Consider the following 121,896-nt stretch of genomic DNA (forward strand, 5'->3'; position numbering starts at 1 on the left):
AAAATAGATTTTCGGTTGGATATCCATTGTTCCTTTTTAAGATTATTTTTAGTATTTTTTTCTGGCAAACTTCAAGACTTTTTATAATGTTATTAAAGCTTGATCCCCAAACAATAATACAATATCTGAGAATAGATTCCACAAGGCTATAATACAGAGTAATCAAAAGATTCTTTTCCATAAATTCCCTCATTTGATAAAACTTATGAAACATACTTCTTATTTTTTTCTTGACTAAATCAATATGTTCCTTCCATCTCAAGTGCTGATCTACATTTATTCCGAGGTATTTAGCATAAGAAATTCTATTTATTTTTGGACAATTTTGGCATATATTATTAACTAGACAATTTTGAGAATGAACCAACAAATAATTTTTTTGGGGTTGATCAACACTTGTAAGAGTGAAGGTTATGAAACTTGTTTTTTTAATATTTAATGTTAATAGTCCGTCATCAAGATATTCCCGTATTTTACATAGACCTTGTTCTGCTGCTTCATAAGCCTCATCCCATGAATTTCCTGTAAAAACTATAGCGGTATCGTCTGCATATGCAATTATACTGCCATTTGTGGCCACATCTTTTATTCCGTTGATATATATTAAAAACAATATCGGTCCTAGAGTAGTTCCTTGTGGTACTCCCGTTGTTATAGGTTGAGGGTCGCTAAGTATATTTCCAATTTTTACTTTTTGTCTTCTATTAGAAAGGTAGTTCCTAAAAAGTGCTAGTGGCGCGCCTCGTACACCAATATTTTCCAGTTTATTCAGCAACTTTGCATGAGAAACGGTGTCAAATGCTTTGGCAATATCTAAAAATACTGCCAAACTTTTTTTTATTTGAATTGAAATAATTTCGAACGAATGAATGAAGTACTTCCTAGCGTATTTTTCTTATTATCTTAAAACAAAGTAACTTGCACTTGGTTGAATGAAAATAGATTCAAGAGAAATTTTCGAATTTAAGAGAACCAGTTTTCTTGAGTTAAGAGAGTTTTTCTTCAAGCAAAATATTTTCTTTTACCCTAAAATAAATTTTCTTGCCACTAATTTATTTTTTCAAGAACGACGACGACTTTAGTTCAAGTCTATCTTTTTTATCAGTGTAGGTAGCAACCGTTAAAAAATTTTAATATCATTAACTTGCGAAAGTTTCAAATAATTACTCATTGATTCCTCATCAAAAAAAAATATAAAAAAGTTGCATAAACATGGGTATGGAAATCCAAAGTTTTAGAAATATTAAAACTTTTTAAAATTAGGTTGTAAAAACCATTATTTATTTGAAATTGCTGTAGGTCGGACTAATAGTAATAATAACTAATAGTAATACTATTTAATATAATATATAAATAATATAATTTATTAATTTTATTAATTGAGTTTAATAAATTTGCTTTTATCTCATCGATGAGGCTAAATTCGACAAAATATCAAGAGATAACTTTTAATTACCATTAAACGGCCTACACAATTTTGATATCAAAAGAAATAAGTCAGTGGCGCACATGTTTTTTTGAAAAATAGTCCAGTGATAGCCCATATACACGTCCCTGGTGAATATATCGACACTTTGTTTTAGCATTAAAATATGTCGCATTTATAGTAACTTTTACCCTCAAAATTTCATTCGAAACGCTAAAAATATTTGGAAGAAAATTATAATAAATCGAAAAAATATTAAGACTTTAACACCCTGTAGCTACGAAACAAAGCAGAATCGAACCCAAATCAATAATAAATCTTATTTTTACGTGAGGTATCTCCCCACGAAAGATGCCACATGTTCTTCAAAAACCCTGTATATTTTTTTTTTTTTATATTTTACAAGTTACAATTAAGTAATTATTAGTGAAAATTACGTTTCCAATATCAGATAAATAATATATGTAAAGTTAGTAATTTTATAATTATTTGATATCTATACACATATTTTATTATATAAAAACAAATTCACTGGTTGTTCTCATAGTTTCATATATTTAGTTGCAGATAATTGGGGAGTTACAGCGTATGCAATATTCCTAGTTTTATTAACTATCTGGTGGTCGACGAAATGGGGAAACGCATCAGCATGTCCGTATTCACCAATAGAAGAGATTTTGGAAGGGACCAGGTGTTTGAAGGACGCCCTGTATGTAATCGGTGTCCAAGTGCTTGCAGCATTCCTCACTTTTAGGTAAAGAATGATTTTATATTGTATACAAAATTGGTATCTATTGGTAGCAATATCTTTTTATATTCCTATTTTAACTAAGAGTGTAAAAAACTCTAAATCTGCCTGTGCGCGAGCAGCCGCGAACGTGAGCCGTCTGGTGTCGGTTTTTGGTCCGTGCTCAAAGGGATTTTATGTGTGCGCGAACGCTCAGTTTGTACCGGCAATTTGTCTTGTCTGCGTTCGTGCGTGCGTGTGTGATTTTTTTTTCGTTTTCTTTATTAAAATTATGTAGTGGATCAATGAATCTTCGTTATTATTAATTGAAGAATATGAAAAGTTGCCTATATTATGGAATGTTAAAGATTCTTTGTATTATTAAAAAAAAAAAAAAATCGCATGGCAAGATCTTGTAATTAAAATTAATATTGAATATGTCGATATTAATGAAATTGCTGCTCTAAAATTTGTATCTTTTGTTCGTAATTTTTGGTGTTATTAAATTTTGTAAATATTCAAAGTCCGGTCTGGTCATTCTTGTAAAGTTTTTGAACTGATCATAGCCCTACTCAGACACTAAGTTGTTGCAGTAAATTATATCGATTTCTAAAAATTTCGGTTCGCCACCAGCGACGATGTTTTAGATTTTTCTCCTTTTTAATAATTAAGCTGTGCATAACAATGACTGCAGCCTCGACTATTTCTTAGTCGTCCATTATTTTCGCCAACACAACTCTGCTGTGCGCCCACAAATGGATCGCTTCATTCGTCGAAAAATAAGTTTTTAATTTGAAGGGAGCCGAGAGCGCGAACGAATGCCGTGCGCGCACGCTCAGCTCGTGCGTGCTCAAGTCTAAACGCACCATAATATATTAGCTTTAATAAATTTAGTTACTTAAAAAATCGTCGATAAATTTACACTGCGTAAATTCATTGTTTTACTTCGTAAGTTTGAAGTTTTGAAAGTTGTAAATGTATTTTTTTTTCAAACGTCACAAAAGTATTAATTTTTGCGACGTGATTGACAACATAAAAAAGTAATTATAACGCGTAGGCATAAAAGTAAAGCACTTTTACGCCTAAGCACAAAAGTACGAAATATATTAAAACTGACATAGTGTCAAATTCAACGAGCGTAACCATAGTTTCTCGATATACGTATAATTACATACAAGATATTACTTTTAAATATTTTTATATTATTTGGAACGTTTGAAAATGTTTAAAAAATTATTTGTGGCGTTTGAAAAAAATAGCATATTCTGTTCGGAGTAAAAATGATTTTTTGTGCCTCGCCTGTATGTCAAACGTCCATTCTACGGCCTCGTTACAAAAAGTATCATTTTACTCCTAAAAAACAATTTTTCCGCATATATCGCTAAAAAAATTATGACGTCCGGATTTGGACAAGTTTTCATCCGGGGTGGACAAGTTTTCATCTGGTAACCCTAATCGGAAAAGACTGCAACTTTTGATTTAAATGGCACTATCGATATTTTTTACTTTATTCGATAGAAAATGACACTCTGAATAGAATGACATATCATATGTCAACTTTTGACATTTTTGCATATGGTTTATTTGAAATTGTAACATGCAGTTCATAACAAAAATTTGACTTGAAATAACATGTATGTGGTACCAAATTATTCGTAAAAAAATACTTTTTCCAAATATGCTAATGAACCACCCTCGTTCCATTTGAAAAAATTGAGATATGATTAAAAATAAGATTTGGGTGGGCGTCTTTTAACCGGCCAGGACAAGACATTAAAAACATTAGACGATCAAATCTATTTTTCCGAGGTTTCTTAATTAAAAATTAGTGTTTTTCACTCTGGATTGAAATTTAGATACAATTTTCTTTTCTTCTATCAAATAAAGTAATAAATACCGAGGGTGCCATTTAAAAATCAAAAGTTGTAGTCATTTCCGGTGAAACAGAATGTGGCCGAAAAGTACTGAATATGTCAATCAATCCTAATTTATGTCGTATACTAACATACCAAATCTCGTTTTTTTATCTGAAAAATAAAAAAGTTATAGAGGTGATCCGCTTTTGAGACGCCACCCGGTACTAAAGTATATTATATTTTTCGAAAGCTCATAATAAAGCAAATAAAATAAAAATAATAATATCCAGCTGTCTCATTAAAAAAAACATAAATTTAAGTCACACAACATTTTAAAATTCGTCCTGTATTTCAGACACTAAAAACTCAGGCTAGGATAAATGACAAATCTGTGTGTAGCATATTTAATTTCATCAAAAAGTAGTATAGTAATGTGAAAACCGCATAAATGTACCTCTACTCATAAACAAGAGACCCTCTGTAAAACACACGAAAATGGGACAACCTGTACAGACTTTTAGACCTTTATTCGTTTATCATGGCGATATAAGACAAGTATATTAAACAGATAGAATTGAACGATCAAAACATCATTTTATTCGCTTGCCGTTTAAGATAAAGTACGTTAGACCTAAACCGGCAGACAATAGTAGCCATAACCGAAGCTCTAAACTAAGGTTGTTGCACCATATTACTTCATACAATGTGAAATTTACTGCGAAGATAATAGAGCGACGCGAAGCGACAGAATAAAATGTCTGAGAATAAAAGAACCCTGAGGCTGTACGCGATATGTGTGTATAAAACTGTTTAAATTTTATTATTTCTCCAAACGGTATATTATTTTTCATTTTAAGTCGTTTATTAAAAATAAGTCTTTAACTCTATTATTTTTTTTTCTTTTTTTTAATATTTTTATGTATTTTAACTAAAAGTGAATCTCACACTAGAGTTTTCCATCTATTGAAGCTCCCTTTCACAATAAATTTCACTAACAGCTAACTCCTTGATTATCGTATCAATAAAACTGTGACAGGCACGAAAAATGGACACTTAAGATTTTCATCTATTTTAAAGTTCAATATATTTTGCTCTAGTTGGCCGATTTCTATGATTTTCTAACCAATCTGTACCGAGATTATTTGACTTGTTAGCCTCTTTTCAAGTTAAAAATTAAATTCCTCATCTGTCTATTATACGAGGAAAAACAAAATTTTGTTATTTTGGCAAAAGTTAGCAACACCCTGTAGAATGTTTTGATAAAGTAAGGATTTCAAAAACATCTTTATCATCAAAGTGCATTTTTTCTCCATACTTTGTTTTGTTTCTTGGTTCATCTTGATAGCTTTTTTGATGATTTTTATTAGAGATATTCGTTTTTGAAGAAGACAGTCTTCTTCAAAGGCGAAGTAGTGCAAAGTAGTAGTACTCAGTATATTTATCATGAACTGCTCGATATAGTATCACTCAGCTAACCCCCTGGATCCTTATACAGGGTGAGTTTTCAATAAGTGCAAATATTTTCAAGACTGGTAGATCTCGATAAAAGAAACATATTTTCTCTTGCCGTTTTTCAAATAAGTCCAAAATAACTGAGATATTTTACTTTGAAAATTAAAAAAAATGATTTTTCGCCTTATTTTGAAAACCATTGGATCTTTTGTGGATTTTTTCTTTTAAATTTAATCTACTACATATGTTGCCAAATTATCAAGATATTATGTTTTTTTAAATAAAAATTTAAAAAATTTCCAAAATTTTCCAAACATTTTTTCGCAAAAAAACCCTCATAGGCGTGTTTCTGGGGCCGATATATCCTACCCCTAAAAATATTTGACTCGCCCTATATAACTAAAACAAAAACGAAATCCAAAAATTCTCTAAACAACGAAACAGCAATCATATCCCGTATAGGTGTGATAAGACTCTATATTACAGAACTAAAACTATATTACCAGTTATGATTAAAAAACACCAAAAATGTACCAAAAAAAGAGAAGCTTTGAAAAATAAACAAGTATATTTCGATATAGCGACATAGTATACGAAGGGTCAAAGCCAAAGACCTACTCCCAAAGTGGGCAAAACATTTAAATACATATAACTTCAAACATATGAAAAATATTCATAGATCATATTTTAAAACGCTTAAATTTCTATTTTATTAATCTGTTATTCACCTGAAATTAATTTTTGATTGTCCTTTCAAAACATAACGAAGTATAATTGGCTTTGGAATTTTAGGTATATTCAAGTTTTATGGTCATTAGAGTTAGTTGAAACGCACATGGACAAAGCTTACGAAGACTGCACGGCTGACCTACAAGTGGACATGATATCTGGTGCAGTTATAGAAGCTACACTCACATGTTTCTGTAGATTAGCATCCAGAATATTGGCAGAAACATCCTGGAAATACAGTCACATATTAGATGCTGTATTTGGCACACTAATGGTTGTAGCAGGTAGGCTTTAATTTTGCTCTAACATATTATTTAAGTCTTTACCCAATTAGCAAACAGAAATTCTAAAAGGATTGAATTATTTTATAACAGTCGAATAGCGTTGTCTTAAGGACTGCTTGATTTTATTAAGCGTTTGGTTTCGACCATTCCGCTTTTTAATAAATGTTGTCATATTAAACTATTTTCTAGTGGTTTTTACAAAGTATCCTATAACGCATTAAACGATAATTTCTTTTAGTATGATATAACACTTAATAAGACAATGCTATATGATAACAAACATATTATTTTATTAGACTCTTACTTTTATTATACCCACCATGTAAGAGTTCTATAATATTCATATAACTAGTATAGTCACAAGACCATATAATAGTTACTTGAACTTGTCTTATTAAAGTTGTATTACGTTGTATGATAGAATGTTTTATTGCGTTAGACTACGGTGCTGTATACAACACCAGTTATATAGCCTTATATGATAAAATTGTGATTAACAAAATAAATTCGCTGTAACATCTGCATTATAAAACTCGTATTGTATAATATAACCTCATTTTAAATTAAATGGTATACCTAGTTATTTATTTTGTTATTGTTGTTGTTGCAAAAGTAATATCTACGTACGAGTATAATCTATCACAGCTATTATGAATTCTGGACAAAGTTGGAAAAAAGTTAACAAACGCAGTAGTAGTTATAAAGAGCATGTAAGAAAAAACTTCTCGAAATTACGGCAAATAATCCCGACAATTCCCTGGGTTCTCAAAAGCCAAAATCTCTCGGGTTGTCCGGCTTCTTAAAAGCATTGTTGCCACGTTAATGTAAAAGTTTTACTGTAGTAATGTTTGTATTGTTTTATTGTTGTTTTTCCAAGTCCTTAGTTTGCCGCTCACTCGTCGGGCACGCATGAAATGCATTGCGTGCATGAATCCATGAAAATCTGATCATGTTTGTTAGTAAATACTAATCAAATGAGATTTGGCAACATCTATTTGTCACAAATCTCAATATGTCCAAAATAGTTCTATAGTGCCTGGAAATTCTGCGTAATGATAGATATTTACCCTATACCGTTTTATTTTACAACAAAGACGAAAGGGATTCATTTATAATAAAATGGTTGCATTATAATTCGCCATGTTTAAGGCAGAATTTTTGTATGACCTATGACCGCCATTATATGAAGCAAAATTAAAAACATCAAAATAAATTGTAAAATGTTATTTTTTAGAACTATTGTGTGATAAGATTCCCAGGTTAAGTAAACAAACAAAAGAGAATACAAAATAAGTATACAAATTGCATTGTCAGTCTTATTGTTTAAAATAAACATTTATAAATGTTTACAATGTCAAAGAATAAAAGAAATAAAAATAATATTCAAAAATCTTTAGTAAGTTTATAGTAAATATAGTAACAGCAAATATTAGACCAATGTTTACAAGATCAAATTCGATTATCAAAATATAAGTCATTTACGGCGTAGAAAGCCTTGTCTAGTAAATACGATTTCAATGCTTTGAGAAATGAAGAAAATGATGTTATGGATTTGATTTCAAATTCCAGGTGATTGTGCATTTTTTTCGAGTTGTATAATATTGAACTTTTAACTGACTCTGAGTGTGGGGTAGGTAGATAAAGATCTTGCTCCGCGCTCCTGAGTGGATAAGTGTGAGATTGCCTTTCTTGAGGAGCTGATACATGCTTACGTATTAGGCAAACGGATTCAAATATAAATATGGAAGGAAGAGTTAATATTTTTAGTTTTTTAAAAAAGTCTTGGCAATGAGTGCTGCTGTTTAGTCCCAGTGAATATCGAACAGCTCTCTTCTGGAGCTTGAAAATGCGGTCAAATTGACTCACACAACACGTACCCCAGAATGGAAGGGCATATCTGAGGTGCGACTCAAAAAGTGCATAATAAACAGTTCTAGCCACTGACAAGTTAAGCTCCTTAGAAACAGACCTTAATGCAAAACAGGCAGAGCTCAATTTTTTCGACAAGGCTTCGATATGTATGTCTTCGATATGTATTCCATTTCAGTTTTGAATATTGAAGTTTTTCGAAACAATACTCGTTAGGGAATGAAAAAACTAAACAGTGCATATTTCAAAATCCATATTCGAAAATCCGTCCGGAATATGATAAATTTTAAGTTCGGGTATGAAGGGAGAAAGATTTCATATTTAATACTCAAAAATATAGCTGCTTAAATATACCGATCACGGTTCAGCGTTCCCTCGGGAACCTTTCAAATACAGCAAACTAACCGCTATTTGCATAAAACAAATCCACAATTTCGTACGAATTTATGACTTCTGATTTCCGTATTTCCATAGTTTCTCTCGCCTTTTATCTAGGGATACAAACGGCGCATCGATGTATCCGAAACATCGATATTTCAATAGCAAAATATCGATATTTACCATCGATGATCTAAACTACAGTCACCGGCATGAAAAACGGGCACCTTAATATTAAAGTTGTACTATAAAAAAAACTCTTCCATCTGTCAATGACAAACAAACAGCAGTACGTCCACAGCACACAAGGACATAATTCTGTTTGTCTACCGCCAATGGACATACTTTAGATTGGAAAGTGCCCATAAGGACAATGTAAACACTATTTGGCGCTATTTTTACAACGGTCGCGACCCAAAACTTTTGAAAATTTCGGAGCGGTTCGGCTTTTTGCGGAATTATATCGCCAAATATTGTTTATTCAAATTTATTATTATTTTCGTTTAATTTTATAAATAAAAGACAGTGTGTTGCATACAAGAAACTTTATTTTATATAAGGACGCATGTATGAAATACCTGTGAAACATTGGAAAGCGACGTTATGCCCGTTATGCCACGATCCACGATGGTTTTTGCAGTTCACAGTTCACAGCACAGCTTTTTAAGTTTTTAATGCCACTTTTTCATAATTATCACCGGTTGGAGTAAATAAAACTTGAATTAAACTCACAAGATAGCAATTATTACTTTGTAAATGGACGCTATAAAAACTTTTCGGAATTTCTTTAATGAGAGCGGTTTAGATTTTGAAAGATTATTATGATTTTTGAAGATTCTGACTTTGACAAGAGAAAATTATTTCTGTTTTTGTTTGCCGTTGTTCTTAGCGACCGCTATAGCAGCGCCAGATCGCGTATAACGGTCGCGACCCAAAATAATTTCGCGACCCAAAATTTTTACGGGCTTTCCAATCTAAACTTGCTGCATTTATCTATGGGACATACAGCATATAGAAAGTTGGTTTGGTATTTTCGCCATTTAATTCCAATCAGATATAGTGTATTTAAGACGTCGCATCATATTGTAACTCTGTGTATGTAGTTTGCAATGCCATCTTTGGTTGAAAATCTTAAAAAACGGACAAGCATTTAGTAAATCTATTACTCAAATATATTCTTTAATTTTTGAGTATAAGGGTGGTCCCAACTGTATTCCGAAAACTTCGGCACCATATTCTGCAGATAAAAATAAGAAAAAAAAATCGTATAAATGTGTGTCCTACAATGCTTAGTTTCAGAGAAACAGGGTGTAGAAGTTTCATTTTTATTTCGATTTTTTCCAAATAATTTCTGAATTAACGTCACTATTTGAATGAAAATTGGTATCTGGGAGTTTTTTGACATGGGAAATTTGATTTTGATGTCAACATGACTCCTATTTGTAGATAATACAATATATATAGTTGATATACAGGGTGGCGCACCTCATTCGCCTCGGTTGATTATACGAAAATTGAAAGATGTAGAAACAAATTTTTATGGGTATATGTAAAGAGGCATTGTGCATAATTTAAAATTATTTTCAAATGTACAAGGTGTGTCAGAACTAAGATCCATACATAAAAAAAACATAGTGTTGTATTTGAAATAACGAAGTTTTTATGTAAAATAAATATTTAAAATAGACCAACAGTTCTTGATACCCCTGTATACATTTAAGGAAGCAATAACATTTTTTAGTACAGTTTATTTCTCTGGCTTCAAAGTCAACAGAAGAATTAACTCTGAAAAGTAATGTACAGGGTGGGTCAAATTCGACGCTTTTAAATGGAAACACCCTTTTCTATAGGAGATAGACGAAAACTAATATCGGTTATATCGACCTCAATTTTCATCAAAAACATGATGGTGAAAACCGCACATCAATATCTGTTACCGTTTCGGAGTTACGGGGTGTTTTTCAAAAATGTGCATTTTTAACAAATCGCTGTAACTTTTTTGCTAACGGAAATTTTGTATTTCTATGAAAACATTTCCAAAGCACCTTTTTACGTAGAATTTAATGGTTTAAGTCTAATTTTTTTTAAATTAATAATTTAAGAGTTATCAACAGAAAAATTGATTTTTTTTTGGGACACCCTCTATATTTTTTAATTAACTGAAAAGAATTTAAAATTACCTTTTAAAAAATATAGCACACTTGATATTTTGTTATAATTCCCTTCGAAATACAGAATTTTTAAAAAGTTCGCCACTTTTAACTAGTAGGCTTTGGACCCCTTATTGATGATATGCCCTTAATGGAACTCGAAAACATATTTTTCCAGCAAGACGACGCGCCGCCTCTGAACGCTGAAGTTATCAGCAAATTTTTGCAGCCAATTTCAAGAATAATTGAACAGCTAACCAAGATCCCAGCCGTTGGCCGTTGAGACCGCCTGACTTAAGGTTGTCGCCCACTAGATCCTGCGCGGCGCGGCGCTGGGAAGATAATTTTTTCCGGCTGCGAAGGAACTGCGCCCACTATAGCGCGCTTTTGAAACGCGGCAACGCTATTTAGTTATAGTCGAAGTGTTTTTTACTTACTGTAGTTTAGTTTTTAAAGCAATGAGTTCAAGTACGGACGAAAGTGTATTTTTTGTGCTCTTCTAACAGAGGAAGAGGAAGAGGGGGTAAGGAAAAGTTTGGACTCATACGATTAAAAAAAAAGAAAGAAGTTTGGAGAATTTTACCATCTTTTTCCAGATTTAATAAAAGACAAGATCATTTTTTTCAGTATTACAAAATATAAAGGAAACATTTTACGCACTCCTCAATTGAGGGTTTTAGAAGCAAAACACCGAGCATCTCTACTCATCATATTTTTTCAGAAGAGACAAATTACTAATACTTTTGATAATTCTTATTTATTCTGATGTGTATATTAGTTATGTGGTGAAAAAAACCCTGATCTTTTTTATATATTTAGGTAATTAGAATTTAAAAATTGGAGATTGTCACTTTTGTTAAAAAGTGGAGATTGCCGGTTTTGCCTCTACACCCCTCAATTATATTAAATCTTTGATAGAACGGCATTTCGTCCATCTGTCTCTAGTGAGGGAAGACTTAAAAAAATATCATATTCCTTTATGAAAATCGATTTGCCTAATTTACCTTTAAAAATACAATTCTACCATTGATACGTATCACTAGTTCCTAGTCAAAAAGCCAACTGAAAAGACTCGAATGCAAAATTATTTCCAATGTGAGTACGCACACTGCAACGCGCCAAAACGGCGGAGACGGAAAAAAGTTGCTAGAGAAGTCTTCCGACTTCTTGACGGAAATCCCGCGGCGCGCTTCTGCGCTGCGCGCTCTGATGTGCGTTGGTCCATTTAAATACATGGCAAGCAGACAAAAGAAATTTCCACATAGCGCCGCGCCGCGTCGCGCTGCGGCCTAGTGGGCGACAACCTTTAGTGCCCATGGATCTCATCCTATGGATATATTTGCGGTAGAATAAAGGTTCTTTATTCTTCCGTATAATCTAGACAAGAATTAGAAATACTTAGCAGTTATGAGAGGGTATTTTGGTATTGGTACTTTCACCTCCACTGAGTTAATGAATTCCGCGAGAAATGTTCAAAAACTGCCCCGTCTGTCTATAACAGAAGAGGGTCGATATGTCGAACACCTGTAGCAAAATCTCATGTCTTGGTTTGCTATTTATTTTTATTGTTATTAGATATAGTTTAAATGTGTTGATGTTGGTTAAATATATTTTAAATTGTTATAAAATTTTTTCATCTCTCATAGCAAATATTATTTTCGTTTTAATTGATGCTCACAGCTAGAATTTTTTGCTTTACAGCCGGTGCCGTTCAAAGCCTACTTATTTAAAGCGGGAATTATTAATTATATTTAGAGGAATCGAGCAAAATATCAAGTGTGTTATATTTTTGAAAGGTAATTTTAAATTTTTTCAATAAATTAAAAATATACAGGGTGTCCCATATAAAAAATCAAATTTTCTGTTGATAATTCTTAAAGTATTAATTTTAAAAAAATTATACTTAAACCATTAAATTCTACGTAAAAAGGTGCTTTGGAAATGTTTTCATAGAAATACAAAAATTTCCATAGCAAAAAAGTTACAGCGATTTGTTAAAAATGCACATTTTTGAAAAACACCCGGTAACTCCGAAACGGTAACAGATATTGATGTGCGGTTTTCACCATCATGTTTTTGATGAAAATTGAGCTCCAGACACCGATATTAGTTTTCGTCTATATATAGAAAAGGGTGTTTCCATTTAAAAGCGTCGAATTTGACCCACCCTGTACATGTTGTTGGCAAACTTTTTTATTATAGCATGCATATTTAAACATCTTTATATATACATAAACATATGTTAAAACATAACAAACCCTTAAAATAAATGCCTTATTTCTTATTTTATGCCCAAGAATCCAAAAATGAAATAAAATACCGGGTGTGTTCCATAAGAAAAAATATAACTTTGGTATGGATCTTAGTTCTGACACACCCTGTACATTTGAAAATAATTTTATATTATGCACATTGCCTCTCTACATATACCCATAAAAAATGTTGTTTCTACATTTTTCCGTTTTCGTAAAATCAACAGAGGCGAATGTGGTGCGCCACCCTGTATATAGATAATTGGATGATATAAAAATCTCTACAGAACTTTTTAACTTTGTACATTAATATAATTAATGACAGCGCACATTTTTGTTTCAGCGTTTAACTTCTCGGGCGGCTACTTCAATCCGGCACTGGCAACGTCGCTAAAATTCGGATGCACCGGAAACACGTTCGCTGAACACGTCATAGTCTATTGGCTGGGTGCCTTCCTCGGTTCAGCCATATCTGTCATCATTTTCAATTCCAATGTAGTGCAACAGAAAATAAAATCATGCAAAGGAGAGCTATGGCACAACCAGGAGATCAATAACGCATCAGGATTCAAAGAGGAATGAAGAAATAATAAATAAATTAATTAAATAATTAATTCCAATTATGAGGGAGTGTTTTTAATACTGTGATACTTTTAAATTATCGAATAATCCTATTAAAACCTATTAAATACATTTAAATGAATTTAATATACCGGGTGCGTCTCAAAAGTGTCTCACCCCTACAACTATTTTATTTTTTTCAGATTATAAAACGATATTTAGTATGTTATTATATGACATAAATTAGGATTGATTGATGGATTCAATTGTTTTCGGTCACTTCCTGTTTCACCGGAAATAACTATAACTTTTGATTTTTAAATGGCACCCTGTGTATTTTTTTACTTTATTTGATAGAAAATAATGTTCTGAATAGAATGACATATCATATGTCAACTTTTGACATTTTCGCATATGGTTTATTCGATATTATAACTTGCGGTTCGTAACGTAAATTTGACTCGAAATACCAAGTGCGTGCTAACAAATTATTCGTAAAAAAATGCTTTTTCCAAATATGCTAATGAGCCACCCTCGATCCATTTGAAAAAATTGAGATATGATTAAAAATACGATTTGAGCATTTTCTAAGGGTACGAACATAGTGGAGGCAGGTTTCTGCTTTCCGGCAACCAGCGCCGTCTCTGGGGACCTATTCTTGACCACTCGCATCTTCAAATATCGCTCGCATCTCGCATCTCCTAAAAAGCCATATAACAATACACAGATGCGTAACTTTGCGTATATGCATCACGTGTATTGTATATGGCTATTTTGGAGATGCGAGAAGGGTGCGGAAGTAGATAATTAAGAGGAAATTTACCTGATTAACTAACCTAACCTAACCAAACCATATTCAAACGCCGCGCCCGCCTCGCCGGGGCCGCAGATAGATGTATTTGGTCTATAAACCTGGCCAAAATTGATATTTTTTTATTTTCATTTTTTATCTTAACTGAATACAAATCTATAAATACTAAATGTAAGCACGTTTATTAGTTATTAGCTTTTTTAAGTCGTAAGTTGACTATCAAATAAATAATATATTTCAGTTAAAATTATGAATTATCTTGAGTGTATTCTGAATATTTCTAAGATTATAAAAATACTGGAATTGTTTGTAGTGCTTTTTTTGCAAATTGTTCATAATAAGAGTCATGATGGATACAGAGCCAGCTTTGTTTGTTTGCTCTGTTCTGTTTTATGCCATATTTTTATTTTGAAACGTTTCCTTCTATTTATTTCTTTATAATGTTTTATATTTAAAAAATCAGAGGCATTTTTATAAGGTGTAAGACTATTCGGCAATATTCCGCATGGAAATTAGTATCCGTTCAATGCTTAAAGTCTCCAGCTTTGGAATATGTACAAAAATCTTGCCAATATTTGCCACTGCCAAAAAAAACATTGATTTAAATAGATTCTTAAAGGAAATAGTCTTTACCCTATAACACCCATCCTCGCTCAAATATCGTCTATAATATACAAATTACTTTCTTGTTCTAGCATCCTCATCCAATTGCTTGGTTTTGCACAGAATGGCCCTATTTGATCGGTGGAAAGGGTTTCAGAATAGAGGAAAAAATATTGTGTAGGAAAAACAAAATGAGGTTCCATATTAGCACCCTCTCCTCTAATAATTAATATTACTAGCAAAAAAGCAAAAAAATCATAAAACATAATTTTGGCCAACTTTTAGTTCTTAATACCCTCTGTGCGCCGTCGGCGCCTGCAAAAGCAGAAATAAATAAATTTTCGTTCCGGTAAAAGCGAGAACGCCGATGAACGCTGGTTGACGGCTCCTACCTGCTTTCACTGTGAACTAGCCGATTTGATAACACGCTTTAATTTTTCAAGGTTATAAGCGCGAGGCGGCGCGGCGCGGCGCTACTATGTAACCATATACAGGGTGTCCCAGAAATACGTGCAAGTATTTTAACTTAACTGGTAGTATAGTTCAACCCCAGAAACACGCCTATGAGGTTTTTTTCTAAATATTTTTTTTTGAAAATTCGGAATTTTTTGAAAATATTTTTGGAATTTTTTTGCAATTTTTTTTAGTTTTTATTTAAAAAAATAATTTCTTGATAATATGGCAACATAGGTAGTAGATTAAATTTATAAGAAAGAAAATCCAGAAAAGATCCAGTGGTTCTCAAACAAATCTCGAAGTATTGGAAAGAATATGTAAGGACCAAGAACTATTGACTACAATAAAACGACGAAAAGCAGCATATTTTGGTCATATTTTTCGAAATAACAAATATAGTTTCCTACAGCTGATCGTTGAGGGAAAGATTGAAGGACGACGAGGCATCGGGCGTAAACGGTTTTCCTGCATGCGGAATTTGCGCCAGTGCCATGGTTTAATATAGGAGAGGCAAGTGCAATTATCCGTTTGGCTCAAGACAGGGAGGAATTCCAATTGATGGTCGCCAACCTCCGATGAGGAGAAGGCACATGAAGAAGGTTCTCAAAATTTGAGCAAAAAATCATTTTTTTTGGAAATTTTCAAAGTAAAATAACTCCGTTATTTTGGACTTATTTGAAAAACGATAAAGAGAAAATATGTTTCTTTTATCGAGATCTACCACCCTTTAAAATACTTGCACTTATTTCTGGGATACCCTGTTTATAACAATACACGTGATGCGTATACGCAAAGTTGCGAACGATGTCAAGAATAGGTGCCCAGATTGGCGCTGACTACCAGTAAGCGGCAAACCTGCTTGCACTGTGTTCGCACACTAACTGACCAAGACAGGATACTAAAAACATTAGACGATTAAATCTATTTTTCCAAGGCTCCTTGATTAAGAATTAGTGTTTTTAACATATCCATGGCACTCTAGACTGAATTTTAAAATACGACTTTTTATTGAGCGAGAATCTCAAAAGTTGACATATGACCAAAAACAATTGAACACGTCAATCAATCCTAATTTATGTCATACACTAACATACCAAATCTCGTTTCTTTATCTGAAAAAAATAAAAAAGTTATAGTTTGGTTTGGTTTATAAATAAAAAAGTTATAGGGGTGAGCCACTTTTCAGACGCACCCGGTATACAGGGTGAGTCTTAAACAAGTGCAAATATTTTCGGAGCTGGGAGACCTCGATAAAAAACATATTTTCTCTTTACCGTTTTTTAAATAAGTCCAAAATAACCGAGTTATTCAAGTTTGAAAATTTAAAAAAATATAAGTATATGTATTTTTAAAAAATTTTGAGAGCCACCGGATTTTTCCTGTATTTCCATCCCTCATATACGTGTTTCTGGGGTCGAAATATACTACCCCTATAAATATTTGCACTTATTTAACTCACCCTGTATAGTATATGAGCCCTTCACTGCATAATCCAATACCTACCATAATTTTTCGATCATAATGGTAGTTTGGTTATACAGGGTGGCGCCTCTCATACGCCGCGGAAGTTTCAAGGAGAACGGTAGTTTATATCGAAATTAAATTTTGGCGGCATATGTAGGTCAACTGAAAGCATTTTATAAAAATATATAGAACTATACAGGGTGTTCCCAAAAAAAGTTACACATCAAAGTTGTGTTTTTTCTAATGGAACACCCTATATATATTAATTGATTTTCGGATTCTAGGAAAAAAATAAAGGTGAGTTTTATTAAAGAAGCATATACCTAAAATCTAAGGATTTTGACATATTTCACATTTTGTGAAAATGAAGAGTAAATTTTAAATTTCCATAACAGCTACTTAAATTTTAGTTGACCCTGTATAGCCTGATATTTAATTACAGTAACCATTATATGTTAAACCAAATTGAAATTTGACCCGAAAAGTTATACAGGGTGAGACAAAATTAATATGGCATATTAGTCACTTTTAAAAGCAAGTTACTCCTTTATTTTAAATGCAACACCCAGTATATTTTTCCGGTATTCAGTGGGGAATTTATATATCTTCAAAATATTATTAAGGTTGCCTACCCCTCAGACAAAGATTTTCTTAGATATTTTAATTTTTATGATTTTGCGTCACTAGATCTTTAGTATTTGAAAAAATCTAGGTGGCTGTGTGATATACATTTTGTTAATTTAACGAAAATTAAAGATTCTAGAGTAAAATACTCAACGGTAATAAAAAGATACACGTTAAAAACATATTTTATTTAAAACAGAATTAAAACTAGATATAAACTTATAATTATGTGACAAAAATTAGCTAGATGAAATCAAATGCTCAACATGCTTCATTTCCTGTTAACTGCATAAAATGATTGTCTTTTCAACAGGACCTTTTCATTTTAAAAGGCATATACGTGGAGTTCTGCCTCGAAAAGCAGCTTCTCTCATGTTATCGACAATAGATGATCGAGTTTTGTAAACACTGTCTTTAACATATCCCTATAAAAAAACCAGATTAGATAAAGTCAGGAGTATTTAGGTATTCTATTAAATGGCGAATGCACACTGCATTTACCAACTAATAGAATCATATCAATTCTCTCTGATGTATAGGATAAGTCTGCGTTTTCGGCAAATTTCTGAGAAACGTTTTGTTTTAACTGACACAAAATGATGACTAGGTGTTAAAGTTGGACTAATTAGATAGCTATGTTGAAGTAACGTCAGCCAGATCACAGCCACCCTAGATTTTATGAAATAATATAGATCTTCTCCGATCAAATCATGTAAATGAAAATATCTAGTAAAATCTGTTTGAGGGGTAGGCAACCTTAATAGTATTTTGAAGAGACATGAATTCTCCATTGAATATCGGAATAATATACTGGGTGTTCTATTTAAAATAAAAAAGTTACATGCTTTTAAAGGTGACCAATGTTCAATATTAATTTTGTCTCGCCCTGTTTAACTTTTTGGATCAAATTTTAATTTGATTTAAAATGCAATAGTTAATTTAACTACATATTATGTTATACCGGGAAAATTCCAATTCAGGTAGCTTTTATTGTAATTTTAAAATTGTTCTTTATTTCTAGAAAATGTTAAATATGTCAAAATCCTTACATTTTAGTCATATACTTCTCTTATGAAACTCACCTTTATTTTTCTCCCAGAATCCGAAAATCAATTAATATATAGGGTGTTCCATTACAAAAAACACAACTTTGATATGTAACTTTTTTTGGGGACACCCTGTAGAATTCTCTATATTTTTAAAAAGTGCTCTGAATTAACCTACATATGCTCACAAAATTTAATTTCAATAAAAACTGTCGTTCTCCTTGGAGCCTCCGCGGCGTATGAGAGGCGCCACCCTGTATAGTATAAATATAAATAAAACCACAATTTTATTAGATAAAAATTCTTATTTATATAGATTTATGATACTACATCAGATCTTTCTTATATCCGAAGCTAGTAAATAACACAAAATGAACTAAACCACAATATTGTAAAATATTTTAAAAAATTATAGAGTACCTTAAAAACTGCTAAAAGTCAATTTAACAAAAATATATTGAGATATATGTGCTTTTAAAGTAAAAAATAACTAACATCTAAACCTAACATAAAAGTTATTATCATCTACCTATTTTGGCATCAAATCATAAAATTTAACATAGAAAATCAAATATTCCAAAACCATTCAAACTTAACTTTTTTGTTAAACGTTTATAAAAAGAGCAACTAATATAAAAGTTGCAATAAAACTCCTATTTTATAATATCAAATTTACAAAAATCTTAGTATAAAAATTGTATTATAATAATATACTGTTATAACATGATTTATATCAAAGCATAATATTTATGGTATAACTATTTTCTATTATTGCCCACAGAGTGATTATGTAGAAACAGCGAAATATTATAATCCTTATTGGCGCCTGTAATAAAGATATACAGGGTGTTTCAAAAAATTCGTGGGGAGATTCATCCCGTAAAAATAAAATTTATTTTTCGTATCAGTATAGGTCCGATTCTGCTTTGTTTCGTAGCTACAGGGTGTTAAAGTGTTAATATTTTTTCGATTTATTACAATTTTCTTTTTATATTTCTTTTTTTCAGTGGCGCACATGTTTTTTTTAAATATATCACTGATAACCCATATGCACGTCCCTGATGAGTTTATCGACACTCTTTTAGCATTAAAGTATGTAGGAGTTATAGTAACTTTTAACCTCAAAATTTCATTCAAAACGCTAAAAGTACTTGGAAGAAAATTATAATAAATCGAAAAAATAATAAGACTTTAACACCCTGTAGCTACGAAATAAAGCAGAATCAGACCTATGTTCATATGACAAATAAATTTTATTTTTATGTGATGAATCTCCCCACGAGAGATGGCACATGTTTTTTGAAACACCCTGTATAATAAAATTCTTATCAAATGAACTTTTAGTCACGTGATTAAGCTTGGCCGGCACAGCGCTGCCAACTTTTGCATATTTTCTTTTAATCAAAATATTTTAGGAAACAAAAATAAATTAATTATAAATATACAGGATTGTTCACCACATACGACACGGAGTATTGTAGCTAAACGATGAGATTTTTACAAATTGTAAGTTTTGGGTTCGATGAAGGACTATTAGAGGTACAATTTAAAAATAATTTTACAAGATACAGAGTGTCCCAAATAAGTAAAAAATATCAAAGTTGTATTTTTTTAAATGGTCATTAGTTTTGGCACTTTAGTTTTGTACTACGAGTTTTTCGTTTAAATGAATTGTGCTGTGATAACTTTAAGCTTAAACATGTTTACTAGCAGACCTTGCAGTCAAACATTGTTTTTTAGAACCTCTTCTAAAGTGAAGTGTACAGGGTGAGTCAACGATAGAGTAAAGTCCATTATCTCATTTGTTTCGAGGTTTACAAAAAAATATTAAATATAAAAGTTATAGAGATGGTTAGGATACACGTTTTAAAATTATTATACAGTATACAGGGTGCTTCAAAAAAGTGTGGCGAATATAACATATGTTTTTTTAAATGCAACACCCTATTTTTTATTTTATTTTTAGATTCTGCGTAAAATTCCATTACTTTTTTATATATAATGTTATATACCTAAAATTAAAATTAATAGTTTTTGTTATATTTAAATTTGTTTAAACAAATGTTAGATTGCAGTGGGTTAAAAAATTGTCAATGATAGCATTGATTCTGAAGTTGGACAACTAAAATTTGGTAGGAGAATTTTATAGAGATATAGAAAAAGACCTATGTAAAGATATTTTAGTTAGATGTTACAGGGTGTTCAAAATATATTTAGGAATTTGAACTACTTAAAATTAAGGAATTTCAAATTTTTTAAATGGTACATCCTATATATTATCATTTTTTCTGATAGATTTTACCAAACTCTTCAACTTTTATTAAGAATGTCATATACCTATTTTTATTAGTTTGCGATTTATTCCAATTTTTTCTATTTTTACCCATATTTTTAATACAATTGCGCTATAACATCATAGTTCCATGACAAAAGTAATAATTATGACAATTTCATGTCTGTTAAGCAAGTTAAGTGCAAAATTTGAATTTCAGTTTAATTTGTTGTAATAAGTATAAATGGTAGAGATAACAGATTTTCTTGAAATGAATTAGTCAATGTGAATGATATACACGGACAAGCTTAGAAAACCACATTTTTTGGTTCAGTACTATTTATTATATAGTACTTTGCTAACTACTATAAGGATAGATGTATATTATCAAGAAAACATCTTCAGTGTGTAATGGGACGGTTTCGTGGCAGTAGTAATATTGGCTTTACCAAACGAATTATAAATCAAATTACTACGAGAAAAAAACTATACTGTATGTCGAAGAAAATTCATATATCAGTAGTCTTTAGCAATTAGGCAATCTAATATTACCCGAATCTGTGGCTATTCGCTTCCGACAAAAATCCCAAGTGTCATCTTTCATAATATAGAAATACACCAAGAAATTCACTACTGCGATTTAGTTTATTTGAGTAAAGTTAATTCATTTTAACTAATACCAGCAATTGTAACTAATTATGAAGCTACTTGTTAAAGGTAAGTAATAAATAGTTTTGTTTTGTCATGGCAACTATGATTTTATAGGGTAATTGTATTAAAAATATGGGTAAAAATAGAAAAAATGGGAATAAATTGCAAACTATTAAAAATAGGGATATGACATACTTAATAAAAGTTGAAGAGTTTTGTCAAATCTATCAGAAAAAATGATAATATATAGGGGATTTTTTAATTTTAAGTAGTTGAAATTCATAAATATATTTTGAACACCCTGTATCATTTAACTAAAATATCTTTACATATATCTTTTTTTTCATCTCTATAAAACTCTCCTACCAAATTTTGGCACTCCAACTTCAAAAACAATGGCACCACTGACAATTTTTTACCACACTGCAATTTAACATTTGTTTAATTAAATTGAAATATTACAAAAACTAATAATTTTAGGTATATAATAATATATAGAAAAAAGTTTTATGCAGAATCTAAAAATAAAATAAAAAATAGGGTATTGCATTAAAAAAAAACATATGTTATAGCCGCCACACTTTTTTGAAGCACCTTGTATACTCTATAATAATTTTAAAATGTGTATCTTAACCATCCCTATAACTTTTATATTAAACATTTTTTTGTAAACCTTGAAACAAATGAGATAATGGACTTTACTCTATCGTTGACTCACCCTGTACAGGGTGTCCCACTAAGAATAGCTTTCGGCTGTACCTCGGAAAGTATTAGCCGTAGCGGCTGCAGAAAAAAATATTTATCACTAAAGAGGCTATGGGAAATTGCTGCAAATTATTTTCAAGTTTGTAGAACGACCGCTAGGGGGCGCAACTGCAACAAAAAATAAGAAAATGGAGTTTTTACATAATTTTGCCTTGATAAAGTGTACTAACAGTAAAAAAATAACAAGCTCCATAATCTTCAGTAAATTTTGAATATTTTTTGTTAGAGCCATTTTCCCCTATCTACCAAAATAAAGTGGTGGGGGAAGGTTAGATCTGTTTTTATTTGAATATTAGTAACTCTGGACTGGATGATCGGAATCCAACAAGCAAGGGCTCGTTTAAAAGAGCGTGTCTTACTCTATATTGTACCATATAAACAATAAAAATAAGCTTTTGAACGTAGACGCTAGAAGGCGTTGTCTTACAATTTAACAAACATTGCGCGTTTTTTCAAAAAAATTAAATGCAATAGTATATGTAATTTTAGCTGATAGTAAAGGGTAAAAGCTTAAAAAGTCAGCGAAAACCGCATCTTGATATCTTCTTTCAAACCGAAGATATTAGCAAAATTATAATAAATACCAAAAAATATGCCCCTTAATTACCTTATTTTTACAACACGGTATCAGTAGCCCTCTTGATTATGCCCATTCTAACCTAAAAATAAAATAGAAACAGTTAGTTTATTTTAAAATCGACGATATACCAGAATATCATAATACCAAATGTATTAATATCTAATAATTAAGATATTAATAATAGTGAACAAGAAACGATGATTCAGTGAAGTCATGGAAGGCTTTGGAAAAAAGTTGCTTTTGACGTAATAGTATAAACGTCAAATTGTTATTAGATCAACATTTTGATAGTCTTAGCAGCATTTTTTTATCTTTTGATTGCTTTTTCAAAATGCCAACAACTTCAACTACTTCAAATAATAAAGGCATTTTGAAAAAGCATTTAAAAGATAAAAAAACGCTGCTAAGAATATCAAAATGTTGATCTAATAACAATTTGACGTTTATACTATTATGCGAAAAGCAACTTTTTTCCAAAGCCTACCATGACTTCACTGAATCATCGTTTATTAATATCTTAATTATTAGATATTAATACATCCGGTATTATGGTATTCTGGTATTTCGTCGATTTTAAAATTAACTGTTTTTATCTTATTTTTTTGTTAGAATGGGCCTAATCAAGACGGCTACTGATACTGTATTGTAAAAATAAGGCAATTAAGGGCTTATTTGGTATTTATTATAATTTTGGTAATATCTTTGGTTTGAAAAACTACTTTACTATCAGCTAAAATAAAACATACTATTGTATTTAATGTTTTTGAAAAAAAACACGTTATGTTTTTTAAATTGTAAAGAAAGCGCCCTAGCGTCTACGTTCAAAATCTTATTATTATTATTATTTTTATGGTATAATATAGAGTAAGCGCTCTCTTTGAAACGAGCCCTCGTTTGTTGGATTCTGGTCGTCCAGTCCGGAGTTATTAACATTTAAATAAAGAGATCTAACCTTCCCCCACCACTTTACTTTTTAGCAGATAGGGGAAAATGGTTCTAATAAAAAAAATCCAAAATTACTGAAGATTATGAAGCTATTATTTATAGCACCCTTGTAATTGATTACTTTATTTTACTTTAATTCATATTAATTTGTATTTATAAATACATCTTTAAGATTTCCGATGTAGGAATGAGTTTTCAATAATAATAAAGCACTAAATAGGTAAATTTCTGAAATGACAATTTCATTTGACAGTTATCTTTTACCTTGACTGGTGCTCATAAGTAAGTACAGGGCCATAAGAAAAAAGACTTATTTAAAAAGAAATCGGCGATAACTCGTTAACGAGCTAATCAAAAATATCTAAAGTTATTCTTTTGAATGTGGGGTTTAGTGCTCTTCAATAAACCTAAATAGAATTATTCTCTAAAATAATTAGGGAAGCCAATAATTGACCCCATTAAAATTTACATGGGATTTCCTATGTCCCGTCCGACGATGCAACACCCGGTATTTATAATTAATTTATTTTTGTTTATTAAAATATTTTGAAATATTTTGATTACAAGAAAATATCCAAAAGTGGGCAACGCTGTGCCGTTTAAGCTTAATCACGTGACTAAAAAAATATTTGATATGATCATATACAGAGTAACCCCAGTTCAGTGTTCCCAAAAATCTCCATATCAAATTTTAATATGATCACCTCACCTTCCCTTTGTGAGTGCCTAATTTTTAGCTCTACATTTGTGGCCCCATCTATTGCGAGTCAGTTGAAACACAGGATAGGACTCTTTACAGGTCGTACACAAAACGGCCTGCTCCATCTTGTGTTCCTCTTTGAGATGTTTGGCCAGAGCGCCGCCGTGTTCGAAATTCTCCTTGCAGTAACTGCAGCTAAAAGTGATGGACGGCAAGTGATGGTCGGGCAAGTTGGGCTTCGGGCCGTCGAATTTCTTTAATTTTTCGATATATTCTCGGAAAGTATCGATTTGGGACACGTTAACCAGGCTGGTCTCCATCTTGGGCATGATTACTTCGGTGAAACTGATGTCGTCTCTTGACGGAGTTCTAAAAAAGTTTCGGGTCGTGATTTCTGTGAGGCGCTTTTGAGGATATTTTAATAAAAAAAAAAGTGTGTGCACTATGTGCGCATTAGGGTGGGTCAAAAAAGTCGACTATTTTTTTTTCACTTTATACTCTGAAAAAAAGGTTGGTAGACATCTCACAGAAATTCTCTCCAAGCCTTTCAGTTCTCTATTTTTGCCTTATTATTAGAAAGAAAAATTCATATTTATCTTTCTAATAATAAGGAAAAATAGAGAACTAAAAGGCTCTATTCCTATTAAAATTAAGAGGTTATACTAGGAGAGATTTTTTTTAGATTACCAATCTTTTTTTCAGATAAAGTAAAAAAATAGTCGATTTTTTTGACCCAACATAGTGGGCATATTTGGTGTAAAACTTCTTACTAACAGCTATTAAATTGAAGGATTTAAAGGACATGTTTGAAAAAGTGACATAATATTACGCTGTTTTAATATAAATATTATTTTCAATTTATTTCTGTAATATGTACATTTTCTGTTTCGTCAATAACCTACAAATTTTGTGGAATACCACCCAAAATACACACTTTTATGCAGGTGCGTCCAGACCTGATGAGTCGAGCGCGACCCAAGTAGCATCTATCTGACTTCGAACTAAATCTAACCTGAAGCGACGTCAGACTTTGTGCAACTTTAGGTCGGGTGCTGGTGATACGACTGGTGACGTCGCTTTCCTATTAAAAGCGACGTCGTTGGATCCGAGTCGGTAAATCCAACGATATGTCGACGTACAAAATAACAACGTACCATTTTTATTAATTTCCCAACGTCGTTCCAACGTTGGCTTGCACGACGTACCTATACTTGAACTAGCCCGACGTCTACCCGTTGTCCGAATAGGATACGTCTCACTGATAATCCCTAAAGTAACGTCCAATTATATTTTGTTGTATTTTATGTTCATATATTTAACCTAATTTACGTATCTCTATTTACGTCATTCTCTATATCTGTATTGTATCTGTATCTGTATTCTTCTTCTGTAATATCTCTATTTAGACATTCATCTACATTTTACAGAAAGAGGTCGAGGCTTTTGCAAAATAATAATAGTAGTAGTGATGTCTTCCCTCCACCCACGAATGCATTTTATCCGGAAGAGATCCTGCATTACACTGGTGCACCTTAATTTCATTTTTTAGCTTAGGAAACTAGCAGACCCCACATGTGAGGTACTGGTTCCAATTCTTTTAAATTTTGTATATACTATCTTAAAAAAGTGGCTGCCCATTGTTTTAAAGAGAAAACAAAAACTAAAATATAGTTGCACAAATCCACAAATCACTGATACGCAAAGTGAGGTTACGTGGCGTATGTTGGAATTATATACGTCATAATACGATTGCCGGTCGTCCGGTTTGATGACTTCGGTCGTGTGAGACGACTAATGTTGGAGACCCGGTCGGAATTGGTATATTGGTAGTTCATATTAAGTCGGACACAGAAATCCGCCATTCTTAACAGGTATCCGATTGTCAGCCATTTTAAAATCATTTTTTGTTTTTAAAATTTATATTCACATTCCGATTTCTAGTAGAATAATATTGAGAAGGTTGAGTTTGGGGGGAACCACAGTACAATTTTATGATTAAACCAGCTAGAAAATAAAAAATATATTTTGCAAGTTACTTTTTTATAGATATTTTTATTTCATAAATCCTACTCATTACCTACTTTTGAAGGCGCTCGTTGTTTTCCGGAGTATTTTAATCAGATATATCAAAAAAGTGACTTCCGTTGACAAAACTGATGTCTGGATTAATGATTCAGAATTATTATAATATGAAATTAGGTAGGCACTTATAGTTCCATTCGAGGAGTGATTATGAATCAATTTGTAATTATGTAGTTTGGTTAGGTTTTTATGTATTCTTGGTAGCGAATATGAAACCAAACGTAACGTCAGTGCTTAGCGACGAATTTTAAGTGACTAAAATCCAACGTAATATGACGTTGATAATTGGTAGAATTACATTCCCTATTAGGTCAGATACCGACGTCGAGGCGACCCGAATCTGTATTCCCCATTTAGGTGCAAATAAGGGTCGTCAGGCGGTCGAACCGACGTTGGTACCCGACGTCGGGTTTATTGAACGCGACGTATACCCGACATTAGATAACGTCCAAATGCTACTTGGGGAGACGAGAGCAAGGCAAGCGCGAGACGAGAGCGAGACATTTTCTATCAATTTTTTGACGCAAGCCTGCCACTAGACAAGCGAATTAGATCATAGTAAAAAGAACCCAAACACATTAAATTGTAATTGAATATAACAAACGATGGCCAAATACTAACGCATACAATAATAATTTTTTGTGTCTTTTATATGGTATTTGGTTCGTCGTATTTTATTCATCATCGTTTTTTTTCCCTTTTGGTTGTTTTCCCCCTTTACTCTTCATTTGTTTCGCGATACGACGTCTTTTACAAAATATGTTTTGTAACGTTTTTTAGAACAAAATGTTAAATAGAAAAGTTATAGGGAAGGTTAAGAAGCACATTTTAAAATTAATGTAGAGTATACAGGGTACTTCTAAAAAGTATTATGGATATAACATATTCTTTAATGGGAATACCCTATTTTTTATTTTATTTTTAGATTTTACGTACAATTCGGTAACTCTTTTGCATAATATATTATATATCTTAATAATTCAATTTGTTTAAAGAAATATTAGACTTCAGTATGGTAAAAATTATCAGTGACGCAAATTCTGATATCAATTCTATCAGAAGAAAAAATAATAATACATACGATGTACCATTTAAAAAATTCGAGATTACATATTTAATTTTAAATAGTCAAAATTCATAAATATATGTTAAACACCCTGTAGCATCTAACTCAGATATGTTTACAACTTCAGAAACATGACTGACAATTTTTAACAATACTGTAATTAAAAAAACCTTTGTTTAAACAAAATGAAATACGCATTACAAAAACTATTAGTTTTAGGTATCTAACATTATACATAAAAAAGTCATAAAATTTGACGCAGAATCTAAAAATAAAAAATAGGGTACTAAATTTAAAAAACCATGTGTTATATCCGTCACACTATTTTGAACCACCCTGTATACTCTATAACAATTTTAAAATGTGTATCTTAACCTTCTCTATAATTTTTCTATTTTTTTAATAAATCTCAAAACAAATAAAATAATGAGCTTTATCGTTGGCGGACCCATGTGTATTTAATTTACTAACAAGATTAAAATGTTAATTAAGATGTAAAATATAACTTCTATTTTACAGAAAACTAAAAAAAAGACAGTATTAATTCTTTCACGTTTAGAAAAAAAGCAATATGTATATAATATTTCTAATAAGATACGGAACAATAATACAAAAACCAATATGAAACACAAAAATTTTATTAACAATCATCAAATAATACTATAATATTATCCATTCAACATTTGAATAAAAAATAATTCGTTATATAGATTAGTACCTTACGTTATAGGCATACACATTATACAGACATTTTACATTATAATATAAACAATATTTATCAACAAAAGCAATATAAAATTAAACTTTATAAAGGGACTTGTTTAATTTTATTTAAGGCTTTATGTTTTACTTTATTTTTTTAAAATACTTCAAATGCAAGTTTTTTTAGAGGATCTGTTAACTCCTGGACTTGCATAACCCTAAAAAAATACTACATATACGAATTTTTAAACGGGTCAAAAACAAAAACATAAGTACACTTACTTCTTTATCCATTGGCATACTATGCAAAATCGACAATCTACTAGAGGATTTACAGCCCAACACACAGCAATATAACACCATTTTTAAAAAGTCCACAAAATAACACTTCGTAACAATTACAAAAATTTAGATCGAACCACGAACAAGCCCAAATGACGACGGGGATAAACTGAAGAATTTTAAAATTCAGCCGGTCGCCCCACTTTTGAGCAGGTACCAATCAAAAAACAGAAAAATTCTTATTGGCTGTCGCTTTCTCCCGCCAGGCGACACTAGCGCACGGTGTCTTGAAGTCTACTAATTTCGTGGTTTGACGTTTCGCGGAGAGTGCGCAGGGCCTGGAAGCACCTTAATAATGTTAATGCTTAAATTTATTTAAGAGAAAATTTTTTAAACCTATTGTTACCCAGAACGAGTTAAATTCTTTTACAATGGGGTAGAGATCTACCGCGAATGGGGTAGCTGTGGCAACACTGCCGTTATCACTTTTCCTGATGCTAGCTCATGTTATGACCCTGAATTTTTACTACCAACTAACGTAACGTAACCAACTACGTGTAAAAAAGTTTCACTTCAAAGAAATAAAAAAATTTTTAATACTATGACTTACCCTCTAGATAACTTTTTATTCCTGAAATATGTATTCCTACCAATATTAAATAGGACAGAAGTGTTTGAAGCAATTGTTGCCTTATTCCCTTTAAGAACATTTATTTCGGCCACATCAGCCAACAGTTCATCGATAACTGTTTGAAAAGCTTCTTTCACAGCAGGTTTTTTCTAAAAAAAAATTATTTTAGCAACTGTTTGTTTCAAAAAGACATTTTAAAAATCTTACATAAATATGTCCAATAGCATCCATAAATTCTTTGGACAAAGCCTTCAAGTAATCAACCGTATAACAAGTCCTTGGCACTCCTTGATTAATAATCTTGATTTCTTCTATAAATGAGCTGTAAGTTGTCGGTAAAGATGTACCAACAAAACTGATATGTCTCGTGAACTCATGCAGGTTTCTTCTCGAGAAGGCTAACACTGGTGAATACATATGTACTCCCACATGAGGCCATGTTATTATCTGTTGTAAGGTAATGCTATCAACTACATTCTTATCCCACTCCAATATGCTATGTTGTTTTAAAACAATGTCCCCTAAAATATGTTCGAAATAGTTTATAAATTTCACTAAAAATCTATATCAAACCTGCTTGATTATCAGTAAAAACCAACGTGTTCAACAAAACCGGTTTCGCTGTTATTTTAATCGAAAAAGGTGACAAAACTTTCGGTGCTGAATAATCGGTCTGCGTATTTTTACAAGTTATTTTTTTCAGTAAGTAATTTTTCTTCACTTCTTCAGATTTCGTCTTGTCTATCCCCTCTTTAGCTTCTTTATAATGAATATTGATCGTTTCGTTCAATTTTATTGTAATAAACTTATAGAACTTTTCGTACCAAACTTTAAAAGCCATTTTTCCTGAATAGTATTCAACACTTCTCTGCCATCCTGGCCAGTTCTTTATATAAAACACCAAAATGTACGGTAAAATAGCGGATAGTTGGGGGTCGAGACTGTCTACTTTAATGTGTAATTCCTTCTTAAGCATTAATATTAAAACATCTAATTCTAAATTGACTTGTTTTCTATCTACTAAGGCAGAAAAGCATTTCAATAAACCGCAGTTTTTCGTATCTTTGACTCGTTTTTTCGGTGGAGCTTCGGTGCTTGGTCCTGGAGGCGCCGTTGCAGGCATCGTTAATAAGTATATTTACTCTATATAACACTTTAAAGACTTGTAATAAACTACAAAAGAGCACAAAGATCACTCAAATAAAAATAAACATAACCTATAATAATCTTGCAATTTGACAGCACCACAGCACCATAAAATCTTTTAAAAAGAGAATATCTGGTTGCATTCAACGTTATAAATATAGGTTTTTAATATACAGGGTTTATATAAATAAGCACAAGTCAGGATGTTAAAGAAAGTAATTTTTGAGTCACAACAATTATTTAATTACCTATTAGTGTTAAATACAGGAAAATAATATATTAAAACATTTTTTTTAACAACTAAATAATATATTATGTTCATTTCCAATAAAAAGATATGCAAATTAGCAACTCGAATAGGACTAGATACGTTTTATTTAATAATATAATATCTTTTTTACAGATTTTCCTTATTAAAATAATACTGAATAGCACACAAGTGTACAAGGTGCTTCAATAATATCTTATTATAGCTTAAAACAATATTTTTTTAAGAGAAATTCACATTATAAATTCAATAACGAATTGTTGCTTTTAGAGTATAATTATTTAAAAAAAATAATGTAGAAATTTGCCAGGACCGGCCTAGTAGTTATCGTGTCCTTCAGGAGTTGACAACCGATTTTTTTTTTTATTTTGTTTTATTTTATTTATGAAAAAAAAAATAACAAATTATGACTAAATTATTCTTACCGTTAAATAAAAAATAAATGAAAACACTTTCGATTTAATCCTAAATAAATAGTAAGTATAATAATAGTAAAAAAGCCTAATATTTAAATACCAAAAGTAACGATTTCCTAAAATATAAAGCAAATATTTTCTTATACAATATTTATATATAATTTAGAAATATGTCATTTGCAATGTAAATATTTCAACGTATCTTAAGTTTGTCTATATTTTTTTCCTTTTAACAGTATTGTTTACTATGAATGTTTATAAAAAGGTGTTACTTAGTTTGTCATGTAAATGTATGCTCTTTTAATTTATTTATTTATACTTATAAGGATGGATCACTTTTTTGAAGTATTTTAAAGTCTAAAAAAAGACTGTTTTTATAAAGATCCATAATAAAAAATACTGTCCTATGTGACTTTTCTATGTTGAACGTGCGTAAATATGTAAATGTCAAGTCTTTTACAAGTGTTCTCATATTCCTTATACAAATATATAGAGAGAATTAGAAATAGAATAGTTTCATCATGATAGTTCTTGCTGGAAGATCGAACAATACATTAGTACTAAATTGCCTTTATAAGGAAACGCATAGACGTGTTTATACAGGGCGATTGTAAAACATAAATTCCAAAACACTTTCTTTGTCAAAAAGAAGGTTTAATGAAATGAAGATTATCAAATATTATACACCACCCCGTATATAACATGTACCAGTCATAGTTATTGTTTTAAGTTTTACCTAAGCAACGTGTAACGCAATGTTAGACTATGGAACAATTTTAATAGTGAGTGTTTGGAATACTTCTTCAGCTAATATAACAACAGAAAAAGTATACAGATTGTGTTAACGTTAGAAATTTGTTTTTAAAATATGAAATCAGAAGAAAACATATATTTTCTTGTAAATATAACAGTAATATTTTAATTTAAGTAGCATATTTTTTTTGTTTAAAATCTAAAAACTGTTAATTGTTATACTTTAAGTTAAAATCTATAAGGATTAAATCTGTTTTGATTGAAATTTTGAGTATGACAAGAACTTTTTTTTCAAGCAAGTAAACAACACTGTTAATGTCATGAACATCGGCCATAGACACAATAAAGTTCGAAATTAGTTGTAATTTAAGCATTTGTATTGTAATGTAGTTTTTAATCGACCACACACTAAAAAATAAATAAATATACATAATATATGCAAGTATGAGACGCATTTTGTTTCAATAAATTATAATGAATTAAAAAATAAGTATATCTAGTATATGTATAGAATATAAAGTAATAACTGCATAATTGTAATTATTTTTTCTGGTAGACATCTTTCAAAGATTAATATTGCAGTTTTTTTTTTATTGAAATGTTGTGACTAAAAAGGTAACTAGGGATAACACTAATAAATAAACTTATAAGATTTTGTTAACCGTATTTTAATACATCAAAATTGGTAGATTTATGTAACTATCTGTTGTCAAATCAAAGGTTATAACCTACATTGCATTTTTCTTAACAAGCAGCATTCCAAACACTCGCTTAAACAAGAATTTATCTAATCTAGGCCAAACGTAGCATATAGAACCAGTTTTAACCAGCCCAAAGTACAACTTTTTCACCTTAAGCTGCCCACAAACAAGTATCATCATGTGTATCGTGCGTGTGACAATAAAGTTGTGAACTAAACCTTCATAAAAACTTTTATAATTGGTTACGTGCATGACAACAAGAATTACATTATTCTTAAATTAATTAAGTCTTCAGAATCACAATCAAAAATGAAAATATATAATATCACACAGAACAGAAAAAAAAAGTTGATGATAGATAATTAGAAATCAGGTCTATGAACTCGATGAGACGATGATATCTCGACAGTTTACAGAAACTGAAGCCTATGGGCATGTATTTACTCCTGAGTAGTTCCTATAAGAACAAATTTTGTAGAAAACTGACCAAATGTAACTCTTGACTACTCTATTGTCTCATATACACTGTGGTCGCAAAAAAGTCTACACCAAATGATTCTTTTACTATTAGAGACAGGTATAATTAGGCAAAGCTGTAAGGCCTTGCTTATCTTAGAAATAAAACTTATGTATACCTTTATAGATATTTAATTTAGTTTTTCTGTGAAATTTGTCATTTCTGAATTACGTATGTCAAAAAATATCTTTATTTTAAAAATTCTCTTAGATTTTGTTTGAAAAAGTTGTTTACTAAACCACAACTTCAATTCTACGTCAATATTTTGAATATTTTATTTTGAAATTTGAATAATTATTTTGACTACAACTAGTTATTTTGATTTAATACCTAATATTTTTAGTCACAAATATGCTCTATTTGATACAAAGTTTATTCCTGAGTGTGTAGCTGTTTTTATAAGATTTGGCGCCCAACGTAGGTCATTGTTATAAATTGATGCGCCTCACGTTGGGCGCCAAATTTTATAACAATAACTTATTTTACTTCAAGTGCATATGACTTAAGACCACATATGCACACTTAAGAATAATAGAAGTATGTAGTTTTTGTAAAGCTGTTATAAATAACAAACTTTGCACCAAAAAATGCCTATCTGTGTTTAAGAATTTCAGGCTTCAAAGCAAAATAAATTGTTGTAGTCAAAATATTTGCGAAAATACGTGATAATATATCAGGTATCAATCAGTACACATAAATTGATCAAAATATTCGAAATATTGACAAAAATAGAAATTATTGTAGAGCAAAATTTCACGTGTAGATAAAAAAATGCGAAACTTAAATATCTTTCTCAAACAACATTTACAAAACTTTTAATAAATAAGAACATTTTTAGACATTATTAAAAAGCAATGTAAAATTTGCCCAATATACCAAGACACACAACAATTATGATATAGTATATCCAAAGTCAATTGGAAATACTAAGACCCTTAATTCGTTTATCCAGCTTATGCCGACAGTGCCAAAATTAAGAGTTTGAATCTGTTGCAATTGACTTCGGAAAAACTATACAATTATTTCAAGCATTATAAGTACCTAATGTAATTTAATTTGTCTCTAATAATAAATAAAAATCCTATTACATGCAGACTTTGTTGCCAACACCGTATTAATCTGTGGGCAGCATTCGATTCCTAAGCGTTTCAGTTTAGAGGAAGGCAAAATATATTCTGCAGCACTGATTTACCACCCTGAGGACGCACGTCATCCACCGGGAAGTAGTTCTCCCTGCCGTAGCCGCTCAGATCCGGAGGTGGGGGCGGGGGCAAGATAGGCGGGGGGTACCGGTGAACGGGTGGAGGGGGTAAGTTGTTGGGATGCAGCGCGCAGGTCACGTTGTGTCACACGCAGTCCTCTAGCGACATGAGCAGGGGGTTGACGTATTCGAAGCCTTCGAACTCGGATTGGTCGATCTTTTCTATGATGCGGCTGAAAAAAAATAACACAATTATTATCTGTATATACACACATGGCCAAAATTATTGCATATATCGTTTAAAAATATACGGAAAGGAATTTAAAGAATCTTTTTTTATACATAGCTTTGATAATCTGTAATAAACATTTTTTTGTTAAAATGGATATGGTAAACAATGTTTATCGTTCAGACCCAATATTATTACAAATTCTTGCACATTTCTATTTGTGGTCTCTTGGGTTTCAGAAGAAATTTGACCATTGTTTTGGCCTTAAAATGCCTAGAAACATTATTTCACAGTTTAGTAGAGTTAGAATAGTAACACTGTCTTAACAGGGCTACCGGCAAGTTGTAGGAGTTAACCAAAGCGATGTTTCGCAAATATTAAAAAAATTCAGGGAGACAAACGAAGTTACAGACCGGCCTGGAAGAGGTAGAAAGAGAGTTACTACTGCTGTGCAAGACCGTCAAATATCCCTAATAGCACGACTCAATCCCCTGCTTTCTAGTACTGCTATTAAAAATGAGTCAGCCCACCTTGAAGGAGTAAATGTTTCAAGAAAGACCATAGCAAGAAGACTTTATGACAGAGGATTACATTTAAGGAGGCCTCTACGTTCCGAAGCTTAATTTATAGCACAAAATTATGCGACTACAATGGGCTGAGGAGATGAGAGCAAATGGACCTAATTGGAATTTTGTCATATTTAGTGATAAAACCAGAATAGGACTAGTGTCCGACTCGCGACAAACTTTCTCTTTATGTTACAGTTAGGTTATACACATTTTTTGACAAGTAGTTTTTTTCTTTCAAAAATTATAAATATTTTTTTTTTCAAAAACGGTATGTTAGGTATAAAGTATTTAATGCCAAAATTCATAAAATTTTACGTAGATTATAATAAAAAATGAAGGTACCCATTTAGAATAAGAAAGTTAATGTCAACTTCCGATATTTCCGGAAGTGCCGCCATATTGAAAATATTTTTAATCGATAGATCTCATTGTGAGACAATGATGTGCAAAAAATCTCCGATCTAGACATTGTAGTTCCCTAGAAACTTCTAATGCACGCTCAACCTGGGACACCCTGTATATGTATGTTTACTGTAAAATTTCAAGGAAAATAAAATACTTACGGATCATCTGGTGTTAGATGAACTGGTTCGTCTGTGAATTCTGGTGGAAAATTTGTCAAATCTCTGTCAGAATCCAGACGAGGTTTGTAAGGTGGAGGAATCTGCTTACGCTCCAGCTGTTAAATGATAAATTTATTACGTATTTAATGACTATTAAATAGGAAAATCATAAATTACCAATTCCCAGTCGATAGTTTTGAAGAACTGATGATTAGTAATGTCACTGTAGCTGTCCAGACCTTGACACCCCAGTCGATCTGCTGGATTCTTATTAAGAAATCCTTTTAGGACGTTTGCGGCTTTGACACTTAAAGATCTACAGCAGCAGAAGAAAAATAGTCCAGTTAAATCAACTTGAACATAGTTTATTTCTTTAAAAATAGAAATAAGATTAGTTGTTTTGTTACCTCGGTATGCGAATGGTTTTCTCCAAAATAACCTGGAACAGAAAATCTTCAGTGTTCTGATCCGGATTTTCTGAAGCTCCTGCGATATCAAAGGGAGATCTTCCAGCTAGCATTTCATATAATAATACGCCTGAAAAATAACAACAATATTTTCCAATTTCATAACTATTTTTTTAAAATAAAATAATTAGTTTTATAATATACAGGGTGAGTCTTAAACAAGTGCAAACATTTTCAGGGCTGGTAGATCTTGAGAAATGGAACATATTTTCTCTTTACGATTTTTCAAACAACCCCAAAATAACCGAATTATTTTACTTTGAAAATTTCAAAAAAAAAAATAAAAACCACTGGACCTAATCGAATTTAATCTACTACCATATTATCAAGAAATTATGTTTTTAACTAAAAACTAAAATAACTTTTTTTTGAAACTAAAGATTTTTTTTTCAAAAAATTACAAATTTAAAAAAAATTTCGTGAAAAAAAACTAATAATCGTGTTTCTGGGGTCGAAATATACCTCAAACCTCTAAAAGTATTTGCACTTATTTAAGACTCGTTCTGTATATCTGGAAGTTAATGTTTCTAAATAAAAAGACCAAAATATACAGGGTTCTTTCACAAGTTCAACACTACAAGTTCGTTAAACGTTTTTTAGAATCTAATTTGGATATAGTTGTGAATGTTTAAGTTAACCATATTTCGAAGTGTACTTTACTTTGCTACTAATTTGCTTATTTTAAATATAAATACCTATATTCTCGATACCAATTAAACTTTTAGTTACGTAATCAAGGGCGCAATTTTAAAATTTATTGTTGTCAACAATGGACATATTCGGTGCCAGGCTGACTAACTAGAATTTAAATTTCCCGCTGGGGATTCAGGTGGTAGTTCTACTGTAAAAAAAGTTGCCACATTTATCTATTTATTTCCTGACAATGTCATTCGTTTTGAGACATTAGTTTTGTATTACGAGTTTTTGGTTTAAATGAACGATATTGTGATACTTTAAGCTTAATAAATTTTATTAGCAGACCTTTAAATTGAACATTGTTTTTTAGAACCTCTTTAGTGCGAAGTGGTACAAGATAGCTTAATAGCCGTAAAAACTCATCGCAACTTTATTAGAATATTTTGAAGGGGAAAGCGGTAGTAATGGCTCTTTATATCCCTTAAGTGCTGTTAAGAAGGTGAGTTTTGTTGATGTAAATAATATCTGTTTATATATTTATAATTAATTTATTTTTGCTTCCTAAAATATTTTGATTAAAAGAAAGTATGTAAAATAGGCAACGCTGTGCTGGTCAAGCTTAATCACGTGACTAAAAGTTTATTTGGTATGAACTGTATGTAAAGATATTTTAGTTAGATGGCTACACAAAACTTCAATCCATTTCCATATTGTAACGGAATTTTAAATTAATGTAATCGCAAAACATTTTCCGATGCACGTCATCAATCATATCGACATTGACACTAAAGTCTAAAAACCTGACTAAATGAAATGTTGGCAAAATTTTTTAAATTTGTTGTATAATTTAAGATACCGAGCAGCTCTTTATTTTACTTTATAGAGCAAACGATTGTGAGAGATATTTTATTTAGATTAAAGCTGCAAAAATCAGTTTAAACCGAATTTTATTATCGCTATGTTGGTCACATTGCGCCGTTTTCAGCAAGGTTGTCATTTATTATTCGACAATTATCCTAATTTCAGTCATTATTTTGTATAATATCCTGTTGTTGCTGAATCTTTGTAATTCCCGTTTTTTGTCTATTTTCATAGTCTTTTCTTAAAAATTGTACTTTTAAGCACAAACAGTTCTTTTAAGAACTAATTTTTCGAGTTTTTGTATTGCATTTCTTGAAATTGTGTGTTGAAAATATGCCGAAGCGTTTAAACAGTCGAAGCAAAGAGCTTGTAGCTTCTCTTATAAACAAGAATGTGACAATAAAGGTCCTTTATGACCCTTGACTGCAGTCAGAGAAATAAGTTTGATTGATAAGCACATTACGCTACTTTCAAAGTTATTTCTGTGTTAGTTTTTATTAAATTCTGTGATTATTAGTTTGTGCATTAATAGCACTCTCTTACTTGTTATTACCACTTATGGCGTTGTAAGATGTACATCAATAAATAAATAAATAACTTATAATAACGCTTACAATAATCTTCATAATGGACTAGGTTTTGTCAATATGTAATAAGTAAAATAGGCTATAAAACAAATAAATCAATTAATTACTAAAATATTAGTTATTAAATTAAAAATAAAACGTCAAAATCTTTAAACAATGATATATTGTTTGTCACTTTTAAATTAAGATTCATCTCATAAATCCATCACAATCTGGCAGCGCTGTCGCCATCGCTTTTCACTCAAAGTTGATCACGTGCATCGGAAATTATTTTGCGATTATCATATGTCTTTATTTTCAAGAAAATTTAGTCTAAACATAAGGAATATTTTGTTGATGTTTGACCATCAAAATCTTAAAAATAAAGAAGTTGTCTAAAAAAGTGCTGCAACACGGATATAGTATAATCCTTTATCTTTAATTTCCTTCTTCATTTGTGTAAAAATACCTTGCCTCCCAAGCAGCATTTGGACGTCGGGACAACGTTGTGTCACGCGACCAAACGTCGGGGCGCAACGTCGGCACAACCTCGTGCCAACCCTAGTCTGCACTAGTTTGGAGAATAATTTTTGGGTCGAAACGACGTTGGATACCGACGTTGGCTAGAAGCCTAATTTAGTACAAACTGCAACGTTGTTTAAAATCCTAATTCACAGAAATACAAAACTAATATGGCGTCTAAGTCGCGTTTTATCCTAAATTGGGATAATTATAGTAAAAATATTATATTTATAATTTAGTTAGAGACATATGTCAGATGGCAGTGAAGGAAAACAAAACAAAAGTATTTAAGTGTGGAGGATGTTTGAAGATCATAATTATTGAAACACTTTAACCGACTCTGTAACTCGTTACCCAAGGTAAAAAGTTAAACGCAAACAACTTTATTGATAAATGTATTGTTTCTACTTTAAAAAATACTAATGGGCCTTGAAATTAAAGAAGTTTTAAAAATTTTCTTGAATTTTTTTTTTAGTAAAATGAGAATAATTTATTCGCATTCGAAAAAATTGTTTCCGCGTATTTTTTAGGGTCAAATATTTCAAGTTAATGTATTCAAAAAGCAGGAATTGCTATTTTAAGAACGAAACATTTTCTTATTTAACAACATGGCGGCTTTAACTTTGTTGTTTTGGAGATTAAGATGGAGTAGTTCGAGTAGTCGCATACTGGACTAATAAAGTCGCAGTTCGGCCTTAACAGGTAGTATACTAGTCGCAAGATTGCCTAATTTAGTCATTCTAGAGTCTAGCTTGTGCCGCCCTCTATAATCTAAATAAACGAGGAAGTGTCGGTAATATATGTCGATGTATATTTAAATTTAGTTTTATATGTACCTTTCTTATGTCCCATTTTAATTAAGTTTTTTTTTTATAAAAACAAAAACAGCACTGAACTGTCTGACTGAACAGAACAATGAATTGAAAATTTAAGATTTAAGGTTATGGTTCAATACAGTTGCAAAAAGGTAGTGACTCTACGTCCTACCAACGTAAGAATAAGGAAATCTAAACAACGTTGGAATTAGTAAAACAGACGACGTTTGCATAACGTTGGAATAGGTCCTGAAACTGACTCGGAAAACTCTATATTGTCCAACGTTGTAACTACGTTGTCCGAATCACCTAAAGATCACTTAAGCAAAAAAGGTTACAAGACAACGTTTATTCGACGTCGCAGAAGCTTCTACTTTGCTGTAGTATTAGTCCAACGTCGGCACAACGTTATAAAAACGTTTAAATTTATTTTAATACCCAAGGTAGAGAGCTAACTATTTTTTGTAACTAATCCAACGTTGTGTTTAGTAAACATGTGGTCGCAAGTCGTGAAAATGCTACTTGGGTACACTACTTTCAAAGTGATTTCTGTGTTAGTTTTTATTAAATTCTGTGATTATTAGTTTGTGCATTAATAGCACCCTCTTACTTGTTATTACCACTTATGGCGTTGTAAGATGTACATCAATAAATAAATAAATAACTTATAATAACGCTTACAATAATCTTCATAATGGACTAGGTTTTGTCAATATGTAATAAGTAAAATAGGCTATAAAACAAATAAATCAATTAATTACTAAAATATTAGTTATTAAATTAAAAATAAAACGTAAAAATCTTTAAAAAATGATATATTGTTTGTCACTTTTAAATTAAGATTCATCTCAAAAATCCATCACAATCTGGCGCCTCGAAAAAATTTCCGGAATTTTTTTCAGTTGCCATGGTAACTAGTCAACATTAAAGCATGTTATTGGTTGAAAAGTAGAGGTGTGAAATTTTCAAGAAAATTTAGTCTAAACATAAGGAATATTTTGTTGATGTTTGACCATCAAAATCTTAAAAATAAAGAAGTTGTCTAAAAAAGTGCTGCAACACGGATATAGTATAATCCTTTATCTTTAATTTCCTTCTTCATTTGTGTAAAAATACCTTGCCTGTTTTATATAAAACGTTAAATGCCGAACGCTTATTATCAAAAACACTTACCAAGGGCCCACCAATCTACAGAGAACCCATAATCCTCCCCCCTGAGGATCTCCGGAGCGATGTAGTTGGGAGTGCCACAAAACGTGGACGTGGTATCCCCTTGCCGGATGCCCTCCTTGCACATGCCGTAATCCGTCAGCTTGATGTGACCCTCGTGGTCCAGCAGCACGTTGTCCAGCTTCAGGTCGCGATAGATGATCCCTTTGCAGTGGAGGAAGTTCAGCGCCAGAGAGATTTCGGCCGAGTAGAACCTAGCGTGGTCTTCGGATAGTTTCCTCTGCCTGGAAAAGGAGTATTTATAAACGAACTGTACTCCGGAAACTCCTTACTTTGGCAGCATATTCTGCAGATAAAAATAAGTAAAAAAGTTCGTATAAATGTATGTCCTAAAAGGCTTAGTTTCGGAGAAACAGGGTGTAGAAGTTTCATATACACGGTGTTTCAAAACAAATGCGAAAAACTTCAGGAGGTGATTCCTTGTTAAAAATAAAGGGTAGTTTGCTTTATAAACGTTGGGTCAAAAGTCAACCATTAGGGAGATATCGCGGTACAAAGATGGCAGAGAAATAAAGTTTTAATTTTTTATCTTGAAAACGAAAAGAGATAGGCTAATGAAATTTTATTTAAGCATTACTGTTATGAAAACACACTTTCTGGTAATTTTTTCACTTTTTTAAAATGAGTGGAACGGGTTGAAATAAACTACATCTATCATTCTTGTTAACGAAATTTAAAGAAAAACCTTACCAAACACATGCAAAAACAAATAATTTGGATAGTTTAGTTTGTTTAGAAACTTTTTTATCTCTTGTGTTTTTTTGATAAAACTCACCGATTTGAAATTAAAAAATAAAATGTAAAGCATTACATGTCAGGACAAAAACATTTTTAGATAAAGAAAAAAGGAATAATTAATCGTAAGATAATAACGTATTGCAGTAGAGTAATGTCAAATAAAATAATATAAGAAACACCCTAAAAAATGACAGAGGCCGACTAGATTTTTTCCTAAAAAAATTACAGCAGCCCACTAGATTCTTTATCTAAAAATGTTTTTTGTCCTGACATGGTAATGCTTTACATTTTATTTTTTAATTTCAAATCGGTGAGTTTTATAAAAAAAACACAAGAGATAAATAAGTTTCTAAACAAACTAAACTATCCAAATTTATTTTAGTTTTTCATGTGATTGATAAGATTTTTTCTTTAAATTTCTTTAACAAGAATGATAGGGGTAGTTTATTTCAACCACTTCCACTCATTTTAAAAAAGTGAAAAAATTACCAGAAAGTGTGTTTTCATAACAGTAATGCTTCCATAAAATTTCATTAGCGTATCTCTTTTCGTTTTCAAGATAAAAAAAACATTATTTTTCCGCCATCTTTGTACCGCGATATCTCCCTAATGGTTGACTTTTGACCCAACTTTTATAAAGCAAACTACCCTTTATTTTGAACAAGGAATCACCCCCTGAAGTTTTTCGCATTTGTTTTGAAACACCCTGTATATTTCGATTTTTTCCAAATAAGTTCTGAAGTAACGTCAATAATTGGATGAAAATTGGTGTCTGGGAGTTTTTTGATAAGAGAAATTTGATTTTGATGTCAATATGACTCCTAGTTGTACGAGGTGCCACCTACATTTGTTTTAACTGTTTTGAAGAGTTATATCTTTTAATTCGTACCTGTATAAAACTAGTTAGTGGAAAAATACACATTTATCGTGACTTTCTACGTAAAAAATGTCTCTTGGTAAAAATCACTACGAGCAACCGTTTTCAAAATATTTAGAATGGAAATAGTCAATACAGATGATTATTGACAAAAAATAAACACGATTCGATTTCGAATATCTCAAGAACCATTACTCATTACTCGTAGGGATTTTTACCAAGAGACTTTTTTTACGTGAAAAACGTCGTAAATGTATATTTTTTTACTCGGTAGTTTTATACAGGAGCGGACAAAAAGTTATTACTCTCCAAACCAGTTAAAAAATATGCAGATGGCGCCCTCTACAAGTAGGAGTCATATTGACATCAAAATCCAAATTTATCATGTCAAAAAACTCTCAGACATCAATTTTCATCCAAATATTGACGTTACTTCATAAATTATTACGAAAAAATCGAAATAAAAATGAAACTTCTACACCCTGCATATCTCCGAAACTAAGCATTTTAGGACATACATTTATTGGAACTTTTTTACTTATTTTTATCTGCAGAATATGCTGCCGAAGTTTCCGGAATATAGTTCGGACCACCCTGTATATTTTTTATAAAAAGAAAATTGGATTTAGATGTACGTTTTTCAAATAAAAAAAAACATCAAAAATGAACTCTGGCAACATAACAAATTACTCTATTAAATATATTACGAAAAACATAGCGTCGAATTTACAAAATTTCATTACCCTCGAAATCCATTAGCTGAACATAATTTTATTACTATTTTTAGCGTAAAAAGCTTTTTAATGTCGATATATGGACGAATATTGTTTGTAAAATACTCGAATTGAATTTGTTTTAAAAACATACCCTAAAAAAAGATGGTTTAAATTTAGTTTACTATTTTTATATGCAAAATATACCGCCGAAGTTTCCGGAATACAGTTCGTACCACCCTGTATAATAAATATCTTTGTGGATAAGAGGTTAACAATATAGTAACTAATATTTGACACCCCCAAACCACAATCTGTTCATTAGAGAGATAGATAAGTCTTTTATCTATGACAGCTAGTCAAGTTACGATCATTGACATGAAACTCTGCATACCTCCCAATACAGGATGAGTCTTGAAATTATGAAATAAGGCAAATATATTCAGGGCTGGTAGATCTCGATAAAAGAAGTTGTGTTCAGTCTATGTGTTTATCAGAAACTAGTTGAAACCTGGCGCATTCGCCACGACGCGACGCGACGCGACATCAGGAAAAAAAACTTTTTATTTTTTGTTTAATTAAATGAAAAACAAAAAATGCGGCGACGACAGTTTTTAGAAGAGCCAATTAGCAAGCTTTTAGTAAAAAAAGCAACTTTCTAGGGCAAGTCGTTTCTTCAGTAGAGACGACAGAGATAAACATTAGCATTTTATATAATATGTACATATATATTGATATTTTAATACAATTTTTTATGAAAATGAATCAAATTATTTATTATTTTTTTATCTTACGCGTATAAAATTATTTATTACGAGTAAAAAACTATTTGATACACGTAAAAAACTATTTGTTACACGCAATTTTGCAAAACAATTTTTTTGCAATAAAACATACTGCAAATTCCCTACACAAATGCATCTTAGCATAGATAGACTAAATAAAATAAATTCGAACAATAATCCTCCTTATTGTAATAAAACCCAAAAAATATAAAAAGTTTTCAAACAAAACACAAGTGTCTTACAAATAAAACGAAAAAACAACTTTGAAAATGTCCAAATAACTTCAAGAAAGTTATTGCCTAACATAACAAATTGGAAAACCGAGAAACTTTTGAAGTATCTTTTTATTAAATTGATTGTATCTTTTCATTTACGTTATTTTTAAAGAAGAGAACTGCCAAATAGTTTATCTCCAGAAGTTTAAGTGAAAAACTCGGGGTATATTTTTTGATTTGGTAAAAGTTCCGCTGTGAAGTTTTATTAGAATGAAGGGAAACATAAAAATAAAGAAAATACAGCGGAATATACGTTATATACTTTTTAGAAGTTGAGTTTGATATTCTTTTAGAAATAAAGTTGAAGTTTCTAGATGGATGACTAGCTTTACTTCAAATATGTTTCTGTCAGTATGATATGATGATGGATAATAAAGCAGCAAAGAGAATTATGATTATCTAATGTTCTTTTTCATTGTAATTATTTTTTTAAATGGGATTCCATATACCGGGCGCGTCTCAAAAGTGGCTCACCCCTATAACTTTTTATTTTTTCAGATAAAAAAAAAGAGATTTGGTATATCAGTATATGACATAAATTAGGATTGATTGACGTATTCAATTGTTTTCAGTCACTTCCTGTTTCACCGGAAATTACTTCAAGTTTGGATTTTTAAATGGCACTCACGGTATTTTTTTACTTCATTCGATAGAAAATACCACTCTGAATAGAATGACATATCATATGTCAACTTTTGACATTTTCGAATATGGTTTATTTGAAATTGCAACATGCAATTCGTAACGACAACTTGACTCGAAATACCACCATTTAGATATTTCTACGAAATAAATTTTTAGGTACTTGTACAATTCTTTCACACTACGATCGATTCCGAGGAAATTTTTTTAGGTATTTCTACAATGAAATTATTGAACCGGAATAGATGGTTAGGTACTCGTACAATTTTTTGACCCGTCGATCAATTTAAATGAAAAAAATCTTTAGGTATAAGCTAAGGCTTCGCTATAACGAAATCATAGCACGAAATAAATTTTTAGGTACTCGTACACTTTTTGATCCGTCGCGTCGATCGATTTAGATGAAAAAATCTTTAGGTACTTCTGCAACAAAATCATAGCATCGACGTAAATTTTAGGTACTTGTATATTTTTTTTTACACGACCATCGATTCCGAGGAATTTTTTTTTAGGTATTTCTACAACGAAATTATTGAACCGAAATAGATGTTTAGGTACTCGTACAATTTTTTGACCCATCGATCAATTTAAATGAAAAAAATCTTTAGGTACTTCCATAACGAAATAATAGCACGAAATAAATTTTTAGGTACTTGTACAATTTTTTGACACGACGATCGATTCCGACGATAATTTTTTTAGGTATTTCTACAACGAAATTATTGAACCGAAATAGATGTTTAGGTACTCGTACAATTTTTTGACCCGTCGATCAATTTAAATGAAAAAAATCTTTAGGTACTTCTATAACGAAATAATAGTACGAAATAAATTTTTAGGTACTTGTAGAATTCTTTGACACGACGATCGATTTAAACGGAAAATATTTTTAGGTACCTCTACAACGAAATCATAGCACGGAAATAAAATTTTAGGTACTCGTACAATTTTTGACCCGTGGCGTCGATCGATTTATACGAAAAAAATCTTTAGGTATTTCTGCAACGAAATCATAGCATCGAAATAAATATTTAGGTACTCGTACAATGTTTTGGCACGATTGATTCCGACGAAAATTTTTTTATGTATTTCTACAACGAAATTATTGAACCGAAATAGATGTTTAGGTACTAGTACAATTTTTTGACCCGTCGATCAATTTAAATTAAAAAAAATCTTTGGGTACTTCTATAACGAAATAATAGCACGAAATAAAATTTTAGGTACTTCTACAATTCTTTGACACGACGATCGATTCCGACGAAATTTTTTTTAGGTATTTCTACAACGAAATTATTGAACCGAAATAGATGTTTAGGTATAGATATTAGAAATAGGATATTTAGGTGTGGTGATGCTAATGTGCGACCCCTGTTCCATTTGAAAAAATTGAGATATTATTAAAAATACGATTTGGGCATGTTTTAACCGGCCAGGACAAGACACGAAAAACATTAGACGATCAAATCTATTTTTCCAAAGCTCCTTGATTAAATATTAGTGTTTTTATCACAGCAATGGCGCTCTAGATTGAAATTTAAAATACAATTTTGTTTTAAGCGAAAATGTCAAAAGTTGACATATGATATGTCATTCTATTCGGAGTGTCATTTTCTATCGAATAAAGTAAAAAAATACCGAGGGTGCCATTTAAAAATCAAAGTTGTAGTCATTTCCGGTGAAACAGGAAGTGGCCCAAAAGAACTGAATATGTCAATCAATCCTAATTTATGTCTTATACTAACATACCAAATCTCGTTTTTATATCTGAAAAAATAAAAAAGTTATTTGGGGTGAGATATTTTTGAGATGCACCCGGTATGTTATGTTATAATATAAGTTTATTTCAATAGATATAAAGAAAAATATATATAAAAAGACATTAGTATTAATAAAAACATACTACTGAGATGAACCGCTTATTTAAAAATAGACAAATTTCTTTAAATTCAAAACATTCATTTTTTAAACACTCCTGTATACATAAATAAAATTATTGATTTCTAAAATATTATTCACAAACTAGGGAGAGGAAAATCAGGTGCCGACCGGAGATGATAGTTGTTAAATAATAGCTTTTAGATTACGATTCGAGACGCATTGATGTTATTTTGTTTGTAAGTTTTGTAACAAAGAATGTTACTAAAGGTAAAGTAAATGTTTTCTCATTATTTAACTAATGTTAATTAAATCATATTATTTTGTTTTCCTGTTGTAATTCTGTTCTAAAGCATTTCTTTATTTATTTGATCTGACAAAGCAAATATATAACATGCGTATGCATTTAATGGAATCTATTTATACTGTAAATTAGCGTAAATAATTTCAGTTTGAAAGTAATCTAAATAAAATCGTTTACTGTTCCTTCATGCCGATGTTTGTGGTTTGTGAGAATAAGGGCCTTGTTAAGTGTACTAACTTTTTTCGTCCGTGCATGGGCGAATATCTTAGCTCGCAAAAGGGCAACCAGAAACAATATATAGAATAACTTATGATCTAAAGATATTTGCACCAAACTTTCAACTTTAGCGTCGATCTCCGCAACCAGGGTCTGCGTACCTACGGGTGGGATTTACTACAAGGTCGCAGTCTTACCTTTGCATATGAAACATGAGGTCGCCACCCCTGACGAATTCGATGACGAAGAAGAGTCTGGAAGGAGTCTGGAAGCACGAGTGCAGGCCCACGAGAAACGGGTGGTTTGAGGCCGTTTCGAACACGTGTTTTTCGGTCTGGACCCAGTCGATGTCTTCGTCGTCTGTCACAAGAGCTTTTTTAATCACCTGAAACATACAACACATTCAACAAATAATCTTGATAAAAAGTTTGTAGTTTGCTGCCTATTTTTATGTTTTTATAGTGTATCATTTCTGATTATTTTTAATGATAAACTAGACTGGTTTTGGTATCGCACAAAAATACCCAAGCAGCATTTGGAGGTCGGGACAACGTTGTGTCACGCGACCAAACGTCGGGGCACAACGTCGGCACAACCTCGTGCCAACCCTAGTCTGCACTAGTTTGGAGAATAATTTTTGGGTCGAAACGACGTTGGATACCGACGTTGGCTAGAAGCCTAATTTAGTACAAACTGCAACGTTGTTTAAAATCCTAATTCACAGAAATACAAAACTAATATGGCGTCTAAGTCGCGTTTTATCCTAAATTGGGACAATTATAGTAAAAATATTATTTTTATGATTTAGTTAGAGACATATGTCAGATGGCAGTGAAGGAAAACAAAACAAAATTATTTAAGTGTTGAGGATGTTTGAAGATCATAATTATTGAAACACTTTAACCGACTCTGTAACTCGTTACCCAAGGCAAAAAAGTTAAACGCAAACAACTTTATTGATAAATGTATTGTTTCTACTTTGAAAAATACTAATGGGCCTTAAAATTAAAGAAGTTTTAAAATTTTTCTTGAATTTTTTTTTTAGTAAAATGAGAATAATTTATTCGCAGTCGAAAAATTGTTTCCGCGTGTTTTTAGGTCAAATATTTCAAGTTAATGTATTCAAAAAGCAGGAATTGCTATTTTAGGAACGAAACATTTTTCTTATTTAACAACATGGCGGCTTTCACTTTGTTGTTTTCGAGATTAAGATGGAGTAGTTCGAGTAGTCGCATACTGGACTAATAAAGTCGCAGTTCGGCCTTAACAGGTAGTATACTAGTCGCAAGATTGCCTAATTTAGTCATCCTAGAGTCTAGCTTGTGCCGCCCTCTATAATCTAAATAAACGAGGGGGTGGATAAACTATCGGTAATATATGTCGATGTATATTTAAATTTAGTTTTATATATATGTACCTTTCTCATGTCCCATTTTAATTAAGTTTTTTTTTATAAAAACAAAAACAGCACTGAACTGTCTGACTGAACAGAACAATGAAGTGAAAATTTAAGATTTAAGGTTATGGTACAATACAGTTGCTAAAAGGTAGTGACTCGACGTCCTACCAACGTAAGAATAAGGAAATCTAAACAACGTTGGAATTAGTAAAACCGATGACGTTTGCATAACGTTGGAATAGGTCCTGAAACTGACGTCGGAAAACTTTATATTGTCCAACGTTGTAACTACGTTGTCCGAATCACCCAAAGATCACTTAAGCAAAAAAGGTTACAAGACAACGTTTATTCGACGTAGCAGAAGCTTCTACTTTGCTGTAGTACTAGTCCAACGTCAGCACAACATTATAAAAACGTTTAAATTTATTTTAATACATGAGGTAGGGAGCTAACTATTTTTTGTAACTAATCCAATGTTGTGTTTAGTAAACATGTGGTCGCAAGTCGTGAAAATGCTACTTGGGTAATTTAAACCAGAATGCTTAAAAGGCCAAGACCAAAATCAAGACAACTTAATTTCCCACTAATTTCCTGTCATTTCTTGGATGTCGTCTATCAAAATCTTCCCTGACACGATGGACAGTTTTTAGATTGTATTTTTCTTACCTTCATCGCGTAAATACGTTTAGTCTTCTTGAGTTCGACCATGAGTACTTTGGCATACGAGCCTCGTCCAATCACCCTGATCAGTTCAAAGTCGTTCAGGGTGTACTGACGTCTGGAGTCGGATTCCAGCGCGTCCGGAGACCGGCACTGGTGTTCTATTAACATAACATCACCTGCAAATACATATTACCACTCTATTACCTTTAATCATCTACTTATAAAAAGATATATACTAATGTATAAATGCATCAAAAACTGCAGGCCCTGCGGAAAATAGAAGAGATAGAGGAAGACATCAGATGAGATAGGCGGACGATCAGAGGAAACATACAGGGACGGGATAGATGAGTATGACCACAGACAAAGAAGAGCGAAAAAGATTGAGGGAGGCTTATGTCCAAAGATGGACCGAAGGCGGCTAATTCAGAAAAATATCTGGGATTTTTTTTCGGCATTTTTTTTAATTTTCAGTTAAAAAGATCTACCAGCCTTGAAAGTACTGTACTCTGTATAGTAAATGCATATGTATTATGGAGAATATTTCAACGTGTATGGGGGGGGTAAGCAGTTATTACCTGTAATATCTGGCTGAGGCTCGTCATAGTCCCTGTTCCTTAAACTGTCCGACAGGGTGTCATTGTTGGGCGTGCCCACGATTATCTGCTGCACCTCCCCGTTCCTGTCTTCGCGTGTCATGGCGTCGATGTGGTGCTCGCTGGTGCAGGCCACGTTCACCGCCTTGTGGCACTTCTTGTGCACCAGCAGCTTGCACTGGATGCACTTGAAGCCCTGCCTGCCCAGGCCCCAGATGCGGTCATGGCAGTAGGCGCAAAAAGCCTTCTGAAAAAAGCGTTAAATTTAGTTAATACAATAATGTTAATATTGATTACAAGCCAATTGAAAGGGCGACTGCAATAACCAGGCAACTTCATTTTCATAAATTTGTGCGAAATCGAAAAAGAACTGCTCGGTTCTTGTTGCAAACCCAGAGCAAGGCAGCTCCAACTAACGTCGCCATTTATGTACTGTTATATTGAGAGAACTGATTGTTGCAGGACACGATTGGCCAATTTTTTTAAAGGGTGTTCATGTGATTCATTAAAAATCTCATTTTCGAAAAAAAGTGGAGCTGCCTGGTTATTGCAGCCACCCCTTCCATTTTTACTCATATGTTAGAGTGTCTCTATATTTTCTTATTTGCTTTATTTATTGCTTTTTTTTATTTATTGTCTCTATATTTTCTTTTTTTTTCCAGATAAAAATCACATGTTATTACTTTTTTATTCTATTCTTCAATATCTATTGTTAAAACCAACCATATTTTATTAAGTATAATAAATTATACAGGGTGTTTCAAAAAACCATGTGCCATCTCTCGTGTGGAGATTTCTCACGTAAAAATAAGATTTATTTTTCATATATCAACATAGGTCCGATTCTGCTTTGTTTCGTAACTACAGGGTGTTAAAGTCTTATTTTTTCCATTTATTATAATTTTCTTCCAAGTACTTTTAATGATTCGAACAAAATTTTGAGGGTAAAAGTTACTATAAGTGCTACATATTTTAATGCTAAAAAAGTGTCGATACATTCATCAGGGACGTGCGTATGGGTTATCACTGGAATATTTTTCAAAAAAAAAAACATGTGCGCCACTGAGTTTTTTCTTTTTTTCTTTTGATATCAAAATTGTGTAGGTCGTTTAATGCCAATTAAAAACTATATCTCTTGATATTTTGTCGGATTCGGTTTCCTTGATGAGATAAACGCAATTTTATTAGTCACAATTAAAAAAATTAAAATAAAAATAAAATTAAAAAATTATATATTTTACCTAATTTCTTATTAAATATTATTACTATTAGTCCAACCTACAGCAATTTCAAATAAAAACTAATGGTATTTAAGATAATTACAAAAAATCTAATTTTAAAAAGTTTTAACATCCTGTAACTCTAAAACTATGCATTTCCAAACCCATGTTTATAGGAACTTTTTTTCATATTTTTTGATGAGGAATCAATGAATAATTTTTAAGACTTTCGCAAGTTAATGATATAACAATTTTTTAAAGGCTGCTATTAGACTTGGATCAAGGCAAATTAATAAAGTTGCGTTTATCTCATCGAGGAGGCCGAAATCGACAAAAAATCAAGAGACAACTTTTAACCGGCATTAAATTGCTTAAACTATTATGCTAACAAGAGAAAAAAAAGTCAGTGGCGTACATGCTTTTTTCAGAAAAATATTCCAGTGACAACCCATATGCACGTCCCTGATAAATTGTGTCGACACTTTTTTAGCTTAAAATATGTCGCATTTATAATAACTTTTACCGTCAAAATTTCATTCAAAACGATAATAATATATCGAAAAAATGTTAAAAATTTAACACCCTGTAGCTACCCAAGTAGCATTTGGACGTTATCTAACGTCGGGTATACGTCGCGTTCAATAAACCCGACGTCGGGTACCAACGTCGGTTCGACCGCCTGACGACCCTTATTTACACCTAAATGGGGAATACAGATTCGGGTCGCCTCGACGTCGGTATCTGACCTAATAGGGAATTTAATTCTACCAATTACCAACGTCATATTACGTTGGATTTTAGTCACTTAAAATTCGTCGCTAAGCACTTACGTTACGTTTGGTTTCATATTCGCTACCAAGAATACATAAAAACCTAACCAAACTACCTAATTACAAATGGATTCATAATCACTCCTCGAATATAACTATAAGTGCCTATCTAATTTCATATTATAATACTTCTGAATCATTAATCCAGACATCAGTTTTGTCAACGGAAGTCACTTTCTTGATATATCTGATTAAAATACTCTGGAAAACAAAAAAGCGCCTTCAAAATTAGGTAGATTTATGAAATAAAAATATCTATAAAAAGTAACTCGCAAAATATTTTTTTAAAATTTTCTAGCTGGTTTAATCATAAAACTGTACTGTGGTTCCCCCCAAACTCAACCTTATCAATATTATTCTACTAGAAATCGAAATGTGAATATAAATTTTAAAAACAAAAAACGATTTTAAAATGGCTGACAATCGGATACGTGTTAAGAATGGCGGATTTCTGTGTCCGACTTAATATGAACTACCAATATACCAATTCCGACCGGGTCTCCAACATTAGTCGTCTCACACGACCGAAGTCATCAAACCGGACGACCGGCAATCGTATTATGACGTATATAATTCCAACGTACGCCACGTAACCTCACTTTGCATTTTGCGTATCAGTGATTTGTGGATTTGTGCAACTATATTTAAGTTTTTGTTTTCTCGTTAAAAAAAATGGGCAGCCACTTTTTTTAAGCCTAACCTCACATGTCGGTGGAGGATGGGATCTGCTGGTATCCTAAGCTAAAAAATGAAATTAAGATGCACCAGTGTAATGCAGCATCTCTTCCGGATAAAAAGCATTTACGGGTGGAGGCAAGACATCACTACTACTATTATTATTTTGCAAAAGCCTCGACCTCTTTCTGTAAAATGTAGATGAATGTCAAATGCCTTTTTAGTGTTTTTTTTAGGCATAATAAAAAATTTAAGTTTGTTTACAAACACTTTTTATTAGTTCATGATGTTCATTAGGTCGCAAATGCTACTTAATGGGTTGTATTTATGGACATAAATAGAGATACGTAAATTAGGTTATAAATATGAACATAAAATACAACAAAATATAATTGGACGTTACTTTAGGGATTATCAGTGAGACGTATCCTATTCTGACAACGGGTAGACGTCGGGCTAGTTCAAGTATATGTACGTCGTGCAAGCCAACGTGGGAACGACGTTGGGAAATTAATAAAAATGGTACGCTGTTATTTTGTACGTCGACATATCGTTGGATTTACCGACTCGGATCCAACGACGTCGCTTTTAATAGGAAAGCGACGTCACAGGTCGTATCACGAGCACCCGACCTAAATTTGCACAAAGTCTGACGTCGCTTCAGGTCAGATTTAGTTCGAAGTCAGATAGATGCTACTTGGGTACGAAACAAAGCAGGATCGGACCTATGTTGATATCTTATCTTATTTTTACGCGAGGATTCTCCCCACGAGAGATGGCACATGTTTTTTGAAACACCCTGTAATTATTTTAGAATTTTAGTAAACACTACTTACTCTGTTAAACCTCTTTGCCTGAAAAATATGGCCGTTGACTCTATACAACTTCCGCCATCTTCTGGCACCTCTTCTATAAATACTTCCTGTAAATAAAATAATTTAAATTAGAACATTTAAATGCTATTACTAAATATTACTAATGCTATTATTAATTCCTATTTAATTCCTATTAATTACAACATAAATAAATACCACGTAATATTGTTTTAAAAATAGATAATAATAAAGTGATAAGTTAATTTTCTATCAATATACGTTAAAAATATTCTTAATACCGTATGATCGACAAAAACGGCGTCCAGTTGGCTTGGAAATGACGATCGATGACATTCTCCATATAATTTTACATATAAAAAATGACAGCGATCTACATTTCATAGCCACTGCTAACGCCGTTTTTTTTTCGACCATACGGTACAATTATTACGAAAAATATTTCTAACAATATGCCAAGCAGCATTTAAAAAACGTTATATGTAATAGTATTCTTAAGAATTAATAGGATCTTAATATAATTTTTAATAATAACCACATAAGTAATAAGAACAGAGATAGCTCTGTACTATATACAGGGTGATGGTGTTGGTAATTTAGATGTTTATGGAAAATGAGTAGGTAATATCTTTTTTTTTTGATCCCTACATAAACACACACATGTTCTATCGACCTAAAATATTTTCAGCGTTACAGTGTTTGCACTTCATTTGAAAAGTAGTAGCACATTTAAAATTTTAAATGGAATGTCCTGTATATTGTTCCATTTTTGGCTTTCTTTCAAATCTCTCTCTACTCTACTGTCAAAGTGCCCATAATCTTTCTATTATACTTCTCTACATGTATCTCTAATGGTTTTCGAGAAAAAAGTAAATATGTACCTATGTAAAATATTGACAAAAATGTGTATTATGAAAATAACTAAGTAATAAATATGAATTGAAATTTGGGTTATGAATTTAGGAAGAAATTTCAATATACGACGTGCATACAGGGGGGTAAAAAATGTGTGTGTGTTTTTTATAAAATTTCTCAAATCTTCGTTATTTTAAACTGAACCCTATGTGTAGGTATGTGTATTATATAAAAACGATAACTTTTGTTATATAATATAATTAAAATTGTAAGTTTTGGGTTCGATGAAGGACTATTAGAGGTACAATTTAAAAATAATTTTACAAGATACAGAGTGACCCAAATAAGTAAAAAATATCAAAGTTGTATTTTTTTAAATGGAACACCCTGTATATTATTACATTTTTAGTTTCTACGATTAAAATAAAGGTAAATTTGATTAAGATTTATTATACTTAAACTTTACCGTTTTTGAAATATTTTCAATTTTGTGAAATTGCAGTAAGAATTTTAAGGCTTCATTTCTCCAAGGGTATCAAAGTTTTTAATACTAAATATTTACTGAAATTTATTTATTGATCAGTTATTGTGTTGGAACAATAAAAAATACTACCTTATACAGAGTGTCTAAAAATTTATTTTAAATATTTATTAGCTTTAAACGGCAATAACTTGTTTAATTTAAATGGAACACCCTGTATATTTTAGGAGAATCAGATGCAAAATTTAATTGTCTATCAAATTATATTATACCATTTTTTACCTATCTCTTTAAGTTTCCGTAGAAAATGCATTTTCTTGTAATTGAGAACTTATTTATCAATTTACCCATGGAATATTGACATTTTAGATTATTTTGAAAGATGTAATAAATTTTTAAAGAGTACAGATACTAATATTACCGATATAATTCGTTTATTTCATTAAAAAATAAAAAAAACTGTTTAAATATTTGTTAAAGAGGATCAATTAATATGATTCCAGTATTCAAACTACATTAACTGACTGCGTTGATTAATAATAATTGCTCCAAATACTAAAAAACTGAATTTTGTATGGGCATTAGACAGTGTGATAAAAGTAACACCTTAAAAATGATATCTCATTTTTTAATAAATGCTTATTTATAACAACAAAGACTTTAATTTGATAACTTATTATTATATTGATTTCTAACTCAAAAATCCACATTTATTTATAATAATTTATTAACGAACACAATTAAGTATGCCATTAATTAGTATATGGGCGGAAATAATGGTGTTATATTTAATTAATGGTATACCCTTTTATAAAGATTTAAATAGTTTTCTTTTTGCATACAAATGGGCTAGTAATATTATCGGTCTGTACATTTTGTACATTTGTTGCTTTAAAAACAATCTAAAATGTCAATATTCCATGGATATATTGATAAATGAGGTCTAAATTATAAGAAAATGCATTTTCTACGAAAACTTGAAGGGATAGGTAAAAATGATATAATACAATTTGATAGACAATTTAATTGTGCATCTGATTCTCCTAAAATATACAGGGCATTCTATTTAAATTAAAGAAGTTATTGCCGTTTGAAGCTAATAATTATTTAAAATAAATTTTAGACACTCTGTATAAGGTAGTATTATTTTTATTATTGCAACATAATAACTGATCAATAAATAAACTTCATTAAATATTTAGAACATTGATACCCTTGGAGAAATGAAGCTTTAAAATTTTTACTGCAATTTCACAAAATTGAAAATATTTCAAAAACGGTAAGGTTTAAGTATAATAAACCTTAATCAAATTTACCTTTATTTTAATCGTAGAAACTAAAAATGTAATAATATACAAGGTGTTCCATTTAAAAAAATACAACTTTGATATTTTTTATTTATTTGGGACACTCTGTATCTTGTAAAAATATTTTTAAATTGTAGCTCTAATAGTCTAACGAACTCCAAACTTACAATTTGTAAAAATCTCATCGTTTAGCTACAATACTCTGTGTCGTATGTGGTGAACAACCCTGTATACCGGGTGCGTCTCAAAAGTGGCTCACCCCTATAACTTTTTTATTTGAGATTTAGTATGTTAGTATAATATGACATAAATTAGGACTGATTTACGTATTCAATTGTTTTTGATTACTTCCTGTTTCACCGGAAATGACAACAACTTTTTATTTTTAAATGACACACGCGGTATTTTTTTACTTAATTCGATAGGAAATGACACTCTAAGTAGAATGACATATCATATGTGAACTTTTGACATTTTCTCATATGGTTTATTTGAAATTGTTATGCGGATCATAACGACAATTTGACTCTCGAAATACCAAGTGTGTGGTACCAAATTATTCATAAAAAAATGCCTTTTCAAATATGCTAATGAGCCACCCTCATTCCATTTGAAAAAATTGAGATATGATTAAAAACACGATTTGGGCATCTTTTAACCGACCAGGACAAGACACTAAAACATTATAGACGATCAAATCTATTTTTCCAAGGCTCCTTGATTACAAATTAGTGTTTTTAACATAGCCATGGCACACTAGATTGAAATTTAAAATACGATTTTTTATTAAGCGAGAATGTCAAAAGTTGACATATCATATGTCATTTTATTCAGAGTGTCATTTTCCATCGAATAAAGTCAAAAAATACCGTGGGTGCCATTTAAAAATAAAAAGTTGTTGTCATTTCCGGTAAAACAGGAAGTGACCAAATACAATTGAATACGTCAATCAATCCTAATTTATGCCATATACTAACATATCAAATCTCGTTTTTTTATCTGAAAAAATAAAAAAGTTATAGGGGGTGAGCCACTTTTGAGACGCACCCGGTATAAGTCACTTATTACTGTGTTTATATTGAATGTTTGATATAATAAAACACTAGAAACACTTAAAGGACATGAAAGATTGAATAAAAATCGCGAAAACCAATAATTTCTTGGTGATTTTTTATAATGATTTGTATTAAAGCAGTATGATCGAAAAAAAAACGGCATCAAAGACGGCTGCGGTTGTCTTATAGCAAATTAATAGACTACATACCCAGTTTTTCTCTGTGAGCGTTTGTACAGAACAAGAAGCACTTAATCACCTGTGTCACTGCCAACTTCTTTCCAGTTTGCCTCGGTATGAACATTTTCTTAATATTAACAATAATTTTTGAGGACTTATAATTATAAATAAATTAGTTTTCTTTCACATTAATACAAAACGTTAATAAATACAACAAAACGGAATTTAATACACACTAACAAACATAAAAAATGAAAAATTCTGATAATCGTACGTCTGAAATGTAGCTGTGTTCTCGCCCGAATGGATAGCAATAAATTCCTCATATTACAATATGGTAAACACGTGTCTTTGCATATACGTACACGTATACAGGGTGAATAAAAATGATGTCATTTATATAAAATGAAATGCTGTTTGTTTGAAGAGAATAACTTGAGAAAACATGAACCGATTAGACTGGTTTTTATTTTAAAATGTTTGTTATTGTCTGAACAATGTCCTTAGGAATAAAAATATTTTATTTAAGAAAATTACCAAAAGAATTACCAAAAATGTGTTAGCAGCCAATGACACCTATAGTTCATACCCATTAAACTTTTAGTTACGTAATCCAGAGCGCGATTTTTAAATTCATTGTTGCCAACCATGAACATATTCGGCGCCGTACTGATTAACTGGAATTTAAATTTCGCGATGGGGATTCAGGTGGTAGCTCTGCTGAAAAAAATGTCAAGTTGCCACATTTATATATTGATTTCCTGACATTGTCATTCGTTTTGACACTTTAGTTTTGTATTTTTTTTTTTTTTTTTTTTTTTTTAAGTTTGAAATTTTTACTAGCAGACCTTGCAGTCGAACACTGTTCTTTTTAGAACCTCTTTTACTGCGAAGTGTACAAGATAGCCTAATAGCCATTGCAAAAAACTCATCGCAACCTGATTAGAATATTTTGAACGGGAAATCAATAGTAATAGTCTTTATGTCCCTTAAGCGCTGTTAAGGAGGTGAGTTTTGTTGATATAAATAATAACTGTTTATACAGGGTTGTTCACCACATACGACACGGAGTATTGTGGCTAAACGATGATATTTTTACAAATTGTAAGTTTGGGGTTCGTTGAAGGACTATTAGAGCTACAATTTAAAAATATTTTACAAGATACAGAGTGTCCCAAATAAATAAAATATCAAAGTTGTATTTTTTAAATAACACCCTATATTATTACATCTTAGTTTCTAATGATTAAAATAGGACTGATTTAAGGTTTATTACACTTAAACCCACCTGTTTTTGAAATATTTTCAATTTTGTGAAATTGCAGTATAAATTTTAAGGCTTGATTCCTCCGCTGGGTATCAATGTTTTAATACTATTTAATGAAGTTTATTTATGGATCAGTTATTGTGTTGCAATAATAAAATAATACTACCTTATACAGAGGTTCAGCATTATTTTAACAATTAGCTCAAAACGGCAATAACTTCTTTAATTTAAAATGGAATTTGTAAATTTTAGGGAGAATCGGATGCAATAAATAAATTGTTCATCAAATTGTACATAAATATTTTTTACCGATCCTTCAAGTTTTCGTAGAAATGCATTTTCTTTTAATTTAGACCTCATTTATCAATATATCCATGGAATATTTAATATTTTAGATTGTTTTTAAAGCAACAAATGTACAATGTAGATTGTAATATTACTGTTTTAGCAAAACGATAATATATTACTAGCCCATTTGTATGCAAAAAGAAAACTATTTAAATCTTTTATAAAGAGTATACCATTAATTAAATATAACACCATTATTTTCGCCCATATACTAATTAATTATTACCAATTGTGTTCGTTAATAAATATTATAAATAATGTGGATTTTGTTTGCAAATCATTATACCTACTAATAAGTTATCAAATTAAAGTCCTGTTGTTATAAATAAGATTTATTAAATAAAAAAAAAAATCATTTTTAAGGTGTTACTTTTCATCACACTGTCTAATGCCCATACAAAAATTCAGTTTTTTAGTATTTACAATTATTATTAATCAACGCAAACGGTCAGTTAACAATTTTGAATACTGAATCATTTTCTACCACAATTTTTTATATTATTATTTAAACAGTTTTTTTATTTTTAATGAAATAAATGAATTATTTCGACAATATTAGTATCTGTACTCTTTTAAAATTTTAAAATAACTTTAAAAATAATCTAAAATGTCAATAGTCAATGTCAATTGATAAATAAGTTCTAAATTACAAGAAAAATGATTTTCTAGAAACTTAAAGAGATAGGTAAAAAATGGTGGCATTGTTAATTTGATAGACACAATTCAGTATCTGATTCTCGTAAAATATAGAGGGTGTTCCATTTAAATTCAAACAAGTTATTGCCGTTTGAAGCTAATAATTATTTAAAATAAATTTTAGGCACTCTGTATAAGGTAGTAGTATATTTTATTATTGCAATAACTGATCAGTAAATAAACTTCAGTAAATATTTAGTATTAAAAAACTTTGATACCCTTGAGCAATGAAGCATTAAAATTTTACCGTAATTTCACAAAATTGAAAATATTTCAAAAACGGTAAGGTTTAAGTATAATAAACTTAATCAAATCTCTATCTTTTATTTTAATTGCAGAAACTAAAAATGTAATAATATACAGGGTGTTCCATTTAAAAAAATACAACTTTGATATTTTTTACTTATTTGGGACACTCTGTATCTTGTAAAATAATTTTTAAATTGTACCTCTAATAGTCCTTCATCGAACCCAAAACTTACAATTTGTAAAAATCTCATCGTTTAGCTACAATACTCCGTGTCGTATGTGGTGAACAACCCTGTATATTTATAATTAATTTATTTTTGTTTCATAAAATATTTTGATTAAATGAAAATAAGTAAAAGTGGGCAACACTGTGCCGGTCAAGCTGAATCACGTGACTAAAAGTTTATTTGGTATGATCTATAGCATGTGTGGTATTTTTTGAAAGTTAGCTATATTGTGTTCAAGACGAAATTCTCAAATTCAGGGTGTACTGCTTAAAAAAATAGCCTAGGCAAAATTTGTAAAAATATACATAATCTCGAAAACAGTAATAAATATAGAGTGGCTCAATGATAACCCGTTAAATAGTAGAACTTATATCTCGATATTTCAGGAAATATGGTGGACAAACTAATATTTCCAGTTTTCGTATTTTTTTAGGAACTTATTTTAACAGTTATTCACAATTCAATGAAACTGTTTTAACTTGCAACCAAGTCATTATAATTATTACAGAAATAAAAATGTCTAATTCAACAATCAACTATTCAATATATCAAAATTGTTGAAAAGGTGCTTAAATAGAAACTAAATAAAATAAATTGACTTAGTTTTACAAGAAATTTCACAACTTTTTATAGTGGAAGAATTTAGTTGCGAGATTTTTTTACTATCTATATTTTTTACGGGAGATCTCATTTCTTTTTGTAAGTTAGCCTCCTACTTATTACCCTACTCGGGTAATACCTATATCATTCAAAATAATATTAAAGACATTTGTCTAGCAATAATTCATAAACTTTGAATTATTGTATAAAGCCAGATAATATCAATAATAATAGATAAATAGATTAATTCTAGTTTACTAACGACTTGTGTCTCCAACTTTCGTTATGATCCAAATTTCAACTTTAAAAATGTCCATTTCATGATTTTACCAGTGCTTATTCACAATCATGTTTTTGTCAATATTACATATACCGGGTGCGTCTCAAAAGTGGCTCACCCCTATAACTTTTTTATTTTTTCAGATAAAACAACGAAATTTGGTATGTTAGTATATGACATAAATTAGGATTGATTGGTGTATTCAATTGTTTTTGGTCACTTCCTGCTTCACCGAAAAAGACTACAACTTTTAATTTTTAAATGGCACCCTCGGTATTTTTTTACTTTATTCGATAGAAAATGACATTCTGAATAAAATGACATATCATATGTCAACTTTTGACATTCTCGCTTAATAAAAAATTGTATTTTAAAATTCAATCTGGAGTGCCATGGCTATGTTCAAAACACTAATTCTTCATCAAGGAGCCTTGGAAAAATAGATTTGATCGTCTAATGTTTTTAGTGTCTTGTCCTGGCCAGTTAGAAAATGCTTAAATCGTATTTTTAATCATATCTCAATTTTCTCAAATGGAATGAGGGTGGCTCATTAGCATATTTGGAAAAAGCATTTTTTTACGAATAATTTGATACCACACACTTGGTATTTCGTGTCAAATTTTCGTTACGAACCACAAGTTATAATTTTAAATAAACCATATGCGAAAATGTCAAAAGTTGACATATGATATGACATTCTATTCAGAGTGTTCTTCTCTATCGAATAAAGTAAAAAAATATCGAGGGTGTCATTTAAAAATCAAAAGTTGCAGTCATTTCCGGTGAAACAGGAAGTGACCGAAAACAATTGAATACGTCAATCAATCCTAATTTATGTCATACTAGTTGAAGCCTGGCGCATCCGCCATGACGCGACATAAGGAAAAAAATACTTTTATTTTTTTTAATTAAATTAAAAACAAAAAATCCGGTGAAGACAGTTTTTAGAAGAGCCAATTAGCTATCTTTTAGTAAAAAAAGCAACTTTCTAGAGCAAGTCGTTACTTCAGTAGAGATGACACAAATAAACATTAGCATTTTATACATATATATGTAAGATACTAACATACCAAATCTCGTTTTCTTAACTGAAAAAATAAAAAAGTTATAGGGGTGAGCCACTTTTGAGACGCACCCGGTATAGAGTGGCTCAATGATAACTCGTTAAGTAGTAGAACTTATCTCGATATTTGAAGAAATATGGTGGAAAACTAATATTTCCAGTTTTTGTATTTATTTTTTAGGAACTTATTTTAACTGTTTTTAGGAACTTTATTTTATAAGTCGTTATAATTATTACAGAATTAAAGATGTCTAATTCAACAATTCATATCAAAATTGTTGAATAGGTGCTTAAAAAGAAACTAAATAAAATAAACTGACTTGGTTTTACAAAAGATCTTAACAACTTTTATAGTGGAAGAATTTTGTTGCGCGACTTGGCATTTTTTTACATTCTATGTTTTTGATGGGATCTCATTTCTTTACGTATGTAGGTTATCCTCCTATTTTTTTTTCGGGTAATATATTATTCGAAATAATATTAATGAAGTTTAACTAGTAATAATTCATAAACTTTGAATTATATTGTATAAATCAGATAATATCAAATCAATTAATTCTATTTTTCTAACGAGTTTTGTGTTCGACTTTTGTTATAACCCAAATTTCAACTTTAAAAATGTTCAATTCATGATTTTATCAATACTTATTCAAAATCATGTTTCTGTCAATTTTAAATAGGTATGTTTTATTTTTTATCTCACAAACTATTATAAATAGGTATAGGTTAGTATAATAGAGAAATTATGAGGTATAAAAGTAGTTTCCGAAAATGTAATAATATACTGGGTATTCCATTTAAAATAACAAAAAAAGTAAAGATTTCAGTTAACGTCTCCTTTTTGCTGCCAGAGCTAATCTGGACGGGACCTACTTTGTTTACGCGGAATCCGAACCGCTGTCCTCGGCCATATCATGGTCCAATGACTAAAGAATCCAAGGACAAATAACACCCGAGAGCAAATTGTGCCGATGTCACCAAACAGTGCCGTGGCACATATTTTTCTTAACCTAGGTGTTTGAAGCAATATTTATATTTTTTGATAATTATTTTGACAACGCCTACGGTGTATCATCCTAATTAATTACGAAAAAAACGTATTAAAATGTTAACACAAGGTACAAAACTAGTATCGACGTATAGCACATATCAAGTACATATAGATATTAATTGAAATTGAAGAATAATTATCGAATTCAATAAGAAAACGCTAAAAAGTTGGAGTGGACTGTTTTTTTACCTATGAAACGTTACTCCTGGCTCTTTCTTATCGCTGCTGCTTTTACACTTGAAAGCTGAACAACTAATCCCCAAGTAGCATTTTCACGACTTGCGACCACATGTTTACTAAACACAACGTTGGATTAGTTACAAAAAATAGTTAGCTCCCTACCTTGGGTATTAAAATAAATTTAAACGTTTTTATAACGTTGTGCCGACGTTGGACTAGTACTACAGCAAAGTAGAAGCTTCTGCGACGTCGAATAAACGTTGTCTTGTAACCATTTTGCTTAAGTGATCTTTAGGTGATTCGGACAACGTAGTTACAACGTTGGACAATATAAAGTTTTCCGACGTCAGTTTCAGGACCTATTCCAACGTTATGCAAACGTCGTCTGTTTTACTAATTCCAACGTTGTTTAGATTTCCTTATTCTTACGTTGGTAGGACGTCGAGTCACTACCTTTATGCAACTGTATTGAACCATAACCTTAAATCTTAAATTTTCACTTCATTGTTCTGTTCAGTCAGACAGTTCAGTGCTGTTTTTGTTTTTATAAAAAAAACTTAATTAAAATGGGACATAAGAAAGGTACATAAAAAACTAAATTTAAATATATATCGACATATATTACCGATAGTTTATCCACTCCCTCGTTTATTTAGATTATAGAGGGCGGCACAAGCTAGATTCTAGGATGACTAAATTAGGCAATCTTGCGACTAGTATACTACCTGTTAAGGCCGAACTGCGACTTTATTAGTCCAGTATGCGACTACTCGAACTACTCCATCTTAATCTCCAAAACAACAAAGTGAAAACCGCCATGTTGTTAAATAAGAAAATATTTCGTTCCTAAAATAGCAATTCCTGCTTTTTGAATCCATTAACTTGAAATATTTGACCCTAAAAAACACGCGGAAACAATTTTTTCGACTGCGAATAAATTATTTTCATTTTACTAAAAAAAAATTCAAGAAAATTTTTAAAACTTCTTTAATTTTAAGGCCCATTAGTATTTTTCAAAGTAGAAACAATACATTTATCAATAAAGTTGTTGGCGTTTAACTTTTTTGCCTTGGGTATCGAGTTACAGAGTCGGTTAAAGCGTTTCACTAATTATGATCTTCAAACATCCTCCACACTTAAATACTTTTCTTTTGTTTTCCTTCACTGCCATCTGACATATGTCTCTAACTAAATCGTAAAAATAATATTTTTACTATAATTATCCCAATTTAATATAAAACGCGACTTAGACGCCATATTAGTTTTGTATTTCTGTGAATTAGGATTTTAAACAACGTTGCAGTTTGTACTAAATTAGGCTTCTAGCCAACGTCGGTATCCAACGTCGTTTCGACCCAAAAATTATTCTCCAAACTAGTGCAGACTAGGGTTGGTACGAGGTTGTGCCGACGTTGCGCCCCGACGTTTGGTTGCGTGGCACAACGTTGTCCCGACGTCCAAATGCTGCTTGGGTCACCATTGTAATAAAGTTTATACAAAGTTTACCACACACAAACTATTAAAAATTGCTAAAACTGTCGTTGGTGAACAAATGATGACTCATTGTTTGCCATCAAAAGAAAGGCCTCTAAGGTCACAAATTCTGCTGTAGCCCGTATCTTATACGGGCGTTACATGTCCTTATATTCTTTAGTCATTGTCATGGTCAATGGCCTACCGACTTGGCAAGTCTCTAAATCGACTCTTACTCACGAGATATCCGATCTCATCCGGCCTCGAACCGGCGTGAATGAGCAGTGTGTGTGTCAATAGATTTTACACTTTTGCCTTTATTGGACAACAGCACGACACAGAGTTTCGAACCGGTCACCCGTCCATCAACAAAACGTCGCTTAACTTCGGTGTTCTAATGGGAACCGGTGTTTCGACGTAGCTGGGCCATTGCACTAAAATAACAAATATGCAACTACTTGTCAAATGATCCGGCAACACTGTAACACTGATAATGTTTTAGACAGATCGAACAGGTGCCTTTATATCAAAAACCGAATTTTCAAAACAACCCTGTCACCGGTGACACACTGCAGGGCACCCAGATATCTAGTTTCCTTAATTCTAGCTATCGTTTATTGATTTTCCAATTAATTTTAGACAATGTCGCTATAAAATAATACAAATAATATCTCCCATAATCATAAATGATATAAATAAACTAAAAATGGATACTTACTGTCATCTCCTTGGCAGGGAATTCCCGTTTGTGGCGGTGCATTCGGGAACACTGAGGAAAAAAGAATATCACATAAATGGAAAAACAGGGACATACTCAGGATATTTTCTTATAATAATTCACACACATTTTTCATTAGCAAATATTTTGGAGACTTGGGAAAATTTTAGGTTACAAAAACGAAGTGTGAAGCAATAAACACTGTATCGGTAGATTAGATAAAAAATGATTTATTTAATGATAAAGGGTAATTAATGAACTTTATAATTTTTCTAATAAAAAAGTCAAGACAAATAATATTATTTTACTAGTTTAGAATGTATTTAAAAATAGATAAAAATGCTCATATATTTAAAAAATAAATATACAATACATCTGTAAATTCGAAGATCAAACAGCCAACATGTTCTAAAATTTTAATATCTATGTATATGACATAAATTAGTATTGATTGAAGTATTCAATTATTTTCAGTCACGGGAAATAACTACAATCTTTGATTTTTAAACGGTACCCTCGGTATTTTTTTACTTTATGCGATAGAAAATGATACTCTCTCTAATAGAATGACATACCATATGTCAACTTTTGACATTTTCGCTTAAAAAATAATCGTATTTTAAATTTTAATAATGGCTGTATTAAAAACAATAATTTTTAATTAAAAAGCCTTGGGAAAATAGATTTGATCGTCTAATAATGTTTTTCGTGTCTTGCCGGTTGAAAGATGCCCAAATCGTATTTTTAATCACATCTCAATTTTTTCAAATGGAACGAAGGTGGCTCATTAGCATATTTAAAAAAAGAATTTTTTTACGAATAATTTGGTACCACATACTTGGTATTTCGAGTCAAATTGTCATTATGAACCGCATGTTACAATTTCAAATAAACCATATGCGAGAATATCAGAAGTTGACATATGATATGTCATTCTGTTCAGAGTGTCATTTTCTATCGAATAAAGCAAAAAAATACCGAGGGTGTCAATTAAAAATCAAAATATGTAGTCATTTCCGGTGAAACAGGAAGTGACCGAAAACAATTAAATACGTCATTCAATCCTGATTTATGTCATATACTAAAGTACCAAATCTCGTTTTTATTATCTGAAAAAATAAATAAGGTATAGAGGTGAGCCACTTTTGAGAAACCCCCGGTATAGCCAGTCTACTTTTTATACATGTCTGTGTTTTTTTATAAATTCTATTGAGTTTTGATTGTGTGTGTTTGCAATGTATCTAATTATAGCCTTATTATAGTGAGGTTCAAATTAATTACAAATCAATGTTTATATGTTTTGCTTAGTAGTATCATATTTAAATAATTTTTGAACATGACATTATCAGTGTACATTTAATTACAAAAGGGAGTTTCAATTTCAAGGAGACTTCTTATAGATTAGTTTTGTTTTTGTTTATAATCACTTAATGTGTGATATTTATATGTCTGGTGACAGCGTTTTATTTCTAAACCATCTCTAACGCCGTTTTTTTTTATCGTATAGTGTATTTATGAGAAGTTAAAAAAGGAATAGGTATCTGAAGAATATCTTCCTAAAATATGCCTTTACATTACTTAAAAAATGTTTGTATAATGAAATACTTCAACATCAATTCCTGTTAGCGATAAAATGTTATTTCTACTCTTTGAACCTCTCTTAAAATTGTTATTATCTATTTTACGATAATAATTTACAAAAACTCATATTTTTACCCTAAGATATACGAACCTTTGATCTAAAATAAACTTGATCAAAGTGTTATCATTGAAACTATAGTCCTTTATAAATTCAAACAGTATAAAATAATTAAAAAAACATAAAATAAATAAAAAAAATTGTTTAAGGGGTAACAACAAATTCAGGCATAATATTAGGCTACAAAAATTATTACAAAAATGGATCTGTTTCTTCCTTGTCGCATATTCAATCTTTTTTCAACATGACAATACAACAAATACAGAAAAAATGAAAGTTAAATGAAATGTAAAATACATCATCTACAGAAAAAATACACAGAACAATAAAGATCGCTGTCATTTTATATGTAAAATGTGGAGAATGTCATCGATCGTCATTTCCAAGCCAACGGGGCGCCGTTTTTTTTTCGATTATACGGTATAATATCAACTGTATCTTAGAGCAATCACTAAAATTTACATTTTCCATTATAACCAACTAAATTAATAATAATATTGAATTTATATTCCCGTACAGGGTGGGTCAAATTGGACGCTTTTAAAGGGAAACGCCCTTTTCCTTTTATAGCAGATAGACAAAAACTAATATCGGTGTCTGGAGCTCACTTTTTATCAAAATATGATGGTGAAAACCGCACATCAATATCTATTACCGTTTCGGAGTTACGGGGTGTTTTTCAAAATTTTGGATTTTTATCAAATCGCTATAACTTTTTTGCTATGGAAAATTTTGTATTTTTTTGAAAACATTTCCAAAGCGTCTTTTTACGTAGAATTTAATGGTTTAAGTATAATTTCTTTAAAATTATTAATTTAAGAGTTATCAACAGAAAAATTGATTTTTTATTTGGGATACCCCGTATAATTTTAATTAACTGAAGAGAACTTAAAATTACGTTTCCAAAAATATAGCACACTTGATATTTTGTTATAATATGTATATTATATCCCTTAATGGAACTCGAAAACATATTTTTCCAGCAAGACGAGGCACCACCTCAGAACGCTGAAGTTATCAACAAATTTTTGAGCCTAATTTCAAGAATAATTGAGTAGCTAAAAAGCCGTTGGCCGCCGAGGCCGCCTGACTTAGTTCCTATGAATTTTTATCTTTTCGGAAGAATAAATTGTTCATATTTTAAAATTGCCTATATAATATAAACAAGAATTAGAAATATTTAGCCGTTATGCGAGGGTATTTTTCACCCCCACTGAGTTAATGAATTCCGCGAGAAATGTTCAAAAATGGCCCGGCTCTCCATAACAGAAGACGGTCGATATGTTGAACACCTGCAGCAAAATATTATGTCTTGGTTTGCTGTTAATTTTTATTGTTATTTAGTTTAAATGTGTTGATGTTATTAAATATAGTTTAAATTGTTATAAAATTCTGCATCTCTCATTGCAAATATTATTTTCATTTTAATTGTTGCCCACAGCTACAATTTTTTTGCATTACAACCGGCGCCGTTCAAAGCCTACTTATTTAAAGTGGGCGAATTTTAAAAAACTCTATATCTCGAAGAGGAATCGAGAATCGAACAAAATATCTGAAAAATATTTGGAAACGTAATTTTAAATTCTTCTTTTCTTCTTCTTCTTTCTCAGCCTGGTTCCATCCAGTGTTGGATATAGGCCTCTTCTAGGTTTTTCCATGCTTCGCGATCTCTAGCCAATCTTATCCATTGTCTTCCCGCCACTGCCCTGACGTCATCGACCCATCTCTTTTTTGGTCGGCCCATACTCCTGGTTGTTTCCCTAGGTCTCCATAGGATTACTTTTTGGGGCCATCGGTCTGAATCCTGTCTTGCCACATGTCCTATCCATTGCCACTTCAGACTTGCCACTCTTTTAACGACATCTATTAATTTTGTTTTTTGACGTATGTGGGTATTCCGTATTTTTTTCTCTAATATTGACTCCCAACATGATTCTTTCCATGGCTCTTTGTGCTACTCGTATTTGTTCTGCTGTTTTTCGAGTAATTGACATAGTCTCTAAGCCATACGTAAGCACAGGTAGAATGCAGCTGTCGTAAGCTTTTTTCTTTAGGTTCATGGGCACCTTTTTATCCTTGAAAATATTGCTCATATTTCCAAATGCTACCCATGCCAAATGGATCCTGCGTTTGATCTCCGTATTTTGGTTTTCCTTGCCCAGCTTGATTTTATGACCTAAATATATATATAATGGTCTACGTTTTCAATAATAACGTTGTCAACGGTAATGTTATGGATATTGTTGCTCATTATCTTGGTCTTTTTCAAATTCATTTTAAAGCCAATTTTCTGGGATTGGTCATTTAGCTCATTTAGCATGGTGTTTAGTTCTTGAATGTCGGTGCTCAGCAAGACAATATCGTCTGCGAACCTCAGATGGCTAAGGTGTACCCCATCGATGTTTAGACCTCTATTTTCCCATTCTAATTTCTTGAAGACATTTTCCAGTGCCAGTGTAAATAACTTGGGAGAGATGGTATCTCCTTGTCTCACGCCCTTGCCGAGTAGTATTTTTTCTGTTTTGAGGTCATCATCTAATTTAACTTGGAAGGTTGCACTATCATAGATATTTTTAATAATGGATTAATATCTGGAATCAATTCTCGCGTCCTCCATTGCAGCTAGAAATGACCAGGTTTCGATGCTGTCAAAGGCTTTTTGGTAGTCTACAAAGGCCAAATGTAGAGGTATATTGTATTCTGTTGTTTTTTCAATGACTGTTTTAATTCTTTGTAGATGATCGATGGTACTAAAAAACCTTTCCGAACGAATTTTAAATTATTTCAATGAATTAAAAATATACAGCGTGTCCCATATAAAAAAAATCAAATTTTCTGTTGATAATTCTTAAATTATTAATTTTAAAAAAAATATACTTAAACCATTAAATTCTACGTAAAAAGGTACTTTTGAAATGTTTTCATAAAAATACAACATTTTCCATAGCAAAAAAGTTACAGCAATTTGTTAAAAATGCATATTTTTGAAAAACACCCCGTAACTCCGAAACGGTAACAGATATCGATATGCGGTTTTCACAATCATGTTTTTGACAAAAATTGAGCTCCAGACACCTATATTAGTTTTTGTCTATCTCCTATAGAAAAGGGTGTTTCCATTTAAAAGCGTCGAATTTGAACCACCCTGTACATTAAATGAAAATGAACTTGAATTGACAGTTATAATCAAAATTTTTAAGATCTCCTCTAGCGTAACTTATTTTCATGAGACTTGATGACACCCAAAACACTTGCTAAAATCATAAAATATATATTACTGAGCATGACATGGCTGGCGTAGGCAAACGCCACCCCCTCTATAGTCTCTACAAGTCCCGATATCCATGACCTGGCCGTCATCATCTCTATGTCACTTGTCACCGCATCGTCATTTACACGTCGTCAACCTTACAGTTCCGACAAAATAAAGAAAGTGTGCCAGAAAAAATGTCCGCGATAGGAAGTTTCACAGAACAGCACTCACAAAAATACACACTTAACTGATAACAGGCCTTTATTTACATCTGTATTTAAGTTTGCCGATAAGACCTGTCACTTCTGAATTGTTATCTATAAATAATAATATGTGTAATATTAGAGTTATTTTTATCTATCGGCATCTAACTGATATGATGAAAAATTTATTCAAAAACTTGTATAAGTAGATCATTAATTTTTTAGCTTTAATACATTAATTCATAACAAATCAATATATATATTCTATACCAATTAAACTTTTAGTTACGTAATCGAGGGCGCGATTTTTAAATTCATTGTTGCCAACCATGGAAATATTCGTTGCCTGGCTGACTAACTGGAATTTATATTTCCCGCTGGGTATTCAGGTGGTAGCTCTGCTGTAAAAAATGTCAAGTTGCGGCATTTATTTATTTATTTCCTGAGATTGTCATTCGTTTTGACATTTTAGTTTGGTATTACGAGTTTTTGATTTATATAAATTGTGTTGTGATACCATAGTTTAAGGAAAAGAGTAGTTGCACTCTCGCAAATATTTTCTGTCAGTTTTTGCAAGCTGTCGAATATCGGTAGCTTGCAAAGCGTTTCAGTTGAATTCCGTCCGTCGAGCTGTGAGGTTCGAGCGTTGCGCCCGAGCACAGGGACGGATTGACAAAAAATGAGTAATACCAGCGCACAGTAAGGCTGTGCGCTGGTATTAATTGTGGAAATAATTCAAAAAATTGTTCTTTGAGTCTTTTTAGATTTCCATCGGATGTAAATCGGCAAGCTGATAGTAATTATCAATTAACATTTAATTATATTTGTTTATTTTAGAAGCTGAGATATTATGTAATTAATTAAATGTTATTATTTTTTTTAGCATGTATGCAGATTTTAAAAATAGTTTTTTATATATACAGGTTGTCTCAAATATGCGCATGAAAATATTTTTTGGTCAGGGGATTTTCCATAAAATTTTCATTCCAGTAATAATTTACGAGATAATTTATATAAATTGGTTTTTGATACAATTTTAGTGTAAATATTTTGTACATCTAAAGTCTCTGCAAATTATTCATATGTTTTAATTGAAAGAATTTTATAATAGCATAATCTCTTATAAATTTAGTGGACTGTATTTTTTTATGTTTTTTTTTATTTATTTTTTATTATAAGTGGTCGTAATATAACAATATTCAAAATATTATAGACAAAATATTGAGTTTATATTTGAGGGAAGAAAAGTGCCACACCTAGCTTTAAACCACCATAAATATACAGGGTGGCCCATTAGTGCGAGGAAGTCCAATATCGTCGTCGTTGTCGAAGATGTGAAAACAATTTATTCATATGTTTCAAGGTTTATAAAGGGGTGTATCCTAAAATATTTTGTCATATACAGGGTGTCACAAAAAAAGTTATGGTAAAGTTGGTTTGATTTTTTTTATTATTTTACATCATTCTATATACATTATTCTATATTGGGTATTTTTTATGGCGTCACCAAAATCGCAATATTTAAAATGGTATATGTCAACTTTTTTAAATGCGACATTCTGTATATTATTTTTCTGTCAGATGCAGAATTAAAAAGTGAACATTTTTTTATTAATTTAAAGTGTTTCTAATTTTTTACCGCTGTCGCAGATATTCGCAGTATTAGATTACATATGGCTCTTTCAACAGTAATTTTTTTTCAAAGCCACCTAATATGATCTTTGTCTATCTTGTCTTGTCAAAAAATGTTCACCTTTTAATTCTACATCTGAAAGAAAAATAATATACAAGGTGTTGCATTTAAAAAAAATGAGATACAACAATTTTTAAATATTACGATTTTGGTGACGCCATAAAAAATATCCTGTATATGATAAAGTAAATTTTTCTACACGAATTTATTCCGATATCATTCATGTTTAAGAAAACATAGCAAAGTATTAATAAAGTTATATTCACTCTAGTTTTTTACCACTTTTCGTATATAATGTTTTTAACCAAAGTTTTAGTAAATAAGAAATAGATTGGCAACACCGACAGTGTACTATAGCATAATTTTATGCCGAATCCAGTTATCTACAGAAAATTAAACTTGCTTTAAATAAAAAAAAAGTCGTACAAAATCTCTGAAATAGATAATAATATAAAAATATGTCATTATATATTTTTTCCGCATTTCTTCCCATCAGAAGATTTTCAGATACAGAAGAATTGTTACCTACACGAAATGTGAAAATATTCTGTTTTCAAGCAAGTTTATACTCGATGATCATTTTTTTTATTTTATTTTATTGTGAACTCATATTTTCCTAAATACATATCCGTGAAACTATGGCGAGTGCCACGTCTATACTTTGCCTAGTTAATAGACCACGACTATACAGCGACGTCGTCGGCTACGGAGGCGAGAACAAGGTCATATAAAGTGGCAGAAAAAGAACAAAGGATTTGACAAGAAGTAAAACTACTAGTTTCCTTATACTATGGTGATACTTTAAGCTACAAAATGTTTACTAGCAGACCTTGCAGTCGAACATTGTTCTTTTTAGAACCTCTTTCAGTATGAAGTGTACAAGATAGCTTAATAGCCAATGCAAAAAACTCATCGCAACTTTATTTAGAATATTTTGAACGGGAAAGTAAAAGCGGTAGTAATGGCCCTTTTGTCCCTTAAGTGCTGTTAAGAAGGTGAGTTTTGTTGATGTAAATAATAACTGTTTATATATTTATAATTAATTTATTTTTGTTTCCTAAAATATTTTGATTAAAAGAAAATATGTAAAAGTGGGCAACGCTGTGCCGGTCAAGCTTAATCACGATATACAGGGTGGGCCACTGAAAACTTAAAATGGCTATAATTTTTAAACCAAAAAAGATATAAAAAAAATAAAAAATATCGTTTCTATAATATCGAGGGGGAATACATATGTCGTATTTTTTTCACCACCCCGACCTACCCCTAAGGCGGCACCCCTACTCACTTATAAATCTTAAATGGCAACACCCCACTTGTGGCGCCTTTTTGGAAAGCCCATGAAAAATGCTAAACGATAATCATAAAGTTTTTAGGGTGAATTTGAAAAACTAGCCCTTATACGAAAAATTAGGTGGACATTAATGAAAAAGGTGATTTTTTCAACATAAATTACAAATTGGAACCCGGCTAAATGAGGCAAATAAGGTATTTTTCAAACCACCCCGACCCACCCCTAGGTGCCACCCCCTCACTTCTAATCTCAAGATAGCGATACCCCACTTGTGACACCTCTTTGGAAAGCGTATAAAAATGCTGAACGACTCTCATAAAAAAGAACAAAAAAAGGAGCTATAAATTTAAAAAAAATTGTCAAAACGTGTCAAAATCAATAGAATGAATTATTTTTGTATCCTTGTACCATTGCGAGCAAAAAAAACTGGTACAGAGAAATTTATTATAACTCTTAATGAAGACCTCATACACTTTCAGCATGATGGAGCCCCTCCGCATTATTCTATTGTCACAAGGCAGTCGTTGGATAAATATTATCTAAGGCAATGGATTGGCAGAAGGGGTCTAATAGAGTGGCCGCCAAGGTCACCTGATCTTACTCCTTTAGACTTTTTCTTGTGGGGTTACACTAAATCCATAGTTTACAAGACTGAATCATGTCGAAATATTCCGAGAGAGACTTTCCAAAAAGTGAGAGAAGAATTTGAAAATCGTTTGTATTTTTGTATGGAACAAAACGGCTGTCATTTTGAGCAATTGTTAAAATAAATTATCATTTTAAATTTCTTTCAAATTGTCACACCTACATTTCTTATCACTACTTACCAGTAAGTAAGTTGAAGTCTGTATGACCATCGTTTAGCAATTTCAATTAGCTTTCCAAAGAAGTGTCACAAGTGGGGTATCGCTATCTTGAGATTAGAAGAGAGGGGGTGGCACCTAGAGGTGGTTTGGGGTGGTTTGAAAAATACCTCATTTGCCTTATTTAGCCGGGTCCCAATTTGTATTTTATGCTGAAAAAATCACCTTAATCACCTTTTTCATTAATGTCCACCTAATTTTTCGTGTAAGGGCTAGTTTTTCAATTTCACCCTAAAAACTTTATGATCATCGTTTAGCATTTTTCATGGGCTTTCCAAAAAGGCGCCACGAGTGGGGTGTTGCCATTTAAGATTTTCAAGTGAGTAGGGGTGCCGCCTAAGGGGTAGGTCGGGGTAGTTCAAAAAATACGTCATATATATTCCCCCTCGATATATGATAGAAACAGTATTTTTTGGCCCACCCTGTATATTAATGTATCTAATTTTTAAAATATACTTTACCTGCTCTTATAGAGTCGTAGCCAGGTTCAGAACTGCTGTCATCATCAGAAAGAGACAGATGGCTTTGGTGGTACTCCACGTACGCGTGATGATGATGGAAATGATGTGGAACGGCATATTCGACAGCAGTGTGCCTACTTCCGATTCTGGTTAGGGTATTTCCGGCAGATAATGTACCGCCATGTCTACTTCCGTGGGCGTGGCAGAGTATACCAGCTAAAGTGTTCGGAGGCCCCATCATGGCACCCAGGTCTAAACTTGGACGCCTAAATAGAAGTACAGAAAATTCTTAAGATAAAGAAATTGTATTTCTATATTCACTAGAAGTTTGAATTTAGTACTAGATAAACCGTTCTTAAGATTCCATTTCACTAGTTCGAAAGAGTAGCAAAATAAGCGTTCGGCATTTAACGTTTTATGTAAAACTGGCTAGGAATTTTTAAACAACTGAAGAAGGAAATTAAAGATAAAGGATTGTACTATATACGTATTGTAGCACATTTTAGACAACTTCTTTATTTTTAAGATTTTGATGGTCAATAATTGACCAGAAAATTTAGTCCAAACATAAGGAATATTTTGTTGATAATTATTATCAACAAAATATTCCTTATGTTTGGACTAAATTTTCTCGAAAATGAAGACATAATTTAAAATTCCGTTGCAATACGGAAATAGATTGAAGCATGGTGATTACAGTGATATATAGATATAATTTATATGGTTTTGTAACAAATTGCTCGCTATTTTGTGACAAATGCTGAAGCTCTCAAAGAACGTATGTTTGGAATTTTGGGTGTGGCTTAACACGACAGGATCGGGCTAAGCTGAATTCGGGCAGATTTCTGAACTATAATATATATTTCCTTTGGCCACACACCCGCTTTACCCGACCTCGGAGAGCGGCCGGAAGTACAGCATAATAGCACAGATTATACAGATTATAAACTTATCGTCAAAAGCATTGCTTTTTGTGGTTCCAATTTTCGGAGTCGCGCACTAATTAGGTTACTAGTTTGCGCACATAGCACGCCCACTTATGGCCTCTAAAACTGTGCACAACGCCTGACCTGACCAGTCATTAGGCTGTTTAAACGCAAGTTTATTTTTGCGCACGGAAAATTTTACTCGTTTGCACATCGTCATAAAAAACACAATTTTCGTACAACGAATTAGGGACAACATTTTTATCTGTATATATATAGTATACCTAATCTGTGGTAATAGACTCTTAAGAGTAATAGTCCGGTTGAGATATTAAATCCCGTGAGTTTTTTTACGAGAACTTTTTTTATGATTCTAAATAATTTTAAACTGGTGTTAACGTTGAAATTAAGCGTGGAAGTCTCTTCGAAAATTTTGGTATTTGGTCGCTACATTAAATTATACCAGCAAAAAAAAATAAATAAAGGTGTAAATAAAAATAAGATGTTTCCTCTCGGAAACGGTAAGTAGCTAAACGACTAGTGAGGCATCTACGGATAGAGCTAGTGAAGCTCTATATTCGCCTCATTTAAAAGTCTATTACGCTGTACTTTCGGGTCACTCAGGGGTCGGGTAAAGCGGATGTGTGGCCGAAGGAAATATATATTATTTCAGAAATCAAGGCTTAGCCCGATCCTGTCATGTTAGGCCATACCCAAAATTCCAAAAACACGTGCTTTGATTAAGGTTTGCAGAGCTTCAGCATTTGCCATAAAATAGCGAGCATTTTGTTACAAAACCATATAGATTATATATCACTGGAATCACAAAACTTCAATCTATGTCCATATTATTATGCCTTTATTTTCGAGAAAATCTAGTCCAAACATAAGGAATATTTTGTTGATGTTTGACCATCAAAATCTTAAAAATAAAGAAGTTGTCTAAAAATGTGCTACAATACGGATATAGTATAATCCTTTATCTCTAATTTCCTTCTTCATTTGTGTAAAAACACCTAGCCAGTTTTACATGAAACGTTAAATGGCTAACGCTTTTTTGCTACTTTTAAATAAACTGTGTTAGTTTCCGAGATATTTAATTTGAAAGATTTCGATTGTCGATTTTCTAGATTACCCCGTTGAAAAAAATCGATTTTTTTATTTATTAAGAACTTTTCCACTTCTACTTAACTAAAAACTGTAAAATTATTACGAATAAAATACAGAAAGCATCGATTTTGTGCAGTGCGGAATGAGTTATACGGTTAATTGTTGGGAACGGACGGAAAATCTTTTCAAAATTGAAATTTATTACCGAGAAAACGTCGTTTGCATCTACAATTAATCTTAATTAATCAACGAAGACAAAAGAGGAAGTTTTCTCCTAATTTGTAAATACGATTTTATGGCCTCTCTTAATAATTTTATGATGGATTATTGCAGATTCATTAAAAATACATAATAAAAGAGTTTTTCTACAATCGTGAAAAAAGTAGTTACTTTTTACACTATCTACTGCATTAAAAGTCAAAAACACCTTGACATTATTGATGACGACTTTACCTAAAGAAATAAAAATGTAAATTTTTGTAAAAATTTGTCAAATCCTGGAAGATAAACCAGTACTGGACACCTCGCAGCAACATTCCGGAAAAGAGTCTTAAGTGCAGAACCCGAGACCTCCACCAGCAGAAATGAGAATAAAATTCAAGACTACTGGAAATGAAGTTTACTGCGACATTAAAATAAACTGAAAGAAAAATTATTACAAAAAATAAAAGTGTCATTGTTAGTGGTAATATTATTCTGTGAATTACTGTAAAAACTTTTTAATAACCATTTAAATAAAAATTTCAATTCAATCGTAGAAAAAATGTTGTGTGCAACATGTGCAAAAAGCATATTTGTTGCATTCAGCATGATTGCAACTCTCCACTTCGTCTCAAGCTGCAAAACTCATACGTCGTGCAACAAATATGTCTTTTTTGCACTAGTTACACAAATAACTATTTTGTAACTAATTGTTTTAACTTACACTCGTTAAAAAACCAACAAGAAATAAGAGATATTCCTATAAAATATTCATTTCTCTCATCTTTCTTTTGATGAACCGGTTTTAGAAAATAAATTGAAACCTTTTAATATTTTAGTATTAATAGAGAAATTAGTAGAACTAGACTTTTGATTACCACATGACAGATATTGATTTGATTATCAGATGACACAGAATTCGCTAAAAGATACGATCATAAAAATATGTAGCAATAACTGTAAACTATCCATTATGAATTAAGGTATTAGCTCAGATATTAGTGAAGGAATTAAGGTAGTATTGAGTAATAAAAAGGATTGGAAGGAAGAAACGCTTACTCAGCATGTAAAAGACCATACGATTACGTGGTATACTGATGCTTCCAAAACCAAAGCAGGGACAGGGATAGGAGAGTATCTGGGCCTAAAACTAAATACTCCGAGCCAATGGGCACCTACCCCAGTATCCTTCAGGCAGAAATTTACGCTATCGAAAAATGCGTACAATTTATCTTAGAGGAACTATCGAAACAGGAAATTGCCATCCTATCCGAGAGTCAAGCAGCACTAAACGCGATGAACTCAGTAACCATCAATTGGAAGTTAGTCAAAGAATGCCTAGAGAAGCTCAAGAAATTAGGCAAAGAAAATAAAGTCCTCCTACTCTGGGTGCCTGCTCACCAAGGGATAGAAGGCAAAGAAAAAGCAAATGATCTAGCTAGAAACGGAGTGAACACTCCACTAACTGGACCAGAACCGTTCTGTTTTCCCAACGGGAACCAACTGAAAGCGGAACTGAAGAATCTGGAAGACTCCATCCGTAACTTGGAATGGGTGTGAGGACACCTTTTCGAATGTCTTAGACCGTTGGAGGCAACGGTCTAAGACATTCGAAAAAGTTCCTCAGAACTTACGACCGAGAAAAATCAAAGGTTTTCCTTGATTTAAATAAAAACAATCTTCGGACTGTCACGGGGTTTCTAACAGGACACTGTCTCCTCAACGAACACCTCAGTAGGCTGAAGCTGAGAAACAACGGCGAATGCAGATTCTGTGGGAAAAATGGGGAAACACCAGAACACCTTATCACTGAGTGCGCCGAGACGACGACCATTTGTGCCATGACCTTTGATACGACTGAAGTCGAGGATAGAGAGCTGGCCTCTGTGAAACCGTCTCAGATACTGGCTTTTGTTAAAGCCCTGAGACTGTATGATGAGTTATAACTCGTTATAACTCAAGACAGGGAAACACACAAGATCTGTAAGGTCGCGGTGATTAACTCCCCTCCTAAACATTCTACATTCTACATCCAATATGACGTATGTTCACCAAATTTTAAAGCATGATTACGAGTCTCAGTTCCACTTGTTTGAATACGTCAATATATTCATTTCCCATTTCATTTCCTCTCATGCCAGCAAATATTGCAGTGACGTCAAAATTGATGCCACAAAACTAACGATTTAATGGACAAATTAGACCGGTTTTTAATCGTCCATAGAAAAAAATTTGTCCATAGAAACTGCAGTCCTTGCTGACATGGGAGGAAGTCAAATAGGAATTGAGTAATATTCACGTATGCAAAAGAGTGGACGTGAAACTGTGAACTACCGTGACGTAATTAAGCAGTGAAATTTGACCAAAGTACGTGTTATGTATTATTTAAGGTATCCTTGAAGACATTTTACTAAACTACTGAACACTGATAACGAAGAATGATATTTATCAGTTCAAAATTTAAAGTACACTTGCGGATTATTTTCATGTACTAACTTGGATAATTTAAAAGCATAAAGATCAGCTTTTTTCAGCTGATTTACTGTTCTGGTATTATTTTTTATAAGAAATATATAAATTCTCAAAATGTGTAGCTCAGGCGATTGTGGTGTAGCTGTGCAATCATTGAAGCAAATGTGTAGCAAAGTACATAATTGTGTAGCTTGTGGCAACCCTGATGAACACTTCAGTAGATTGAAACTAAGAAACAACGGCGAGTGTAGATTCTGTGGAGAAAATGGGGAAACACCAGAACACCTTATCACTGAGTGCGCCTAGACGACAACCATTCGTGCCATGAACTTTGGTACAACTGACATTGGACATGGAGAACTAACCTCTTTAAAACCGTCTCAGATACTGGCTTTTCTCAAAGCCCTGAGACTGTATGATGAGTTATAACTCAAAAAAGGGAGACTACTACTATACACGTACTCACCTGGACAATTGATGCTCAGAAACGACATCCTCCAACTCCGCCGCTGTCATCTGAGAGGTAGAAGTGTTCGGGATCACCGTAGTGTAGTTCTGGTGCGTGGTTGGAGGCGGTTCCTCCACGGCCTTGACCACCTCCCTTCGTTCGTGCGACGACGAATGCGAAGAATGTGAATTGGATTTTTCCGATTCCTTGTTACGGCGAGGACTACGCCCCCTGTCGGACACAGTGGTGGCGCTCCAGTAACCCCAAGCCATCTTGTGCGCAGCTGGTTAAGTCTAGTCTTCTTAGGTCACTAATTATTACAGGTTTGATCTTTATCGGAGGACTGTTTGTCTGCTTTAGTGTACACTTCGTTAGCCAAATGTTTTTATTGTGATCTGACGTAATCAATTTGAGTTCTATCAAATCGTAATAATGAACATTGGGTATAGGCTTGGTACATTGCAGTTGATTTCAAAAAATTCCGACCGCAGCGCTGTATACGGCAGAAATCAGAAACTTTCGCTATGTATTTCACGCCGCGCCGTCCCGGTTACAGTTTATGTTGATCGCATTAAAATAATATTGAAATCGTGACTTTGTCATAATATTTAATTATTTTAGTTTTTTGCTAGTGCAGTTATTGAAACTACAAAACACTCAGGTATGAGGTTTGTGTGATGTAACACTGTTTCGAGTAGTAAAAAATAAGTGAAAAAAAATCCGAACTAGGCGTTGTGTTGTGACAATTTCAAATGTTAATAAAATTGGCGAAAAAAAGTTAACGCGTAAAGGAGAGCGTAATTAGGGCGTTGTTGGGTGCAACAGCCTTCAATAACTCAACTTTCCCAGATATTCAACTCTCCCGAAACAACATTTTATAGCTTCATAGTTTCTCACACCGGTTTGAACAAAAGCAAAAATGGATTCAAACAGTTCGACGAAACTGTCAACTCAAAAAATTAAATAGACATATACTATGAGAGGATAAAATATAATTTGCAATATTATAGGTATACTTTTTTTAATCAACTAGTGATTAAATGTTTTGTGAACATCTAAAATTATAATAATTATATACCTTTAAAAAATTTCGTTATAGCCGAAATAGCCCCAATTACGACCCCAGTAGCAAAACCAGTGCGTAAAACTATGCTCGCTACCGTAGTTGAACTCATCTAAAAAGTTTTTAACTGGAATAATAAATTTTAATACAAGTTAGACCTTCTAAAGATATGAAAATACTTACTTTTTTATTTTTATTCTTAGAATTTTCACAAATTATACTGCCCAACATTTTTAGAAATATTATATAATAAATTTTTCGTAGATTCACTATTTAAACCCGGATATTTGTATATATCAGTTGTTTATGATATTCTCCGATAGTGGCAGCACCGGCAGAGAATACACCAAGCCTATAGAAAGTGTACACTAATGCAGAAAGTCAGCAATAAGGAACAAACCTTATGTTTAGTCGGGTAAATTGATCATATACAAATTGAAGGCTGATTGTATCACATGTGTAGTAACTTAACAGTGATAGTAACGCTTGTTTAATTCCAATTTATTGCTAAGAAAAAACTAAAAGTTAAATAACTCCGTTAGATGAAATGAAGGGGCATGCTTTGATCGATATAAAAGTATAGAAAGGTATGTTTTATAAAGAACTATTTCCAGGTTTTTTCCAGTTTATTTTGGAATTAAAATCTATGTAGATGAAATAATTGACCACTCCGACAACAACTCCAACAATAAGAATGAATCTTATTATTGATTAATTAAAAATGTTGTGAAACTGATTATTGTAATAAAATTGATCTTCGAATTGAATTTATGATGGAATTTACTCAAAGTAACGGATTATTATTTTGAACCACTCTGTATTTGTCACAGTTTCCGAGGTCTCAATGGTAAGAGTTGAATTTAAATCACCCGGTATATGACATCTACTTTTGGGACTAAACAACTTTTATTAATAACATTGTTGTATGTGTATTTTCTATTTTAAATAATTATACCACATTTTTTAAGCTTCTCTTGATCATAAAACAACATATCTACTTAAATTTTGACGAGTTTTCTGAGATACAAATACCATACAATCGAAAAAAAAGTCGTCAAACAGCCTGGGAAATGACAATCGATAATAATTTTGGCGAGGTCAAACCCTAGACGGCATTTAATGGCATTTTATAATTTATTTTTGTTATGTGAGTAAAAATGATTTTTAAATGCTGTAGTTTAAAGTTCGAGAAGAAATATTTTTTGGAAATAGATTTTTATGCCTGGAAACGCTATCCTATCCTTTTTTAATCTTTCTATAATTAATGTTAAGTTTGGAGAAGTTTTGCGTCAATTTTTAGTCGTCTAGAGATTGACATAGACAAAAGTATCATCGATTGTCATTTGACGCCGTTTTTTTTTCGACCATACGGTACATTTATCAAAAATATAAATTACTGAGAAACTTCAAAATAAAATTTCTTCCATATGTATATAAATTTACTGCACACACTATATATTGAATGAAGATATCTACGCAATAATCTACTATAACTTTCATTATCTTATTTGCGATTGAAGATGGAAAGAAGAAGTAACTGAAGAAATATAATATGTATAGATATGTCAATAAAAATGAAAAAAAAACTAAACAGAAAATTAAAAGAGTTAAAACATAGTAAGTACCATTCCAAGATCTGTCATGATGAACCGGACTGAACCACGTATAAAGCCATTACATAATTGTCTCTTGCATTTAACACTAATCTAATATGATTCAATAGAATACGATACCCAGTGTCCCAAGCAGAAAAATCACTATATTATTTAGAATTAATTAAATCAAAACACTATCTTATTTAAAATGATTTTCGATGTACCCGGTTTATAAGGCTAGAAAACGCACACGCAAGATTATTCCACCTTAAAAAAACGACGTCAATTCGCTAGTGTAACAATTAATCGGATCTAGGCACAAACGACATCAACGAGTTCAATTTTGTATAAAAAATTCAGTGTCAGAAAAGCTACGAAATATAAAACCTCGAAATAGAGAACGGGCAGGTTTGCATCGCCCGATTTTCAACCCGTGGAAAATCAGAACGAAGGGAAAATTGACAGGGCAACGTTGCCAGTTCTCGCATATTTCTTGAAATCAAAGATTTTTTAAGGAAGAAAATTATTGATATACTTATATGCGTAAAGTTAAGTTAAATATTTTAATATTACAGTTGCTAATTTTGCAAAAAATCAATATTTTTTTTAAACAATTTTGTCATAAAAAGGTTAATGAACCTAGGGTGAATGTATTCCGGGGTATTAAGGGGTAAAAAAAAGTGATTAATAATAAATTAAGTACTCCATCCTCTTAAGAAGATTCTTTTATACTCTGTATGTTTACATAACTTTTTTGTTGACATTAATCTGAAAGAAGGGCATCTTGATGAGACAAAATGAAAAAAATGCATTTTAAAAAGATTTTTCTACATATTGTTTTTTGGGTTTTAAAAAAGTTATATAGCTAACTAACGTGTACCTGCGACTTCGTTCGCGTCGAATTAACAATTTGTAATGGTGATGATAAACCAAAGCAAGAATTTCCATTAACATACAAACTGGATAAAATGTTCTCACATTTATGTCAGCATGAGAAAAACAATATGGCGATATTATTATATAACTTGGTAATATTTGAGGGGTAGTTTCATCTCGTTGGAATTTGACTTTCGAAAAATCCGTTTGCCAAAAATAAGCTTTTTACGTCAAACAGTTTAAGTAGAATCGTGGTTAATCAATTACCCAACTTTTTGGAACACCCTGTATGATTTTTCAAAAATGTTCAAAATATGTATAAAAACAAAATAAATTATGCGTGTCCAAGCGTTTTCCCATTAACTAACCGTTTTTTAAATAACAAATATTGTAATATTTGAAGGGCGTTTTCATCCTCTTGGAATTTGAGATTCGAGAAACCCCTCCTTATCGAACCTCTACCCCCCACAGTCAATCCGTTTACCAAAAATCAGCTTTAAACGTCAAGCAGTTTAAGCAGAATCGTGGTTAATCAATTACCCAACTTTTTGGAACACCCTGTATGATTCTTTAAGAATCGTGATTACTCAATGGTCATATTTTATGAAACACCCTGTATAAATTTTTAAAAAATCTTAAAATATGTAAAACAACAAAATAAAATATTCGTGTTTAAGAGTTTTTCCGAAAAACTCACCGGTTTTTAAATAAAAAATATTCTAATATTTGAGGGGTGGTTTCACCCCCTTAGAATTCGAGTTTCGTAAAATCCCTTCTTATCGAACCCCTACACCCTAAAGTCAATCCGTTTTCCAAAAATCAGCTTTTTACGTCAAGCGCTTTAAGCAGGATCGTGATTACTCAATGACCAGATTTTTTGAAACACCCTGTATACATTTTTAAAAAATCTTAAAATATGTAAAAAAACAAAATAAAATATACGTGTTTAAGCGTTTTTTCGGAAACTTGACCTTTTTTAAATAACAAATATTGTAATATTTGAGGGGTGGTTTCAGCCCCTTGGAACTGGAATTTCGAAAAATCCCTTCTTATCGAACCTCTACACCCTAGAATCAACCTGTATGCAAAAATTGAGCTTCTTACGTTAAGTGGTTTGAGCAGGATCGTCACTTAAGGATTTTATATATTAGTATAGATTAGTGATGAGTGAAATATCGGTAACTGTGACTTTGTCACTGATATTCTATAATCACAGTCACGGCCTGTGACTGATTTGAAAATAAACGGTGACTTGCTAAAGCGTGACGATTACAGTTAATTGTGATTTCTCTGGCAACGAGAAAATACTTCACAGAGCGGGACGTCGCGCGTCGCCAACGCAGCTGCCGATGGCGCCAGTCGTGACTCAGTTCACAGTCACGAGTCACGACGTACGTCTCATAGGATAGATATCTGACAAAGTGATCTAAAGACAGTGACTGTTAGAAGTGATTTAATTTTTTATGTATTTTATATTTTATTACTATTTTTTTTCACTACGAATCGGTTTGGTTCCTTTTTAGTTTAGCAGGTTTTTTTAAAGCCAAACATAAAGTTTTACCTTTATACTGTTTATTTTTTTTAAAAAACTTCATTTTTTATATATTTCGTTTATTTTAATACAAAGGAAAATATTTGTTGTTTAATGTATTACTTATCTCGTGTTGTTAAGTTTCGTTCGTTATGGTTATGAGCATATTGCATATTTTATTCTTTTCCCGTTGGTTTTTTTTAATAAAAAAATTGTTTTATTTTTATTTTTTAATATACCTTTTACCCACTGTTTAGTGTTTTCTATTTCAGCGGCCTTGGATAAAGGACAAATACAAATTAGTATAACAACAACAACAGAATCGTATCATTCGTATCGTATCTTATATTTTAGCCGTGATTGCGATTTCGGATTCATAATCATAAAGTCGCAGTCACAGTTAAGAGTCACAGATAATACAAAGTCGCTGTCACAGGTAAGCCTGTGAACAGAAAATCACGGTTTGGCTCATCACTAGTATAGATGATGTAAAATAAAAAATAAATAAATGATAATCATACCATTAGATGTTATGCACAAAAAAATCCTTTTTCAAATTTAAATTTTTTTGTTATATTAACCTCTTACTAGAATCACTTCAACTAAAATAGAAGATGATTATATATATACTCCAGGGTGTCACAACTAACATCGCATCCCCACGCCTAACCGCCACCTGATGCGATCAAGAACATCTTCCTCCTCCAAGTTACGGTCCTCCATTGCCCTTCTGATGGCCTCATTCCAGGATCTTCTAGGCCGTCCTCGTTTCCTTTTTCCAGAAGGTGACCAGCTGTAGATACGGTAGGGCCATCTTTGGTGTTCCATGCGTAGCAAGTGTCCAAACCACTTAAGGCCCCTCTGTTCGACTCTGCCACGCCCGCCTTACTTGGTTCGGACTTCTCCACACCTGACCAAATATACATATACTCTCCTAGCATCGTATTGCCCTGACCCTTTTTCTTCGTCTCTGTTAAACAGATAATATCCATTTTATATCTAGCAACTTCGCCCGCAACTTCATTTGTTTTAGTTGAAATTCCCTGAACATTCCAGGTACCTACTCTCAATGTCCGTTTTCGTAGCGTATTTCGTTTACCGTTATTTCCGTCCTGATTCCGAGGCAACATGTTTGGCTTTTTAGCGTTTGTTTGTTTTCCAAGTGTTAGAAGTTGCTAGTCTAACGCCTCAACCCCCAACCTGGAGGACCAGAATTTTCTGTAGGGGTTTATTTCCTTAGCCGCAAGGTTCCAGTTTTTAGGCGCCGGAAATTCGCCGTCACCCTCCTCCGTTAGCTATGTAACGCACACCCACTGTACGCCACTCATTGCCCAGGAGTCACGACAAGGACGTAGAGGTAGGATTTGTTGGTCCGTCCGTTTAGACTTCGGGCATTTCCCAAGGTTTTGATGTGATATAGAGTGCGGCGCTATATATATCACCCTCAAGACCCATAAACCAACCATACGACTCCCAGAAGATCATTATTTTTATTGAATTAATGTTCCAACCGAAAGTATATAAGAATCCAGTTGGGGTTGAAACTCTTGGTGTTACAACAGCAAAATAAAACATTAATTTACCACGATCGTTAATTTCTGTTTCAATATTGTTTCATTATGTACTCGTGGTTTAAAAGAATGTTTGAGAATGTCAATTATAAATTTGTGTAGCGTTAATATTAAATTACAGCAACTATTAAGTAAAACACCTCACCGAAAAGGCCGGGTATTTATGAAATTTCATATAAGGATTGTAATAAAAAATGTGTTGAGCAAACTAAAAAATTGGCGCCGGGCGGCACGTATAGCCGCCAATACTAAAATATATGTTAATAAAGAGTTGGTTTGGTTCTTTTAGTTTCAAAGTAAAGGAATTTTTCCAATTTTGGTCCGCGGTTATTTCCCCTATCCGCCACCTGGGGTCGCGTCCGATGGGAGTTTGGAGTTCTCCACACGGATTTTCTCAAAAACGGACTAGGAAACACGGAATATCTTAAAAACTGCGACTTTGACTGATTTTGATGTTATTACAAATTTCGTTGCAAATATTATTCCTAATCTTAAATTGAAAACAGCGTTTCACTAGCTACTGTAATTTTGAAGTTACGATTTTTTAAAATTTTTAACCCCCTCCCATACCCCTTTAACAACCACCCACCCCCACCAAAAACTAATGGCCAGATTCTCAGGTACCACAGTATTTTTGTGCCAAATTTGGTTAAAATCGGTTTAGCGGTTTTTGAATTATCGTGTTACAGACGGACAGAAAATATGGCAGAGCAGATAAAGCTTGTGTTCCTCAACACATTTTTATAATAATCATTGCATAGAGGTTAATAATTTAAAATTAATTAAACACTAATTTGAGCAGCGAAAGTAGACTTAGCAAAACGCGCGTACAGTGTTAAAAGTGTTTTGGTGTATTGTGGTGAATTAGTGTTTTATTTTGCGAAAGTGTATTTTTTTATTTTAATCAATATAAGAAAAAGTGTTTTTTTAACTTTTTTAAATATATTTTAGTAGGATTAATGTATATTTCAATAACAAAGAAATGTCAATCACATGTATCCAAATTATGATAGAAATAACAAAATTTATGTTATGTGTATATTTTCAGTAATATTCATCTCATTGTGTCTGTACACAAAAAAGACAAGCATTTTCATATTGCAGAATTTAACAATAATAGAAATGCTTATTTTAAAAAGAAATTTTCTTATTTCTGTGTTACTTACTGTAAGTAAACGTGTTGAAATCATTTTTCAATTTCTATTTATGGTATGAATTTACTGAAATCCGATTTTTTGAACGACGACGTGGCAACGCTGCGCTCGACAGTAAAATACGGCGCCCTAAATCAATAGGGAAGGATGGAAGACGAAAACATTAAATAGCAAAATGAGATATAATCATTTAATTTTGGTTTGGTTTGGTGAATCGTAGAATCATATAAAAATTGGAACTTTTCTTTCTGACCAATTTCCTAATGTTTTTTAAATTGCTTTTTTATGGATTTACAGAATTCTGGTGCTTACGTCAAAACGCGCTTGCGCACATCCCCTATTAAGAACGAAAAAATAAAAATAAGTATAAAGTTAGTAAAAATTAATTTAAAATTACTATTTAAGTAAAAATTTTAAAGAATCTAATAAAAATAAAGACAGTGAATTTTTTTATATGAAAATATACAGGGTAGCGTTGGGTCCCGAAAATATACAGGGTATCACGAAAAAAACCAGCGTTTTGAAAGAAATTTTCTAATTATTTTCTTTTTTCAAATGCAACCGCCACCAGTTTTGCCGGTGCTGGTGCTGAAATCGATTGGAATATAAATAAATTAGCTCCTTAACCGGGTGCGCCTCAAAAGTGGCTCACCCCTATAATTTTTTTATTTTTTTCAGATAAAACAACGAGATTTGGTATGTTAGTATATGACATAAATTAGGATTGATTGACATATTTAATTGCCTTCGGTCACTTCCGGTTTCACCGGAAATGACTACAACTTTTGATTTCTAAATTGCACCCTGGGTATTTTTTTACTTTGTTCGATAGAAAATGACACTCTGAATAGAATGGCATATCATATGTCAACTTTTGATATTTTTGCATATGGTTTATTTGAAATTGTAACATGCGGTTCATAACGACAATTTGACTCAAAATACCAAGTATGATATCAATATATCGATTATTCGTAAAAAATGTGTAAAAGGCGCAATAATAAGAAAGAGCCAGGAGTTACGTTTCATAGAGAAAAAAAACAGTCCACTCCGCCTTTTTAGCGTTTTTTTTTTATTGAATTCGATAATTATTATTCTGACATTGATATGTGCTATACGTCGATACTAGTTTGGTACCTTTTGTTAATATTTTAATGTTTTTTCGTAATTAATTAGTACGATACCATCGCATACACCATAGGCGTAGTCAAAACATTTATCAAAAATATAAATATCGTTTCAAGCGGCTATGTTAAGAAAAATATGTGCACTGTTTGGAAGAATGGTCACAGTTTAGTCTTGGGTGTTATTTGTCCTTGTATTCTTTAGTCATTGCATCAACTCTAACTTTAGTACGCCACGCTGTATATGTACTTCATTTAGAATTTTAGAATTTAGAATGAGTGGGAGGGGGGTTAATCACTTCAACCTTACAGATCCATCGTGTCCCCCTTTCTTGAATCATAACTCATCATACAGTCCCAGGGCTTTGACAAAAGCCAGTATCTGGGACGGTTTTATAGAGGGTAGTTCTCCATCTCCAATATCAGTCGTACCAAAATTCATGGCACGAATGGTTGTCGTCTCGGCGCACTCAGTGATGAGGTGTACTGGTGTTTCCCCATCTTCCCCACACAATCTGCATTCGCCGTTTCTTCTTAGTTTCAATCTACTGAGGTGTTCATTGAGGAGACAGTGTCCTGTTAAAAACCCCGTGACAATCCGAAGATCGTTCTTACTCAGACCCAGGAAGATCTGTGATTTTTCTTGATCATAAGCCCTCAGAAACTTCTTCGACGCTGTATATGTACTTCATAAAGGACATTAGGTATATAAGAAATAAAAAATACTCAAATAAAAATATGATACATATATAATTCTATCAAAAAAAACACATAAATAATATAATACAATATCCAAAAGAATCAGTCAAAATCATCATATATCAATGTTACAAAGAACATCATCGAAATCATCATTTAATATATCATCAAAGTCATTTATACCGCTATCGCTACCGATCTTACTGCCACCTATCCTTTCATCATCGACTTTTTTGGGTTCTTTATCGAAAAAGTTCGTTATTAACGATTTTTTCCTTGATTCAACAAAAATGTGTTTGGTTTCTTGCGGTTTCTCGCTTATATTGTCAAAGGAAGATTTACACAGGCCCACTTCATTTAAGATCTGTTGTTTGGACTGGAGGAGCGGCCATATTGAATCGTCGGCAGTGCCATCTGCCAGGAGATATTGGATACTGACAGGTTTATCTTGACCAATACGATGAGCTCTGGCTTCAGCCTGACTCAAAATCTGAAAAAAAAATCTTATGATAATTCAAACTCGCAGTAATTGACGACAAAAGTTGACAGTTGGTTGTTTGGCGGGAAACAGATAAAATACATACTGTAATCGCAAAACCTGTTCCGATGCACGCCATCAATCATATCGACATTGGCATTAAAGTCTATAAACCTGACTAAATGAAATTTTGGCAAAAAATTTTAAATTTGTTGTATAATTTAAGATACCAAGCAGTTCTTCATTTTACTTTATAGAACAAATGATTGTAACATATATTTTATTTAGATTAAAGCTGCAAAAATTAGTTTAAACCTAATTTTATTATCACTATGTTGGTCACATTGCGCCGTGTTCAGCAATGTTGTCCTTTATTATTTGACAGTTATCCTAATGTAATGTTGAATCTTTGTGAGCAATTCTCTTTTTTTTGCCTATTTTCGTAGTCTTTTTTTAAAAACTGCAGTTTTAAACACAAACAGTTCCTTTAAGAACTAAATTTTCGAGATTTTGTATTGCATTTCTTAAAATTGTGTGTTGAAAATATGCCGAAGCATTTAAACAGTCGAAGCAAAGAGCTTGTAGCTTCCCTGATAAACAATTTGAACGAGAACGTGACAATAAAGGTCCTTTATTACCCTTGACTGCAGTCAGAGAAGTAAGTTTGATTGATAAGCACATTATACCACTTTAAAAATTAGTTTTTATTAAATTCTATGATTATTACTTTGTGCATTAATATCATCCTCTTACTTGTTATTACCACTTATGGCGTTTAAGATTTACATCAATAAATAAATAAATAAATAACCTATGATAACGCTTAGAATAATCTTCATAATGGACTGGTTTTTGCCAATATGTAATAAGTAAAATATGCTAATCAATTAATTACTAAAATATTAATTATCAAATTAAAAATAAAACGTAAAAATCTTTAAAAAATTATATAATAAATATATGGTTTGTCAATTTTAAATTAAGATTCATCTCATAAATCCATCACAATCTGGCAGCGCTGTCGCCATCGCTTGTCACTCAAAGTTGATCACGTGCATCGAAAGTTGTTTTGTGATTACCATAATTAGCTATTCTAAGTGAATTTCATAACTGATTGGTTTACTACGCGTAACATTACTTAAAAATTAAAATTATACCCTTATTTATCCCGACTTTTGACCGAGATCTACCGCACGCTGTACAACTAACTACCGTATGATCGAAAAAAATAATGGCGTCCAGTTGGCTTGGAAATGACGAACGATGACATTTCCCATATAAAATGACAGCAATCTTCAATTCATAGCCATCGCCAACGCCGTTGTTATTCGATCATACGGTATTTTATAGTCTTTTCTCTGGAATTATCAATAATGTCACTGTTAATTTAAGTTGATAGTTAACACAATCTCCATCTACAGTTCATACCAAATAAACTTTTAGTCACGTGATTAAGCTTGTCCGGCACAGCGTTGCCCACTTTTATTTATTTTCTTTTAATCAAAATATTTTAGGAAACAAAAATATATTAATTATATTCATATAAACAGTTACTATTTACATCAACAAAACTCACCTTCTTAACAGCACTTAAAAGACATAAAGGGCCATTACTACAGATTTCCCGTTCAAAATATTCTAATAAAGTTGGGATAAGTTTTTTTGCGGCTATTAAACTATCTTGTACACTTTGCACTAAAAGAGGTTCTAAAAAGAACAAATGTTCGATTGCAAGGTCTGCTAATAAACATTTTTAAGCTTAAAGAATCACAACACAATTTATTTAAACCAAAAACTCCTAATACAAAACTAAAGTGTCAAAACGAATGACATTGTCAGGAAATAAATAAATAAATGTGACAACCTGACATTTTTTACAGCAGAGCTACCACCTGAATCCCCAGCGAGAAATTTAAATTCCAGTTTTTCAACAAGGCACCGAATATGTTCATGGTTGGCAACAATGAATTTAAAAAACCCGCGCCCTCGATTACGTAACTAAAAGTTTAATTGATATCAAATATAGATTTACTGCCTCTAAACAATACCATTTGTAGAATAAATAATATATAACATAAAATATGATCAGAAAAGACCAAACAAATCTACAAAATTTCAAATCAAATTCAAACGTCAAACAGAACTGTCAAAAATCAGAGTACGTAATGTCAGTTCCATATCTAATACATCAACACATGAATAGCATTATATTCCACCCTTATTTTTTTATTCAAAGACAGGTAATTTTTTAGTCAAAACAGGTAATTTTAAAATGACACCATGGCATTTGACACATGATTTTTCATTCCAAAACTTTTTATTCAAAAATTCAATAATATTTAAACAGCAAAATAAACCACTAAATACACCAAAACACTTTTACTGTTACACTGGACGCGCGTTTCGCTAACCATGTTAGCATCATCATCAGATGATTATAAACTAAAATACAATCTACAATTGGAGCGTTTATATACTCGCTCAGTGGTCACAGAGTGAGCGTGGCAAGATCTAGCCAACCGAGTCAGAACCCACCGAACGTAACAGTTAGATTTCCGCCACTAGAGTAGTAGGAACAAAGAACTTGAAGGAATTGGACCGTTGTCTCTGTTCATACTATCTTTACATTTATTAATTTTGATGCTTTCATATGCATCTAATTGCCTGTAATTTGAAACTTGTTTAATTAATTTCAAGTTATTAAGATCTATACAATGTTCTTTATCAACAATATGTTCGGCAACGCAATATTTATCCGGTCTACCATATCTTATCTGAGCTAAATGTTCTTTAAATCTAGTTAATATTGATCTTCTAGTTTGCCCAACATATTTCTGATTACAATCTTTACAAGAAATTTCATAAATACCCGACCTTTCCAGTAGAGGTTTACCTTTGGATTACCTAATAATTGTTGTAATTTATTATTAGCACTATACACAAGTTTATAATTGACATTCTTAAAAATTCCTTTTAGACCACGGGATAACTGTCTATCAAACGGTATTGAAAAATATTTTGACGTATCTTTCTCCACTTGAAAAGTCGAATTTTCAGAAATCATTAACCTATACCTACGTTTTCTAATTATTTTATCAACTAGTGAAGGAGAATATCCATTACACTCAGCTACATTCCTAATGTAATCTCTTTCTATTTCATATCTTTTGTTGGAAAGTGGAAAACTAAGTAATCTATGAACTAAGAAATTTATTTGCTAGCCATTTTATGTTCAATACTATGATATGATTCATTAGGAATATATCTGCGTGTAGTGGTATTTTTCCTATAGATATCAAATTCCAGGCAATTATTGGTATTTCTAATAACTAATACATCTAGAAATGGTAATCTGTCGTTGTTCTCAATTTCATGTGTAAATTTAATGGAAGGAAAACGATTATTTAACTTAGTGGTTTATTTTGCTGTGTAACACCAAAGGTTCCAACCCTCAACTGTAATATTTAAACACACTACTTACACTAGGATTCCAATGCAGTTCAGCAAAAATGACCATTTGCGCCGCTGTCAAAGTTATACCGGCATTAGCGGCGGTGATAGACAAGAGAGCACAGACAAAGCTGTCATCTGTCTGAAATTTGTCGACAAAATACTTCCTCTGATCTCCCGTCGTGTTCCCATCGATTCTGATGTACTTTAATGCTTGTCTTTGCAACATATCTTCAATCGCATTCAGCATGATTTGATGGTGCGCGAAAACTAGGAATTTGGTTTTCTGTTCCAGGACACTATGAATGTATGAACTGGAAAATAGAACATTTAACGTTAATATGGCCGTATCATTGAATGAAAAGATTAAGGAATGAGTCTAATAGTATTCTAGCCTAATAGTGACGGTTATTTTATACAGGGTGAGTCTTAAATAAGTGCAAATATTTTTAGGGGTAGTATAACTCGACCCCAGAAACATGTCTTTTTTCGCAATTTTTTTGAAAATTTGATCTTTTTTTGAGTTTTTATGGTTATATACTATACAGGGTGCGTCTCAAAAGTCGCTTACCCCTGTAACTTTTTTTCAGATAAAAAAACGAGATTCGGCATGTTAGTGTATGACATCAATTAAGATTGATTGACGTATTAATTTGTTTTTGGTCACTTTCTGTTTCGCCGGAAACGACTACAATTTTTGATTTTAAAATAGCAAAGATATATAATAGCAAAGGAGCCTTCGAAAAATAGATTTGATCGTCTAATGTTTTTCGTTTCTTGTCCTGGCCGGTTAAAAGATGCCCAAATCGTATTTTTGATCATATCTCAATTTTTTCAAATGGAACAAGGGTGGTTCATTAGCATATTTGGAAAAAGCATTTTTTACGAATAATTTGATACCACACACTTAGTATTTAGAGTCAAATTGTCGTTATGAACCACATGTTACAATTTCAAATAAACCATATGCGAAAATGTCAAAGTTGACATATGACATATCATTCTATTCAGAGTAGAGGTATGTAGTTCGTGAACGAACTAGTTCCAACGAACTATTCCGACCCCGGAATGAAAGGAACTAGTTCCTCAGGACCTATTCCGGGTTCGAGACTGTGACTGATATACAGGGTGTCCTAGAAATAAGTGCAAATATTTTAACTGGTAGTATAGTTCAACCCCAGAAACACGCCTATGAGGTTTTTTTTGCGAAAAAAAAATGTTGAAAATTTAAAATTTTTCTTGACATTTTCCGGGAAATTTGAAAAAACTTTTTAGTGCCACTTGTTTATTCACCTAAGATTTCCCTACGGTGTATCTAAACCTTGCAGTGTTGCAACCTCCTATGTTATCCACATTCTACATAGTTCGGCGGAACATAGTTCTACATTTATAAATTCATAGATAAATGTCTACTCAAAAAATTAGGAATGTTAAATTTAATCTTTTATCAGTGCTCATTATTAATAATTATAGAAAAAAAACACATTAATTATTTTTAGTAATTACCCTATCAATGAAAACTTAACAAAAACCACCGAAAATTAACTAAAACATTACGTCTATGACGTTTACGAAAATCTTTGTTATGCTGCAAAATAACTTTATTTTGGAATAAATTTAATAAAATGATTCATATTATTCACAATCAGGTCACAAAAAGAAATTCCTAAAATGTTTATCGTAATTTAGAATTTAATTCAAGAAATTTAGAAAACAGCCCAACGAATAATCGATTCATTTTTGTTTTGTTTGTTTTCTTTCATGTTTCTCTGTTTTATTTGAACCACTGTTTTACAAAACACCTTGAAAAGCGCACATTACTTTGAATACCTTACGGAATGAATAAATGTTGAGAATTATTGTCTCTTATCGCCACTTTACGAACTATTTTCAATCTAAGAAAATACATGTTTCACTCAACAATTATTGACAACGTATTTTGTTTTTTCGTTATTTTTTCGATGTATTTCGACAATTCCATCGACAGCCTTACCATCAGCCAAGAACTGCCGCGTGTAAACTGGTCCTTTGAGTCGCCGGTCGCCGCGCCGTCGTGGCGGGCTTGCGTCAGACGACGATGTTAAGCGAACATTCAAAGCAATCAAATTCGTATTAAATTTTAAAAATAAAACAGAGAAACATGAAAGAAAATAAACAAAATAAAAATGAATTGGTTATTCGTCGGGCTGTTTTCGATGTATTGAATTCTGAATTACGATAAACATTTTAGAAATTTTTTTTGTGACCTTATCAATAACCAATTCATTTGTGTTTTGTTTGTTTCCTTTCATGTTTTTCTGTTTTATTTTTAAAATTTAATAAGAATTTGATTGCTTCGAGTGTCTTGAATTGTTGAAACTACGGCAACCTCGCATGACGCAAGCTCGACACGGCGGCGCGACAAAGGAGCAGTTACCACTAATGCGCGGCTCTCTTGGCCGACGTGACGTTTGGGCTGTCGATGGAATTGTTGAAATACATAGAAAAAATAGCGAAAAAACAAAATACGTATTTAAAATTGTTGAGTGAAACATGTATTTTCTTATATTGAAAGTAGATCGGAAAGTGGCAGTAAAAGACAATAATTCTTAACATTTATTTATTCATTCAGAAAGGTATTCAAAGTAATGTGTGCTTTTCAAGGTGTTTTTGAATCAATGATTTTCAAATCAGTGGTTCAAATTGTGATGAGGCCTATATGAAAATAATGTGTTAAAAATGGGGACTGTTATTTTAGTAGTTATTATAATAGCATGTACAAGTAAAGCAGCACAGTGAAGTGTATTTTAGTTAAGTGTATATCGAAAAAGAGAACTGCCACAGTTACATCGATCTATCATAAGTATCTTTTTTAATGTTGGGTAAGTTTTTTAATTTAACTTCTTTAACACATTTTTTAACACATTATTAAACATTTAACTTTTAATTTATTTTATGTAATAATATCACAATCTTAAAATGTAATGCATCTCTGCAAACTCCTCAGGTGTTGTGATTTTATGACTTACTTTTAACATATACTTTCTTGTCCCTATGGCAACACAGTGCGTCGAATTAACTGAAATCCGGGCTTGATCCGGGTAATTGGATGTAGTTGGCGATATCTGCCGGCGGTTCTCAAAATGTTGCGATTATTTTTTTAAATTTTCAAAGTTAAATAACTCGGTTATTTTCAATTTATTTTAAAAATGGTAAAGAGAAAATATGTTTATTTTGACCAGATCTACCACCCCTTAAAATATCTGCACTCATTTCTGGGACACCCTGTATAATAATATGCGACGGCGACGGATCGGCCAGCGCGCGTAGCTCGATGCTAGGCAGGAATGGGGAGTGCCAGCCGTATGTTATCGGATTCGGACCTAGAGGAACTAAATAAAAGACTAGTTTACGTACGGATCGGCTAGCGCGATCGATGCTAGGCAGAAGCGGAGAGTGCCAGCCGTATGTTATCGGATCCGGACCTAAAGGAACTAGAGGAACTAAATAAAAGACTAGTTTACGTACGGATCGGCGAGCGCGTTTGATATTAGGCAGGCGTGGGGAGTGCCAGCCGTATGTTATCGGATCCGGACCTAGAGGAACTAATTAAAAGACTAGTTCACGGGAATCTATTCAGTCGGCAGATCTGAGATATAATACAAGGCGACGACGATGGATTCGGTCTTGTCTATTGCCACAGCCGGCGTAATTGCCACAGAAAATTGTCATGGATACTGTTTTTGATTTTTAGTTTGTTCTTTAAATATTTTATGTGAATTTATTTTATTTGATTGTTCACTTTAGATCCCTAAAATTAAGAAATATCTTATAAAACGAAGTAGATATTCTGAATTTTTAGACAAAAAGAAAAAGCTTGAAGTGAGGAAAAATGCAATTTTTCGTAATATTTGCTCCAATTGATTTGTGATATATATAGTTTATATAGTTTTTTAAACTCTGATTTGAGTTTCTTTTTTATTTTTTTTTATCTGCAATAAAACTTACCTATATTTTTTTAACATACACAATTACACGTTTCGTTATATTTCGTACATTATAAAAATTGTATAGATCATACTGTGAATAGTTCTGACTGGCAACGAACCCCATTAGCAAGCAACTCAATGCTCAATTATGCCAATGTTAGTCGGGAACTATTGTGAACTAAAGACCTAGTACAAGGAACTATTCCTCTGGAGGAACTAGAACTAAGGAACTAGAATTCCCACCTCTAATTCAGAGTGTCATTTTCTATCGAATAAAGTAAAAAAAATACCGAAGGTGTGGTTTAAAAATCAAAAGTTGTAGTCATTTCCGGTGAAACAGGAAGTGACAAAAAACAACTGAATACGTCAATCAATCCTAATTCATGCCATATACTAACATACCAAATCTCGTTTTTTTATCTGAAAAAATAAAAAAGTTATAGGCGATGAGCCACTTTTGAGACGCACTCGGTAGTTGAATATTTTCTAAGTCCTAAAAATAAAAACGCGTTTCTTTGGTAATATAATTTCGAATTATATTTGGTAATATAATTAAGGGTAACTATTTAAATCATTAAGTTATTACCACATTACCTTAAATTTAATTCCATGCTATGAATAGTTATCGCAAAATGTGACACATTAACAATCGCCAAAAACTTACTTACTTTTTGGGACTTGGAATATTTTCATATTTGTTTTATTATCTCTAAAACGGTATAGAAATTTTAGAAAGTATAAACGGGATTAACCATTTTAGAACAAGCAAATTTTTTTATGAAGAATGCATTTTCTCAAAATGTCAATAATAAAGAAGTTTTTTCCTCTTGTAAAGACATAACCGGATTGTCTTTACAAAAAAGTTACTCAAAGGTTAGTCTTGGGTCGAGATTTCCGTATGTAAGAAGAGTACAATGCGTTTATAATGTAATGAACAAAGAAGGAAGAGTAAACACGTTGCCAAACGTATGAAATAAACCGAGAAACTGCGCACATTGCTAAGAGACGTGGAAAGGGATAACAGATTTATCGCAGTCGACTGGTTGAGTTGACCCAATCAGTACCTCTGTCAGTACTTAAAGAGTTCTAGGGAAAGGTGTACATCATGCGTTCAGCTTCACGATTTAATTATGTCCCGTGATACTTAATTTGTTTATTTATTAACGAGTCGTTGTAATTTTCCCTATAGCTTGAAAATTTTGCAAAAAGTGCAAGCTAGAAACAAACAGTTGCATTTTTGGTAAAAATAAGTGGAATCGAGTGGGTGTTCGATAGTGGTCGCGCTATTAGAACTCTGATTTCAAAAATCGATCGTTTTCTCGTTATAAAATAAATGGACACCCTAATGATATCCTTATAATTCCATTTCAGATGCTCAGAAAAATATCTAATTATTTTATCTAGTGACCTTTTAGAAAAAAGTCTTAATAATACGCGGTTTGTGATCGTGATTTTACTTTACTTGATAGGGAAAGGCGTACCGGCAACAACGCAACAGCACACCGTCGCATTTCTCTCACTCCGACTTAATAAGATCCCTATGCGATTTACTTCCACACATTTAATTACCGACCCAAAAGTAACAGTTGCCAGCACGGTTTAATATACCCAATTTTTTTTATCTACCCTACCAATGGTCCTTAGTCTTTATTCAATATTTTCAACCTATATCCCTGTGAAATATGGCAACATTACAAGATTAAACAATAAACTGTTATAAAACACCTCTAAAGTTACTTTTTTTAAAAATTTAACTTACCAAACAGAAGGTATTTTAATCTTGGCAGTTTCCGAAAAGAACGTCAACAATAGACTATGTTTATCCCTCGATTTCTTAGTGTCCGCATATTTCTGTTCCAAAATCCGCAAAGTCTCCCTGTCTTCCTGGCTAAAATTCTGCAAATTCACATCTAACCTAATTATTTCCTGGGTTTTCTTCGGCATGCATTTCATAACATCTTCTTTCGTCCTCCTTATCATGAATTTTCTATGTAGAACGATTTCCAGCTCTTGTAAGTTGGAGTACCCCGAGGAATCCAAGCCAAAGTTCGTTTTCTGTAAGTTGCAGTACCTTCTTGCGTATTCTATAAAGTTCCCGAAAAATCGCTCGTCAATGAGGCTCAATTGAGAATAGAGTTCGCTAGGACGTGATAGAGCTGGGGTTCCGCTCAACAAAACCACTCTTTTGGCGTTTTTAGACAGCTTGGTAGCGGCTTGGGTTATTTTCGCTTTGAAGTTTTTCATTGTATGTGACTCATCGATAATGATACAACCGAAGTTTCTTTCTAAGAGTTTCTCGCAACATCTGGACATCAAATCGTGACTGACGATTATGACTTTGGACCCGCCGATATAGTCTTTGCCCGAAGTCATGTACTGGACTTGCATTATTGATATAGATGGGAGGTATTTGACTATGGTTTCTTCCCAGACATGCCTAAAAATGAACAGATTTGTTTATATTGAATAAAAGAGTCCCAAAAACTATTAACATATATTCGATACCAATTAAAATTTTAGTGGCGTAATCGAGGGCGCGATTTTTAAATTCATTGTTGCCAACTATGGACATATTCGGAGCCGGGCTGACTAACTGGAATTTAAATTTCCCGCTGGGAATTCAGGTGATAGCTCTGCTGTAAAAAATGTCAAGTTGCCGCATTTATTTATTTATTTCCTGACAATATCATTCGTTTTGACATTTTAGTTTTGTATTACGAGTTTTTGGTTTGAATAAATAGTGTTGTGATACTTTAAGCTTAAAAATGTTTTCTAGCAGGCCTTGCAGTCGAACATTGTTCTTTTTAGAACCACTTTTAGTGCGAAGTGTACAAGATTATAGCTTAATTGTCGTAAAAAAATCATCGCAATTTGATTAGAATATTTAGAACAGGAAAGCGGTAGTTAATAGCGTTTTATGTCCCTTAAGTGCTGTTAACAAGGTGAGTTTTGTTGATGTAAATAATAACTTGCACAATTATGCACAGATGATGTTATTACTAACTCGCAAGAAAATAAATTAGCAAGTAATATTAACACAACGGCGTATAGAAAAATTGACAAAACGGAAGTAATCGAAGCCATAAAAATACTGAAGAAGGGGAAAGCTGGGGGTCATGACAATAAAACAGGAGAAATGTTGAAGAATTTAGGAGAAAGTGCTGTCACTGTTTTCGCTGATTTGCTCAATGAAATTATAAATGAAGAGGAGGTACCCCGAGACTGGGAATTGGGAATTGTTTTGCCTATATTCAAGAAGTTCGGGTAGAAAGGTTTTTGATTATATATATATAAATAATAACAGTGTATATACATATTTATAATTAATTTATTTTAGTTTCTTTAAATATTTTGATTAAAAGAAATTATGTAAAAGTGGGCAACGCTGTGCCGGTCAAGCTTAATCACGTAAAAGTTTATTTGATATGAACATGCATTCCTTTTAATAACAGAAATAATGCAAGAATATACCGTATGATCGAAAAAACGGCGTCAATGATAACTGGAGAATGACAATCAATAATAATTTTGCCGAGGACAATCTCTAGACCTCGTTTAGTAAAAATTGACATAAAACTTGTTAAGACAGATTTTATATTCAATATTTTTGGAGAAAAAATGGTACGCCATTGGCTTCTCTTAAAATAAACATCATTTTGAAAATCTGAGAGTAAAATTTCATAAAAATATCTATAATAACACAAGAGTTAATATGGAAAAAAAAATTGTAGAAAATTTTACCACCCTCTGTTTCTCAAAAGTAAAGATGTTTATGACATACTATCGTATTATAAAGTTTTTTTCTTACAATAAGTCCAAGAATCGCTCCCTTAAATATCGCCATTTCATTAAGGAACACCCTGTATTACTACAAAAATATCTTTAAATTATGTGATACTATTGCTTGCACATTTTACAAAAAAAAACGGGATGAAAATTTCAAATAGGAACCCTGACGTGGAACTTTTTGAAACAATGGATCACCCTGTAACACCATTGGTGATCCATTGTATCAGTTTTATTTAAATTCTAAACCTAGAATATATTTAAATCCCCCTGTATATCTCTAAATATTTTTAAAATATGGGATACTATTGCTTGCATATTTTACAAAAAAAAAATGATATAAAAATCTTAAATAGAAACCATGATATGGAACTATTCAGAACAGTGGATCCCCCTGTATATAAAAAGAATAAAACAAGTTCTTTCATAATAAAAATAAAAAAGGAGATAATTTAGTATCTAATCAGATTTATACAAAAAAAAATATTTTTATAAATATGTTTCAGAAACTGTTAAAGCTTGTAACACCAAATAGCTAGCAGTGCAACAGCAAGCAGTTTATTTCTACAAATTAATAATACTCTTATTTATGTATAAAACCTGTAGAAGCATTGCAGACAGTGTAGTATTATTTTTAGATATTTATATCTAATATTCTACGCTAATATTAAATTTAAACTTAACATTACTTACTTCATTGAAGCTGTTGTTACAATCAGCAAAGGCCAATCACTTTGATAATAATTCATAACTGCTAGGGCTTGAAATGTTTTCCCAAGACCCATATCGTCGGCAATAAGGCACCTACCATTTCTTTCAACTCCATACCTACAAACAATAGTATTTTCAATATTTTAATATTGCTATAAACAAAAAGAAACTCACCTCAATCCTTCTAATTGAAAAGGTAATAACGTTTGACTTAACTCTGTGTCTAATCGATTTAAATCTATATCACAGCTGGGGATAGGTTTCTGTAGACAATTTATTACAAACGGGGGTAATTTTTCTAGCTTTACGTTCTGGGATTTTAAAGTCGATAACTTTGAAACGACTAGGTTGTATTCTGTAATATGAAAAGACCACAGGCGAGTCTGTGAATCTACAATAAACACAAATGCTTAATTAACAGAAATACAGTCAAATAATTACGTCATGTACCATAATTCCTGGTTGGAATCTGTTTAAACAAGTTTATCACCGCATCACTATAACTTGACATGGCAACATTAAACCTTTCACTACTTATTAACACAAATGACAGAGTTATAACTTTATTAGGTCCGTAAAAATCTATCGTTTGTTTACTGTTTGTATTTGCACTGATTCGCTCGTAAGGCTTCTTCGAATGATCCACAAACTTATTAACAAACTTTGGCGAAGATGTCCTAAACACAGACGAAAACGTAGGACTAGAAACACTTTTAGAACTTGACGACACATTCTGACCGTTTTCAAATGATTTTTGAGGGCTTAGGCCCTTTTGTGCTAATTTTCGTAAAGCTTCTTGTCGTTTTCGTTCGATTTCCTCAGCTGAGCATGACATCTTTTTATAATAGTCTATAAGTTTCCAGGGAGCGTTTATTTTTTTATATATTAACTACTTTTAGATATGAATCTTCTTCTAGATTTGAAATATTTAAATCAAAATCAGTATTTACTTTTTGAAAACGAACACCACCAAATGCCACTTCAGAGACAACTTAGAGAAGTTGTCTCTGGCCACTTTTAAAATTTAAATATCTAACCTGACTTTTAGGAATGTCAAAAATATGGAATGGTCGCCAATCGTATCAGGTTTGCCAACCACCTAATTTTTTAAGAATAATGTAATATTAGTTGCATAATTGTAAATTTATATCGTGATTTATATTAAGGGCTGTGATTAAGGGTTAAAAAAACTACCAGTTCAGAGGGTTAAGTATCAATAATACTACAAAAATTATTTAAAAACATTTAAGCAATTAATTTAAGATCTAATTTAGTAGATTCCTTGCGTAATTTTCAAAAATTACTGAAGGTTTAACAATAAAATGTTCCAAAAATAAAAATAAATGTATAATTTTTAAAATTAATAAAAGTTAAAATAAAAAATATGATAGTTTAAAATAACGCTGGTATTTTATTTTAGTTCTCCAAATTTCGTAGTTTTGCATCCATAACCACAAAAATTCTAACAGGAGCTCCACTACCACCCCCCAATTTCATAGGAGCCACTATTACTTGAAATCCATAAGCTAAAAAGGAATACATAATTTACATATAGATACAAATATTACTTACAGGGTGGTCCACAGTTCTAAAAAAGCACCATATCAAATTTTTCCCATTTAAGATCTCTATTCTATTAAAAATATGGGGATTTATAGCGCATGTATATATGTATACAGGGGTATCAAAAATTACTGGTCTATTTTAAACATTTATTTTACATAAAACTTCGTTATTTCAAATACAACACTATGTATATTTTGAAATAAGTCACAAGCGTTCATTTTGAAAAACTACTTTTCCTATTTCGCAGAGCTGATAGTGTGGTATATGAAAAAATTTTATGCAGAAACCTGTCATTGGAAGTGAAGAAAATGAATTTGCCTTAATTGGTTCTTTTATAGAAAATCCAATATATCTAAAAGTCATCCTAATATAAATCAAAGAACTACTTCGATTTTCTTGATAAAATAATTAATACTTACATACTTATTGAACTACGGTACGTAAATTAAATAAAAGTAAACTGTTATAAATTTAAATAAAATCTATAAAATAATGTCGAATTTGAAAATACTACTAACTGTCACTAGCAAATTGCCATGGCAACACCAGCCATCTTGATTGCCATTTTATTGAAAAATTGCTTTTTATTCAAAATCTGAAACAGATAGGTATAGGAAACCCCAATATAATTTGAAAGAGGATTTAACTTCGACTTATCTTAAAATATACACGGTGTTGCATTTGAAATAACGAAGTTTTTATGTAAAATAAATATTTAAAATAGATCAGCAATTTTTGATACCCCTGGATACATTTTTGGAAGCAATCAAATATTTTAGTTAAGTTTATTTCTCTGGCTTAAAAGTCAGCATAAGAATTAACTCTGAAAAGTAATGTACAGGGTATTGAGAAACTTTTTATAATAGCATGCATATTTAATATCTTTAAATATCTCAAAAACCAAAGCTTTTAAACATATTAAACCCTTATAATAAATGCCCTATTTTATGCCCAGGAATCCAAATGCCTTATTTTATGTCCAGGAATCCAAAAATGAAACAAAATACCTGGTGTTCCAGAAGAAAAAATATAACTTAGGTATATAGTTCTGACACACCCTGTACATTTCAAAGTAATTTTAAATTATGCACATTGCCTTCCCACATATACCCATAAAATATTTTGTTTCTACATCTTTCCGTTTTCGTATAATCAACCAAAGCGAATGAGGTGCGCCACCCTGTATATAGATTAAAATAAATCTTACGGGCAACAGAATCGCCTGTAAGCGCCACATTTTCTAAAATGTAAATCTGGTGTGCCGCCAAAATTCTGTGAGCCTCAAATTTCGTGCTTCTTCCAGGATCAATGCTTATAGTGTCAATTCCCACGCCGTAGAATTTGCCAGAATTAGCAATCCATGTGGCTGCTTCAGGTGACAGTCCTATAAAACAGATACTCCTAATATATTATTGTTGCAAAAGAAAACACTAATTCACCACAATACACCAAAACATTTTACTTCTGCACTGGACGTGCGTTTCATCATCAGCAGATGATTAGGGGGGTGCCTATTTAACTGACCAAATTTAAAATTTCCTTTTTGAGATTAGTTGAAAGTAATACCACCTTAGTTTTACTACTACCACCCAAAAATAAACTACTACCACCTTAACTTTGCTACTACCACCCAAAAATAAATTACTACCACCTTAATTTTGCTACTACCACCCAAAAATAAACTACTACCACCTTAATTTTGCTACTACCACCCAAAAATAAACTACTACCACCTTAATTTTGCTACTACCACCCAAAAATAAATTACTACCACCTTAATTTTGCTACTACCACCCAAAAATAAACTACTACCACCTTAATTTTGCTACTACCACCCAAAATAAATTACTACCACCTTAATTTTGCTACTACCCAAAAATAACTACTACCACCTTAATTTTGCTGCTACTACCACCCAAAAATAAACTACTACCACCTTAATTTTGCTACTACCACCCAAAAAATAAATTACTACCACCTTAATTTTGCTACTACCACCCAAAAATAAACTACTACCACCTTTTAATTTCGCTACTACCACCCAAAAATAAACTACTACCACCTTAATTTTGCTACTACCACCCAAAATAAATTACTACCACCTTAATTTTGCTACTACCACCCAAAAATAAACTACTACCACCTTAACTTTGCTACTACCACACAAAAATAAATTACTACCACCTTAGTTTTGCTACTACCACCCAAAAATAAATTACTACCACCTTAATTTTGCTACTACCACCCAAAAATAGACTACTACCACCTTAACTTTGTTACTACCACTCAAAAATAGACTACTACCACCTTAACTTTGCTACTACCACCCAAAAATAAACTACTACCACCTTAACTTTGCTACTACCACCCAAAAATAAATTACTACCACCTTAATTTTGCTACTACCACCCAAAAATAGACTACTACCACCTTAACTTTGCTACTACCACCCAAAAATAAACTACTACCACCTTAATTTTGCTACTACCACCCAAAAATAAATTACTACCACCTTAATTTTGCTACTACCACTCAAAAATAAACTACTACCACCTTAATTTTGCTACTACCACCAAAAAATAAACTACTACCACCTTAATTTTGCCACTATCACCCAAAAATAAACTACAATTCACCACCTTAATTTTGCTATCACCACCTTAATTTTGCTACTACCACCCAAAAATAGACTACTACCACTTTAATTTTGCTACTACCACCCAAAAATAAATTACTACCACCTTAATTTTGCTACTACCACCCAAAAATAGACTACTACCACTTTAATTTTGCTACTACCACCCAAAATAAACTACTACCACCTTAATTTTGCTACTACCACCCAAAAATAAACTACTACCACCTTTTAACTTTGCTACTACCACCCAAAATAAACTACTACCACCTTAATTTTGCTACTACCACCCAAAAATAAATTACTACCACCTTAATTTTTGCTACTACCACCCAAAAATAAATTACTACCACCTTAATTTTGCTACTACCACCCAAAAATAAACTACTACCACCTTAATTTTGCTACTACCACCCAAAAATAGATTACTACCACCTTAATTTTGCTACTACCACCCAAAACTAGACTACTACCACCTTAACTTTGCTACTACCACTCAAAAATAAATTACCACCACCTTAATTTTGCTACTACCACCCAAAAATAAACTACTACCACCTTAACTTTGCTACTACCACCCAAAAATAAATTACTACCACTTTAATTTTGCTACTACCACCCAAAACTAGACTACTACCACCTTAACTTTGTTACTACCACCCAAAAATAGACTACTACCACCTTAACTTTGCTACTACCACCCAAAAATAAATTACTACCACCTTAATTTTGCTACTACCACTCAAAAATAAATTACCACCACCTTAATTTTGCTACTACCACCCAAAAATAGACTACTACCACCTTAACTTTGCTACTACCACCCAAAAATAGACTACTACCACCTTAACTTTGCTACTACCACCCAAAAATAAATTACTACCACCTTAATTTTGCTACTACCACCCAAAAATAGACTACTACCACCTTAACTTTGTTACCACCCAAAAATAGACTACTACCACCTTAACTTTGCTACTACCACCCAAAAATAAACTACTACCACCTTAATTTTGCTACTACCACCCAAAAATAAACTACTACCACCTTAATTTTGCTACTACCACCCAAAATAAACTACTACCACCTTAATTTTGCTACTACCAATAAACTACTACCACCTTAACTTTGCTACTACCACCCAAAAATAAATTACTACCACCTTAATTTTGCTACTACCACCCAAAAATAAACTACTACCACCTTAATTTTGCTACTACCACCCAAAAATAAACTACTACCACCTTTTAATTTTGCTACTACCACCCAAAATAAACTACTACCACCTTAACTTTGCTACTACCACCCAAAAATAAATTACTACCACCTTAATTTTGCTACTACCACCCAAAAATAAACTACTACCACCTTAATTTTGCTACTACCACCCAAAAATAAACTACTACCACCTTAACTTTGCTACTACCACCCAAAAATAAATTACTACCACCTTAATTTTGCTACTACCACCCAAAAATAAACTACTACCACCTTAATTTTGCTACTACCACCCAAAAATAAACTACTACCACCTTAACTTTGCTACTACCACCCAAAAATAAATTACTACCACCTTAATTTTGCTACTACCCCCCAAAAATAAACTACTACCACCTTAACTTTGCTACTACCACTCAAAAATAGACTACTACCACCTTAACTTTGCTACTACCACCCAAAATAAATTACTACCACCTTAATTTTGCTACTACCACCCAAAATAAACTACTACCACCTTAATTTTGCTACTACCAACCAAAAATAAACTACTACCACCTTAACTTGCTACTACCAACCCAAAAATAAATTACTACCACCTTAATTTTGCTACTACCACCCAAAAATAAACTACTACCACCTTAATTTTGCTACTACCACCCAAAAATAAACTACTACCACCTTAACTTTGCTACTACCACCCAAAAATAAATTACTACCACCTTAACTTTGCTACTACCACCCAAAAATAAACTACTACCACCTTAATTTTGCTACTACCCCCCAAAAATAAACTACTACCACCTTAACTTTGCTACTACCACTCAAAAATAAACTACTACCACCTTAACTTTGCTACTACCACCCAAAAATAAAATACTACCACTTTAATTTTGCTACTACCACCAAAACATAAACTACTACCACCTTAATTTTGCCACTATCACCCAAAAATAAACTACTACCACCTTAACTTTGCTACTACCACCCAAAAAAATACTACCTTAACCACCTTAATTTTTGCTACTACACCACCTTAATATGGGATAATACCAGTTTACTACCACCACCTTAATTTTGCTACTACCACCCAAAAATAAACTACTACCACCTTAACTTTGCTACTACCACCTAAAAATAAATTACTACCACCTTAATTTTGCTACTACCACCCAAATATAAACTACTAATTGTCAGTACTTAAGCTTTACAAAAATATTATCACATTTATATAGTAATCATTTTTACATTTTGTTTTTGACTGTTATGTTGTGTCGAAGATTATTAAAATAATAAATGTTATACATAATTTTATTACTAGTTTTATTTTAAGTAAGTAAATAAATCAATGTTTCTGGTAATTTAACCACTCAAGTATGAAATAATACATTTTCGTAGATTTAAATGAAATGACAGTGGTAGAGTAGCTTATCTTTGGGTGGTAGTAGCAAAATTAAAGTGGTAGTAGTCTATTTTTGGGTGGTAGTAGCAAAATTAAGGTGGTAGTAGTTTATTTTTGGGTGGTAGTAGCAAAATTAAGGTGGTAGTAGTTTATTTTTAGGTGCCCAAGTAGCATTTTCACGACTTGCGACCACATGTTTACTAAACACAACGTTGGATTAGTTACAAAAAATAGTTAGCTCCCTACCTTGGGTATTAAAATAAATTTAAACGTTTTTATAACGTTGTGCCGACGTTGGACTAGTACTACAGCAAAGTAGAAGCTTCTGCGACATCGAATAAACGTTGTCTTGTAACCTTTTTTGCTTAAGTCTGTTTTACTAATTCCAACGTTGTTTAGATTTCCTTATTCTTACGTTGGTAGGACGTCGAGTCACTACCTTTTTGCAACTGTATTGAACCATAACCTTAAATCTTAAATTTTCACTTCATTGTTCTGTTCAGTCAGACAGTTCAGTGCTGTTTTTGTTTTTATAAAAAAAAACTTAATTAAAATGGGACATTAGAAAGGTACATATAAAACTAAATTTAAATATACATCGACATATATTACCGATAGTTTATCCACTCCCTCGTTTATTTAGATCAGTGATTCCCAAAGTGGTCCAGGTGGACCCCCAGGGGTCCACGGGAGACTTGCTGGGGGTCTACGTAGGCGTGAACAAAAAATGGGGGTCCATAAGATGTTAATGGGGGTCCACGAAAATTTATCTGCTTTTGATAGTAAAGAGCAAAAATGTAAGCATAGTTTTTATAAGGGCCTACCTACATTGTTTAAGTACCTATCTAAGCAGATAATATTTTAATAAGGCAAGCGACTGTTACTTGTCCAAACTTGCGTATTCGATATTACGTACAATTTCGTGTACAGACTTGCAAAGCGCTATCCGCCCGACAATGCTTAATGCTTGTTCAGACATGAACTTGATCACCACTATAAATACTTGATGCCAAAGGCAAACGCATTCATTTGTTTCCGGAATTTCGAAAAAAGGCGGAATTTGGAAAAAAAGTTGTGAGAAAATTTATATCTGTGTTTGCTAGTGCCGGAGAAAAGTAAGTAACCTACCTTTTTTTGTTATAGTACTTAAGTATTTTGTTTACGTGTACTAGTCGGTTGATCACAACGGCCTGTATAGATAGGTAACTTAGTAACTTACAGATATTTTAATTGTCCTCTTTCGATTTGAAGACAAACACAGCACGTTTTATTCAATTGTTTTTCACGAGAGAAACACTGCCTCTCTAAAAAGGCCGAATAAGCAATATTGCAGAGCAATTAATTTTGTAATTTTTCTTGCAAATAACTACTAATTTTATAAAACAGTAATTTCATAATCATTTTAAATTGGTTTTGAAGTAACTATTTTATCAAAACTATTCCATTTCGGAAAGAGCGAGCGGTGCGCGGGCGACGGGAAAAGGGCGGGGCTTGGACTTCGATGCCAGTTTGTCACGTTTTAACAATGAAGCCGCAGACAAAAAATACGCAAATACACGGAGCGCGTGAACTCATTGATTTAATAAAATGTTAGTTATCGTTTTTATGGACAATTTTGGGATTTCGACTTTTATTTTTTCCTACACAAATATGATCAGTATTCGATACTGAGTACACCAATTTTTATTTATACTATTAAAAATTAGTGGTAAATTATGTACTTTAAAATTGATACCGTTTTGTGAAAACGTCTGTATTTGTCTCAGCGGTTTATTAGTTGGTCCCTTTACAAGCCGTAATTCTATTTCCGCGTGCTGACAAAGGCTGCGGTGTGATACCTATATTCAGAAAAAACTTGGTTACTAAAACATTTTTTTTTACAGGTAAGGTAACTGACACGAAACATGGCTACAGCAAAGAAAAAATGTCGACAATATAGTATCGATTATTTGAAATATGGTTTTGTTCCATCAGAGGCAGACAAACAATTGCCCATGTGCCTATTATGCAACAAAGTTTTGAGCAATGACTCTATGAAACCATCAAAGCTCGAAGATCATCTAAAAAGGTGTCATACTGATAAAATAGGTAAAGATTTAAAATATTTTCAAACATTGAAAGAAAAATATGGAAAGAGACCCACCATGCACAGTATGTTCGCTTCAACATCTCAAAGTAACGATGATGGCTTGCGGGCATCTTACAATATCTCATTACTTATAGCAAAATCTGGAAAACCGCACACTATCGGAGAACAATTAATTTTACCCGCTGTTGAAGAGGTTTTAAAAACTGTTTTGCACAAATCTCCATTTGACGTACTAAAAAGAATTCCATTAAGTAACAATACTGTACAAAGACGCATTGATGAAATGAGCTCTGATATCGAAAGCTTTTTGTGCAATCATCTGCAAAAAACTCATTTTTCTATACAACTGGACGAGTCAACGTTACCCAGTAATGAAGCATTACTATTGGCATATGTCCGATTTATTGTTGAGGAAGAAATTCACGAAGAATTGCTATTTGCCAGAACTTTGGAGACTGACACTAAAGGCGAATCAATATTTAATGTCCTGAGTAATTTTTTTACGGAAAAATCGATCCCATTTACAAACATTATTTCAGTGGCAACAGACGGAGCTCCTGCAATGGTCGGGCGATATCGTGGGTTTATAAGTCATCTCAAAAGAATTATACCAGGACTTACAGCTATTCATTGCGTAATCCACCGACAACATCTTGTGGCAAAACATTTAAGTGACAGGTTGAACCAATCTCTTCATTTTGTAATAAAAGCTGTCAACAAAATCAGAAGCAATGCATTGAATACGCGTTTATTTGCTCAATTGTGCGACGAAAATGATGAAGACTTCCAACGACTGCTCTTACATACTGAAGTACGCTGGTTGTCGAAAGGTGCATGCTTAACGAGATTTTACTCTGTTTTCGATTCCATATTAGAGTTCTTAGAAAGTAGAGATCCAGATTTAAAAGAAAACTTGATCAAATTCAAAGCAGACATTGCGTATTTGACAGATTTGTTTAAAAAATTTAATGATATTAACTTGCAGTTACAAGGGGACAGCCTGAATTTAATAAAAACAAAGGGGATAATTTCGGCTTTTCTTGGGAAATTGAAATTTATGAAGCAAAACATTAGTCGGCGCGAATTCTCTCAATTTCCAAACTTGTCGCAGGTAGAATGTATTGATGAGGATATCCATACCTACAGTCAACATTTAAGTGCTCTGCATGATGACTTCAAAACCAGGTTTGAAGATATACTGACGATGGATATACCACCATGGATCATAAATCCATTTGATGAAACGGAAGTGGCCAATGTTGTATTACAAGAGGAGCTGCTCGAGCTAAGCACTAATGAGGAGCTGAAGGTGAAATTTAGAAAAGGCTACCCAACATTTTGGCTGCAAGCAGAAATACCCGAAAAATATCCTGGACTGTGGGAAATCGCAAGGAAATTTTTAATAGCTTTTCCCTCGTCATACCTTGTCGAAAGGAGTTTTAGTGCGTTACAAACCTCTTAACAAAAAAAGGAGCAAATTAAACATCACAGAGCGGGGGGATTTGCGGTTATTGCTCACAAAAATAAAGCCAAACATTGATCGTTTGCTGACACTCCATCAGATACATCCTTCCCATTAATTAAAATTATGACCTGAACCTATATTACCTTAATATTTTTTCTTGTAATTCTATTCTTTTAATAAATAAAGTGATATAAAATGTACCATTTTTCGTTTTTATTTTACATATCGGAATATAGGGACAGAACTCAGAAGTGACACAATTTTTATTTTTTGGCGACTTTAAGAATGTGGTAGAAATGTAGCAGCAGGGGGTCCACCGAAACCAGTAAAATTTTGAAAGTGGTCCACGAGAAAAATAAGTTTGGGAACTACTGATTTAGATTATAGAGGGCGGCACAAGCTAGACTCTAGGATGACTAAATTAGGCAATCTTGCGACTAGTATACTACCTGTTAAGGCCGAACTGCGACTTTATTAGTCCAGTATGCGACTACTCGAACTATTCCATCTTAATCTCCAAAAGAACAAAGTGAAAGCCGCCATGTTGTTAAATAAGGAAAATAAATAGCAATTCCTGCTTTTTGAAAACTTGAAATATTTGACCCTAAAAAACACGCGGAAACAATTTTTTCGACTGCGAATAAATTATTCTCATTTTACTAAAAAAAAAAATGAAGAACATTTTTAAAACTTCTTTAATTTTAAGGCCCATTAGTATTTTCAAAGTAGAAACAATACAATTATCAATAAAGTTGTTTGCGTTTAACTTTTTTGCCTTGGGTAACGAGTTACAGAGTCGGTTAAAGTGTTTCAATAATTATGATCTTCAAACTCCTCCACACTTAAAAACTTTGTTTTGTTTTCCTTCACTGCCATCTGACATATGTCTCTAACTAAATCATAAAAATAATATTTTTACTATAATTATCCCAATTTAGGATAAAACGCGACTTAGACGCCATATTAGTTTTGTATTTCTGTGAATTAGGATTTTAAACAACGTTGCAGTTTGTACTAAATTAGGCTTCTAGCCAACGTCGGTATTCAACGTCGTTTCGACCCAAAAATTATTCTCCAAACTAGTACAGACTAGGGTTGGCAAGAGGTTGTGACGACGTTGCGCCCCGACGTTTGGTCGCGTGACACAACGTTGTCCAGACGTCCAAATGCTGCTTGGGTGGTAGTAGCAAAATTAAAGTGGTAGTAGTTTATTTCTTGGTGGTAGTAGCAAAATTAAAGAGGTAGTAGTTTATTTGTGGATGGTAGTAGCAAAATTAAGGTGGTAGTAGTCTATTTTTGGGTGGTAGTAGCAAAATTAAGGTGGGAGTTGTAAGTATTTAGATAGTAGTAACCAGGGTTGGAAAAAATCATGATTTTTTTTAAAAAATTAAAAAAATCAGATTTTTTTTATTTAAATTAGATTTTTTTGATTTTAATTCAAAATAATATTTAAATCGGATTTACAAATGAGTACGACATATTTCCAATTAAAGTCCTATCGTAAATGGCTAAATCTAAACCCCGATACCGATAACATTAACAATTCTATGGGGCGTTGTGATTTTTCCACATCGGTCGTAACCTAACCAATATATTCCGCAAAACAAGTCGTTCGCTTTAGATGAAAAGGATTTTTTTTCAAACGTCTGAAAAGTATTAATTTTGGTCATTTTAACGCCTAGGCATAAAAGTACAAAAATATATTATTAAATTGATATTAAGTGTAAAATTCAACGAGTGTAGAAATTGTTGCTCGATTACTGTTTATATTATTTGTAATGTTTGAAATTGATTAAAAAATTATTTGTAATGTTTATAAAAAATAGTATGTTCTATTCCGAGTAAAAATGTATTTTTTGTGCCTCAAAGGTACAGCGTATCATCAAAAAAGTGTAATTTTTACTCCTAATAAAACAATACACTATTGTTCCGAAATATTCCTAAGTAGAGAAGAAATTAGTATGTATTATAAATATAATGTCGAAGTGTAAAATACTTACTGCAGATCAAAATGTCGGTAGGAATTTGTAAACATATAGCCGTTTCGAAAAAAAAATATAAAACAACATATTTTCTGACAACGATTATAGATTCTCGGGAATGAAGATATAGTCTCTATATTAGAAGAACCTAGTTCTGCAATAGACTTTGCGAATATGCGAATGATATGTATTCGAACAGCGAATTTTTGTCACTTATACATAAATTTTAAAATAAATCCCTGTGTTTAGCGGTCTAATGGATTCACACGAAATTACTTCAAAAATCGGTCAAAGAATTAAATTGACGAATAGATATTTTTCTATAGTTTTATAACATTTACAATTATTTTTCGATTTATTATCTGTTATACCCGTTATAGAAATATGTTTTATAGTTGTCTAAGACACATTTTTGCAACTTTTACAGTTATCTTTTGAAGTTTCAATAATTTTTTTTTATTTAAATCGCATGATTAAAATTAAAAAAATCACTTGATTTAAATCACGATTTAAATCATGATTTAAATCATGCCAACCCTGGTAGTAACGTATATAAGCTGGTCAGTAAATTATGCTGGTCAGTAAAATCGATTTTCCCGATGATTAGAACTATTTGTGTGGCATATAACATATAACCACGATTACCTGGAAAGTTCATGTTATTTTCAGAATCCAAACCAAGGTACTTTGTCCTATTTGTGTTCCAGTATTGACCCATTCTTGTATTTATTATCAGTATCGTTCCCTTTTTAAATTTAATATGTTCTCTTTCCCAATTTTCTAAATCTTCCACGGCCAGTTCCGTTTTGTTTAGTTCAATTGCAGCTCCTAGAAAATAATTTCGAAAAACAAGTTGTTATTAAAAATCATTTTGTTTCAAGATAACATAATTATTTCATATAATCTTAACAGTTTGCTGTATTATATACACTCAACTCACTTTTTTAACAAGCTGTATATAATTATATCACCTTTTATTCGTAAACTCAGTTTTTTTATAAACTTTTATATTTGGCATATTATACAGGGTTAATCGAGGGGTTATTTTTTTACCATAACTTTAAAACACCCTGTGAAATAATTTTGTGTGTAAATTTTCCTAAAATATAACAGTCAGAACCATATTGTCTCCTGAGCATTTTGGTTTTTGGATCATGTCAATACATGCTTTGGTTAATTTTTAAGAGCGAAATGAGCTTGCTACCAACAGTTTGCAATTTTTTCAATTATCATTTCTTTTTTGAAGTTACTTTTGAATGTGACGAGGCGGCTTTTGTCATTATTTTATACTATTATGAACTGTCCATCATGTTCGACGTTTGGCAAATGCTTGGCAGGAGGGTTAAAGATGAACTTCGCTTGGTCCTTAAAGAAGGATGGGAAACATAACGCAATATGATATGCAGCCATAGTATGCAGCCCTATGATGCAGCCTCAATAACAATATGAACGGACGTATACAGGTAGTTATAGCAGCCAAGGGCGGCAATACAAAGTATTAGGGTATTTTTTACATTTTTTTCTGTTAGTTCAAGAACTTGAGTATTACAAATATTTTATTTAAAATCGTTATTAATGTTTATTAAAACTCGGACTGTATCATTATATAGTCTTTAACGTTTTTTTTTTAATTTAGTATAGAGTATCCAATGCAGTGTAATATGACGTTACGACAATAGTCACCAAAACTATCTCGCCATGTTAAAAAAATACTTCAAAAAGTAATATTAAATTTAAAAAATGCAAATTGATCGTTATCGAGTTCATTCCGCTCTTAAAAATTATCCAAAGCATTTATTGATATAAATCAAAAAACAAAATGCTCAGGACTCATGGTTCTGACCATAAAATTATATTTTAGGAAAATTTACAAACAAAATTATTGCACATGGTATTTTAAATTTAGGGTAAAAAAAACAACCCCTCGATTAACTCTGTATAATATGCCAAATACTAAAGTTAATAAAAAGCTGAGTTTACAAATTAAAGTTGATATAATAATACACAGCTCGCTAAAAAATTAATAAAAATAGTCCTAAAAATAACAAAAATATAACACTTTAAAAAAATTTTGACCAAAAATTTCTCCGTTGCATTTTTTTGCATCTGAGCAGTGTATAAACAAATTTTATTAATTTTGTTTATTAGTTTTTCATCTCTGTTACAACAACAAACAATAAATATTAGTATTCTCATAAATTTTTACGTTATTTTTATAGGTAATTTAATAATTTGACTATACAATAGGGAGGATCTACTTTTGTGACATCCCATATCGTTATATCAGGCCACTATATCCGCGTAGGTAACGAGTGAAGCATTTTCTTACCGTGAGAAAACAGTCTATATTCAGGAACCTCGGATACTTTCCATCCATTTTTGTTGAAATGATATGGGGCATCGAAATGAGTTCCTCCATGTTCGGCAGCACAGAACTCTTTAACCGAATACCTAATTTAATTATAATTTTTTTTTTTTAAAAAATGTTGAAGTGAAACTTCTCTACACGCGCTGGGAATAAAAATTCAAGGCCGTGACACACGAGCTGGTGGTAACGGTGGTAACGATCAAAAAAGTGGTAAGGACCAAAGGAAAGAGATACGTAGTGACACGGACGTGTATTTGTGTGTAGTCCACGTGTTTATCAAAAATATTGATATTTTAATACAAATTTTGTAGTAAAGTAAAACTATTTGTTACAAGTAAAAAACTGTAACGCAGAACTAACTGTTACACGCAGAAAACTATTTTTTACCCGTATAAAACTATTTGTTACAGGTAAAAAACTATTTGTTACACGTAAAAAACGATTTCTTTTCACATAAAAAATATCTTTTTATTTATTACTTTTTTAACAATTCAAACTCCACTTTTTCAAACATATCCTTCAAATCTTTTATTTTAATAGTTGTTAGTAAACCCCCATACTCACACTTCGCTTCGTTCCTTCGTTTCCTCCCTTCGTCCAAAAATCCTATATTTACTATGGGAAATTGTCGATTTTATGCGACTGTGTGTTCCTTCGTGCCTTCGCTCTTTCGTCCGTTTACTTCGTCAAAACGCTCCTTCGCCGTACTGTCGGTTTTTGGACGTAGTAGCAAAGGAATTATCAGGAACACAAAAAAATATAAAAAAAATTATAAATCGATCTTGGATTTCATTCGTAGTTGATTTCTTGATTTGGCAGTACGTCTTTACAGGGTGTCCCATTTTCGTATGTTCTGCAGGGTTTCTCGTTTATGAGTCGAGATACCAAGATGCGGTTTTCACATTACGATGTTACTTTTTTATGAAACTAAAGATGCTACATACAGATATGTTTTATCTCTCTTACCTCCTAAAATACAGGGCGAATCTGAAATTATTGCATTTTTCGATCCCCTTTGTATCTCGGTTATCTTATAATTTATCGAAAAGGTTTGAAAACGGTGACCCGTACAGTTTTTCACGTAGAATGCAGTGACGTAACTAGTTCTTCATTGGAAGCTGTCTTTTTTAAATATGACTAAAACTTATACGTTTTTTTAAATGCGATATTTTGTATAGTATCATATTTTCCTTGTTACGGGCTTTCTAAAATTCTTATGTTCATAAACGGGGTAAAAATGCATTATTTAACTTTATTAAAGGTAATCAAAACAATCAACTAATTTATTCGACGTAAAATGTTGGTTATTGCCATTATTGGCTATTCCACGCTAATTTTTATGTATAGTTATAATAACTCTGATTGAGAGCATGATGTTATTTAAAAGCAGCACAAGTTCAGTTTCCGTGTAGTTTATCAAAATATCACGATGCAAAGCAAAATTATTTGGTAAAATTAAGTTAAATAAAATAAGAGCCGTTTAGCAGTTTAGCAGTACCAAAATAAATAACTATAGAGTATATTATATTTTTAGAAAGCTCATCTCATAACAAAGCAAATAAAATAAAAAAATAATATATAGTGTCCTGTTTAAAAAAAGGACATAAGTTTTGAGTTATTTTTCGAAATAGATAGCTCCCAACGAAGAACTAGTTTGAGAACGAGACACGGGCGGTGGGTAAGTACTCAATAGGTAGAACAAAACAAAATCAGGGTATCCGGTATATACCTGTAAATTTAGATGAATAGTCTGATTTTGTAAAAAGTATTTCCAACGACCGCATATTAAATACCCGGTATAGTACCAGAAATATACCAGTAATATCAGGAATATATCTACAATATTCCTAATATATATGTATTGGTTTATTCCTATTCCCGGTATTATACCGGGTATTTACTATGCGGTCATCGGAAACTCCTTTTATAAAATGAAAACCCAGATTTTATTTATCTACAAATTGGGTATTTACCCACCGCCCATCACTAACCTTTTTCACCTTTTCGATAAGTTATAAGATAATCGAGATACAAAGGTTATCGAAAAATTTCTACTATATAAAAAATAAAAAGTATAAAAGAAAGAAATAAGAAATAAATTTGAACTAAGAAGGCTAGGATAAATCTGTGTGTAGCATATTTAGTTTCATAATAAGTAGAACAATGATGTGAAAACGGCATCTTTATATATCTACTCATAAACCAGAAACCGCATAAAACACACAAAAATGGGACACCCTGTACATCTAGCAATCGCCAGTCGTTATAAAAATAGATCTCACACACAATAGTCTTAAAAATGGAAGGAAAAGACAACATTGTCTTCATATTTGTGAAGAAATACCTGTCCATGTTTATGTAATCGTAGCGACAAAAATAAAAAAATAGAAATAGTGTGCATGATGCCTTTACAAAAATATCTGAAGAAATGGAGATTGATATCAACGTTTAATTAGTATGTCATATTTCATAGTTTCGATATAAATGACATAATAAACTTTACTCTATTGTTGACTCGCCTTGTACATTCATACTGATATACCTTGTACATGATACTGAAATATATTATTAAAATTCAATTTTTATTTTTGACACGATAAAGAACTGCAATTTTATAAAATAAAAATTATGCGCCTTTCAGATTTTTTAAAAAATTTAGGGGTTACTAGATTTTTCGTAATCAACATGTAGCTGCTATGTTAAAAATATTTTGTGGTGTGTTTTGTTGCATAATCGACTAATTTCCAAGCATCGAATGGACGAAGGAACGCAGTGAAGTGACGAAGTGAAGTAACGCGGCGAAGGGACGAAGGAGCGAAGTGTGGGTATGGGGCTTAAGAACAGTGGCGTAGCGTGAGTTAGGGGCGCCCGGGGCGAAGAGCCTCATAATTTTTTCATATACAGGGTGTTTCAAAATAAATGCGAAAAACTTCAGGGGGTGATTCCTTGTTCAAAATAAAGGGTAGTTTGCTTTATAAACGTTGGATCAAAAGTCAACCATTAGGGAGATATCGCGGTACAAAGATGGCGGAAAAATAATGTTTTTATTTTTTATCTTGAAAACGAAAAGAGACTAATGAAATTTTACGGAAGCATTACTGTTATGAAAACACTTTCTGGTAATGTTTTCACTTTTTTAAAATGAGTGGAAGGGGTTGAAATAAACTACCCCTATCATTCTTGTTAATGAAATTTAAAGAAAAATCTTATCAAACACATGCAAAAAAAAATAATTTTGATAGTTTAGTTTATTTAGAAACTTTTTTATCTCTTGTGCTTTTTGATAAAACTCACCGATTTGAAATTAAAAAATAAAATGTAAAGCATTACATGTCAGGACAAAAAATATTTTTAGATAAAGAATCTAGTGGGCAGCTGTATTTTTTTTAGGAAAAAATCTAGTCGGCCGCTGTCACTTTTTAGGATGTTTCTAATATTGTTTTATTTGACATTACCCTACTGCAATACGTTATTATCTAGATTATTATTATTATCATTATTATCACTAGATTCTTAATCTAAAAATATTTTTAGTCCTGACATGTAATGCTTTACATTTTATTTTTTAATTTCAAATCGGTGAGTTTTATAAAAAAAATACAAGAGATAAAAAGTTTCTAAACAAACTAAACTATCCAAATTAATTTTTTTGCATGTGTTTGATAAGATTTTTCTTTAAATTTCGTTAACAAGAATGATAGGGGTAGTTTATTTCAACCCCTTCCACTCATTTTAAAAAAGTGAAAAAATTACCAGAAAGTGTGTTTTCATAACAGTAATGCTTCCATAAAATTTCATTAGTCTATCTCTTTTAGTTTTCAAGATAAAAAATAATAACATTATTTTTCCGCCATCTTTGTACCGCGATATCTCCCTAATGGTTGACTTTTGACGTTTTTAAAGTTTAACGTTTACGAAGCAAACGTTTACGAAGCAACGTTTATGAAGCAAACTACCCTTTATTTTGAACAAGGAATCACCCCCTGAAGTTTTTCGCATTTGTTTTGAAACACCCTGTATATCATTTAATTATTATCATTTAATTTTATCCAGTTAGTTGGCTTATTTCTATTTTCCTTGGATGAGATCTTGCATGATATTACAGGTATTCGAACCTTAATTGGTGTTCACCACAATACAATTAGCATGTTAATGTTAGCATGGTGTATCGTCGTGAACTGGTGTTTTTTTTTGATGATCTGGATAATTAAAAATTACTTTTCACTCCTTAGTTGTATTAATATTAATTATAGTATCACTTACCAATATCCTCTTTCAGTAGAACCTACTTCATGTGTATATTCAAATGGTCGCTGTCCAGGCCAATAAATAGTTTCATTGTTAAACTCCCAAGTTAAATCAACAAACTCCACATAACAAGAAACTGTATTTTGCAATATAAAGAATAAAACTAACTTTATAAACAATTTGCCCATTTTATATGATTAATTATTTTATTTAACATTAACAGTTGTTAGACTAATAGATAGCAAAGTACTACTGTATTATAAATGGGCGTACCGCAGATATAAAAATGGTTTTAATCTGCTATAAAGAGGTGGGGAAACAAGTATCTCTAACCAGAAATGCAGACATTTCAGTGGCGGATCCAAAAGTTTGTTTAGTTTAATAAAACAAATAATACAGGGTCGGGCAATAGTGCGTCGGGCATCTGTAGCTCCTAGAATAGAAAACTTTTTTTGTCGGATTTTTGTTTAAGTGCAAACCTAAAGTATCTAAAAGGATGTATTTCAGGAAAATATTTTAACTTCTATAGGGTAGCTCAAAAAAGATGATGGGACGATTTTTTTAAATGGAACACCCTGAATATTATTGCATTTTTGGCTTCCTTTCAGATCACTTTATATAATCCTAAGATATGAGTAAATATATTTTGATCGTTTCTGAGATATTAATAAATAAATAAAAAATATATATTTTTCAGAGCCTTTCTAAAAAAAATATTAAAAATACAAGAACTGTCCTAAAATCAAAACTATATTATTTATTTACTTTAGATGGTCTATACTTACTTTGCTATAAAT

At 31.9% G+C, this 121,896-nt stretch overlaps 5 protein-coding genes across 6 annotated transcripts in view; 1 reads left to right on the top strand and 4 right to left on the bottom strand.

The window, feature by feature from the left end:
• The window catches only part of LOC115883439 (aquaporin-11), an 18,891-nt gene extending 5,075 nt beyond the window's left edge, over nt 1-13,816 (top strand). Inside the window, exons 3-5 of the mRNA XM_030901803.1 lie at nt 1,988-2,180; nt 6,254-6,474; nt 13,467-13,816. Of these exons, the coding sequence (XP_030757663.1) occupies nt 1,988-2,180; nt 6,254-6,474; nt 13,467-13,705 (653 nt within the window). The 3' untranslated portion in view covers nt 13,706-13,816. The remainder of the gene's footprint in view (nt 1-1,987; nt 2,181-6,253; nt 6,475-13,466) is intronic.
• A 5,119-nt stretch (nt 13,817-18,935) lies between these two features.
• On the bottom strand, nt 18,936-30,582 carry LOC115883437. 2 transcript variants are annotated; one of them, XM_030901801.1, is made up of 5 exons: nt 29,938-30,582; nt 29,572-29,885; nt 29,344-29,513; nt 24,611-24,970; nt 18,936-19,514 (listed from the first exon to the last, which is right to left on the bottom strand). In XM_030901801.1, exons 1-4 carry the CDS (start codon nt 30,485-30,487, stop codon nt 24,628-24,630), a joined length of 1,377 nt encoding a protein of 458 aa, XP_030757661.1. In that variant the 5' UTR covers nt 30,488-30,582; the 3' UTR covers nt 18,936-19,514; nt 24,611-24,627. The 2 variants fall into 2 exon arrangements, with proteins under 2 accessions (XP_030757661.1, XP_030757660.1); XM_030901800.1 differs by lacking the exon at nt 18,936-19,514 and having other exon boundaries at nt 24,466-24,970.
• Nucleotides 30,583-32,835: 2,253 nt separating this feature from the next.
• LOC115883435 (atypical protein kinase C-like) lies at nt 32,836-83,199 on the bottom strand. The gene is made up of 13 exons (XM_030901797.1): nt 82,917-83,199; nt 80,139-80,430; nt 74,964-75,229; nt 65,498-65,548; nt 53,472-53,557; nt 49,893-50,157; nt 49,318-49,490; nt 47,450-47,637; nt 40,768-41,048; nt 36,135-36,264; nt 35,905-36,043; nt 35,728-35,843; nt 32,836-34,599 (listed from the first exon to the last, which is right to left on the bottom strand). Exons 2-13 carry the CDS (start codon nt 80,390-80,392, stop codon nt 34,512-34,514), a joined length of 2,037 nt encoding a protein of 678 aa, XP_030757657.1. The 5' UTR covers nt 80,393-80,430; nt 82,917-83,199; the 3' UTR covers nt 32,836-34,511.
• A 6,566-nt stretch (nt 83,200-89,765) lies between these two features.
• LOC115883434 (SWI/SNF-related matrix-associated actin-dependent regulator of chromatin subfamily A-like protein 1) lies at nt 89,766-103,271 on the bottom strand. Its single transcript, XM_030901795.1, has 6 exons — nt 102,577-103,271; nt 102,301-102,517; nt 102,109-102,243; nt 99,389-100,066; nt 93,693-93,975; nt 89,766-90,223 (listed from the first exon to the last, which is right to left on the bottom strand). Exons 1-6 carry the CDS (start codon nt 102,959-102,961, stop codon nt 89,849-89,851), a joined length of 2,073 nt encoding a protein of 690 aa, XP_030757655.1. The 5' UTR covers nt 102,962-103,271; the 3' UTR covers nt 89,766-89,848.
• Nucleotides 103,272-103,319: 48 nt separating this feature from the next.
• Nucleotides 103,320-121,381, bottom strand: LOC115883440 (kynurenine formamidase-like). The gene is made up of 5 exons (XM_030901804.1): nt 121,115-121,381; nt 116,813-116,934; nt 115,129-115,311; nt 104,900-105,076; nt 103,320-103,652 (listed from the first exon to the last, which is right to left on the bottom strand). The coding sequence occupies exons 1-5, from the start codon at nt 121,285-121,287 to the stop codon at nt 103,543-103,545; spliced, it is 765 nt and encodes a 254-aa protein (XP_030757664.1). The 5' UTR covers nt 121,288-121,381; the 3' UTR covers nt 103,320-103,542.
• Between the last annotated feature and the right edge of the window lie 515 nt (nt 121,382-121,896).

This window comes from Sitophilus oryzae, unplaced genomic scaffold (genome assembly GCF_002938485.1).
Source record: "Sitophilus oryzae breed Bouriz unplaced genomic scaffold, Soryzae_2.0 scaffold_1902_pilon_pilon, whole genome shotgun sequence".
NCBI lineage: Eukaryota > Metazoa > Arthropoda > Insecta > Coleoptera > Curculionidae > Sitophilus > Sitophilus oryzae.

Bases quoted from the DNA above. Each gene is read 5' to 3' on its own strand.
- LOC115883434 (XM_030901795.1), bottom strand. From the start codon at position 102,961: ATGTCATGCTCAGCTGAGGAAATCGAACGAAAACGACAAGAAGCTTTA. The intron at 102,244-102,300 runs GTGAGTTTCTTT...TATTGTTTGTAG, and splicing joins TTTCAATTAGAAGGATTGAG to GTATGGAGTTGAAAGAAATG. The intron at 100,067-102,108 runs GTAAGTAATGTT...GTTCATTTTTAG, and splicing joins GTAACAACAGCTTCAATGAA to GCATGTCTGGGAAGAAACCA.
- LOC115883435 (XM_030901797.1), bottom strand. From the start codon at position 80,392: ATGGCTTGGGGTTACTGGAGCGCCACCACTGTGTCCGACAGGGGGCGT. The intron at 41,049-47,449 runs GTAAGACTGCGA...CTCCTTTTCCAG, and splicing joins CTCATGTTTCATATGCAAAG to GCAGAGGAAACTATCCGAAG. The intron at 36,265-40,767 runs GTAAGTGTTTTT...GTTATTTTTCAG, and splicing joins TGTAGATTGGTGGGCCCTTG to GCGTATTATTATATGAAATG.
- LOC115883437 (XM_030901801.1), bottom strand. From the start codon at position 30,487: ATGCCTGCAACGGCGCCTCCAGGACCAAGCACCGAAGCTCCACCGAAA. The intron at 29,514-29,571 runs GTAAGATTTTTA...ATTTTTTTTTAG, and splicing joins ATGCTATTGGACATATTTAT to AAAAAACCTGCTGTGAAAGA. The intron at 24,971-29,343 runs GTAAGTCATAGT...AAACTTTTTTAG, and splicing joins AATAAAAAGTTATCTAGAGG to AACTCCGTCAAGAGACGACA.
- LOC115883440 (XM_030901804.1), bottom strand. From the start codon at position 121,287: ATGGGCAAATTGTTTATAAAGTTAGTTTTATTCTTTATATTGCAAAAT. The intron at 115,312-116,812 runs GTAAGAAAATGC...ATTATTTTCTAG, and splicing joins ATATAGACTGTTTTCTCACG to GAGCTGCAATTGAACTAAAC. The intron at 103,653-104,899 runs GTAAGATTTATT...ATTCCTTTTTAG, and splicing joins TACAGGCGATTCTGTTGCCC to CTTATGGATTTCAAGTAATA.